At 38.9% G+C, this 144,179-nt stretch overlaps 2 protein-coding genes across 2 annotated transcripts; both read left to right on the top strand.

The window, feature by feature from the left end:
• The first annotated feature begins 70,018 nt into the window (after positions 1-70,018).
• On the top strand, positions 70,019-71,677 carry foxl2a (forkhead box L2a). Its single transcript, XM_041995877.1, has one exon. The coding sequence runs from the start codon at positions 70,223-70,225 to the stop codon at positions 71,141-71,143; it is 921 nt and encodes a 306-aa protein (XP_041851811.1). The 5' UTR covers positions 70,019-70,222; the 3' UTR covers positions 71,144-71,677.
• An 8,745-nt stretch (positions 71,678-80,422) lies between these two features.
• Positions 80,423-141,378, top strand: pik3cb (phosphatidylinositol-4,5-bisphosphate 3-kinase, catalytic subunit beta). Its single transcript, XM_041994481.1, has 24 exons — positions 80,423-80,662; positions 95,741-95,820; positions 114,371-114,566; positions 116,473-116,701; positions 119,069-119,298; positions 123,312-123,491; positions 123,865-124,023; positions 125,813-125,902; positions 126,072-126,326; positions 126,420-126,516; positions 126,632-126,762; positions 127,102-127,152; positions 127,982-128,170; positions 128,713-128,834; positions 128,945-129,088; positions 129,373-129,472; positions 129,954-130,147; positions 130,258-130,367; positions 130,496-130,574; positions 132,995-133,162; positions 133,266-133,389; positions 133,513-133,658; positions 137,086-137,218; positions 139,706-141,378. The coding sequence occupies exons 3-24, from the start codon at positions 114,408-114,410 to the stop codon at positions 139,841-139,843; spliced, it is 3,228 nt and encodes a 1,075-aa protein (XP_041850415.1). The 5' UTR covers positions 80,423-80,662; positions 95,741-95,820; positions 114,371-114,407; the 3' UTR covers positions 139,844-141,378.
• The last annotated feature ends 2,801 nt before the right edge of the window (positions 141,379-144,179 follow it).

Genomic DNA, 144,179 nt, shown 5'->3' with positions numbered 1-144,179 from the left:
TTCCTGCTATCTGAGGTGGTCTAGCTACACTGTTGTTTCAACACATCTTTCTCTCTTTTACCTTTTATTCACTATGAATAGAGCATGGTGAATGTATGTATGAATGAATGAATGAATGAATGAATGAATGAATGAATGAATGAATGAATGAATGAATTGTGAAACTCATTTTTTAACTGAGCCTTTAGAAAGTTTATAATTTTACCTGAGTTTTTACAAAAAATAAAGTAAAATTTAAAATTCATATTAAGCTCCTAAGCACCTGTTACAGAGTTTGTGTAGAACACTTATTAAATATAATCTGCTTCAACCTGGTGTGGGATTCTTGAAAAGTATGGAGGAATATTTGAGCAAGTTAGTGAATGTTACATGTTTTCAGCATGGGAAGAGGAGCATGAGTAACAAGTCAGTAGAGCAGCATCAGCAGCAGCTACAACAGGACAGACGGAAACTTGTGTTTTTTTGCCAACCACATTGGTCAAATCCTTGGGTTGTGTTTACAGACATAACGGAAGCTAGATTTATATTCGTGCGCCACCTGCATGAGGTCTGTTACGCAATAACATCCATCATGGTGCAGTGTCTTCATGAGCTCATGGAAGCAAACAAAGAAATAATTTAATCAGCCTCTCATTAACTTAATCCACTGGTTATTGTTTTTAAAAATGGCAGTTACCACAAAAATTCAGCAAAAAGAGCCAGAAATCTGGAAATGCGTAATCCCAAACTGATCAATTACAAGGGATTACTTCCGTATAACGTCTGCGTAGCAGGGGTGCACATCAGGTCTGGAAGAGGTGCAGGTCAATTGTATTTTCATTTTTTGCAAAGATGCAGATTTGACAGGTACCTAGAGGTCAGGCATTCTTGTAATTTTAATACTTTGGATTCTTGTGCTGATTTGTTTACTCTACTTTTTTATGCATTAGACGGAGACAGCCAGCAGAGGCTCCTGTATGTTTACCTTGTGCTAATCCACGGTGTTACCTCAGGACTACCGTAGGGGGAGTTGCACTCATTTATTACAGATGAGTAAACTGCATGCTAGTGTTCATTCTTTCACTCTTCCCATTATTACCCTTTTTAAGATAATTACCTCAATATACATCATGACAAACAGTTAACATGTTATGTGTAGCTTTGTCCCCTTTGCGTAATTCATTTCATGTTCCAGGAAAATGCATGTGTTATACTTTTGTGTTATTAATCTGTGTTTGGCAAACCTAATCGGTGCACAAGCTAGCTGTTGGAGACCTCGTGGTCCGCTGTGAGTCTGACAGTTTGGTTCATGAGTAATTACTTTACACCATGAAGTTCATGTTATGTTATTGTGGTGCAAGAACCCGTTGTCTGCTAAAAAGAGTGTAGGAATATATAATGGTGCATCTACTCAGTGTTAAAAAGGTTTTGATGTGGATAAAGACTTTAATCACTTAGAGATCTGAAAAGATTAATTATTAGAAGTACTAAGTATGACAAACCTAAATTGTACTGATGTAGTATGCATTGTTGCATTGTATGCACTGATGATTTATTGTTGTGCGATGTTTAAAGGAAAAGTGACTTATTATAAACAAGTGAACGGGAGAACTGCATGCTGGTGTTCATTCTTTTACTCTTCCCATTATCACCCTTTTAAAGTGCACAGCACAGGCAAAATTTTAATTTTAAAGATGGGATCTGTGAGAGCCGCTAATGATGGACCTTTGAAAAATTGAACATTTTCTAAACTATCACTGTTTAAGAACTCATTCTTTATAAAAGATTTGCAACAGTCCTTGTATGTTTCTACTTATGATTCCTTACTTTTCTTCTATGCTCTCCCCCTGCAAATGGTTAAGGTTAGGGGTTAAAATACATTTTCAAGATTAACATCAATGTCTGTGGCTATGTCTATGATGCAGTAAAAAGGCTAAAATAAGACTGTCAATCACCTAGTGGTGGTTACATACCGTGGTAGTTTTCGCCATGCGAAGCGGCCAAGCACCCAGAGCGGAATCTGCTCCAACCTGTTTTCCAAACTACTGCTCTTTCCCATGTCATTTTAGTGGGTTGAGCACCACCGCGTCACCGTACTGCTGAGAAAGTCTCATATACGGAAGATGTTCTGGAAGAAAGGAGAGGAAGAAGGGCAGGGGAGTTAGATTCACCCCTGGACATCACTGGTGTAACTAAAGTCAATCAATCACATCTCAGACTACTTTAAAATATAGTTTATTTCACTCATTGAATAATTTGGGGCTGCAGGGGTTTCACCCAGGACATGAAACTAGCCATGACTACCCCTGGTTACATACTTGTACTAGTAGGCTCTATCTATCCTATCCATCTGATCAATGATAAACCCCCACAAGTAAACAATCCAACAATTCAAAATAACAGCTCAACACCCTAATCAGGGTCTTAGAGGGGGCATGCGAGTTCGTCCAACCAGTCTGCATGTGCTTTGTGGACTTGGAGAAGGGATTGACCATGTGTCTCAGGGACTCCTGTGGGGTGTGCGCTGGGAGTATGGAGTACTGGACCCCCTCGTACAAGTTGTCCAGCCCCTGTATGACTGGTGCCAGAACTTGGTCTGCATTGCCTGCAATAAGCATGATTAATTTCCAGTGAAGTTTGGACTCTGCTGAGGTTGTCTTTTGTCACCGAATATGTTCATAACATAACAGAATTTCTTGGCGCAGCCGAGGTGTTTAGGGGATCCAGTTTGGTAGCTTCAGGATTGGGCCCCTGCTTTTTGTAGATGATGTGGTTCTGTTGGCTTTATTGGGCCGTGCTCTAGCTCTGGCTGGAGTGAATTGCAGCCAAGTGTAAAGTGGTTTGGATGAGAACCAGCACCTCCAAATCCGAGACTATGTTTCTTAGCCGGAAAAGGGTTGAGTGTCCTCTCTGGGTCGGCAATGAGGTCCTGCCCCAAATGGAGGAGTTCAAGTACCTTGAGGTCTTGTTCACAGCTCAGAGGTGGTGCCATGTTCAACAAACACTGGATGTTTTGAAGACAACAAGAAGTTGCGTCACTGCATATATACCCTGAAAGAAATCTGATAATAGACCAGCAAATGTAGACCAGGATTTTTGATTGTCACATTTCAGAAGTGCATGATCTGATTTTGATGGTCATGTAAACTGGTTCAGTGACTATCGTGCTAGAAACTCAGAAAACAAATAGGCTTTGTGTTTGTTCTGGCTTTTCTGCTTAGGGATTAAAACAACAGACTAAACCACATTAAAATGGAAGAATTAAGTTTTATCTATATTTTGTTTATCTTTACCAAGTTGTCCTAGTGAGGTCAAACATGTCTTTGTCAATAGAGACTGTAACAGTTAATATGTAGTGTATGGTGGGAGCCTCAGACTGCAAAAACAACCATGTCACAGTAAGTGGAAGCAATTATCACACAATCTGATAGTAAACAGGGAAGATGTGATAATGCAGCAGCTAATTAAGTTGGCATATTAGCAACAAAAGCAGTAGACAATTTAGTTGACTGTCAGCTTACAATGTTTGAACATCTCTTAATACAAATTCTTACCTTATCTAAATTTAGTCAGCCAAGGTATCTATAGTCCAGCAGGTCTCCAGCCTTGAGATGTTAGTTGCTAGCCTCTCCAGTACCAATCCATGCATTTCATTACTAAAATACATTAGCAGTGTTTAGCAAGCACTGTAAATCAGTGACTGTGTAACAACAATTTAACAGCTAAATGCAGAAAAGAACAGAAATCCTAATTGTTGTCCATGTTACACTAAATAACACCTTGGTGAAACAGGCTTGTCTGTCCAGCCCAGGCTCAGTAACCTTGATATTATCATTGACGCAGCTATGTCTTTGAAGCACCATTAAAAATAATTAATTAGGAGTGATTCTCTCAATTGAGAAATAACTCTAAACTCTAAACTTCTTTTTAAAATGGACCTGAAAAATGATTATCCATGTGTTGATATGGATGCGTATTACTTGAGGCAGGTGAAGTGGAAAGGATGGTTGGTAGGTAAAAAGAGCTCCAGACACCAACTGATGAATAAATAAAAGGTTTATTATAAAAAGTGGCATCTAAAACAGATCTGCAGGATCTGTGAGGACTCCTAGACCAATTGTGGAAAATACTACAAACTCTAGTCACAGGTCATTTTAGAGAGCTGAGACAATGAACTCTGAACACTAACATCTACATCTAATTAGGAGATTTGAATATGAGGGCTGAATGATGCTCCATACGAACATTTCATGTGGTCCTTACAGGAAACAGACCAGTACATCTGAATTTGATTAGCACTCCTAAATTTAATCAGTACATCTGAATTACCTTATACTGCTTATGTAGTGCTAATAGACACTACAGTATAATCTCATTTAGACCATTGTAACCATTGTCTTGATTGTAACATTGTTCCTTTTTACCTGATTTAAATAAGACGAAGCTTAGCTGTCTTTAGGAAGATCAAAATCTGCTGCTAGGCTTCTTACTAACACAAACAGACATATGGGCTCAGTATAAAATCATAAAGACTTTGCAGCTGTAAATGGATGTTTGTGAATAATTTCAGAGTTTGTAATTGTAAATCAAGTTTGTCATCCTGCAAAAAAAAAGAATAAAAAAAAAGAAAATGTGCCCGAACAATTCAAGATTGCAAATGTGCAGAAAAGGATTTGCATGGTTTTAAGAAAAGATTTGTATTTGTGGAAAACAATAGAAGTTTGCAAACATCCTGTCTACAGATGTGAAGCACAAAACTGCATGCAAGACTTGTGATTGTGAATTTTGTCCCTGGCTTTTTACCTCTATCTGATTGGGTGGTGTCTAGTCAAACTGTCCAATCAGAGATCAGACAGCTTCCTGTGCTTCCGCACTGCTGCAGGTTCTTAAAGGGAGTAGATACACTTTAAGGATGGATAGTTATGCGATTGTGTCTCAAACTGAATATGGTAAACCAATACTTCTCAGCCTGACTTGAGCAGCGGATGCTGCAGATTCACTTTCTCTGCAAATTTTCACCTTCACCTCCACAGGCCGTTATGGTGGTTGCTTAGCTTGTTTTGCTCCACCTGGCCTCCATGCGCTGCAGTTACAATTTAAACAGTGCTTCGATTCCTGGGTGGCTGCTGCATCAGCCAGCAGCATCTAGCTTTCCTCCTGACAGCAGCTTCTTGGGCAGGAGGTTGAATATTTTGCAGTGGGGGAGAGCGAGAGGTGACAGTCCAAAAACAGTATCATCAGCTTTGGTACATCCCACCACTACCAGGTGGCCAACAGCCATGTAAAAGTTGTGCTTGCTTTTGGAGGAGCTAGGGAGAACCATGGTGATCATCCTAATGCAACAGTGACTACCCCGGAATCCAAGCACCATTAAAATAGTTACTGCAGTGCATGGAGGCCAGCTGAAGGAGAGCAACCGGGTGGAAAAGAGAGTGATGGTTTGCAGATAAAGAGAGAGAGTCCGAAGCATCTGCTGCTGGAGTCTTGGACTGAATAATATCAGTTTATGTAAGAGTGCGATGTCAGTTACTAATAGACAATCTTTGCACGTATGTGCGTCATTGTGTTTTTTGAGTGTCCCGGTCAGAGTTAAATAAAAAGAACAGGGTTTCCTCTCCGCAGCAGCAGCACAGTGCAGCACTCGAGTTCTGAGCAACATGTCTCCTGTGTGTGTTCTCCATGTTTTTAGGTTCCCTCCATATGTGTTTACATCAGCAGAGACGTTGGGGGGGGGGGGGGGGGGGGGGGGGGGATAGGGTTCCTGAACTGCTAGAGAGCCAACAGTTTATCACATTCACTTTGCAGTTCCACACTTGGACTGAATCATGTAGTTTTGTCTGATAATGTTACAAACTTCATCACATTAATTTTGTCACAGACATTGTCGCACCCAGTGTCATTTAATTCTATTCTGCTATTCTACAGTCATTTAGCAGTCGCTTTTATCCAAACCAACTTGCATTTGAGAGTAAGAACAACACAAGCAAGAATTCAAACAAGATGGGACATCACAATTAAGTGATAGTCAGACTGCTTTGAGTCCAGTTGGACCCAGGTGCTGTCATGTAGTGCTAGAGGCACAAATCTTTCTAACTTATTCTGTTGAGAAGAAGAGTTAAGCTAAGTGCAGAAATGCTCCTTAAACAACTGAGTCTTAAGCTTGCTTTTAAAAGTGGATAAGGACTCTGCGGATCCGATGGAGTTTGGTAGATCGTTCCACCACCAGGGGACAACAGAGGAGGAGAGTCTAGCTACCGATTTTGCACCACATTGTGGTGGGAGCACTAGGCATTTTTCGCTGGCAGAGCCGTTTGGGTTATTGTTTTGTAAGCCAGAAGCAGAGCTTTGAATGTGATGCGTGCTGCAACTGGAAGCCAGAAAAGAGCGATTAGCAGCGGAGTGACATGAGCTCTTTTGGGCTGGTTGAAGACCAGACATGCTGCTGCGTTCTGGATCATCTGCAGAGGTTTAACTGAGCATGCAGGCAGGCCAGCCAGTAAGGAGTTGCAGTAGTCAATGCATGAAATGACCAGAGCCTGGACCAGGAGCTGTGCCATGTGTTCAGTCAGGTAGGGTCTGATCCTCCTGATGTTGTAGAGAGCAAATCGGCAAGACCGGGCAACCAAGGCAACATTGTCCTTAAAGGTTAGCTGGTTGTCTACCATGACACCAAGATTCCTGGTAGAAGACTTAGGCACAAGCGTCACAGAGTCAAGCTGCACGCTTATATGTGGCGGTAAGGAAGGATTGGCTGGAAAGACAATAAACTCAGTCTTGGACAGATTTAGCTGAAGGTGGCGATCCTTCATCCATGCAGAGATATCAGCAAGGCATGCTGATATTTGCATTGAGACGGTTGTGTCGTCAGGTGGGAAAGAAAGGAAAAGCTGAGTGTCATCTGCATAGCAGTGGTAGAAGAAACCACGAGAGTTAATGACTGCACCGAGTGAGGAGGTGTATAGTGAAAAGAGAAGAGGGCCAAGCACTGAGCCCCGAGGCACCCCTGTTGTCAGCCCATGTGATAAACCACTCTGGTCTGTCTCCTCTCTGACTGGACAGTTTGATTAGTCACTGTTCAGTTAGACAGACATAAAAAGACAGGGACAAATTTTGAAACTGCAACTTCAGACTCTTGCATGCAGTTTTGTGTTTTGCATCTATTGACAGGATATTTGCAAAAGAGAGTCTATTTTTTTTTTTGTTTACAAATATTTTTTTACAATCATGCAAATCCTTCTCTGCACATTTGTAAACTTAAATTTTTTTGGGCAGATTTTTTTTGCAGGATGACAAACTTGATTAACAAATACAAACTAAAATGATTTTTAAACATACATTTACAACTGTAAAATCTTTATGAATTTATATTGAGCCCATGCAGACAACACACAACTCCTATCTTGGCCTTTATCTGGCTTCTAAGCTTTTAAATCACACCCCTTCTTGCAATATGAGGCTGCCTGGTCAAAGACTGCAAGTGGTCCCATGGACCTATTTTAAGTGTTGAGGGGATGGGGCTTTTAAAGCAGTGGTCCCCAGAATGTGGAACTTTTTGCCAGTATCTTTATTCTGTCTTGATTCTGTTTAAATAGCAACTAAAGACCCTTTTATCTAGGCAGGCTTTTAATTAGATAAGGGCTTGGCTTTTTATTTTATGCTATATTTTACATTTGTTCTTATTCCCCTTTTGTCTCATCTCTTATTTCCTGTGCTTTTAGGTATTTATGTGTACTGCTGTTATTCTTTGCTTTCATTTCATGAACTGCGGAGGGATTATCTAATCCAGTAGGTCAGCAACCTAGAGAAATGAGTTCTTATCCTCTCCAGTGCTAACACACAACCAGAACTATATCCAGTGGGTAGCTGTGTTAGATGCAGGAATCATTGCCCTGTAGTTGCTTTCTCATTTACCACCACTGACCACTCAGTTTCTGGTGTGGGCTTATCACTGACCACATCAGTAGTGGGCTGCGTCATAGATATAGCCTCATGGTAAAAGTATGTAGCTGTAGGGCGCTCAGTAATCTAATACAAGGTCCTTTAATTGCACCATATAAAGTCTACATGTTAAATACATGTTTAAACATTGTATAAAGTCACACTTACATGTTTGGATTCCCATCATGTCACTTGAACGCTCTCCAAAAAAAAAAAAACAACAGCCAAGGGTTGTTTTTCATGTCAGAATCTACACCATGGGTTGTTTTGGTTCTCAGTGGTCACTGCAGCTTTGTTCAAATGTTAAAAACATTTTGATTCTTTGTGCAGCACAAGCATGTGCCAGATAGCTGCACCACACATACAACAAAGCAGAAGGCGGCTTAAAAAAGAAAGAAAGTACTATGAAGCATTAAACGTCAGACTGCTTGTCCACCTCTGTACATCTCCTTTGCATCCAGTATCCATTTACTGCATCAGTGTTTATGTTTCCACTTCCTCGTGGATAAAACTTTACAAAACATTGTTTCATTTAATGTTATCTGGCTAATTTGCCTGACCAACATCATTCCTCAGAAGTAACTGAAATGCAAACAGAAATGTGCAAACTGGAACTTGTATTTCCTAGTTTCCTTGGCTCCATATGTCCTGGAAAATTTGGTTGAGAAGAGAGGGGATAGTGCATGCATTGTCTGTTGAGTGGCTACTCTGACGCAGATCACAGCATCACTCATTGATAAAAATACACACATACACTCACAGACACACACACTCACAGACACACATCTGCTAACTCGCAGAGTGTAACAACTCTCATCTAATCAGTGTTTCAATCTCCAGAAGTCTGTTTAATTAAGGCTTGGGAAAAATAATATGCAAGACTGGCTATTATTTTTCATCTAAAGCCAGGTCGTGTTCCCAGTTACTCTAAAATGTTGTGATGACATGCTTTCTGTTTATACTGATAATATTTATATTATTTCAGGTAATGGGTCTTGGCATGGGAAGTGAAGATGATGTGTAAGAGCTCTTTACAGCATAAGTACCGACATGACCGAAGCAAAATCAACACAGACACATTTTATGTTTATTTTGTTCTTCTATATTTTGTCAACCCTTTTTGCTATTTTTTATTACATACACTGTTTGTAATTTATGTCTACCTCCTCAGGTTGTTTATATATAGCTATTACTATCAGTCGGCAGGTCTTTCAACAGTTGTTGCAGTAATTTACTTCATCTCCCAACAATCCTGTGATGTTGCGGCAACCCTGGAAGCTGGTGTGTGCGTCCACAGGATGGTAGCCAATTATTTGGAGTCCACTCCAGTTTTTTTAAATTAAAAATGGCCTCCTTCCTCTGTTGACCTTGGATCAGCTTTCCATTTCTTATTATTATTAGGTTATTAACACAAACCCCTGAAAGTATCTTTTGAAAGTCTAAAACAAATTTGATTAGGCCTCTTTACTCGCACCGGTGCAGACATACCTATCACTGTCTAACTTCTGTCTGCTCCCTATTACCATCGACACTGAAGTCAGTGAGGGAGCCTGGACCTGAAAGTCTATATCCCCCTCCGCACTGGACAAAGCAGGGGGGTGCTGGGTTTGCAGCACATTACCTCTTTATTGAATTAATTAGGATAAGGATCATAACTTTAAACGCAGGGTGAGGTGCGGGGCGTTCTTTGGCGTGGATTGCTCGAAGCAATTTCTCCCCTGAATGACAGTGGAGGGGTTATTGGATCTGTCAGGTCTGAACTCTGTGGCATTGTAACGAGGTCCATAAGGTAAGACGAGGTTGGGCACAGTTCGCCGCACTGATCCTCATACGCCTGCAACATGAGGAAATTTGTACTACATACTGAACAAATAACAGGAGAAGAGAGGCAGTTTGAAGAGACTGGTGAGGCCCTGTTTTCATTGCGCCTTAGTCCGATGGCCCAAAGGGTCATGTGGGGTTATGGGCAGGTCTGGCACCACATACAGCTTTGGTAGATGCAGTGGAGCGTGTTATTGTATTATAATGCTCTTTGGATGTTGCAAATATTCTCATTTTTTTCTGTTTACTGAGCTTTTATAGCTTCGAAAAGGCTGTGTTTTTGTGCTCTTTCCCACATTGAAAGAAGGCTTTTCATCCTTCTGGGGGGCCTGAAGACCCTCAGAACCTAATGAGTGGTTAATTGTAACATGAGCATATATTTCACTTCAGTGATGTGAGGGAACAAAAAGAAAATGATGTTTAGACAGTTTCATTCATTCATTTTCATCATCAATTAATTCTTGACCACTTGTTTCTTAGACACCTTTATGACTTTTAGTTTATTTATTTATTTATTTATTTATTTATTTATTTATTTATTTATTGCTATGTTTTCTATGTTTTACTGTGTAGCATTGTCATAAGCGTTGTTGCTGCTTTTTATTTTTTTCATTTTTTGTTTTTGTTTGTTTTTGATTTTAGAAATAACGTGGCATAGTATAAGCTGAATATCATAAGATATATTGTATACCAGTATAGCACACAAATTGGGCAAAGTATTGACTGTAATCAAATTAAACCCTAAAGGTCATTTGAGCAAATAAAGCAACGCGTCCCTTATTTGAAAATAGACAGCTCCATAGTACATATTAATGTAAATGAATATGTAGACTTAAATAAAACATATCTATATAATAAATAGGGTATATTAAATAGAAATAGAAAAAACCCCTCTTTATATGAAGCTATGCAAAAAAAATAAAAATAAAAAAAATAAAAAATGAACAACAAAAAGGTTGCCTTCCCTGAGGAAAATGTAAAGCCACACAGTTAAATGGAACTCGTTCAGTCTATGTTGTGGCTTCCAGTGAATTTATAAATAGCAAGTTGTCAGACAAAATCATTTTTTGAGTCTTTGTTGTTGATATTACTGCTGCTTCTATGTAAATACACTTCTATGTAAATAGCTGAGAGCTGCAGCTATATTTAACGTATACTGTGATACAACCAAAAATAGCATGTATACAAAAGATTTATTTAAACATGAATACCCCAAATAACTACTTTAGCAGTCAAGTCCTTATTGCATGTTGTATCTCAGTTCTTTGAGAACAAAAATATGTTGATGCTGCTGAATATTAAAAAAAACAAAAACAAAAAAAAACGTATGCAACTGCCGTTTAACTTGCTGCAGATAAAGTGGAAGGGAAAGGTCAGGGGGCATGGCTACACCTGAGGAGCAGCAGAAATCCACAGTGGCTCATCTTTAACCATTTAATGCCTGATGTGTCTTTTTTTATACATAAAGCTTTTGAGACCTATCGTATCACTTTATGGTAAAAACTAGCTCAAAATCCTTTGGATTGGTCAAATGGTGAATACCTTTTGCATATCATACGGTAATAGATACATATGCACTTTTATTTATTTTTTCTTTCTTTTTATTAACATTTTGTTACAGGACCAAATAATGACTTTAGATAAAAAGAAAATATACACTTTGACCATTATTTGTTTGTTCAGGCACTGAGAGGTTAAGCAAATGAAATAATGGACTGAGCATGTCTGACAGATTTAGGATCCAGGCCTTCCAATATCTTTGTAACACAGAGCAGTCAGGGACCCAAGTCAGGTCGTTGAGATCTACTGTCCTGCATATTCAACACACCTGAATCAAATGAATGGTTAGTTACCAGGCCTTTGTAGAGCTGAATGATATGGGGAGGAGGGAATTCAGCCATTTGATTCAGATGTGTTGGAGAAGGGATGCATTTAAATGTTACAGGATAGTAGATCTCAAGGATTAGGCTTGGGCACCCCTGGTCTAAAGCAACCAATATCTTTTTTTTTTCTTTTTGTAAGCTGACAATCATTAGGACCTCCTAAAAAAATAACCAAGCCAACAACAGCAAGATGTATCACAACAACTAAAGTACCAAAGACATTTATGAGTTATGACAATTTTAGGCTGTGCATATTGACACTTCTCTACTGAAACTGAAATGTGCAGCAAACTAACTGCATTGTGATTTAAAAGAGGTAAAAGCACAGTCTGGTTGCAACTGTAAACATTTTTTACTCCAAGTAATGATGTAGACTCAGAAAAAAAATGCATCCTTTGTTTTATATTAGCATTAACGAAGAAGTTACTTACAGCTGGATAACATTTGGTTTGCATGGCAAGAAGAGCCATCGTGTTTACGAGAGTAAGCGGAGAACTGGACTGGAAGTGAACTAAACGCCAGTGAGGAATCAGAAACCAGCTTTCTGTTTTGACCCCAATGGTGAAGCAGCTATTTTTACCCGCTGCAGCTGAATTAAGGTTAAAATGAGGTAAAAGACAGGGTGAGGGTCAGTGGTGGCATGCTGTCATGTCAAGTCAAGAGGTTAAAGTGACAATATAAGTCAATGGAATCACTAACAATTCAAGGATGTGTGTTTGTGTGTGTGTTTGTGTGTTAGTATTGAAACCCTGACCTCTTATCCAGAACACTTCAAAGAATTCCAGAGCCATTGAGAGCACTGTCTTCATTCCACCACCAACACTGGAGGTGTTACTTATCAGTTGTAAGAATTATTTATGTTTGGAGGGAACAAAAGGCTTGAATGCGAGTTGTGAGGAGAAAAAAAGGCTGTGAGTTCATTTTAGTAGAGAAGAAGATTGCAAAAGACCATTTTCCATTTTGATTGATAGGCATCCCCTAACACTTGATGAGTATGTTTTAATTAATCTTTTCTTTGTGTGTTGTGATTGGGAAGTTTGTTCTGACTAGCTTGTGTGAGAGTTAAATATGTGCAGATGTATGATAATATTTTTCCTGCGAGGAAGTGTCTTTGAGGCACAATAACCTGCAGCTGAATCAGCGTGCTGCCCCACCACGTGAGGACCTTTTATATGAGCTATCTGGAGAATGTGCAGGACCACTGCAGACCTCTTTTTCTCTTTATTTCAAACCTGTTTCACCATATTTTAGTCAATGCAGCGCCAGCTTGAATATCTCTGACTTTTCATTCTTATTTAACTAACCCACACTGTGACAGATGCACCAATTTTTAACATCCTCTCTAGAAATAGGCTTTTTGACACACTACTGGTTTTACTCACACCTATGTGTGAGCAGAAAGCAAGTCTACATTCGGCTCTGTGCATATGTACAGATTAAAAGAGCAACAAGTATAGTGATGGAGTATTTGGGGCAAACAGTGGGGAGATGAGATGCATACACAGGCTTGTACAGCTGGCTCTTGTTTAGCCGGTTGACACTGTGGAGGGGGGAGGAAGACTAATTCCAAATCAAAATATATCAGCATCAAAGGCCCTCTAATAAAGTCTGAGTATGAAGAGATCCTCTTAGAATGTGGTAAGCAGATTTGCATTATTGTTTTGCATAATTGCAGATTTGTAGGTGTGACTGACAAAAACAACAGAATGAGCCTCCCTATGTTGAGTGTTGTGCAGTGACAGTTGCACAACACTCAACACTGTGCTACTTTGGGTCTGAAAGACCCCAATATTTAGGAGTATTATAAAAGAAATGTGACTTCAGGTCAAACATCGGCTTCAAATGAGAAAAAATGGGCTGCAGGGCTTCAGTTACCTCATCATATAAGCCATTTTTTCCCCTTGCATAGAAAGTACTTCATGTTAAAATTCACATCGCTAGGAGAGGCAGCGTCTTTTTTTCTATAGAACTGATAAACTGCAACTTCATTCTTCTTAGATTTAGTACAAACAAGTCTTTGGAAGACTTTCCAGATGGTGTTTGCTACATAAAAGTTAGATTTTTGCTGTCAAAGTACAAAGATAATAATAAATACCTTTTCTTTGCCGGACTGAAATATAAGTATTGTCGGTTGTGTGTTGCAGTCCAATCTTTTGAGGATATCCATTAATTGGATCAAAAGTATCTATAAAATAAGCAATAACATGATATGTGAGGATCATTGCATTTCGTATGCTTTTCAACTGTGAAGCCATTTTAACAGCAAATTTTCAAAATGGGCTCCCAGATGCTGGCATCTTGTAGCATTAGTTTCTTTAGACTACATCAGGGCTTATTGTACCATTTTCCTGGGGTTAGATGAAATTAGTTTCCTAATCCCTACTGTACACTAAGATTAAGTCCAATTGGATCTCCTCCCAATTCATCCCACCTTTCCACACCTTTGAATTAGGTCTGATTAAATCAGAACTCCAACAAATATTTTTGTGTGGTTTGTGGTCAATTTGTGGTCGTCAACTGAAGTGTCACTCTCCTAGTTTTTGTTGTTGTGCATTAATTGTTATTTATTGTCCTGTTATATCAGACAAAAATAGTTGTTGATGAAAACTACATGTCGATGAAATGAACGCTGCCATACATTTAGCACGCTATAAGGCTGTAAATTTTCCATACCCATTTTTGTGCCATACAGATTTATGCTATAGCTGATATACAAATGTCTAAATCAGTAAATCATTTAAATTGTGACACAATTTCTCTCTCTGTGATCATGCCTGCCTGTTAATATTGGTGCTTCCATTTGTTGCCACTTTGACTCCATCGAGCTTATTTCATCCCCACTAAGGCCTATTCATTCAAGGCTTTCTTACCAGGGTTGGCTGGCTAATTTGATACTAGATTTTTTCTTTAAAAAATGTATAATTTTTTTTTTTTAACCTTTATTTAACCAGGAAGTCCCATTGAGATTAAAAACCTCTTTTGCCAGGGAGTCCTGGCCAAGAGGCAGCAAAAAGTATCGGTTACAACCAAAGTATTAATTACAACAATTAACAGTTAAAATAAACAATTAAAGCTAATGTGAATCCAAATCTAAAATATGCATTAGTGATAGCAGGTATATCCATTTCTTTTTTGTCACCCACTTGTTTGTATGCAGAGAGCCTATTAAATCTTATTGACCTTAAAATTCTTCTTGTTTTCTTTTTCTTTTTATTTAAACAAGTAGATATTCGATAATGAGCGTGCAGCACATGATTAGCATCATCCATCTGAAGTTGTCTGAACTGAGTCACAATAGTATCTCCTTTATTTAACCGGCTTCCTCCCAGAATCCAGTGTGAGTCCAGGATGATGTGTAGTATTTAAGACCAAAGACATCTTTCATTGCAAACATTTAACCTCATTGTAGTTGGAAAATCACAGGTGTAAGTGATAAAATGGAAAACAACAGCATTCCTTCTAGGTGAGCTACTTCCAATGACCTGCTATTGTTATGCTAGCTCACTCTCTACGTCACCATTTACAAAAAATTGTTTCACATGCGTTTTTCCTGTTATGACAAGTCAAAATGCCCGACGTGAAAAGCTCATTGTGTGAAGTTGTCCAGTAGTTTCTTTTATATGATTTCTGGAAGCTTTTGGAATAGTTAAACATGCTCGGTCACTTTTCACCTCGAAGATAACAGAAGCAAACTGAAGAGTTTCATTTCAGAGAGTTGGACAGTATCTCATAACAACATAATAGGAAACCTTCACTGGCTCCGAATCCCATACCACCAATGCAGGCCCCCTCTTACCTAAAGGACATGCTCCACACCTACACCACTTCCTGTACCCTCCCCTCTGCTAATGCCAACCTCCTGATTATCCATAGGACCAAATACTGAACCTGGGATAGGGCATTTTCTGTTGTCACCCCCACCTTTAGATCTCTCTCCCACCACAACACATCCAAGACACCACAGACCCAGCCAGTTTCAAATCCAAACTAAAAACTCACCTGTTTCGCTCGGCTTTTAGCACATAAACGTTTTATTTCAGGTGTTTATTTATTTATTATTATTTTTTTTTTGCTTCTTTGTGCTGGTTTTTTTTGTATTTTTGCCTTGATTTTAACTTGTTATTTTATCTTTATTTATATCATTAGCCTCATAGCATAACTACCTTAGTCATGTTTTAATGTTTTACAGGCAGTGATGCACAGTCAGCAATATTAGGAGAGTACAGTTAGACAGACATCACAATATGAGGCTAACAATAAATAGGTTGGATTAATTACCTGTCAATGACTTTAAGCTATTTAACATTTTAAAACACTGAAACACAGCCAAAAAGATCCCAATTTGTTTCATCAGCAAACAAAACAAATGATCATTTAGTCCATTATAGAATAGGGCTGAAAAAAATGATTAAGTAACTCACTGTTAAAAATTCCTCATTTTTTTCTATGCTCTGTTTAACCCACAAAGGTCACAAAGTTTCACATAAACAATTATTACAGTCACACAACACCATTGTGTAGGGAATGCTCTCCTTACCTCTATTTCACTGCAGACTGGGTAGATTTAGCTTTGTTTGGTTAAAAAATGTCAAATCTAGTGAAGAAAGGAAGAGAAAAATGGAGAAAGAAAATGGAGCTGGAATGCACTGCTTAAACGATAGATCTGCTATCGGTTGTACTGATATCTGGTCCCCTGCAAAATTGATCCTGGTTCTTGTGCAGATTTAACAAACTAAACTAATTATTTTTCATGGACTCATATGTAGTGGATTTAATTAAACCACAATATTGATTTTTTTCTGTAACATGCAATGAACAGCTGTATTCAGCATTTAGTTATGAGGTTTAGAAATGAACTGAAATGTAATTTTTATAGGCTGATCCTACAGTTTGAGCACAGAAACCTTATCCTGGAGTTGGAATTCAGGGTCATAAGCAAGAATTCAATATGTAATCTAAACAAACCAATATATGACTTCACTGAGACATTTATTTAATTCTCGTATTTCCAAAAGAGATACAAACATCACACAATATAGTTGTTTACTGATTCAGCCCAAATTTGACTTTTCCTATAAATCTGTCACCAACAAGGTGAAGAGTTGAGTGATTACTTTTGTTTTCTGTTGCCATAGTTGAGACTTTTTCCATGTAATATCCTTAAAAAGTAAACTACAGTAAAACTTTCCTACATTTTGGACAAATCATGCCATCTTTGGTTTGTTTGTCCTGCAGAGCAGCAATCAGGCTGTGAACTAATACTGTAAGACTTATTTCATACAGACGTACGACTGAAATCAAAATACAGAATACAGCTGCCAATGGTGAGTGTTTCCAAGTAATTACTGTCCACTCATTCAAATGAATAATCTATAAAGGGCTTTATTACCCACATAATTGATGGCTGTAGCCCTATACCAGATGCAAAGAACATTGGTGCGTTCTAGTTTTTCAGAGTTCAAAGACCTCCTACACTATTAAAAGAGAAATTGCCTAGTCATCTCTCCACTTATCTTTTGCTCCATCTCCCTCTCTTCATTCTATTTGCTGAATAAATATTCTGCTGGAACATGGACTCTGCTGGACTGACAGCCTCTGAACTCCACAGAAAAGCCTCTTTCTTTCACACTCTGGACGTCATTATCTCTCCATCTTTGACCCAGTTCAAACACCTCATTTTCTGGCATGCTCTCTATCTTTACATCTCTTCACTTGTCTTCTGTCTACAGGTTTCTGTCCTCATCTGTTCCCTACCATTTTTTTTTTTGTCTTACTTTAATTTTATCACCTTTTCCCTCTCTTTCTTGGGCAGGTTTGTACAGTGCAAATAAATCATGGTTGTAAGCACCCAAGAGTGACATATTTTCTTAAGCAGATCTCTTTATCACTGTATTCTTCTACCTTTGTGTCACTTTTTCTTTTTCTTTTCCTCCATGTGGGTTCGCAGCAGCCCTATTTATATTTTTGCTCACTTGTCACCTTATTATTTGTTGTGCCACAGTACAGTAAATGTTTCTGATAGAGATAGGAGCCGCAAGAAAAGCACTACTTCCTTTGTTTTGTGTTTATTTTGTTATCCTTCCCTCACTGTCTTTTCTCTTCATCTCCGAGAGGCGAGCAGGGCAGAGTCTTTATCTGGTAGCCAAGTTTACACACTGGATAGAGAGAGAATGAGAGAGAGAGGCTTCAAACAAACAGCTTTGCTATTCTTAAAGTAAACACCAGCACTTAAAGTAGACCAAATATTTAACTTTCGTCCCCGTTCATCCCTTCTGTTCAGCTTGCTCTCACCTTGCAGTGCCACACGCCGGCAGATGGATATCAGCGCTAACTATCAATAATATCTGTGTTTTTGATTGTGCTTTACAGTGTGAATGTGTGTGTGTGCGTGTCAGAGAGAGAGAGAGTTTGTGATAAAATAGCAACAGGCTTTACTGAAAGCATTGAATGGGCTGATACTGAATCATAAACAGTTTTGGTTTCATTTTTATTTAAAAAAATATGATGCATGTTCTCCCTTACAAACACTAACAATCTAAACAACCACTTGTTTTCAGACTTATTTAAAAAATGATTAAATTTGCTTTGTTCACGTGAGCACACACACGTATACACAAACACACACACACACACACAAACTGACGTGGCTGCTTTTAAAAGCTCCAACCCGGAAGGATATCCTTTGGTTTAAATAGCCAATGCACAGATTTACACTTCAACACACATGAAGATAAGCTGACAGCTGACATTTTACTGTGTCTGCCTGTAGTTTTTCTACATGAGTGTTTGTGTGTGTGATCAGCTGTCAATGCTCATTGTGTTTGTGTGTTTGTGTTGGGGCACGGCCTTTGTTTGCGCCTATCAGTTACCTCATCATTTCTCTTCCTGTGCCACGAGCAAACTATGTCTGTCTGTGTCTAAGTGGATGTGACGTTTGTTTCTGGCTGCTGGAGTCAAATTTATCGTACGCCACTGCTGGCGGGACTAATCTTGACCAGTCACACTGAAACTTTTGACCCCTTCAAAAGGAGCGCTGTCCCAATGCTGAAGGCCTGACTGATTGATAGAGTCCCCTGACCAGTAGAGGAGTGTGGCTGAATTATTTATATGGAGATGGCTGTATTCCTCTTACTGGTATTGAGGTATCAACACATCTACATCTGATGAGTAACTATGATAAAATCAGGCTGTACTACCTTGGTTATTATAAATAAGGTCTAAAGATATTAAAGAGATTAAAGATATTCAGTCTGAGACTCTAAACAGGAATAAAGTTTTCATTAGATCCTGATTTGACGTAAAGAAACAGAAATTAAACTTTTCATCTTTCTTATGTTTTATGTGAAATATTCAAACTTAATGTACAGAATGTGACACAGTCATTTAATGTTTAACAGAACAGATCATTTTTAAATAAAAAAATTACTAAATTAAAATACTTTATTTATACCCTGAAGGGAAATTAAAATGCTGTACTACCTTTCTTTGTTTTTATTAGAAATAATAAATAGTTGATTGACAGTCAAGTCTTGTTCCGGAGGCAATAGCTGCTGGCAGGAATGTCCTCCTGTACTTTTCTGACTTGTACATGAAGAAGCCTCTGACTGAACACACACTGTTTTTTCCTCACTGTGTTGTGAAGAAGGTGTTAAGAAATGACGATTATAGTCAGCATCTTGAGCAACATACTTCTCTGGATAATCAGGTGGCTCCAGAGTTGTTCCCAGCACAGAGCCTGCCTTCTTGATTAGTTTGTTCAGTTTCTTTAGAGCAAAACCATTAAAGTTTACAACCCTAAAACTCTGTGGATCTGATAGCACACTGACATTTATTAAACACATCCCTGGAGCCATCGTTGCCTCGCAGCATCCTGGGATGGAGAAACGCAACTTTTTTTGTTTGTTTGTTTGTTTTTGTTTGCTTTGTTTATTGTTTTTTTTTTCACCCTGGAAGATCATGTGACAGCTGTTTTTTTGTTTTTTGTTTGTTTTGTTTTGTTTTGTTTTGTTTTTAATGCCACCACTTCACCCACTAGCAACTGGATATCAACACACTGGCCGCTTTGAACGTGCACCATGGCAAATTAGGCAAATAAATGGAATCCCAGGTGTTTATAATTTCATTTAAATATCTGATTGAGCTCAGGAATAAAATTATGTTTTGATGTCTTAGTTTTTTTTTTTGGTTTGTTTTTTTTTTGTTTGTTTTTTTTTTTTTTTTGTCATTTAAATGGAGGGGATTAAATTAAACCAACATTTGATATTGTCTCAAAAATATTGTGGCAGAATTTGTGATATCTAGAAATATTTAATAATTTTCTACTAAACTGATATAAAATTGTAATGTGATCAAACTTGTTATTTACACCCTTTGTTGATTTATTTACTAAAACTGAAGACAGGCTCATTAACATTTAATGAGTTGCTTTTCTTCATTTGTACAATACTTTTCAGTCAGACTCGCAAGCGTTGGATCCGATCAGTCCGGAAAACTGGAATCTTAAAGTGAAAAATCAAAGTAGTACAAGTGGCAAGGGCTCTTTTCTTGTTTCAACACACTGCAAGTCAGCAAAACACAGATTAGCTTCAAGAAAGTAAATATTTTCCAAAATGGACTCTCTCTCTCTGTGCAGTTTTTACTCAGTGGGGTTGTACTATTTTCATAGCCAACGCAGGTGTTATGCATATACAGACTTTGTGTGACTTGTTGTAGAACAGCTGCAAGTAACAGCAATTAGGTTGAGAGTGTAAGTACTGAATGTCACTTCACACTTAAGGTCTGAGCCAAAATCTGCTCAGACATTCCCCCTGTCACTATAGACAACTGCTTCCCCAAATGCATGCAGACACATACACAGAATAAGTGGCAATAACATTTGCAAGATTAAAGGCTGAGCAAAGAAAATTATGCATTCTTTCAGTTGGGTAAAAGTGGCACCCAGTTTTGACTTTTCATCAGAGTGCAAAGTGGAATGACAGATGTTGTCACGTGACATCAATGACTGGTTTTTGGAGAAATGTTTTGAATCCTGCAGACTTGTAACGGGTCATGGCCATGTTCTCTTTCCGAGCCATAATGAGGAAAGACAAAACAGAACAAGTACTGTCTGTATATGTTGAGTTTGTTACTACTCAGAAAAAATGTTTTATTACCCACCTAGTAAATCATGAATTGCATAATCACACTTAAATGATTTCAAAATCATAGCAGAGTTATTAGTGTGCATGTGTCTGAAACCCTGGGGAGGATCCAGTGACTGACAGATGTGAAACCAGCAAACAGAGCCAGAGTTTGTTTTAGCTGAAACAAACAGGTTTAACTGAAATCACAAATACACGCCGCAGAGGTAAAAACAATTTTCCAGGAGTGGAAAGACATCTCTACAGTGTCAAACTCAACACACAAGGCAGCTTATGAGCAGGCATGTCTAGGAGGCAAAAAACAAGGTGGTGGCCAAAAAATCAGGCTTTAATGAGCAGTGGCAGTAACATCGCAGAGGCTGTGGTTTGTGGTGACCCTCAGCTCTTTATTGGTGTGACTGCACAAAATCAACCCACTCAGCATAGTAAAGGCATCTATTTGCACATCAAGTTTATTGTATTTGTGTATTTTGTGTGAACTTTTTTTTGTTTTACCTCATCTCCTTGCTATTTCTATGTCCTCTTTAACCCAGAGCTTAATAGTAACTTTTCATATTTTTCCATAGTGGCTCATTTTTTATGACTTTACTACATGGTTTTCCAATTAAATTGATCAGGCAGAAGTTGCAGGTATCTTTCCTACTTCCTTTCTTGTCCGGTCTGTATTTGGGACTGGCCTGTCATTTGTTCATGTTTGCCCCACCTTTGGCCATTACAACATGCCCAGCTTTTACTTAAAACCTGTTTTATTGGAGAATTTAGAGTAAATATCTTTACCAACTCCAAGTTCTTTTTGCAAGAATCTGTCTTTGTGTTACGAAGGACTCCGAACAGACAGGTTAAGGTAAGCAGGATTATTTATAAGAACTGAGGTGGTACACAGGTTCTTACTATGAAGACAGGAGTAGTGGAAGTCTCTGGAAGATAATCAGCGATGCAGGTAGTCGGGACCAGGAAGGGGAGGTTAGGAGAGTCCAACAGCGTTGAAACGAGGTCCGACAACGACTGACTGTGTAGCTGGAGTATAAGTAGTCCTTGAGTCAGAGTGGCAGCAGGTGTAAGCCATCAGAATTCCGGTGATTGACTGCGGTAATGCGTTCCAGGTGTGTCCGTGACAGGGTCTGGTGCAACACTTTGTATTCTTTGTACTGTCTGTCATAAAGTTTTTTGTGTGGAGAAATAAATTAATTAGTTTATCAGATGCTACTTTGGATAATTGTATTTGCATGTGTGTATAATGGTTCTGTATGGAAGCCCATTTCCGTCACTCTGACGAAAAAAAAAACCCATTGTATCTCATTATTATGAGATAGTATCTCAAAATAATGAGATACTTAAGTCATAATTATGAGATACTATCTCATTATTATGAGATACTATCTCATAATATTGAGATAGTTAAGTCATAATTATGAGATAGTATCTCATTATTATGAGATACTATCTCATAATAATGAGATAGTTAAGTCATAATTATGAGATACTATCTCATTATTATGAGATAGTATCTCATAATAATGAGATAGTTAAGTCATAATTATGAGATACTATCTCATTATTATCAGATTCAGATTCAGATTCAGATAACCTTTATTTGTCCCACAGCGGGGAAATTGCAGCGCAACAGCAGCAGAAGACACGCAATAGACAACAAATGGTACAATTTAAGAGGATAATAAAAAGAAATGTAAGTACTTAAACATAATAAAACTAAGTGAAATAGTTAAATAAATGACTAAATGTAATAAAAAACCTGTACACAGTACAGGGGGTGTGTCTGGGGATGTATATACAAGGTAATGGGTAGTGCAAAAACAGCAGTGAAAAATGGACAGTAAGATAAATGATATGTTATTGCACAAGTCCGTATAGTTCGTTATATTCTTCAGTCTAGCGGGCATTAAGTTTGTTGTGAAGCCTGACAGCAGCAGGCAGGAAAGATCTGCGGTACCTCTCCTTCACGCAGCGAGGATGAAGCAGCCGCTCACTGAAGGAACTGCTCAGAGCTGTCAGGGTGTGCTGGAGGGGGTGGGATGGGCTGTTCAACATGGATGACAGCTTAGCAGTCATCCTCTCATTTCCCACTACCTCTACTGAGTCCAGGGGGCATCCCAGGACAGAACTGGCCCTCCTCACCAGTCTGTCCATTTTCCTCCTGTCTCTGTCCATTATGCTGCTGGTCCAGCAGACTATCCCATAGAAGATGGCTGAGGCCACCACAGAGTCATAAAAGGTCCTGAGGAGTGGGCGCTGCACTCCAAAGGACCTCAGCCTCTTGAGCAGGAACAGTCTGCTGTTGCCCTTCTTGACCAGGGCGTTGGTGTTGTCCGACCAGTCCAGACGGTCATTCAGGTGAACACCCAGGTACTTGTAGGACCTCACCAGGTCGATGTCCATTCCCTGGATGTTCACTGGTACAGGTGGAGAGTTGTTATGCCTGCGGAAATCCACCACCAGCTCCTTGGTTTTGCTGGTATTGATCTGGAGGTTATTCCGCAGGCTCCAGTCCACAAAGTCCTGAATAAGTCCTCTGTACTCCCTGTCGTCTCCATCTGTAATGAGGCCAACAACAGCAGAGTCATCAGAGTACTTTTGCAGATGGCATGATGGTGTGTTATGTGCGAAGTCCGCGGTGTAGAGGGTGAACAGGAAAGGAGCCAGAACCGTTCCCTGCGGTGCACCCGTGCTGCAGAGAAGCCGGTCCGACTCAGAGCCCTGCACCCTCACAAATTGTGGTCTGTGGGTAAGGTAGTCCAGAATCCAGGAGGTGAGGTGATGGTCCACCCCAGCCAGCTGCAGCTTGTCCACCAACAACCTGGGCTGGATGGTGTTGAATGCACTGGAGAAATCAAAGAACATCATCCTCACAGTGCTTCCAGCCTTCTCCAGGTGAGAGAGAGAGGTGTGGAGGAGGTAGAGGATGGCATCATCCACCCCGATGTCAGGTTGGTAGGCGAACTGCAGCGGGTCCATGAAGGAGCTCACCATCGGACGCAGATGTGCGAGGACCAGTCTCTCCAGCGCCTTCATCAGGTGACGTCAGAGCTACTGGCCTGTAGCCGTTGAGCTCCTTTGAGTGCGATGTTTTTGGCACGGGCACGATGCAGGATGTCTTCCACAACTTTGGCACTTTCCCCAGTTTCAGGCTCAGGTTGAACATGTACCCAAAGATCCCACACAGCTGGTCTGTGCAGGACTTCAGGAGCCTGGAGCTGATGCCGTCCGGACCTGCAGCTTTCCTAGCCCTGGTCTTCTTAAGGGCCTCCCTCACCTGGTATGTAGTGAAGGACAGACCAGAGCAGGGGGGTGTTGATGGGGGAGGGGCACACGGGACAGAGTGTGAAGTGAAGGTGTGTGAGCCAAAGATTGTAAGAGAGGGAGAGGGGGGTAAGGCGGAGCTGCAGGCAGTAGAAGCTGATGGGGTTTGCAGCAGAGGAGACTGGGTCGATGGAAGAGCGGGTGCCTGATCAAACCTATTGAAAAATAAGTTCAGGTCATTTGCCCTGCCCTGGTCTCCCACCCGTTGGGACTTTGGCTCCTTGTAGCCCGAGATGGTCTTCAGTCCCTTCCAGACATCACGGATGTTGTTGTGCTGCAGCTGGTACTCCATCTTCCTCCTGTAACTGTCCTTCCCCCTCCTGATCGTCCTCCTCAACTCCCTCTGCACAAATTTCAGCTCCTCTTTGTTCCTGGACTGAAAGGCTCTCTTCTTCTCCTTCAGGAGAGCCTTGATGTCTGGGGTGATCCAGGGCTTACTGTTGGAGAAGCTCCGTACAGTCCTGGTTGGTACGGTGTTTTCTACACAGAAATTAATATAGTCTGTCAGGCAGTCGGTGAGGCTGTCGATGTCTTCCCCATGGGCATCACTGAAGACACCCCACAGCGTTGTGTGAAAACAGTCCTTCAGGGCCTCCTCGGCTTCTTCAGACCATTTCTTAACGGTGCGGGTGACAGCAGGCTGCCTGTGCACAAAAGGTTTATACACAGGCAGGAGGTGCACAAGGTTGTGATCGGCACGGCCCAGGGGAGGAAGAGGGAGTGAATGATATGCCTCCTTGGTGTTGGCGTAAAACAGGTCCAGTGTTTTATTGTCTCTGGTGCAGCATGTGACATACTGGGTGAATTTGGGCAGTGAGGAGGAGGGTGGAGTAACATGATTGAAATCTCCAGAGATGAGAAGGAGGGCATCAGGGTGCTGTGTCTGCAGCCTGCTCACTGCTGAGAGCAGGACATCACAGGCTGCATCTGCGTTAGCAGAGGGGGGGATGTACACCACCACAGCGAGGGCATGAGTGAACTCCCTCGGCAGGTAGTGGGGCCTCATGCTCACAGCCAACAGTTCAATGTCCTTACAGCAGTGCTGCTCCTTAACAGTGATGTGCCCAGGGTTACACCATCTATCATTTGCAAACACTGCCAGCCCTCCTCCTTTCCTCTTACCGCTCTCCTTGCTTCTGTCTGCCCGTAGTAGCGTGAATCCGTCCAATTCCACAGCCGTGTCCGGAGCCAGCGCAGTTAGCCACGTCTCAGTAAACAGCAGGAGGCTGCTCTCCCGGTACTCACGCCGGTGCCGGGTCAGCGCCGCCAGCTCGTCCATCTTGTTGGTTAGAGATCTTACGTTCCCCATGATGATGGACGGGAGAACGGGCCGGTAACGTCTCCTCCTAGCGCGGCGCTCGGCTCCGGCCCGGCGTCCCCGTCTCCTCCTCTTCAGTTCGGGGGGAACATCGGGCCGCTCCACAGATAGCACCGGCGCGCTGCGCAGGGCTAACACCTGATCCCTGCTGTAAACAATGGAGCCATGACTCCGCGTGCGGTCTCCGGACACAGCCGTGAAAAGGGCAAAAACCAGAAGAGCCACCAGCGCTAACTCCGCAAGTTTTGTGTGCATGACGAAGAGGAGTTAAAAGCACACAAGAGCAAAAATAAGAGCAAAGAGAAAGAAATAATTTAAAAGTAGGAAAAGTAAGAAAAAGCTCAACGGTGAGCAGGAGCTGCTGTTGCAGGCTGCCACTCGCGCGGCGCCATCTTGTTAGGACAATTATGAGATACTATCTCATTATTATGAGATAGTATCTCATAATAATGAGATAGTATCTCATAATTATGACTTAACTATCTCATTATTATGAGATAGTATCTCATAATAATGAGATAGTATCTCATAATTATGACTTAAGTATCTCATAATTATGAGATACTATCTCATAATAATGAGATAGTATCTCATAATTATGAGATACTAAGTCATAATTATGAGATAGTATCTCATAATAATGAAATACTATCTCATAATAATGAGATAGTATCTCATTATTATGAGATACTTAAGTCATAATTATGAGATACTATGTTTTTTTTTTTCATCAGAGTGACGGAAATGGGCTTCCATAGTTCTGAGTGATTTAACAACTCTTCAGAAAAAAAAAAATATATACTGGACTTACATTTTGGAGTCACATAATAGGACGTCAAATCTATTCCTTAATATGCAGCAATATCTGACAAAAATTGGGACTTGGTGAACAGGTGTTTCTATTCTTGTTGAATGTCAGTGAAGCCATTTAACACCTTGATGGCACATGTTAGCATCATTCTTCACATAATTAATCCACCAAATCCCTAATTATATTGATATGTATTCTCCACACGCCTGCGGTACAAAATCATCAACTTGGCCCCTGAATTTGTCCAGGAACTCATTGGTTCTCTCAGTATTTAAAGGTTAATAAAAGCCTTTAACACATATCTGCAGTCAGACTACGGGTGGGCCCCAGTGGGCAAGGCCCTCTCTTATCCAGCCTTTTCATTTTAAGTTATTTAATTTTCAATATTACTTTCATTTAGAATTACTTAACAGCTATTTTATAGTGGTAGTAAATTATCAATAGTAGATTAAGTTTCCATATGTTCTTTTTGCCTTGATATTTGCAAGTTGCGAGTGTGTTTGTATATTTAATCTGTGTGCGCATGTAATCACCAAATCCCATGATAACTTAGAGAACATAACACGTCCTTTAAGTTATTGCTATATTTGGTGCAAAGTCATTAACTAGCTTCAATCAAGTAGCAGACTGATATCTTTGGACAATAGACAAAAGAAAGCGATCCAATGATAACGTAAAGACAGGAATACGTGTCAGGTGTCACATGGCAAGAATCAACCACCTCCAGTAGTTTGGATGATTCCAGTGTTGTGACGAGACCTAACAAGATAGCAACCACAGGTGCAAGTGTCCTCTTCGTCTGGAGGCATCGTCCACAGCTGGATAAAAAGTAGTCCGACTTCTCCTTACTAAGTGTAGTAAGTAGCAATTACATGTTTAGTATGTCGGGTTTTTGTCTGCTGCAGATGTTTCCTGATGTTTTACAGAGTTGAAGTTGCACAAAATGAAACAGGATCAGTTTGGTTGAATTCTAGCTGCCTTTCTACAAGACGAATTTATGTAAAGTTGTACAGGTTGGTAGCTTACTGAGTGTTCCACCTCGGTTCCTCTTTGGCTGGGAGGTGGAAGTTTGTTGAGTGGCTACAGCATGCTGGAAACGTCTGAGTGTTCATGTTGTTTTGTGTAAAATTTGATCCATGGATCCAAACATCTCTTACATAATGTTGCTGTTAAGGTTTATTGATCAAAAGATCTCTACCTCAGTTCTAGTTTGGTTATTGTTTGATATGACTGCATTGGCTTTGTTAATCATAAGTAAATGTTCTATTTCTGTTAAATCTGTACATCTGATATCTGCTGGATCCGATTTTAAGTTGTTGTTTTGTTTTTTGTTTTTTTTTATGTTTTTTGTTTTTGCTTGTTTTTTTCCAATACTAAAGGGAAAAAAACTCCCCTTTTTTATTGTATTCTATTAAAGATGCACCGAAATGAAAATTGTTAGCCGGAACCAAAAACCAAAAATGAAGAAACCAAGGTCGAAAACACTGAAAGAAATTATTATGCCAATTATTAGTACCGTTCAATTCATGGCTATGAATGTGTACTAACCTCATTAAAATCAAGGCTTTGCAATTGTATAAATTAATATCAGTGTTTCAAAGAATAAATTATGAACATATTTATTGAGTACATTCCAACAATTTACAATAATAAAATAAAACATTAAATAAAATTAAGAATAAAATCAAGTTTTTTTAGTAGCTAGCCAGTCGCCTGCTGCAGCAGCCCCTGTGTTGAATATCTGTTTCTCTTGTTTTTCTCTAATTTGCCAGCTTTGGGTTGCTGGTTCGATCCTCGGCCTGTCGAGCTCATGTCGAGGTATCCCTGAGCAAGACACCGAACCCCAAATTGCTCTTGATGGGTCATGGTGAGCACCTTGCATGGCAGCTTCCGCCATCAGTGTTTGAATGTTTGTGTGAATGGGTGAATGTGATGTATGATGTAAAGCGTTCATTCCAGGTACAGAAAAGCGCTATATAAATACAGACCATTTACCAGTTAGATTCTCCTACTTTCAAATAACGATTAGATTCTTACTGTAAATCTAACAGCTTGTCTCTGAATATTTTACCCAGATTTAAGAAGTCAGCTGTGGATATTAAATAGTACCACACACACGCACACCTTCATTCCACTCTGCTACCTCCCTCATCCCACCCTGCCTTGGATCCTCTCACGAATACCAGCATGAACAAGTTGTCCTGCCGCTGAACCCTGTCCCACCTCCCTGGTGACACACATATCTAAGGACGCACACACTACCTTATCGCCACCATCATTATGCAGAAGACTTGGCTTCCTTCTTTGCTCAGATGCATATAGCCTATGTTGTACTTGCAGACACTGGGCATACCACTGCCACAGCATGCACTCTTCCCACAAGCAGCAGCACCATTGTGCCAGTGTTTTCTCGTTTGCTCAGATTCAATCACACATAACTTTATGTGCACCCACACTGACACACACAAACCCCTGACAGAGGCATACACTCACTTGCTCTGTGGTATTTGATGGTGGTGCTGTGTGTGGGTTGTCTCAGAGTTTGAGGAGATGCCTATCTGGACCGTACTGGAAGAGTAATGGAGACAACTGATGAAGAGAGAGGATGAGATAGAAGGACAGTGAGGGTGAGTGGAGAGACACAGATAGGTACAGAGGTGTTTTATCTTCTGCCTTCAAATTTACCTGCTTATCATACTGATGTGGTGGCAAAGGCACAAAGAACTTGAATAACAGAGCATAGGTCCACAAGCTGCTTCATGTTTTATTGGTGGAGTCACTGATGTTAAGGGTTTTCCCATGCACAGAAAAATGGCTTTTTCAATACACATTGGCCTTTTATCAACATACAAAACATAGTTTTCATACCAGATTGTATTGTCTCCAGTTATAAGGTAGAGAAATAATAAAACTTTGGAAACACTGGCCCTCATTCATCAGCTGTTCTAACAAAAGATTGTTCTGAAATCCTACTTATGAACTTTTTATGAAGATTTTGGCATTCATGAAAATCTTCGTTCCTCTGAACACTCAGAAGTATTACAAACATTTGAGTGCAGACATATTTAAAAAAAAGAGCAGCATTTGTGTTGTCTTGGCTGGCTGTTCATTAAAATTCATTTTTATTATTCATTTATTGTAATGATTATTCCTATTAGGAGATAGGTAGTGATCTGACCCCCTGGTTAACACCTCTAACTCACCTGGATGTTTTATTTCATCAGATGCAGGCAGCCTCTCCATTGAAGCACTGCATTTTAAAAGGATGCTGGATGTGTTTGGACACAGAAAGTGGCAATTTGATTTTAAAAGTGTAGAAGGTTCAAGAGAGATGAAAATATATTATATGGTCTACCGAATCCCCCTTTAGCCACAACACTGTATCCATTGGATCAGACTGTGGGCTCCCTGTTTCAAGTTCGGGAGTAATTAATTGCCAATTTGTGAATAAAGCTGCTTTTTTATTATTTGAATCTGACTATGTTATTGTTTGTAACCAAGTGTATCATTTTAAAAATAAGAGCAATAGGTTTCAGTGCACATCTGTCTCCCCTTTCATGGGTTTTTTGGGTGTTTATCTATGCAAAGTAGGACCAGCTGGCACGTCCTTTTCATTTACAGAGAGATTGGTACTCACCAACCTAAGCAGAAAGATTCATAAAATTTTGTGGTGTACAAACTGGTTTGTTTGTGTAAAAAGAATTTAAGAAAAACTTAATAACAAACTTAAGCCTGTTTAGGAAGAAATAGGTAAATGAGGACCAGCTCCTGATTGGAACTCATCGGTCACTTCTTAAAGGTGTTGTGAAGCACATGTAAAACGAATTGAATGGCAATCCTTGCTATTTTCTGCTTTTAATCTTGCTACGACAAACACATGCGAGCTTAATGCATATGCATTGTTATGTTGTCACATTATCTAAGAACATGTCTGAAATTATGCTAAAACATTTACCTGAATGGATGTTAAAAAATAAGAACCTAGTAGCAAAGGTCATCATAGGCTAAAACACACACTGTCTGTCTGCTGTTTCTTTATCCATGAGTGTCAGGATCTGTGGGTTTTCCATTTTTCTTTTTCTGCCTCACCTCCGCTCCACCCTTCTGTGGATGTGACTCGCTGGGTGGCTGATTACTCATCTGACTCACCTGTGTATGGACTGACTGCCCCTTGCTTATTATCCTGCGCCTGCTCTCCACTCGGTGCTAGTTTGTTTGCTTACCTGTGGTGTTGTATGGCCATCGTACCCTATCTTGCCAAGTCCATCTGGGGACACAAAAAAAATAAATAAAAATTAACTTGACTCATTACATCATTGACACAATTTAATAGTGTTTGGCAATGGATTACTAATGCATAGTAGCAAGATAACTAAATAGTTATGTGCATATTCATGTGCAGTTTTTATTTAATTTGATTACATTTCAAAGATGCATAACAGAACTTTTGCAGATTTTCTTAGTGGTGTTTGCCCTAACTACGGCTAATTCGGCATCCGTCTTGCATCCTACCTGTACTGTGAGCTCTCTCAAGCCAGTAGAACACAGTCTAATCTTGTAGTGTTAATTTTATCAGCCATTTTTAAATTTAGTCTCAGTTTTAGTCCAGTTTCAATCGCGCTTATTAGTTTGTATCACATTTAGTCAACCTCACCTCATTTTTATTTAGTCAAGTTTTAGTCAACGATAAGTCTAGTCTTTATTTTAGTCCAAGAAAACATCATTTTATTTGTCTAGTTTTAGTCAACAAAAACTGTCAACATTTTAGTCTAGTTTTAGTCAGGACAATCATGTTACCCTATCACTTTTTTGTCAGTAGATGATGTTGAACATTGTTAGTAGTATATTACATTGTTAGTTAGTAGTTAGAACATTGTTAAATGAAGTTTAACATTGTTAAACTACATTTAACACTCCATTTAAACTCATATTTAAAACATAGCTATCCTATTTTATGCAGAAATAATTGCAGACATTTTTATGTTTACATGCATTTATTTCTATTAATATTGATGTCAATTCAGATCAAATGTCCTTGTGGTGGTAACCTGAAGACAAACAGAACAGCATTTTGAGTCACCAAATAAATACATTGGATGCAAACTCCTACAGCAGTGGTTCCCATCCTTTTTTAGCTTAGAACCCCATTTTGATATCACAAAACTCTGGTGACCCCAGACATTCAAAACACAGACAGTTTTATTTACTTTTATACCACATTTAGGCTATTTCATGTATGAAAATGTAGGTAAAGTTGTTTTAAATTAAGTGTGGCGTATTATTTTATTTTATCTAGATGATTTATTTTTGTACGTTTAGTTTTTAGTTTGCATCCATGTGTAGCTGCCCAGGTGTTTTGTGTTAACTATAGTTCACTTGCAGTTTCTAGATTAGCTCATACTTCTTTTTGATTTATTTAAACTTGCAATCCAACTGAAAACATAGTTGCCCGACCAATATAACGTATCTAAGTGGCCGTCCCCATGACACCGGATTGCAGCAAAAATGCAAAAGTATTTTAGCAAACCACCCTTTCATCCCCATGAAGCCAGGGATTAGCCTCCATGAAACCGACCATGTCTGAAGCCAGGTACCAAAGTGTATAGGTTTGAGTCCTCCACCGTCTGCGGTACTGTGCGTACAGCGAAGCCGCACAACTCGAGTTTTTTATGCTTTATAGTCAAGCATTTTTTGAAGAAGAAGCTCAACTTCTTTATTAGTCCAAAGAAATGTTTCTCTTTTGCTTCGCAGTGAATCCTTATCTATATTCTCTTCTCTGCTTCGGATGTGAACTTCCTGCAACACGCAGTGAGCCTTTATCTGTGCATGCGTTGTTTTGCTCTAGCTTTGGAGTGTTTCTCTTTAGCGCCCCCACAGCCTGTAGTATGTACTACAGCGGTGTCGTGGGGATGTTGAAGCCTTTCTACTAGTTTTTGCCACCGTTTTCACAGCTGAACCGGCTTCGGTGCCATGTGGACATAGCCTAAGTTAACATAAATTCAACTTCACACACAATTCTACCAACAAGTGGCTACTATCGCTACATGCTACGAAGCTAGTACGTTAGCAAGCGGTTTGCGGTCAGTTTAACGTTATTGTTGGAACATTACAGCCGGTGGTTTAATGTTACGTTATAAACAACCACCACCAAACTTTTTGTTAACTTATGTCTTTGTGGTGAACTGCGACGTATCTCTTCAGGTTTGTTGTGTTTTTCCTGCTACCTTGTGCCCACACTCCTTCCCTTCCTTTGATCGAGCATAAGGTGTTTTTTTCTTCATCTTTTTTTTTTCTTTTTTCTTTTTTTTTTTTTTTTTTCTTCAGTGTAGCAAAAATGGGTCCATATATCATGTCTTCTCTTTCTCTTGGGCTCCGTGCAAAACATGGCCATTAATATTTTATTTTTAATCTTTTGCTGTGAATCCACCCCCTATCTGTCTCATGTTTTTGCCCGCTGGAGAATTTAAAGGGGGCGTGTGTGTGAGTGGCCAAAGAACCGAGGAGGAGGAGGAGAAGGGATTTGACAAAGTCATATAATATAATAAAATAATTTTCGTCTCGTCTTTTTTCGTGAACTAAAATGTCCATAGATTTTAGCCCAGTTTTTATTTAGTGAACTACATTTTCATCTTGTCTTTATTAGTCCACAAAATGCATTCTTATTTAGTCCCAGTTATTGTTTATTAATGGGGGTTTTAGTCTTGTCTAGTCTAGTTTTCGCCCGGTGCAAAATGTGCGTTGACGAAAATATTTTCAAAATTAACACTATAATCTTGACTCTTGTCTTATCTCTTGCTCTGTCCCTTTTTCTTTTTCTTTTCTTTTCTTCTCTTTCTCCAATTATGTCGTTTTCCATTTTTTTTTGCAAATCAGCCATAGTGCATGTTCAAAATGGCCAGTGTGTTCTTATCCATTTCCTAGAATGTGACACAGTGCGTGAAGCGATACTCAGCTGCTACTTTACGGATCCCGGAAGAAAACGGAGTGAAGTGCAGTTTCTCAGCCTTGGGACGCCACTGGGGCAGCAACAGCTCCAGAAACGTACGTAATAGATGTCACTGTGCCATCAACCGAGTCCAGATCGCAGAGTTTTAATGTTAGAAAGTTACATAGTGTGATTTTAATGTAGAGATTAATTATGCAATTGTTACCAAGCTTACAGGGTTTGCCTTGCTGACTTTAGCTACAGAACAACAAATTTCATACGGTGTCTAATAAAATTACAAGAGACACCAGGTTAATCATTCAACAACAGCTTCACAATGACATTGTTCCCCAAAAACTACAAATCCCACAAAAAGTCTGGCTACACTGTGATAGCCCTATGGCACAAACATCTTACTTAAAAACCCAAAACATTATATTCCTTGATGGTCAGTTTCAATGATATTCTGCAATCTGTGGTGATTAAACATAACAGGGCACTTAAGAAAGAGGCACTTAATTCAGATGCTAAAGCGGCACATTTTTAAACAAAGATGATAGGCTCTTAACGGCCACGATTTAATTTTTTTTCTATCATTGTCACCAAACAGACTCAGTACTGTATTGTGTCCTGTAAAGAATTTCCTCAATAAATTTGTTGCTTTTCCGTTCTCATGAATAATTCACTTCATTCTGAATCCTTTGGATTTTTTTCAGTCGTGCACCTTCAATTCAGAACCTGGCAGGCAAGAGCTGCAAGAGAGAAGCAAAAACCAGTTTTAGGATAGTATTTTCCTGTCAAAATGTTGCTCTTAGAGCTGCAACCAATTGTTCAAGCCTAGTCAGGGATGACAAAATCTATTATGAGTCTTTCCTCATTTCTGATTAGATCTGGTTGTTGTAGACTCCATTAAGGCGCTTTGTGTTGTCAGTTTGTGCATTTCAGACATTCTCTGATGGTGTCTCGTGGTAGGAAAAATGGTGGCCAATTGACAGTTTTGGTTTGTCTTCCATCGCAGTGTTGGTACAAAATGGTTTACCTCCACTTGCATGATCATCACTGGCTTTTGTTTTTTTGTTTTTTTTTTAAACAAAAATTGGGATTTTTTTTTATGACAAATGCATCAATTTTAAATTTTTTCTGTGCACATCTGCATGTTCATCATTAGAAACAAGGAAGTAAACATCACTATGTAAATCTGGTAAAATGAAGGATCACTGTGTTTTGTCAAACTTCAATAAAGTTACAGTGATTGGACAAAATTGCAAGGATTTGCATAATATATGAGGACTGAATTTGTATTGATTTATACATTAACACATTTTTAACCAGAAAAGTTGCATTGAAATCATAGACCTGTTTTTAAAGGGAGCCCTGTCCAAGAAAACCAGCAGCACGACTCACAAACAGGAGATAATCACACCCAAAACATAGTTACAATAAAATCAGACAAAACAAACAATAATTACATCTCCAGGTCTTTCAATAGAGATGTAAAATGATGAAAAGGGACAAGGTTTTGAAGCTGTACAAAGTTTTGTAGACTGTTGTAGGCTAAAGGAGCACAGTACTGAAAAGCTATTTTCCTCTCTCTGTATGAACATGAGGGACAGTCAATATGTACACGATGATAGCTACAATTTTACCTATCAATAATTGATAGAACAGAATTAATCCTTACATACTATTTTGTGCCTTCATATGGTCCAGGTCAATTTTGGCAAGGGGAAAGGTTTCCTTTGTAGAAAGTATTCATACCAAATTTTAAACTACACATCTCTTGTCACACAGCTTTTGTCAAACAGATATATGTAAATTAAGTCTGTTTTAGAGAGCAGGAAGAGTATATTAAGGTTTTACAACACTCTTTTTGTAGAAAAACATCTACTATTACACAATATGTCCTGTTTTCTATAAAACATAAAAGCTACATAAAAACCTAGATATATTTTACTTAATTTAATAATGGCATGAACTTTATGGAACTGTTGGAGTTCATAATATAACCATGTTAGCCAGTGCAATCCTTAAACACTGTCTTCACCGCTATATCATAAGAAATCATAATTTTCTTGGCTCTAGTGATCGTTTTTTTACAGTTAGTGAACAGAAAAGGAGGTCAGAGAGAGGATTAGATGTGCAGCAAAGGGCCTCAGATGGGGCTAGGCCCCTCTCCAAAGAGCTGCAGCCTCCGTACATGAGGCAGCAGTTCAACCAGTTAAGCTCAACACCACAGCATGATTATCAATATTAATTTAAACATAAAACATTAAATAATTAAATGCATATTATAAGCTATTTTCTGTCATTTTTCCAGTCATTTGAAGGACTGAAGTTACGTTTCCTCTTTGCTCTTATGTTGTCTTTTTGTGTGAAGACCAACATTTTTTTTTCTTCCATGTTGTCTCCTACTCTGACACATCTTCCTCTAAATCACTACCAATCTTTTCCTCCTCTTGGAGGATCAGACCAGTGGGATATTATGTTTTGCTGCCATGATGTCCGTCACTGAAGTAACAGTTCATGTACCTGTATAATGTTATGAGTCCCCTCCCAGCACCCTCCCAACCCAAGTTTATTAATTTGTAGATTATTTTATTAAATTGCAGGTTTTTGCATGGGCAGATCTTGTGTCTGTGTCACAGCCCCGTTTGACCTCTGTGTGACTTCTGTTCCCTTTCTACACCATATATGATCACTCCTCTGCTGTTTCACTACTTTCACTATTATACTGTCTATATCTGTTCATTAAAACCAGGAGCCAGTTAACATAGCACAGCAACACTGAAAAGATGAGGAAATAGCTAGCACGGCTTTGTAATAGCATGGTCCATTTCATCCTCTAAAGCTTATGGAATGTGACCTTGCTAGATTTTTTTTGGGGTTGTTTAAATGTGTCATTAAGTCACACTATGAAGACCAAAAAAGAAAATCTGGAACTGGACACTGGATTTGCTTAGAAATCCTGACGCTTTTCATTACCAAATCTTTAACTATCATTACTTATGATACAAAGTTTTGAAAACATTGTATCAGATAATCATCTCTTTCTTTCCCTTATGTCTATCACTCTCTCTCTTCCACACAAACATACACAGACAGACACACACACACATATACACATACAAGTTACAATTAGCAGTGGCTTTGCCTGGAGGCAGTGAGTCTTGGTAATAAGTGATTGTTGATGTTTTCCAAATCTTGCTAATAGAAAGAATAAACATGGCCTAACCTTTTAATAGAGTGATGACATGACAATGATGGAGAGATTGTTATGCACTCAGTGTGGAGCCAAAGAGGAGTGTCCTGTGTTTCCTTCTTTAATTTCACTCCTCTGTCCCTCTCCATCCATCTGCCCAGTTCCTGTTTGTGTTGATTGCGCTTCGTCACAATGTCAGGAAAACTCAGTCTTCCTTTGTCTGAACATTATGTCCCCATTGCTTCCCTGTCACCTCTCAATCTCTGAAAGGCAGGTGTAGTCAAAATAGATCAAGCACATATTCTGAACCAGGTATAAATTATATAACTTTCCTCACACCTTAAAAATCCTCATGTGGTTTATCGTTTGTTGTATGGTGGATTACCTGCTTTTTTGGGGAGTTATTAAAGTTTCTTGTGTTGCATATCTGCCTGATTCTAACATGTATACATTTAGGCCTTGTGTCTTACAGGGTGTGCAGAATTATTAGGCAAGTTGTATTTTTGAGGATTAATTTTATTGTAGAACAACAACTATGTTCGCAATGAACACAAAAGACTCATAAATATCAAAGCTGAATATTTTTGAAAGTTGGAGTGGGGCTTTTTTAGTTTTAGTATCTTAGGAGGATATTTCTGTGTTTGCAGGTGACTATTATTGTGCATAATTATAAGGCAGCTTAACGAAAACCAAATATATACCTATTTCACTTATTTATTTTCACCAGGGAAACCAATATAACAACTCAAAATTTACAAAAATACATTTCTGGCATTCAAAAACAGAACAAAAACAAATCAGTGACCAATATAACCACCTTTCTTTGCGAGGACACATTCAAAAGCCTGCCACCCATAGATTCTGTCAGTGTCTTGATCTGTTCATGATCAACATTGCGTGCAGCAGCAACCACAGCCTCCCAGACACTGTTCAGAGAAGTGTACTGTTCTCCCTCCCTGTAGATCTCACATTTGATGAGGGACCACAGGTTCTCTATGGGGTTAAGATCAGGTGAACAAGGAGGCCATGTCATTATTTTTTCTTCTTTTAGACCTTTTCTGGCCAGCCACGCAGTGGAGTACTTGGATGCTTGTGATGGAGCATTGTCCTGCATGAAAATCATGTTTTTCTTGAACGATGCTGACTTCTTCCTGTACCACTGCTTGAAGAAGGTGTCTTCCAGAAACTGGCAGTAGGACTGGGAGTTGAGCTTGACTCCATCCTCAACCCGAAAAGGTCCCACAAGCTCATCTTTGATGATACCAGCCCATACCAGCATCCTACCTCCACCTTGCTGCCGTCTGAGTCGGAGTGGAGCTCTCTGCCCTGTACTGATCCAGCCACGGGCCCATCCATCTGGCCCATCAAGACTCACTCTCATTTCATCAGTCCATAAAACCTTAGAAAAATCAGTCTTATGATATTTCTTGGCCCAGTCTTGACGTTTTATCTTGTGTGTCTTGTTCAGTGGTGGTCGTTTTTCAGCCTCCCTTACCTTGGCTATGTCCCTGAGTATTGCACACCTTGTGCTTCTTGGCACTCCAGTGATGTTGCAGCTCTGAAATATGGCAAAACTGGTGGCCAATGGCATCTTGGCAGCTTCACGCTTGATTTTCCTCAGTTCATGGACAGTTATTTTGCGTCTTGTTTTTTCAACACACTTCTTGCGACCCTGTTGACTATTTTGAATGAAACGCTTGATTGTTCGATGATCACGCCTCAAAAGCTAAATGTCCATTAGAGATGGCAACAGGACATTATACTGGTTTCACTATTCTGCTGAGATTGTGTTTCACTTATTGGCTCCTGTTCTTAAACCAGGAGGTGATGGAGTTTAGAGGGGTGATTTGAGTGTTTCCACAGTAGAATATCATTAGTCTACATAGGAGCTGCCATCACCATTGGGCCCTCTTGACAATGACTATGATGTCTTCTCTAAAGGTCATTTTATAAATCAAGAAAATGACACAGTTAGCAATAATCAGTGGAGGCTGATGATTTGGATCCTCACTTCTAAAATTAATGGAAAATGTCATTTTTGTCTGTTGTTTAGAAAATCCATTATTAGTCCCACATGGGAAAAATTAGAGGATTGCAGCAGCAAAGAGAGATAGCAGCATTTTAATGAATAAAAATAAATAAATAAATAAAAAGGCAAAAGAAAACAGTAAGAAAAAAACTGTATGTACAGTAAGAAAGGAGAGCGAGGTTGTGTGATTTCCACCAGGTTGTCAGGAGCTCCACTTAAATGCTTTTTGCTGTCTCTTTCCTTCCATTTTGACTGGGAGAAGCCAAGCAGAAAATATTAATATACACCTAAAAGGTAGTGAGGGGCCCAGATAAGCTGATCTTTATCATGGACTGGATTTTAACCCGTCATATATTGTTATAAACCCTTATGTCAGATGAGAACAGCCATTAATGTAATTAGTCCAAGCTGTGCTGCTTGCAACACACATTTAGACTTGCAGTATGAGTCCATTTAGATTTAAAAACACTACTGCCTCAGTCTAAACCCACTGAAAACACAGCCCAAATTATTCAATCCCTAAATAACAACTTACTGTATGTTCACACAATATTATGTACTGTATATGTGACCTGAGCAGCATTTAAGTACTACTGGATCAACCAGTGATTTTTAGTGTTGTGACGTGTTAGTCTGCTGGTGTAGACAGACCTTTATCCTAGCTAATAAGATCTGCTCACACTTAATCAGTGAAAACGCTTTGGATGATTCTTTGTTTTTTGGGGGGTTTTTTTGTTGGTTTTTTGTTTGTTTGTTTGTTTCTTTCTTTCTTTTTTTATTTCATGACTTCAGCTTAACTTCCACAGAATTGACCTCTTTTTTACACATATCGCTGGCACAGAGCTTAATATTCTTGTGCAGATGATCAAAGAAATTTGCCCCTCATTTCTTGTAGCTGCTAGTTCCCATGAATAGATAATCTTTTTTTATGTTGTATGTTGTTAAAGCCTCATGCAATAGTCTTCAACTGTATTACTAATAACCATATAACAAAAAACTTATGAGCCTGTAGTTTACATACTAAAAACCTGACATATAACAACATTTTTATATACTGTGCATCTTGTATTATGCATCATGGTTGCTTGTATACTGGCTCTATTCTTTGTACCCCCCCGACATATTTGTAGATACACTCTTAAGTGCAGGGGTCTTGTATATGTCTGAATTTTGGGGAGGTCCAGACCCCCTGGGGAACCAATAGCAGATCGGCCTTCTAAAACCGGGGAGGGCCACTGGTCTATTAGAGAGTCACAGAGGAATTCTCTGTGAAACAGAGACAGGCCAACTGACAGAGACACCACACAGCTGTACTGCAGCAGCTCTGCAGACAAGCTGCATTCACTTTTCTGCAGCTGCACATCCACTTCCCTTGTTATCAAAACTGTGTGTTTCTTTCAATTTAATGTACTTTTTCAGATTCTATGCTTTTAATGCATTATGGGCAAATCTGCTGTTTTAAAAGTAGCTCATCAACTATGCATACACAGGATAATAACATGAGATTTTCATTTATGTTAAAAGAGTTTTTGTATTCCTGGTTATGATGCAAATTGCACCTTTCTCAATACACACTTTAAATAACAGAGCATCTGGGGACTTGAAAGAAGGAAGGCAATGGGTGTGAGATATGAGTGTATCACACACACCTAGTGTTTGCCTTGGCCTCAAAGGTGCAGACACAGATTGAGAGAGGAGAGGATGGGAGTGAAGAATCATGCCCTGCAGTGTTTATATAATAAACTGTGTGTGTGTGTGTTGGAAAGTGTGTGCGTATGTGCTCGTCAGGATTAGAGGAGTTTGCGGATTCTCTTCCCAGAGGCTAAATGATTTTCATTCTTTCAGCGTGTGAATTGATACAGGACATTATCGGACATGCCAGTCAGCACTCCAACAAGGAGAAATGCTTCGGAAGAGCAACAAGTTTCTGTAGCCGCATGTGTTTTGTTTTCACTTTATCTGATCTGTTTCACACATTTCACCCCCGATTCCTGTCACAACCTCCATTTGCATGACTTGTAGTGAGGCTAAAACCTTTTGTTACACTTGTTATTTTTGCATTGAGCACATGTACAAACCACACACTCACACATACAATGACACACATGCCACAGGTGTGGTTTTGCAGTGTGGCGGGCTGATTGGCAGGTGGTAGAAAGGAGAGGAAGCGAGCCTGACAGGACTCTCAGGTGGTGTTAACTCCTGACTGACAGGCAAGGAGTCAGTTAACTCCTTCCTGCCTCTGCTATTTGCAACACCTATTGTTCACTCTCAACATTTGATGCAGTATATGTACATATATAAATATCATCATCCATAAATAAATGGAAAAATGTGACACAAAGCAGGTTTTGTTATTTGCCTTGGCCATGATATTTAACATTCATGATATTGTCGTAGTTGGAGATATGATGTATTGATGGTGTTCTTTGTATTTTAAGTTGTTAATGTGTTTATTTTATTAATCATTTCATAGTTAAACAATCACAGTTTTAATGGTTGCCCCATGTCTTTGTATCAGTCACATTTATATCCCCCTACCCTCCATCTCTTTCTTTTGTTGACTACTATCTTGCATCTGGTACCTTCTGTCTTCTCCTGTTTCTCTAGAGTGTTTCTGCTGATCCCTGACTTTCCCTTAAGTTCCCCAGGGTGTGTGTATGTGTATGTGTGCAAAGCCAGGTGTCTGCTCTTTGGGCTGTGTCTGTCAATGGTGTCGGGGTTTGGAGGGGGAGGCAGAGGAGGTTTATAAGTGTGTGTGTGTGTGTGTGAGTGAGAGAGAGTAGGAGCTGCTGGGGCACTGTGACCAGGAGCATCTGGGAGAAATTCCCTGCATTCTCAGGGATCGGCTTGGGATAAAAGCTCTGCAGTGCTGCCATGCACCTGGCTGAGAATGGGAGACAAGAGATATACAGGCATGACCCGAACCCTGACACACATGCACAGAAGCACACGAGCATAGACATCATCTCTGCACCAATTAACCTGAAATGTAAAACTACACCATCAAGTACAGAGGTCAAACAGAGAAATTGAACCAGAGGACCCCCCACCCCCACCCCCCCACCACCCCCGCCACCCCACACACCCCCCCCCCCCCCCCCCCCACACACACACACACACACTTTTCCTGACAGAATAAAAGTAATATTCTTTCCTTTCATTCTGTTTGCCTTCAAGCAAATGCCTCCTAAGACAGCCCATTTAGACGTTGAAATGGAAACATAAATGGATTTTAAGATAATAGATTGTCACTTTAAGGAAAAAAAAACATTAATGCATTTGTTTTGTTTACTTCTGTTACTCATGTAATTTACAGAAGTGCCAGTCAAGCTGGTTTAAAAGAGAAAAGCAGCAGTAAGTGAAAGTGTGCTGTGAAGCTGTTTGTGTAATCAGAGGCTCTTGACAGTCTGTCATCTGTCAGCACCAGTCATCAAGAGCACTGGGAAAACAGCTAAAGGCAGACAAAGTCTTGATGTGGAGGAGGGACTGTTAGATGAGACAAAATTCTGGTTAAACATTGTGTTTATGTTATGAGATAATATATAATCACATGCAGCTACATCTGGGAAGCCACTGGCTATCCTGCTGACTGTGTCTCTGGGTTTGGTGGCTAATATTTCTGGGTTAGTGGTGTTTTCTGTGGATATTATACATTTATACCAAGAGCTCTTTTGGTAAAGAGAAGAAATTAGTTAATTCATCACAGGTTGTGATTTTTATTTATTTGTTTTATTTATTTATTCATTTTTGGCTAAATTCAAAATTTGCTGTGTCGATTGGGAAATACTACCAAGTCACAAACATTTTAATGCTCCTTCTGAATATTAGTGTTATCACAATTTTCTTTTTCTTTTTTAATTTAGCTGAAGTAACTCACTGAGACACAACTGAAAAGCCACAAGACATATTGTTATATTGTTGAAATTATTACTGTAGTCAATTTAAATTTATGCTGAACTCTAATAATGCTAGTTTTGATCATCCGATAGGTAGCTTTTCACAAATATTTGGCTTTTACTTAGTTTTAAGTCTCTCTCTTTGATGCAGAGCAAGTGTTTACTTGTACTTCACTCCCCTCTTGGTCTTTTGTTATTCCTCCCTTCCCCTCTCCCTTTTTCTCCTCATCCTACCCTCTCTTCTATGTGTGTTTGTGTCATTATGTCTGTGTGCGTATGTGCAGGTGTGTTTTTGTATGTGCATGCGTGTGTGTGCGCTGTTGGAATGTTGACCCACACTGAAAGAGGGTGAAAGACTTCCCAGACATCAAAGAGCAGGTAGCTGACAGGGAGAAGAGGGACCGATAAGTCCAGTTGGATGACAATAGACCTCAACGCACACCTGGACCGTATGGAAATGCAGCGACGTGGAGAGAACTACACACATATTCACATATGTGGTAAGCTTGCTGCTCAACACATTCTCATTCATTTCCCCCTCTGGTTATGCTCCAAGCACACACATCCTCCTAAACGCATTTAAGCACTTAACTCGGTTATCATGCATGTCTCCGTGACATTCATACACTGCCCTCAGCCTTCCTGCAATCCACCCATACAGAACCTCCCCCTCCCTCTGCCCTTGTCCCCGACAACCTTATCGTCGACCTCTGCATCCACAGGTGTCGGGGTCTTTTTGTCCTTGGACATGTGTGAGCAGCCCAGTGTTGTGACGAGCCCTCAGACCCTCAACCACCTCTTCTCTCAGGTGCAGCAGGGTCTCAGGTGAGCATGTTGGGGGTTGGGTGAAAGATGAAGATGAAGCATAACTTCACACCTCAGAAGTCAAAGTCTTCATCTTTGGTTTCCTGGAGGTTTTATCTGTATCCTGGTTAACTGAGGGGATTTTAGTGAAATATACAAATTAAAGATGCTAACTGTAAGTGGGTAGCTCAAATATTTTTGTCTGATAACAGGTACATACAACAACTGAACAACAGTGCATATTATGTTTCAAAGCCATTTTAAACTTCACAAAAGTTTTTTTTTTAATCTGTGTATATACAACACTAAAAGAACTGAACTCTGGTGCATCATATTTCTATCAGCAACATTTTAAATGGTCATACGACATCTATATATAATTAAATTCACTAGTGTATTGATTACATACTGTATGTTAATCATGTAATCATTGTATATGTTCATAATTTATATTACATATATAACTAGTCCTGGACTAGTACGATAAAACTAGTAGTCCATTATCTTAATCGATTATCGTATTTGGAACAACTAGCTTATATCTTCTTTTTTTACCATTATTCTCTGGCCGGTCAGCTTCAGCATACATATACAAATAGACACATCCAATTCCAACAGATAGATTATGATTTGAAATCGAGCAACAAGTTGTAAAAATGTTGAGATTGCTGACTTACACTTCTTTAGCCAGATGATAACAAAGCGTACATGTTGCAATACTCCACAACTCAACAATAGCAGTATGTCTTATAGCCTGGTGAAAATTTCATTAAATCACAAAATCCTCATTTGAACCCCTTTAATTCACTCATGAGTGGAATAACCCAGATTTCACAGTCAATAGAAAACCATTCATCCTTCCCATATGAAGAGAAAATGGTAAACTTTCTCTCTCTCTCTCTCTTTTATGTGTGTGTGTGTGTGTGTGTGTGTGTGTGTGTGTGTGTGTGTGTGTGTGTGTGTGTGTGTGTGTGTGTGTGTTGGGGGGGGGGGGGGGGGGGGGGGTGTAATAATCAACATGGCCTTGAGAGTAAACACTTCTTGATACAGCTCAAATCATGAATTCACTCCTGCTGTCTACAGGTATCACACATTAAACTATTCTTATGAAATCAAGAAAAACTGTTCACATAACAAATTGGAATAATTTTCTAATAGATGACAATTAGATCAAAAGTCTGTCCACTGGAGTAAAAGACAACACATGTGTCATACTGTACCTTCTCTGTAGTCATCCTTCACCAACTTCTTACAGTCATTAAACCATGAACCAACCCTGCAGGTATATTCCACATTGCATGTCTCACTTTTATGTTAATGCATTTTTATACAGCTAGATGAGACATATATCCACTTGAGAACAACTTAATAGAAACAAATAGGGAAAACAAACAAAATAAATGAATAAATAAAAAACAGTACTTTTTACTCTTTTAATATTTTTTCAAACAGATCAATATTGATATCAATTAATTAATTATTAATTAATATGAAACATAATGATGACTTATATTAATGATAATAAGAAAACTATTATTTTACTTTTACTCTTTCTCACTGGGATAAAAGCAATATTTTTCATTTCACTTGCATGGTGCTGACTTGTACCATGCTCATACAAAGGATGCAGGGCTGCCTCAGGCAACAATTATAACTGATTAATATTAATTGTATTTGAATCAGTATCTCATTGTGATTTTGTTCCTGATCATAGTTGTACATGTTGTATATCTTTAAAAGTTTGCATTCTTGGAGATTCTCTTTCTTCCAAACTCACACAAGTTATACAGGCATTCACATACTCTTTCACACTCCAATAGATCCAGTATATCCAGTTCAAGACCATGAAGTCAGAATTTCCTTTCATACTTTATAGCGCAAGGAAAAAATGCATCTCTTTGTTCGTGTTTAACTTTTGTAGCTTTGTGTCTTGCGTGCGTTTTGGGTAAATTACTAGCATCAGTTCTCATGTAAATATAATATGATGACAATTAGTTCCAACCACACAGTAAGATGGTAAATCTTCTACCATTATCCAGCCAGTAGATGCTGTACTATAAATACGTATGACCTTTCTGAGTTATTTCAAAAGTTGCGACCAGTCTTAAAATCACTGTTTTTATGTTGTATTTTGTGTGTTTTCACCAGATGACGTTTCGCCAGGAGTGTTCAGATCTGTCGTGGTACCTCTCTTTCTTAATCGATACGCTGCATATTTTGGTTCGATGGTTCTTTCTCCTTCTAAAATCTGAATATACTGGTTGTCAGGCATGCTGTATGTCTCAGACATTTTGTCTTCATGTTGACAATCTACAGCAAACACTGACTAGCCAGTCTGACAAAACAAAGTGTCATAAAATCTTCAGGCAACAATGTTTGAGAGAGTTTACATCATTAGCTAATGTGACAAAAAGACTTTTAAATTAATCCCATTGTGATACAAATGATCTCAAACAGGTTTGGGGGGGTTTCAAGTCTAAATTATTCATATTTGGGTAAAAAAAAAAGGACACTGAGGTATCAATAATAACTAAAATTTTTCACTGTTTGGATTCTACAAGCCTGGTGAAATTTGTCTTCTCCATAGACGAGCAGGTGTTTTGTCTGATATAGTCCAAGGTCTCTGTAGGGAGGAAGGGAAATAGATACCACAGAGAACAGAGGCGGTTTGGTTAACTGCAATCTTCTGTGGCCTTGCATGCTATTATTTAATGATGTGGTTTGGCATAAAGGGTAATAAGATGCCACAGAATATGACGGAGATGAGATGGAAACAAATGCATTGGATGTTTTTGCTAATCTTAATTGTTTATATATTTATATATAATAAGCTGAACATGTTGGTTTCACCATGTCTGTTGCAAATGACAGTTCAATTAACAGTAGAGCCACAGAAGAGGCTGGGTTGCCACCAGCCTTTCTTATCTTACTGCACGCAAACGAGGAGGGGTCCAATCAGACTTACTCCTTACCCGCGCATCCTGTTTTTCCTACCAGGATGTCCCGTCACCTTGGCGACCCAGTGGCACACGCAGCCTCTTAGTATCCCCATTCTTCAAAGGAGTATGTAGGCCTCAGGAAATTGGTTTAAAGTTTCTTAAAGGGAATCAGTTCATTTCCTAATGGGCACTCATTAGAACGATGGCCATCTGCCAAGTCTACACAGACATCAGCGGGACCTGTTTTTCCTTTTAATTGTACATGATTTCTTGCCCTTTGCCTGTTTTAATGTTCTCTTCTTTCAAGTTCTGAAACTGTAAAATGCCTAAAAAGAACTGAAAAAAACATACTTTTATATAGAGTCACATCTTTAATATAATTTTAGCATTTTATTCTGAAAGCAAAACTTCTGCTTGGTTGATTCCATATATTTATATGTACTGGCTAACAAGCTAATATGTGCATAGTCTACCATTACAGCACCACAAACAAATCTGAAGAACTTGAATCACATTGTGCATGTTTGGTATTTTTCAGCAGGTTGTAGACAGACATAAGTGGTAATTTCAAATGCATTGTGTTGGTATAAGAGCTTAACTGAGTCAATCTATGACTTGCAAGTTTTCATGCACAAAAATGTACAACCATGTAATAAGTTAAATAATCTCATTGCCATGAAATTGGAAGGAATTCAGTAAGACTGGATAAAAACATTCCTTCAGTTCAACTAGAAAAAGATTGTGGTTTAAATTAAAATACAATATTTATATGAATCAGTCATCTTTGTGGACAGGTTGTCATGGTTACATGTAAATTCACAACACATTACAGTGAAACTTTGTCATTTCCTGGTTGCATTTAGGTTTTCAAACCACTTGGTTAGAGTTAGAAATCAAAAGTACTTGGTTAAGGTCAATAAGGTATCACATTTAGAGCTAAAGTACACTCTTTTTATGACATCATTTTACCCCTTACATAGGTCTTTTAATGTAGTTGCAGTCATATACCCTCCATGCAAATACACCACATGGACATGTTTTAAAGTCTCCATAAATCTGGCTGGGATCCAAATACAAAATAGGCTTGCCCTGTCACACTGATATTACTGATATACTTTTATTTTCATGATTAACCACACTAGTATGAGTCTTGTCCTAAGTTTCCTTTAATATAAGGTTGGATCTGACACATAAGCACGAACTGTCAGGAAAGTGGCCTCTCATCACATATTGTGACCATATGCTCTTTACCCTGTTGCTGGAAACAGGTACTATTGGCCTCTCAGTACACATCTATCTGTGACTTGGTCTGGCTAAGATTACTGTTGATGTAAAGTAATAGGCTTAGCTGACACATGCTGACCACAAGGTTTTTTCCCAAGACTCCATGCTTGGCCTCATTTATGTAGCTATGCAGTACGCTTTGTTTTCTTTTCTTTTTTTTTGTTTTTTTTGTTTTTGTTTTTTATTTAGGCAAAATCGAATATATTTCTGCACCTTTTGTTAACGCAAACAAGCTTGCATACGGCAAACTAGCTGGTGCATTGTGTGTGTATGTGTTACTATTAAGGTTATGCAAAAGGTCAGGCCAAACCTCAGGGAGACGTCTAGGCACACGTTCGACTCACACCCTTGTACTGATTTCCTCCTTTCATTCATAATAAGGTTAACGAGATCTGTCACCACCTCGCCCGGTGTTTGTTATGAGTGAGCTCTTTCCTGTGTCAGGTAAAAATAATCGAGCAGTTCCACAGAGGCATTTAGTCACTGTGGCCCTCTGGGGTCCAAAATGGCTGATTTGTTTTTATTGCAGCTTCTCCAGAGGGAATGTGTGGGACGGAGGGGAGAAAGGAAAGGAAGTGGCTTTAGGTTTTAGCTTTGTTTTTGGGCTTGTTGCAAGCACCTTTAAGGGATTCTCAATTTACTAGTTGCAGGCAGTGATTTAAGCTTATGAACAGCAGCATGCAATATGCTCATGACTAGCAATCTACAGTATCTCACAGAAGTGAGTACACCCCTCGCATTTTTGCAAATATTTCATTATATCTTTTCATGGGACACTTTAGAAATTAAACTTTGACATACAGGACACCAAACTATAAAAACTAAACACTGATATTCTGTATATCAAAGTTTAATTTCTATTGTGTTGTCCCATGAAAAGATATAATGAAATATTAGCAAAAATGTGAAGGGTGTAGTCACTTCTGTGAGATACTATAGCTACTTCACACTGCAGCCTCTGCCACTGTTTCACACCAGTCCACACACACTTTATGGCCAAAAGGCACATGCACCACAGCCGTATATATCAAAAAATGTCTAAGTTGATTATTTAATGCACCTGTCAGCAAATGCTTACACCCACAAGCATTTGCACTCACCCACATACATAACACAGGAGCTGTTTATCCCAACAGGGATAGAGATGTAGGTCCATGTAGGCCAATGTCAGTGTTAGGAGAAACAAAATATTTTGATTGCAAGGGTATCTGTTCGTGTCAACAATCTGATAGTGTGCCGGTTGGAGATAGGAGGTTCCCATGAGGCCTGTGTCCTCGACAGTGATGGGGGAGGGAGAGGTGGGAGGGGTATTGAGGGGTGAAGAGAGGGTTGTGAGATTGGTTGTTCCCAGATATCAGGAACACAGTGAGAGTCAACACATCCAAGAGGGACAGATAGATAGAGTGAGGTCAAGACGTGACAGACGAGTGATATCTGCTGGTGGTTCTACAGCAAAGACATAGTTTTAGTTTTTTTCCACTGTGGCTGCTATGAAACAGTGTTCATTTTGAATCTTCTAGACAATAAGTATTGTCCTTAAACAAAAAGGAAGAGTCTGTTTGTCTGATTTACTAAGAAGTTTTTCAGTTTTTTAGTAGTAATTTAGGTTTTGAGCCATGTAGCTGAAGTGAGGTGAAACAGAAAGAGTAGCTTGTCTGCTTAGTCAAATGTGGCACAACCCATGGTTCAGTTCCTTGAAGAACCTCATCAATCATTCTCTTTTTTTGTCAGTCCTTTCATTGTTGTGGTGGAGTTTTGGACTACTCTTCTTGAAACCCTTGTTTGAGTTTATTGATCTTTGGTCATTTGTTCAGGCAAAACACGCTGAAATGATCACCCTTCCACAAATGTATTTTATAGTTGTGAATTTCTTCTGCTGGTATTCTCTATTTGGCTTGTAGCTGTTGTGGTTTTGTGTATTATGGCCACACATCTCCACTTTGATCTTGTCTTTAACAGACAAGGTCAGTGTGGAGACATTGTGGAGATTTTTTTTTTTTTTGTTTTGTTTTGTTTTGTTTTGTTTTGTTTTGTTTTGTTTTGTTTTGTTTTGTTTCATGCAGCTTTGCTGTCATCTTGTTATTTGGAGATTTTGTCCTGCAGTCCTTCCTAACCAGCCATGCTTGTTTAGTCTTTATCCAGTTTTACTGTCCTATACTTTAACAAGCTATAGGAGAGGCCTGTAGAGTCTGAGATGTGGCTCGCATACTTTTTTATTTTATTTTTATTTTTATTTTTTTTGTTTTGTTCAGTTTCTCTGAGCATTGCACCGTCTGACTTCGGGGTGATTTTTGCCAAGATGCCCACTTTTGAGTAGATTAGCAACTTTTCTGAATGTTTTCCACTTCTCAGTGTAAAGTGACAGACTTGATGCTGAAACCATTTCCATACTGCTTCTCTGAGCTCATTGCTGATGTCTTTCTTCCTTGGTATTGTGCTGACACAAACCTGAATGTTGTAGCTCTGTCTAAATACAGGTATTTACACAGATTATGAATAGTTAAATAATTTTATTATCACGCATGTAAATTTAATTATCAGCACCTGGCTTCATTCACTCTTTTAGTGACACAGTGTAGTATGTGATATGTTGTTCATCTAAAACCAAATCTTTAGACCTATTAAGGACAAGATTACTTTTTTCCTAATAAATAAATGCAGTTTTAAGGGATGTATTTTTTGTTTAGATTACTGCAGTTTAAATTTAATCATCTGAACACCATCTGAACATCATCTGAACCCCTGTATGTAGCCTACAGTGCTGAAAATTAACAGAAAATTAACAATGTGAAAGGGATTGAAAGAGAATAAAGTTTTCAGCTTTATAAAAAATTATAATAAAACTTCATCAATCAAAAAAAATCATCAAATCCTCAGAGTTTACTGCAGATGTTTACAACCACTCTAGTTTTTTCATTTGCATTTAAACCATTAAGGCCCAACCCATGAAAAAATGGTAAGAAAAGTCTAACTTTTTGTGTGGTTTTCTGCTTCTGGGTCTCTATCAGGGGACAGAAGTTTCAGATTGTGTTCAACATGATTTTGAGCAAAGTTTATATTATAAATTGAAGCAAAATGTCTCAGAAACTTTATGTAACAAATATGTCACGTCGGGCTCTTATGGGTTAAAAAAAACCTAACAATAAACCTAAAATATTTTTACCCTCAGGCCTCTATTCTAGTTAATTTAGCACAAACACTTAAAGCTCTTAAAATAGAAAAATAGATCTAAGTGCAGTAGAATGAGTTGTAATCAGGTAGATTTTACACTGAGTTACTGTGAACACTGAGTAATTGTGAACTGTAGGTGTGGACGATGCTTATTAGCTTCTGTTTGTCTGTCTTTTCATTTTTATCACATTGTTAGGGCTTCCTTCTCTTCAACTCTGATATGCCTCTTGTGTTTTCCTGCTTCTGTATTTGTGTTCTTGCGTTTTGTTATTTGTTTGTTGTTATTCAGTATGACTATTTTGTGCCTTTCTGTTGAATTTTTTTCCCCTTCTGCCTAAATTTTTCTGCACTCTCGCTCCAGATGTGAACTTCATGCTGCTGTTTTTGTAGGTAAGAATTTACATGAGAAGTGAAAACCACCTGAGACTGCACAACTGCAACTTTGAAGAGTTTTTCTTTTTTTGTCATCCAGCTTGAAGCCATGCTTTTGACGTTGTGTCTAACACTGTAAGACTCCCCAAGCATCTGATACATGATGATATAACAAAATCATCTCTGCTCATCTGCCCGTGAATGCAAACACAATGTAAATTCATTGTAACTTCAAATTTATTTTTCCCTATCCCATTACAGCTGAATGTCTTTTAAACACTCAATAGTGCTGTCATAATATTGGTGTTACATCTGTCATAACATGCAGCGGCGCACCATGCCTACGGTGGTGGTGTGTTGGGGGGGGGTGGGTTGCTGTTTTTACTTTAAGGCACAGATTAACCTGACAGTCATTCCTCCAACATTTCTACATCTGAGAAAACAATGAGCCCTGTTGCTTTGCTAAGTCAAGGATTTGTGTTAAAGAAACAATTACAGATTATATAACAAAGAGTAATATAAATTAATTACATTTACATTTACTTTTTACTAAAATGCAGTCTATAATGATCATCATCTCAAAATAAATTAATCCTTAGAGTTATTGCAAGAAAGTTGAACTACTAATAAATTAGAATTAAACTATTTTAACTGTTTGACAGCATCTTACTGTTTTAAAGACATGTGTCAAAGTAGTGAACTCTCAGTTTCTAAAAGCATTGATGTTCATTTGAAGACATTATTTTCTACTTGTTTAAACTCAGAGCAGACGGTAGCAGTAGACTAAAGCTTTGCCCTTGAGGAGCATTTTGAGAACTTTGAGTTCCTCTTTGACCTGATGTCTGTGACAGTCCCAGTCACACCACTGCTACACCGCCAGTCACATGACCCACCCACTGCGATGAAAATGGCCTTCGCACAGGAATGTGGACCATTATCTCAGGAGCAACATCTTGGGAAAATATTTTTGTGTTCTCTTCTTCTGTACAAAATAAAATGAAAGAAGGGTCCAAATGGAGAGTTTGAAGTTGTGAGATTTAAGAATAAGGAGCATAAAAGGACTGTGGAGGGATTTATTGCAAATTTTCAGAGAAATGTTGAGCTCATGTGAGTTTTTTGTGAACAGCAACAATTAGAATTTCTCAAATCAATCATTTTTATATTGTCAGTGGTTCAAATGGGGTTGGTTTCTTTTTTTCTTTTTTATTTAATTTCATTCATATACAAAAAAATAAAATTATATCTTGAATAATAAGGAAGCAGAACCAAGAATAATTTTAATAATCTTATTAAATCTGTCCTTTGGATGATGACGATGATGGTGCACTTCTACACCTCCATCATTGAGTCCTTCCTCACCTCCTCCATCACCCCCCCGGTACGCTGCTGTCACTGCCAAGGATAAGAGCAAACTGCAGCATGTCATTCGCTCTGCAGAGAAGGTGACTGGCTGCAATCTGCCTTCCCTCGAGGACTTGTTCACCACCAGGTCCCTGAAGCGTGCAGGAAATATAATGGCTGACCCCTCCCACCCCGGTCACAAACTCTTCGAGATGCTCGGTAAGAGGCTGCAGTCCATCAGGACCAAAACCTCATGCCATAAAGAGAGTTTCTTCCACTCTGCAACCGGCCTCATCAACATGGCCCGGGACTGTGAACGTTGCACATCCTCAGTTTAGATTGTACTTACTTTTACATTGCACTCATTTGCACAGCTTTTCTTTTTATTATAGTTGTAAATGTCCTATTTAGTGGTTTTGTTTATTTTTTTCTTTTCTTTTTTGTATATATCTACTCTTGTTGGCACCCACGCACCAAAACAAAATATTTGTGGACATGAATCAATAGATTTGTGATTATTTTGTGTTTTGTAGTTTGGCAGGTTTGTATATGAAGATGTTGGTGGAAATTATTTAAATCTTTAGTAAAGACTGTTGACTTAAAACAATCCGTTCAACCATCTGACTTCTGGTGACTTCAAACTGTTTTCTTAAGAAGAAAAAAAAGAAAACCAATATCTAGTAAACCGTGTCCACTCAGCTCGACCTCTAGTTAAAATTATTCTGTCCAATACCAAAGTGCTCATTTTAGAATCAGTTTGAGTCATCTGTTCAGAGGAGTAGCCAAAGTGAAAACTGTCTCTAAGTTTATGGCGTTCATGAAAACTTATAACATTTTTTGTAAGAAAAAACAGTTAACTAGCAGAACTTGTCACTTTGCTGTTTCACAGAGTAACATGGCAACATTTGAATGTACTTTTTTTAATCTATGTTATCAAATCAATCAATTAAAACTTTATTTATAAAAAGCTTTTCATGCCAAAAATAACACAAAGTGATTTACATGATAAAAAAAAGGCTTTCATGCATATTAGAAGTAAATACCAAAATACCACATACCAAAATAGATTACGTAGCAATTACAAGAAATAAAAAAAACACTTATTATAGTCTCTTTCACACACAGTCGCACGCGCACATACACCAAGCAGTTGCCCCCCTTCCCCATCCTGCACAAACATGACTCCCCAATTTTTGTCTCTAAACTGAATGTAAGTATAAAATTCTAAAAGTAATGAACATCTGATTTGATGCTGCAGTGAGGAAACAATATTATGGACATCCATCCACACCAGGAGCTAGTCCACCCATGTCCACAGAGGCTGCCGCCATAGCAACCAGATCAGGGCAGACTGGGGTCTACACCACAGCCATAAGGCAGCAGTGCAGGACCCCAGCCACCCAGACAAGGCCGATCACCGTGGCAACAACCCCCAGACCTAGCAGGCAAAACCCCCAGTGTGGAAGATCCCCATGAGGAAATAGATTTGAGACTATTTCATGTTTTGTAGTTAGACAGGTTTGGTGGAAAAGATTGGTTGAACTGATAGAGGGATAGTACACTGACTCCTATTAATAGTAACTGATACTATTTTAGTATTTTATTACCTCAGTTGTGATTCTAAATAACCTTGAAAACAGTGTAGATCAGAAGTTAATGCTTACTAGATTAGTACTGGATCTTTAATCTGTGTATGGCTACTGCTCTTTTGCTAGTGTGTAGTGTGTATGAAACTGTACTTATATAGTGCTTTTCATGTCATGTTGACTACTCAAAGGACTTTACACTACATGTCACACTTACCCAATCACACACACATTCATACCCCGATAGGTACATTGGGAGGCAATGTGGGGTTCAGTGTCTTGCCCAAGGACTTTGGCATAGAGTCAGGGAAAGCTTTGGATCGACCCACCAACTTTCTGGCTGGTGGATGACTATGGAATATGGAAGGTCTAGATTCCCTGGAAATACTGGTGGAGCAGTTTATGGCATGCACGATAGATTTTGTTGTAGTTAGGCACATTTTACTTGGCTTGTTTATAATGTAACTTCTGTTTATGTTATGTTACACATACATAATGTGGTCACTATATTCAACTGTGGGTTGATCATAAGGGAACATATATCTCTTATTACACTCTCTTATTTCCATTTGAGGATTAACTTCACTTTAACCCTCCATTGCAGAATTAAATGGGATTCACCCTCAATGTGAATTTGGAAAGTGGAGGGAAAGAAGAAGCCATTTACAGATCTGTGTCTATAGTTTACTAATGAATGAGACTGGGAAAGGAAGGGTGAAAAAATAAAAACATTGCTGTATGATTTTTTTCCTACTTCTGTTCTCTGAAATCTTAGAGCAGTGTGTTATGGCTTACCTGCTCTAGCTGAATGGTGTAGGTGTTACCAACACTGGCTGCTTACAAATCCTTGTGACATTCTGTGTCTTTAATGAACCTGAAAGGCCCGAGGCACCTGCAAAGGTAGACTGATGTATAGACCGCACAAAAAGGTGAGCTGCATTTTCCCTCTGAAGGTTTTCCGAAGTTAGATGAATCGGATTTAACCCATAAGAGCCCAACGTGACATATTTGTCACATACAGTTTCTGAGACATTTTGCTTCAATTTATGGTATCAACTTTGCTTAAAATGTCGTTGAACACAATCTGATACTTGTCTTCTGTCCCCTAATAGATACCCAGAAGCAGAAAGCCACATTATAAACATTTTAAACAATCACATGGTAAAAAATGGTAGATATGTAAGAAATGTTCATTTTTTTGTTACATTTTGTTAAAGGACCAAATAAAGACCTCATATTAAAGAAATTGGACTTTTCTTACATGGGTCAGGCCTTTATGGGTTAAGGTAGGCGTTCCGTGTCACTGAAGTTGTTGTACACCCAAACAGCAAAACCAACTACTGGAAAAGTTGATCTCCTTCCACTGATATTCTGGAGTAACATTTCAGTGCTGTTCCGAATCCTTGTTCATAATTGCTAGTGGACATGTTTACATTAGCATGAACGTATTTTTTTCTGACAGGATTTAGAAAAGGAGAGGTGAAAAAATGCCAAATTCTATCATTACTAATATATTTACATGGCTGTAAGCCTTTTCTTGTCTTTTTCCTTCTTTTTATTTCTATGATACCCTAAGCCAGAATACAGAAAGAGGGTGTATCAAAAAGAAGAAAAAAAGAAGAGACTGACAAAGAGGGGATGGGTAGAAGAAAGGTTAGCTAGGAGGCAGACCTAGGAAGGAGGAAGTTCATCCACCTGCGTCTGATTTACAGCAGTCGGATATAATCTGCCTAACCAGAGAGAGATACAACTCTTTTTTCAGATCAATATTCTTAAACATGACTGCATGGGATGAGATCTGTTTTTGATATCTGACTACAGATAGGAAACAAAGGAGGTAACAACACTGCAGGATTGGAAACGTATGGCTGTGACCTTCACTGATCAAAGAAGGCAAAATTAAAATGTTTTATTTTGATTATGTAAAAATAAAGATGGTGTTGAATAAGAATTTGCACCTTTATGTGGAGCAGAAATACACATCAGGCCCATAACTTGTGAGATAATGTCATGATTTATAAAGCCCATCATTTATGACATCGTGAAAGTTGGAGTTTCAGATAACTTCAGAGCTCTTTTAATGATTTGCGTGACAGAAAGATCAAAGGCATATTCTAAGATTTCCAATAAGTTTAAGCAATTCTTATTCTCACTATTCTTATTTTTACGCTGCATTTTAACAGTGCACATGGCTGTTTTAATTTTTAAAAAGCAGCTCCTTTCAGAATTATTCCTTCATAAGTACATTTTTTTGTAACTTATCTCTACTTCATCATCTACACATTCACAAATCCTTCTTCTATCGTGACTCAGTTCTTTCAATTCCACAAGTGAAACTTGTCATTTCATCATTGCAAAGCACGTCCAGTCTTTCATTATATAATTTCTAAAATCCAATATAAAACAAAATCATACAAATTGTTGCAGCAAATAGTCTTTTGGATTGATCGTCAAACATAAAAGATTAATTCAAGTTACAAGTAAAAACATACATTTGTCCATCTATTCATAAATAGAGCTTTTATTAATACAGGTACATTTATTTAAAATGTGTACACAAATTATAAACAGAAGACATTTACCATGAACTTGAATCCAGTGTTGAAAAGAAGATGGGAGGCAGATGAACAGTAAGACATTTTATTTCCATCTTTCATCATATCCTGAACGTTTGGAAACAGTTGAATAACCTTTTCAGCTCGCATTTATAAAGATCTTTGACTCAAGCAGCCACACGGCATCACCAGAAACTATCCCTACACACGGAAAAGCCAATCAGCAATTAGTGATTAGCTGTGTCGTGCCACCGTATTACTCCTCCACAGGGACGTTTCCTGGCGGCTGGGGCTCCGCTGACTGACCCCCTCCGGTTCTTTCACTGTATAAGACCCTCTCTAAGCCTCTGATGAAGCAGACAACCCCCCCGTTACATCGTCCACACACTTGCAACCCTCTCTTTCCTCGCTCTTTTCTCTAATCATGGGCAAAACGGAGCTTGGCCTCCCAGAACAAAGGGCGGTGTTTGTTTTTTTTGCAGGCCTTTTTATTTCAGGCGTGTTCCTCAGTGTGCGTGTGCTGGCCTTTGATGTATAACACACCAGCGTTCGCCCGCTGAACAAGCGAAGCCCTCGATAAAAGCATGCGGAGAGGAGGAAGACAGGAGGAATACAAAGGAGAGAAGTGTTCTTCTTCCTTCTCAATCATTGAGTATTTTTATGGCTGAATGTTGCAGCCAGGGGCCTTTCATGTAGCTGGACTCTGGTCTGAACTGCATGTAATCAGCTAACAACACAATGACCTTTTCACCTTCAGTGCAGTGCTTCTAATATGGGCCAAGTCTAAGTTTAGGTTGAAGTAGATAAACATTTTTTTTTCTCCTTGTTCTTTTTGGTATTTGCAGGGAATTTCTTTTTTATGATGTTTTGTGAGATAGAGACCTACAGACAGCTGATGATGAAGGGACTGAGGCTGATAAGGTGGTGTTGCACGATGAATCCCCTCTGAAGAACACACATGCATACACACACTTCTTCATCGTCTGCTGAATATTACGCTTCAGCTCACTGGGAGAATGCTGCTTTTCTTTTTTTTTCTTCTTCTTTCTTTTTTTGTGTGTGTAAAGTAGAGAAGGTGTGAAAAGTCTGACTTCTTATTCACCTCTTTCTCCATAGGGGTTAATTCTTCCTCTCCATCCGGCTCACGAGAGATTTCAGAAACGGGGATGTCTGAAGTGGCAACAGATATATAAATGAGCTTGTGTGTGTTTTTAAAAGAGGGGAGTTTCTCAGATCTCTGTGTCTAACTAAACACCTGGCTCACATCCAGCCACAAGCTAATGATTTTAACTCACACCCTGCTTCCTCATCTAAATTTAAAAACACACATTCCTAATAATCCTTTCTCCTTGTTTGTTAAGCTCTTTGTGTTTTTACGGTCGCTCTGAAAAGGCAGAAGCTGTTTGGAATAACACATCCACAAAACAAACAAAACACAGTGTTATCAGGCTTGGATCAGGCTGGTCCGTCAGACAGGCAGCCTGTAAGGGTGTCTGCGAAGCTGCTTGCTCCATTCAGAGGTCCACAAGGGGGCAACGTCCATAGGCCACACAAGGCAACTGATCTGAGCCTCATATTCAGAAAACATACAGTAAGTTTGGAGCTCATCATTTTGAAGAAGACAAAGCCACACACTCAGCAGTAAAACGGCTGTGTGTATATGTGGATGTGTGTCATCACAGAAGGACTAAATATAAAAAAAGCGGTGAGAGTTTCAAAATGACTAAAACAGATATTTCATTTTTAGAAAGAACAATTTAACAGGAGTACTATAAAACTGTAATAAATGGGAATATTTCTATTTAAATATAGTATATAGATATAGTTTATCACCTTTTCATGAGGTTTGTTTGCAGTGATACATCAGATAACCATGGGTTTTTAACCTGTCATTTGGTAGAGCTAATTTTTCAGTGACTGTAAGAAATCCTGTTAAAAATTGTGCAAATAAACCTCCCTGAGCCATTTCTACCTTTTAGTTTAGATATGTAATATTAAAAGTTAGTGTTTGTTATCCCATTATGGTTTCAAGTTTAGACTATTTCACTATTGCCACTAAATTATTGACTATTGTCTCAACTATTTATTTATTTATTTATTTATTTTGTCCAAAGAAAATGCAAAGAAAAACTGTTCTTTTTTTCTTAGTGTGACATTTAAAGGTTTATGTAACCCAAGCAAAATTTTCCATGGACTTAAAAGCTTAAAATCTGTAGGTGTAGGGTTGTTTGCTCACTGGTGTTTGACTACAGAGTTAGAGGACAGTTATAACTCAAGCAAAGTCAATCCACTTATTTACTTACTTAACTATTTTTCACATGAGAAAGTGCTGCTCCTCAAGACGTATTTGGAATAAGCATGTGGTTTAGTGCAGGGTACATTTTCTTCCATCAGTAAACATGCAAAGTGCTATTTGGCTCTTAATATGTATTTCACTTTATTTCACGTTTCTCACCTTCACTAGAATGTTGTTAAGCTGAATAAGCAAAAATAAATAAAATAAAAATACATTAATAAAGCCAGATAATTGTAGATTTTTACAAGAAAAAATTGGCTGAACAAATCTGTTGCATAGCTTTGGGGATAATTACTTTACATTGTCTGTAAATGCATGAATGAGCCTGATGATGAAAAAACACTGGATGACTACGAGAGAGAGAAAGATGTGTCTGCTTATATTCCATATCTCTAGATTTCCAGACTAACATCCCATCACTCTCTATCTTCCGTCACTGGTAGCAAGTCTGGTAATACCATACATGCCCGGCAAAGTCTCATAATTGCCAAGTCCTATTAAATGGCCAAACGGGATTATTTCTTCAAAAGAAACATTAGCTGCCTTTAGGAAGGAGTGTGAGGGATTGGTACTTGCCCCCCCCCCTTCTCTAATCTGGCAGGAGACCTCCACAGTCACACTCTTCCACCTGGCTTCCATTACCCCTCCACAAATCCTTAATCCCTCCGTTTGTTTTCCCGGATAGAGACCAAGAAGAATGGAGGAGAGAGAGGGCGTAGGAGGAACAGGAAAGCAGGATTTGGTGATGTGTGTGATGGTGATAGTAACAATGTGACGCCTATTTGCCAGGGTTTATTTGGAGCTAACATTGTGTTACTACAGCACTTAATAATTTTCATTTCTGTGTTTAAGGGGAAGAAATATATGTCATGTGACACTGTTTCTCTTTGTGTGCATGTGCGGCTGGCCTCAGTGGTCTCCTTTCTTTAATAAAAGTATTGTTTGTGTTTCTCCTGATTGGGAACACATTGGGCCTGGGTCGGGCCCTGACGGGGCTGGGGTCCGGGGTCTGGGGGCAGACCGGGGGTCCTGTTCTCTGGGGGTCTCTCCTCTGGTCCTTCCTTTTCTCTCCTCAGAAGTCCCGTCTGCTCGGGGGGCCACAAGGGGCGGCAGGGTCGCCCCTGAAAAGTGTCCCGCCGCGGGATGACCCCTCACTGCCTCTATCAGGGGGTAACCTTAGTCCTTTTCTAATGCACCCCCTCCCCTCCCCGCAGGGATGTAATATACACACACAGACACAAGCAGTCACCAAACAGCCACACAGGGTGATGAAATACACGTGCACACACAAAAATCACATACCCAGCCATTGTTCTCTTTGTACCAGACTGTGACACACACACACACACACACACACACATACACTTTCACAAACTTCTGCTCACCCAGTTCCTCACCTGAAATCCAACACACATTACCAAAGAGACCATCATGCAGGTCGAGCCCTGCTCTGCCTGTGTGGCTTCTGCTTTGTTGCCTTGGTGACGCCCTGTGTTTGAGATCTCCTCATCTGATAGAGTCAACATGATCAAACTCAAGCTGTTACAGAAAAAGCTGATGGAGACGCATACAAACGCAGTAAAACAGGAAAAAAGAAGAAGATAATTGTGCAGTTATCAGAATTAAGTGATGGGACTGCAAAAAAGGAAATGAATGGATGAGAAAATCATGAGAAATGAGGAAAACAGCTCACCACACCTCCACACAGCAAGAACGACGAACACATGGACTCTATATTAGATCATGGAGTTAACAGGCAGCAGCGGCACTCTGACATGAGCTCATGTGTTTGGACAGATCTGTTGAAGGTTTAAGACCAGTACCGGAGCCTTATCTGATGGAGAGATAAAGTCTCACTAAGAATGAGAGGAAAACACATGCACAGAGGCAGGCAGTGTGAACGAATGGTCAGAGAAGGAGAAATGAGGCTTAGAGACAGAGAAAGAGGAAGAAAAAGAGTTGCCCTGGCTCCGGAGAAAGCCTCAAAAGAGCAGGAGTGGGTCCTGGGAGACCCGCGGCCACAGAGACTACACTGGGTGTGCATTAGTGATGATGTCAGTGTGAATTACTAAAGTGTGGATAGATATGAGAACACAAGTCACAATGTGCCTCAGTGTGTGTGTGTGTGTGTGTGTGTGTGTATTTGAGAACTTATTTTCAGATCACTGTACATGATCAGATCTTTATAAATGATTGTGACATGTGTAGGAAAGTTTGTTGTATATCATACTGCATCCTCTGAACATCTCACATTCAGATATATTAAACTCTGTTGGGGGATATTCCTCTGTTGGAGAGAAATGGTGCTTTCATGGCTAATTAGTTGGTTAAATATTGATTCCAAATTTAAATTAAAAGGAACAAAGACAGATATAATCATTCACAACAAGCAAGCAAGGCTGTAAACTTATGAATGTCCACTTCCACTCTCATTTTTACCTTGGAAGATCATAACAGTATTTTTCTGTGGATAGTTACAGATATTATATGGCATTTCAATATTTTGGAGCAAATTGTACACAGTAATTAAAATATATTTGTAAAGAGAGTCATTAGATTTTTCTTGCTTGTTTGGCTGAAATGATTCACTATTGTGATGTCACTTGCTCATGTTAAACATGACACTGTATGTCTATACTTCAATATGCTCTGTATGTGGCAGCAAATTCTTCAGGCTTTTTTTCCTTACATCTGTACATCTATCCATTATTGTTCCATGACAAATGTAGAGTGCGCACATAAGTACTAGCGCTCACCAAGGCTTTGGTGCCCAGCATGATGTTGCTTCCTGCAGGAAGAGGGAGAGCTGAGGAAAAGCAAAACAGGACATCTTCAGATCTGTCAGGGGAGCAGCCCCTCTCCTCCTCTCTGCCCTTGGGGGAAAACGCACCAAAGGAAGCTCTTTCTCCCTCCTTTTATCCCCCCTACTCTGCCCTGGCCCTGCTCTGCTCTCTCTGGGGCATGTTCTCTTTTTATAATCCTCCTCTTTTCTTCCGTCACTCTGAATCAAACGGTGATGGATGTCACCTTGTATGATTAGAAATTCTGACAACTGCCAGTTTCCCTCTAACCGAAAGTAACTTTGCACTGCAATGATGGTTTCAGTTGCAGCTATTTGTATGTGGAAACAGATGCTAGTAATTAACAGTCATGTTTTATAGTTAATATTCAATAATATACCCACTTTAAAGACTCAAAGTAATTAGCAGACATTCTCTCTTAAGTAGATCTGCATAACATCTAGAGGGGTCATCTCCACCTGTAGTATTAAAACTTTCTATGGACTGTGAGTCCTCAGAAAACTTTCAAGGTTTGCTGATACAGCAAATGATGTGTCGGGTGGGTGTTGATTTTATACACATAAAATTTGTGAATCACCTCATCATCATTCAATCTTTATTCTACAGCAGTTATTAGGTGAATTCAATAGGTCCAGAGAGGATTCTGCTATTCCCTGTTGGAAACATTAACCTTAAACGCTCATATCATCCTCTGCTACCAGCGAGCCCACTTTTAAACCATCACTATAGTTACCACAGCCACTGTATCTGCTGTCTATGACTGTTGTGTGTTCATGTTTTAAATGTGAGTGATTTTGTCTCCGTGTGCGTGTGTGTCCCATTGCCCGGTTTTCCTGTTTGTTATTGTGGTCGGAGCAGTGGCAGGAGAGCTGGAACTGGAGAGGTTTATGTGGTACGCTGCATGCAAGCAGATCCTGCAGAGTGACGCTCTGTTGGCTCAGCACAGTGTGCTTTTAGTTGTGTGTGGTTTCAAGATTTCATCTTCAAACTCAATTTATTGGATTTGTATGAAGTCAGCAGTGGTGAATTTCGAAGATGGCCAAACACAAAATCAAGTTTATCTTTTCTTCTTACATGATTTTTGCCTTTGTATTATTAATCCGTTAAGTTAAAAAACCATGTGCTTTGCAAAATACATTCAAGTTTTTGGTCAGGAAATGTCTTTTATATTGCACTGTGACTGTAATCCCATTGTTGTCTCATATCAGTCCAGACTATGTTCCCTCTTCTTATTTTGACCAACGCGTGTGCATATGGACATTGCATAGTTGCCATCACACGCAACAGCATCTGTTTCCCCAGTCAGCAAAACTGCCATTAGCAAAGTAACATCACACATATTCAAAGCTACATGTATATTTCATGAATAACCAAGAGATGAAGAGATAAAGAAGACACACAAGAGCAATACAAAATGGTGATGAGAGCGAGAGGAAAACAGGTAGTTCGGCCATAATGGACAGCTGGTGTTCAGCCTGGCTTCCCTTTGCTCTCTATCCATGTGGAGATTAGATAACATCTCTTACCTTATTCGTCGCAACCCACATAGACTCTGCTCTATAGTGCACGGGTAGGTTGGCATGTTGAGGAAAGCAAGAATAACCTTGTTTGGTTGCCCTGGCAACACTGTGGTTCAAAGGAAGGCTGAAAGGTAAAAAGGAAAGGCAAACAGAAGGAGAACACCTCTATTTAGTCAACAGTTGTGCTGAAGAATTAACTTTAACTGGATTAAAACGAGTGTATTATTCAAGGCAAAAATATTACATTTAGGTCAGTTAAAAAGAGTTGTGAGGACTAAAAGGATCCTAAAGGCAAACAAGCCACTATGGCGTGAAACAATCAGTGAAAGAAAAAGACATAAAAGTGTCAATTTTAATAGATTTGTCACATTGACAGCTAATCCATCTACCATGACCAGTATAATTTCTCACCAAGCTAACATAGAGACCACCAAAGCAGCCCCCAGTACAGCATATGCAGCATATCTCTGCTGTTCTGCACCATTAACGCACACTGTTCTCACACGCAGCTCAACTGTAAAGGTCATTCTGCTTACCTCTGATTCCTCACCATCTTTCAACTGCACAATCCCCTCTCTGTGGAAAGGACCAGGGTGAGGAAGATTCACATAAACATGTTCTTACAGCTACTTGTTCACATGAAGGAGAAAATGAGAGTATGAGAGTGGTTAACAAGCTGATGTCTGAATGTTCTCCCGTTTCTTGTCAGGCCCAGACTTTGATCTGTCTTCAGGGTGTCAGCTGGCAGCCATGTTTGTTTGCCCAGCGAGGTAGCCTACCTGTGTAATTACCTCTAACGAAGTGACTTGTTTTGATTTGGGCTGAAATCTAATCCCCAGTCGAGATGAAGATGAGGAAATGACTTTGAGGTCACTTTGGGATGGCGATGTGGGAGTTTAGCTTTGTTTAGCTTTTGCAGGGTTAAACAAGGTTTGGCCGGTGAGCTTTTAGGAAGTTTACACTCTGAAGAGGGAAATTTTGGCTCGGTGTGAATTTGAATTGTTACTGTTCTGTTATTCAAATCAACCCACTTCTTTTATTTTCACTTTAACTGTCCAGCTTTTTCTTTTTTTTTTTTTGTTTTGTTTTTTTTGCACTATTTTACTATTTCATCCTCCACTTAGTTTGGCTTTATTTACTACTTTACTTACATACTGTTCAGAGTAAATGCACAAACTCTAGGATCAGACATTCTCCATGAGCATGAAAACACCTACTATTTAGTACGTGCACTTCTGCTCCTGTGAATCATTTCTGCCCTGGCAGCAGTTCAAGAAAACCTCAAAGAGAACCTTGTTGGCAGGAGGCTGCAGCTCTTCAGCTCTCAGTGAAGGTTAGCAAGAGCACAACGAGGCTCTCCTCCATCCTCTACTTTCACCTCTCTCTTCACCTCTGTCTCTGCTTGAATGTGCTTAAGTCATCCCGTGTCTTCTCCTGTTGTTCGTGCAGCTAAGTTGGGGGCTCTTGCAGAACAAGTGATGAAGGTTTATTTCTTGTTCCATTTTGCAACTGTGCAGGGTTTGTATAGATTCATCTTTTAAAAAGGCAAAACAACAACCTTCTTTTAAAAAATATATATACATATATATATATATACATATTAATATGGAGGTCATGTTAAAAATGTATGCAAATTAAAGTGATTCAGGAATTTTCTTGATTCTCAGATGTATAAATAAATAAATTATATGAAAATCAAATAGATAAAACTGAAATTACTCTAAATCTAAGAGGAAAATTGCAACAACAGAAGAGATGTCAGAAACGGTTATAAAGGAAGTACTGCTGTAACTGAAAAAAATACTTTGTTTTGATGGATTATGTGCATGTCAGAGATCCTACTGTGTAAGGCATGGAGCTTCTTATAGGCTTCCGGTGCCGATAAGAAATGTAAATACACAAGGCCAAAATAAAATAAAATAAAATAAATTACTGTAGAGGAGCTAATAAACTCTGTAAAAGGAGATAGGTGGGGATGGGATGACATCTTTGCTCACAATATAGAGCTAAATGTTCAAAGAAAAGAGGATGTATCGACGAAAGTAAGAAAGTATATGCAGAAATGCATACATGCATTACATCCTTTAACAAACCTTAAGCTATGCGGGTGAGAATGTAAACGATATCTGGTGGTCAGTGTTTATTTGCTCTGTCTCACTTATGTCTTTGTTCTAGAGGAACCAGAGCCATGTTTGGGACGCTTCATGAGGGCTGAGGGTACATCCTTCTCCTTCCACTTCACCTCCTTTCTCTCTGCCATCCCTGTCCAGCACCTCATAAGGATTCTATTGAGGAGCTGCAATGTGTTGTTGATGTTTCATCATGAAGGCATGCAAATGAACCAGGAACTGACCCAGTGAGATCAAACTGGGACAAACACAGATTTCTCTGCCTGCAGCCAGGAATGGACTGTAGGGACCTCGGACTTAAGATAAAACAGGCAAGTGAATTTGTAAATACCAAATTCACTTTTTTAGCATACCTGTCAGAGTATGTTGTTTGATGTTGTTTTGGTTCTGCAGAAGCTCACTGCCTTAAGTGGTGTATTGATTTAACATGAATCTGCATCTTTATGTGACTCCCTTAATGAGCACACTTAGTAATAATCCATCTTAGGATATGCTGTTAATGCCCGCATGGGACCTGAACTAAATCCATGGGTGTGTAAGCTTCTTATCAAAGCACAACTCATGACTTCCCCTTGTTTTTACTGATAAATGAGTCTAACATCTTAATGATTTGATCAATCAGTATTTCCTCAAATCAAAATTTACAATGATCCCCAATGAGGGATGAATAGTCTATCCAGTCTAATCTAATATTTTTTATTTTCTTTCTTTTTGGTTTGCAATGCTTTTATTTCAACTTATTATCTTCAATTAAAGAAATTGCTCTTTTGCTTTAAGATTTATGTTTGTTTGTTTTAAACATTTTATAATTTATTAAAGGAAAGATGTTCAGCTATTTCAAAAGATTGATTGTATAATTACATAATATACTGTTTGGACTGTAAACAATAGAGGTGAGAATAAAGTTGAACTTTTCACTTGTAAAGTCTTAAAAAGAAGAAGTTTCACTGTTGGAAAACATGTATTGTTCTAATAAAAATGGAAAACAATATATTATTATTATCTTAAAATTGTATTTCATATGCTTATTTTTATGCTCATTTTTAAAATATCACTACTGCTTCTAGTATTACGGATAATAAAAATGAAATGTTTTTTTGTGTTAGCTGCAAATGTTTAGGGTTATTATCAGGGAGGTAGCATAAAATAACAACATTACTATTATTATTATTATTATTATTATTATTATTATTATTATTATTATTATTATTATTATTATTATTAGAAGAAGAAGAAGAAGAAGAAGAAGAAGAAACAGGTTTTTTTGTTGTTTTTTTTTGTTTGTTTGTTTTGTTTTGTTTTTTTCTTGGTCCTACCTGCGCCTGACTGATGCCTTTCTAAACCTGGTGGGGGTTGTTCTCCGGTCCCGACCTGACCCAGCGGTTCCGTTGGCCGCATTCCACCCGCACGCGCAATCATAAACATCCTAGTGGTGGACCTGTGGGGGCAGGATGCACGCGAGAGCCGGAATTCCACTCTTTCAAATTACATTATTGCAGTTGCATAGATGGTTCCTGACCACACTGCCAGCTTCGGCCTACCACACCGCGAGCACACGTCTCATATGAAACGTTTAAAATGACGGCAAAGCTTTAGATTGTCACTCTTGGCCTTCCAGGAATTACTCGCACAAGCTCAGAAAAGAAAAGGATTCAATACAATCAAGATTAAGCCCACTTTTCTTTCAAAGAGACATTTTTTAGATAAAATATGCCGTTATCACAGATGTCACATGACACATGCTCCGTTTCCTGTGAGTTAATGTTATTAGTTAACTTTTGTTCAAACCTTTTACTTATGTCAAAAGCATCTCTATAAAAACCGTTTCTGGGCATAATTGAATTTAAATTCAGTCTAATTTTCCCCCAATTTAAAATCAAGCTGTTCGCTTATTGTGCAAAAGCAAATTTACTATTTCTAAAAAGGCGTATAAAGCAAAGACCCAGTTAGAACACATTTTAAACAAATGTGGATTAAAATTTTAGATGCTGACCTATAGATATGTTGAGGTTGTTGAGTCTGTCTATCTTTTCTGTGTTATTCTGTGTGGGGCAAGACGGATCTTTTTATTGGTTTATTCAAGATGATCAAGCGAGAACTTGAGAAGACTTCCAGAGGATGTATATTTATCTAAGAAAACAGATTCTTCTGTCTGTGATCGCCTTTTTAGCTCTTTGGGCTGCTTGTCACTGTATTGTTCACATCATGCACATTCGGAGGCCAGACAATTTACTTTACAAGTTATATAATTAAACTCCCAAGGTGTGTGTTGACTTTAAAAAAAAATGGTTGTCCTAAAGTTATTGATATCTGCTACGACTCAACGCATCTTTTCTTCTCATTGTTGGGTTTTTTTTTTTTTTTTTTTTTTACATAAATGGAGATTATATAGAAGTTGCCCAATTTTTTTGTTGGCTGAACAAACAAACTACATTTTAGCTAGTATAAAATAAGCTATTAGCCTAAATATAGATATAGCTAGGCTAGCTATATAATATACAGCTAATTTATATCCTAGTATTTAACCTAGCTATAGCTAATTTATATCACACTCGAAAAACCAACATTGCATTCAAGTTCTTTTTATACTTTTGGTAGGCCTTTGTTAATTTAAAATAATAACTAAGTTTCTTTTTTTTAAATTGAGTATTAGACTTGAATTACGCAAGACTCTAATTAACATTCCTCAGCACCTCTTTGGCTTTATAATCGGTTCAAGTTTCAGAGTCTTTGTTTTGTTTACGGATTGTCGGCAATGCTGGTTTACAGCTTTGTTGTGACATGACGCGCGTGCATGCGGCAGCAATCCCAGGAAAGTTACAGGCTGATGGTGGAAGGATGAAGAGTCTATCAAAACACAGTGAGACCAACAGTTCAGACTTGGAGACACAGCTTCAAGTAACAGAGAGGTTAGCCCGGCGGTGGGTGCCATCGTGTAGGATTGTTAAGTTGGTGGCAAATAAGAAAATGTAGTTTAGGTAGCATCGCAATATGTAACTCATATATTTCTATAATGCTTCTTTAAGTGTTCTGAAATAAATTCCTGGTTATATTATTGTTATTTAACAAGGTAATAAAATAAGCCTTTCCCTTTCAGAGGCAATATGAGCACCTTCGGGGGAATAAAATGTACCACATTTACAAAAAAAGAAAAATAAATAATAATAATAATAATAATAATAATAATAATAATAATAATAATAATAATAATTAATACTGTGTTGTTTTCTTTTCAAAACCTTTATCAGCTCCACAGGGTTTATCATAGTTAAATTCATGCTTTTTTTTTTTTTTATTAATATGCGTTTACGCCATCCTTAATGTCCACTGCAGCCGCTAAAGTATCCAAATTATAACCATATTTCCTTTGAGAGGTTTTCCCTCAAGTCTATTTTGGGTGATTCCTACTTTTCTGGTGCAGAACCGCGGAAAAGGAGAATACCACAGACTTTCACTTAAAGAAGACTAAACAAACCAAGAAATCACGAGGTAAACATAAACAGCTGGCTGCAACAAATGAGTTATTTTAGTCTCTCTCTCTCTCTCTCTTTTTTTTTTTAACAAACTTAAGAACCTCTCGACACATTTCTGCTGACCTTTTTCTATGTAAGGACAATTTCATAAGTCAATACTTTAAATTAATAACCACAATAAATAAAAGACACAAATGTAAAAAGTATTAGACTATATGGTCTACTTTGAGCTAATTTATTTAAACTTTATTTTAAACAAGCAAAAGTCTGCCACAGTCAAGCAGGATCCGTGCAAATATGTGTTTTTTTAAATAAACTAATAGTTTTAATGATCTGAAAATTGATATTTTTCTTTATACTTTGTTATTTGATAGATGTATTCATTAGCCCCGCATATTGAATAATATCATGTTTTATCCAAGCCAACTGTTTACAAAACAAACGCGTAATGATGGTGTTCAGATGATCTGGAAACACTCTCCGTCTTAAACATGTGAAAAAGACATTTGGGACAAGAAACAACATCTCGCTGCAACGCTTCAAACTATGAGTCTGTGCGTAATTGCACGTTGAGAGACGACTGGCTCTCACCGCGGTTCAGCTGCTGCAGCCCCGGCTGCAGGCTGGGTGCAGGGTGATGACACACATGCCAATGCTGCTCCACCTGCACGCTCTCCCAGAGCTCGGAAATTCGCTCCCAGAGAAAGCCGAGGGGACCCTCATGGGTGGCCGGAGAAATGTACACCTCTCCAAGCAGTTCCCTTTTCAATGTGAGCTAATTAAGCAAAATTGGCTTTTCCATATTTTAATAGAAGCTGCACACATGAAAGCTTTCGAATGTGCTTGAGTTTGGGGAGGATGTCTCCATTAAAATCAGATATGTATCAGTGTTTGAATTAAGATGTTTGAGAACATGTGGTTGATATTGTGTGGCATAAATATATTTTGTCGAAGGGTGTTTTACATATTAATAAAAAAATTAAGTGAAGGTTTTCTCTTTTATTAAGGAAGTTTGCTCCAAATTAGCCATTTTGTTTTGCATTAAAACATCACAAGGTAGGCTATTTATACTTTCCTCTACTTTTTCAAATAGAAAAACTGCCCTTTAATATAACTGGTCTAATGATTGTAATAAAGTATTTGTGTAAATTATTTTTATTACTCCCATATTCATAGCTTTCGAGCACTGGATGTTTTCTTCTCTCTCGCTCTCTCTCTCTCTCTCTCTCTCTTCCACAGACACACACATACACACACACACTTTTTATTCAAATGTAATTAAAATGTTAATGGACATATTGGACTATTTAACTAATGAATTTAAATTTCAACATGTATAACAGGACCACCGGAGGCGGGAACTAAAACAAGCGCAAATCACAAAGCGCTACGTCTCTCCGCAGAGAGCATTGGAGCAAACCCAGCCTGTCAGTGGCCTTTAAAAAAAAGAAAAGGGTTGGACTTTCAGATTCACAAACCACAACTTGGGTTGCGCCTTCTGAAAGCAGTTTAGAAAATTCCCAGCTGAAAGGAGAAGATCTGCTCTCTGACAAAAACTGGGCTGCAAAATATTCATATTTGTGGAAGTGCATCCTTTGGTTCTGCGGCGCGCTTTTCCGATATACAAGTGCGCAAAAAGTTTTGTTTTTGGACTGGACTTTTTTCTTGTTGTTTGTTTGTTTTGGTGCGCGATGATGGCCTCTTACCAAAGCCCGGAGGATGACCCAATGGCCTTAATGATCCACGACACCAACACGACCAAGGAAAAAGAGCGACCAAAAGAAGAGCCGGTCCAGGACAAAGTCTCAGAGAAACCGGATCCATCCCAGAAACCACCGTACTCCTACGTCGCTCTCATTGCCATGGCTATTCGGGAGAGCTCGGAGAAGCGCCTCACTCTGTCTGGTATATACCAGTATATCATCAGCAAATTTCCTTTCTATGAGAAAAACAAAAAAGGTTGGCAGAACAGCATCAGGCACAACCTAAGTCTCAATGAGTGTTTCATTAAGGTTCCGCGGGAAGGCGGCGGGGAGAGAAAAGGGAATTACTGGACACTCGACCCAGCCTGTGAGGACATGTTTGAGAAGGGGAACTACAGGAGACGCCGCAGGATGAAGCGGCCTTTCAGACCACCACCGACACATTTCCAGCCAGGGAAGGCATTGTTCGGAGGAGACGGCTATGGCTACCTGTCTCCGCCCAAGTACCTGCAGTCTAGCTTCATGAACAACTCCTGGTCGTTAGGCCAGCCGCCTACTCCGATGTCCTACACGTCCTGTCAGATGGCCAGCGGTAACGTGAGCCCAGTGAACGTGAAGGGTCTGACAGCCCCCTCATCCTATAACCCCTACTCCCGAGTACAGAGCATGGCGTTGCCCAGCATGGTAAACTCTTATAACGGGATGACTCACCATCACCACCCTGCGCATCCCCACCATGCTCAGCAGCTGAGCCCGGCCACCGCCGCGCCGCCTCCGGTCTCCTCCAGCAACGGGGCAGGCCTTCAGTTTGCGTGCTCCCGCCAGCCCGCGGAGCTCTCTATGATGCACTGCTCTTACTGGGAACACGAGACCAAACACTCTGCGTTGCACACGAGGATTGATATTTAAAGTTTACCAAAACGGTTTCTGTAAAAAAAGAAAAGAAAAAGAAAAAAAGAAGAAGAAAAAAAAACTCTGAGAGTGAGAGTTAGTTCCTGTGATTTTTAAAAAGAACCTACAGTATTTTTAAGAGACCATTCTGACGAGGTGTTTGGGTCCAGCTGACATCCGTAATAAGTCGATGGGGAGATACGCGCCAGTTGGGGATGAACATGTTTTACAAAATGGAAACGAGAGGTAAAGAAGTAATCAGCGCACACCAGGTAGCACAACCTCTGGGAGGCATTTTATGCGCCTGTATTACTTATGGACTGATGGCCATCACTCTGTTGTTGAGATTGAAAAAAGTTTTTTATTATCAAACGGATTGCGGACATTGTTGACCTTGCTTCAGCTGTTTTTCGGGTATGCGTAAGGAGTTCTCCCATCTTTACGCACGGCCCTATCCAAATTGTTTCTTTATAAATAAAAAAAAAAAGAAAGAAAGAAATAAGTGGACATAAGATGCCCTAATTAAGTCAGTGCTTTAAAACTTTATTGAATTATACGTAAGTTTTGGTTTTCAGAAACATGCGCAGAGAAAGGCCTGCATGATCAAGTCAGGAAAGTTGTTTGCTTCGAAGGTTGTAGGTAAACATCCACCAGACTGCGACAAGACTACAAATCAGGGCTTTTTAAATTTATGGATTACGTTTATATGTAAGATGTAAATTGACAACAGTCAATGCCAGGTTATTTTTAATGTGTCTAATTACTTTTTTTTATATAAATGTGATTAGCTATGTCTCATTCATGTTGGGGCCATGTTTAATTTTAATTAGCACTTTGCCCTCCTTTCTAGGTTTGTGAATTTCTTAATAAACTTGTATTTCTTAAAATAATCCAATGGTCATGAAGTAATCTGTTTTGCACTTTAGGTTATAGCCACTGTAGAGAATACGGGAATATAAACTGCAATCATTTCAGGAAAGTTTTTTTCTTCTGTCGTTTTAGGCGCGTCTCTATAAATAAGAACATTAACATCAGGTAAACCGTGGTGTAGTGTCGGGTGAAGACAGGCAAAAAATTTAATCTATATATTTTAGAGGGCTAGCCTATATTAAATCGATTTCTTGTAATTTTTCTATAGATGTTTCTAAACATGCATGCAGCACAAAAAAAACTAAGAGAACACAATTCATATAAAAATACTATGAGTAATAACTGTAATAGCAGAAAGCATTTGATCATTTCTCTCAAAGCAACTGATGTTTTAAAGCTACAAAATGTTTGGATTTTTTTTCAGGAATTTATTGAACAGCTGCCCCACACTTTGAATACTTCTAACTATACTTTATTTTTGTTATTATTTATTTATTTGTTGTTTGTTAATTTATCCCGTGTAAAACTGCTTTGAAGTTGTCAGTCCTCACGCATATGTAATTACTAACACCATTAACTAAAAATAACAGCACATAACATCCAAAATGTTCCTCATTTGGTAAATGTATGGTCATTAACGGGAATTTTTCTCAGAAGATTTATTTTCTTGAGCATGTTCATTAGTCTACGAAAACAACAACAATGCCAAGCTGCTGCAGCTGCTGCTGCTATTACTACTACAACTTCGTCTACTACTACATACTACTACTACTACTACTACTACTAATAATAATAATAATATTAATAATAATAATAATAATAATAATAGTAATAATTTAACAAGTTATGGTATCTCCATTTTCCTTTTTCTTTTTTTTTTTTTTTTCTTTTTTTTAGTTAGTAGGTTTTGGTGTTTTTCTTTCCTATACATATATATATATATATATATGTGTGTGTATGTATAACCATTTAAAGTTAACAAAGAGACGAGCTATAATACAGAAAGTAATAATGTTTAGTCTGCAGCGATTACAAGCGAAGAGCCTCCAAAAACACAGACATGCATACAGAGGATGAAATATTCAGACAAACATTTTTCTTTTAATTTTGTTTCGGTGCGCAACTGCTGCTTTAAAACACTTATACCAACCATCCTATTCGCTTAAAGATTGTGTGCAATAACAACCCTCCATACATTTTAGAATGGATTGCCTTACTATTGTATATTAATGCCGCAACATGGGAAATCAGTACCATCTGTTACAGGCTTCAACTTTTAAGGCGTGAGGATTACTTAAAAAGAAATCACACATCCCAGTGAACTTGTATTGGTTAAGCCCGCCCCAAACACACACAACACGCTGTAAATGAAGTTATAGGATCACACCTCACAGATCACAAAGTTTGAGCGTCTCCCAGCAGTCGAAAGAGCGCCAGGAGGTGAAAAAATAATAATAAAAAGACTTGCGGTATGCTTTTTGTTTTTCCAGATACGGCCACTCATCGTTAGTGCAGAATAAATGTATTATGTAAATAATATGTTTAATTATTATTACAAGATGCTATTATTCCATCTGGTTCACTCTTGCATGGGAAACTGGCAGGTAATTTGTATTTTTGATAGCCAATGCTTGATTTTTAGGCTATAAATTATGTAAATATGCAACATTTAGAAAACAAATATCTCAAGAAATTTTAAAATATATTTTAGATTGTATGCCTCATTTAAGCCATCAAAAACATTTATTAAGGGGGAAATAGAATACTTGTAACTTATTACGCAATGGTCAACCTAAAGTCGTTTATCTGAAACTGAAATTACCTTTTTTAATTCTTTTCTCACAAGCCCACGAGCTTCCGTGGAGGTTTTTCATGGTACGTTCGTTATTCATCATTGGTTAAAGTTTCAAGACGCGCTTAATGATTTAGTATGATACCGCATCTCAATAAAACACCAGCACCATCGGGGTTAATGGACAGCAGCAGTCCCAGGCGGAGTAACGCAGACACTTCTCCATCCTCGTGTGAGCAGATGCAACGTCGAGGCAAGCCTGAAATGTAGCTGTGTACATTCTGGGCTTCTTCACATTAATGTTTTGTAAACAGTAAGGAGATAAGGGCACGTTTGAAAGGCAAGTGTATTCCAAACAAGCTCCCAAAAATAATAAATACAAGTGTTTTACAAGAAATAATGTTTCAACGAGTGTAACTAACCTTTACATAAACCAACAGGTGGACAGATTTACCCATTTAATTCAAATAGGACTTAGAGAGATCTCGTGATTTATTGTTATTTATTTGTTGGTAAAAGACAAGAAAGATGCGCATTGCTTGTGATGTTGAGGATGCTCTTTATTTTAATTTTCATTTAATTATTTGACGTGTAATTAAAGCAACAGATAGGCCCATCCACTATAACATAAATGTGCCATTTTTTATGTTTAATGGTGTTTGGTGTTCGTCTGTGCGATGGAGTGTTAACAATACCACACACATAAACATGAGCGCTGAGTGCAACTTTGATGCCCTAACATTTCCTCTGTTGTGGCCCATAAGTTTGGAGAGAAATCTTGTGCGTGGACGCGGACGCGGCAGGTGTGCATTTACGCACAGAAGTTCTCAGTTCAGCCAGGCAGCCGGGAACAATGGACCCGCATACAGGATGTGTCATGGGGCTGAAACAGACAAGGCCAGCAGAGGTTCATAGCGACGCAGGCTGGCTTTTATATACGCTCTTCTTTCGGACTGATGAGTTCGCTGATTCTGTCTGAAGATGCATATTTTCATGTTTTCATGTTTCCTTTTCAATAAAGGAAACTAGACGCATATCAATCTGAATATCTAGTTTCTTTTATTTAAAAAAAAACAGGATTAAGTCTGTAGCGTCTTCGTTGTTTAAAATATTTGCAATTGACAAATATGGTGCACGCACTGTGTTCTTTTTGGCACGCAGACAAACACTTTACTGTAAAGACAAATAATAAAGTAGAATGAGCCCCTTTTATATATGTCGGCCAAACAAGCCTAACAAAAATGAGACTCTGCTCAGATCATTTTGCTAAAACACGCAAGTAAAAGCGATGAATTTATATTTATTTCAATCCTCGATTATTTCTTCTCGAGGTGAAAAGGTTTAGTGCAATGTGCGCTTTGTTTTCATGCGCCTTTTCCGCAGAGCTCAGTCTGAATAACCATGATTGTATCCTTTGTTGTGCTCTCAGAGATGACAGATTATGATCAACAAGACGAATGAGGTCAACTCATTGTAGAGGTAACACATTTGACCCTCGTTTCTTCTCCGTCTCACACACGCACCCACAGACACACACTCGGACAGAAGCGTGTACCTGGACTCGTTCCGGGTATGACAGTTTGCACGCTCCACAGGACACCGGCGATGCGACCCGGCCGGTCAAGTCACACGCAGGTTGCAGGTTTCCCAATGCCTGCACACAATTGAATTCCTGGCATTCTGGTTAATGTTTGAGATCGAGGAGCTACAGTTTCCACTTAGAAGCGGCACACATCACCCCAAACCCATTCAAAAGAAGAGTGGGGGTCACCAATGTTTGGTATACATCTGCTCCAAACAGGAAAATATGCAGAGATTTGATTTGCAGAAAATCCGGCAATTGTTCAAAACAGCGTGAGGTTTTTTTTTTTCCTTCTCATTTTCTCTGCTTGGACTAAAAACACTAGAAGTTTCAAACTGCTGCAAATCTGCATTCTGTGCTTAATTTAGAGCTGTTTATTTTTCGAGGGCGTCCTCTGGTGCATCTCCAACCTGCCACGGTGATCTACGTGATGTTTTCAGTGACTGTTGATTCCTATCTTTATGACAACCCCGCGAAACAATAGATCACATGTAATAATTCTTTAATAACCCCAAATAATTGTAATATTGTATGTTGATACACCGCCACAATTTATAAATAGGAACAGTGCGTTTGTTAACTGGATCCTCGGTCAACAAAAGGTTCATCAAATATCTGAATGCCAAGTCTATAAATACACTCGTGTGTCATCTATTCAAGGATAAGAGTGACGTACAATCATAGAAAATCATCACACACTGACCTTATTTTACCACCAGGACGTTGTATTTTCATTGGCTTTTAGAGGTCAATTATTTAATTGCAGTGCCATATAATTATAGTGAATTCTGTATATAAATGAAAAGTAATGAACAGGAGGTAAATCTAATTCAGTATCACCTTTTTTTTGCGGCCTTTGCAGCAGTCAACGTGCACCATCATTCGGCTGCCATTAGTTTGTGCCATGGATGTGGAAGAACCCACCAGCTTATACTGCAAAGGGAAATGCGATAAAATGCTTCCGTTCTTTTGATTATGAGCTGCAAATTGCTTTGTCGGGATTTAAATGGCAGGTCTTTTCCCAGTCCGCACTGATGGAGTCTATTTTTAAAGCCCTTTCCTCTCCTCGCCCCTCTAAAAACTTCCGCAGGGTTGGCAACAAGAGGCTATTAGGATAACTCTTCTCCTGTTAACATTCCAATTAATCAAAGATGAAACCAAGTTCCCAATGGGATCATTAAGGGCCAGCACCTGTTCTTCTGATACTGTTGGTTATATAATAAACTGGTCCAACCTCATGGTGAGACTTCAGCAGACCTCTGGGGATGATGTGAGACATTTAATCACTGATAAAATGATTATGCATCAGGCTATCACCAGTAATAGAAATACACCCATCCTTTGGATATGACTGCCAAACATTGAGCTTATTTAAACCAACACAATTCCCAAATTCCCTCAGATTTCTTGACTTTCCCTTTAAGATTTCCTTAAATTTCACAACATTGCAAGGAAGCTCTAATTGCATCAGATAGAACTCTCCTTACAATGACACCTTCTTCAGTTAGCCTCAGTCAGATATTTGGCTGTTAAAATGCAGTTTTCTAACTCCAAATGTCCTTTAAATAATAAGATTTGTGAAATAAGTCTCCCCATTGGCAACATTATAGAGATGCAAAACAGGAAGTTGGCCTTAGGCCTGACCCGGTCCTGCCTTTATGTGCAGGCCAAACCCAGTCCCAGGTCAGCTCTCAGGCATTGCAGTTTCAGCCATATTTCTTTCAAGCAATTACATACCTCTTGGCAAGGCCTCACAATTAAACAAATAATTATATTTTGATATCCATAATTATACGCATTCACATAAGGTATTCTTTCAAGTGGAATATGCTTTTTATTACATGCTTATCATGTGTGATGAGATTATGCACAGAGTGGGCTTGGATCGAGTTAGGGTACGTTTAATCGAATAAGAGGAGCAGTAATGGAAGCATTCTGGACTTTAAACTACACTGCACAGGCTGCTCCCTTTGAGCCCAGCTTATGTTTAGCAAATTTCAGACAATGAGAACATTATGAGGGAAACTCTGAAGGGAGAGCCTTTAACCCTGCCCACCACAGGTCAAACACATAGCACATGACTAACTTCATCTCTGGTGAGGCCCACCAAATGTGACTCCAGTGCTTAGAAGCATTTCCTAGCTGAACTTTTTCTCACATGGTATATGGTTCCAGTCATGGCGTGATCAGGTCATCATGTAGATGTAGCCAACTGCAGGGTCCACGTGGTAATGTAAACAGGAAGAAATGGCTTCAAATACCATAATTTAAGCCTCAAGCAGAGCAGTGAGAGAGGGAGCTTTTCCTATAAGACCCCAAAGGTGCCTGCTTTGGCAGAAATATGTGCTGTGTAGCTCTTTGCTCCCCTCGTGTGGTGAGAGTGTTGCTATTGCACCTCAGTTTTTTTGTTTTTTGTTTTTTTTAATGTCCTGTCCAGCATCATAGCAGCAAAATGATAATCTGGTTGCTGTATCGTGCTGAACAAATTTGCACTGCCAAGGGGAGGCCTATGGGTAAGGCTCCTCTTGATAATCTGATTCACTTATTAATTTATTTACTTTGAATCACGGAATCTATGTAATCTTGCTGGACCTGACCGGAAGGGACAAAAAAAGATGGAAAATAGTAAAAAGGAAAAGAAGAAAGGAGACAAAAACATCACAGACAGAAGGCAACGACCCTTCAATCCACACCATCACCAGACACCTGTACATAAACACACCAGAAAATTTCCTACAACTTCTACTAAAAAAACAGAGCTGCTACTAATTAAGAGTTTAAATAAAAACCAAATCAAAAAGACATATCATGAAAGTAGCACAACAGCGACCAGATACTAACTCAGGAAATTAAAAAAAAAAAAAAAAAAGAAGAAGAAGAATCTTTTAGCATATAAACCCACTGGACAACTCAGTGACTGTGTCAGCATGTAGATCATGAGGAATAAGGAGTGATCAGTGATGAGGAGTGGTGAGTGGGATCGTGCAAATGCGACCACGCCTCTATGGAGGTCAGCGGCAGACCAGGGCCGCCCAGAGACCAGGGCCCTCAGCAGCAGCCCCGGAGCACTAACCCAAGCTACCCCACCCCGAAGACAACTCCAGCCCCAATCGAAGGGCAGCAGAGGAGGGCCCCAGCAAGAGCCCCCCACGGTCTTGGGGCACAGGTCCCAGTGGGCCAAGATCGGCAGCCGCCGGCCCCGCCAGGGACTGGCCTCCCAGGCCAGCCCGAGCAAGGGGCCCAGGGCCCCAGGAGCCCACCCCCCAAAGGCAGAGGGCCCGCACCATATAGGAGGACCAGGCCCCCCCATGCAACCACCGGGCATCGGCCAGCACACACCCCGGGCACCCTTATCCCTCCACTCGCCCCTGGCCACACCCAGGGAGAACAGAGGTGTGAGAGGTCCCCATTATCCTCCCTCCTCCCTGACTGTTTATGAAGTGTGGGTTGTTTGCAATTAAAATTGAGGGCAGTGACCACGATGTGCCGGGAGCCAGGCCACCTATGTGGCCCCGCCCGACATGCACCGCATGACGCCCCCCAGGTGTTGTTTGTGTGTTGTGTTTCTTGTGTTTTGGTGTCTAAGTGCAATTAAAATTGATTTAAAAAAAGATTTATAAGTCAACAATAAGTCTATCTATCTATCTATCTATCTATCTATCTATCTATCTATCTATCTATCTATCTATCTATCTATCTATCTATCTATTTCATGTAGAGGTGGAACAGCTCTCAGACATGGAAAAAGCTCTGCTGTCCTTCCAGTATGTAGTGCAGTGGGTGTGAATGACTGTCCATGATGGAAACCAATTTGTTCAGAGAACTTGCGTCTCTGACTGTCTTCAGGTTGTGTCCAGTGATTTTACCAGCCATGTGAAGCTTGTAAAACTCCTCCAGGACCTGAAGATAAGTAGTTCTTCAACTTGCATACAGTTCTGTGTAAAAGAAGTTGACCTAATACATAGCACCTAACATGTATTCAGAACATTCAAAGACCATTTGGCCTTAAAATTGGGGTTTTCCTCACAAATAAATAAATAAATAAAATTCAGTAGGTTAAACCATATGTGTATATAGTTTATACAAGCATAGCTTTAAAGACTAGCTGTTAAGTCACAAAACATACATTACAGTGAAACAGCTTTACTAGTCATTTTGTTAGCTATAGTCTGACTGAATCTCAATCAACTCATGGATCTATTATTTATTTATTTTTACTAATAAACGTTCATTGTGTAATATATGGTTTTTTCAAAATAAAGTTTAGGATTGAGGTATTTCCTCAATAGGTCCAGAGTTTGTCAAACACCACTATAAATTGAATTGCTTGTGAAATATACGCTAATTATCCCAATAATAATTTTGATCATTAGATGGCAGCAAAGCGCAATTTACAAGCTACTTATGCTCAATGGTAAAGTTATAGATTATTCTTTTCGTAAAGATGAAAAGCTCATTCATGGCGAGCGAAGAGGACGCGAGTTTGAAAGAGGTTGTTTCATACTTTAACGTGAGGCCACACAGACATGGCGGCTAAAGAAACGCAGCCTGTTTACATGATTATTTGTAAGCCGACTGTCTTGTGTATGCAGACGCATACATCTGTTATCTAATTATAATTATTACTAAGATGAGTTAAAATGTTAGCATAATGACTGAATTTATTTCTGAATAATTCAGTAATAGAAGTTTTCCGTCGAAGAAAAGCCGGCTTCTGTGATGCTCGAACACCGTCAGCTGCGTCATGTTAGCATCACACCGAACACATCCACAGGCAATGAACATATGGACATCAAAATAAAAATCTCACAGAGCCACACGAAGGCATTGTAAATTTGTTTGGAATTTCACCTGCGTGTATTATTTTAATCAATTTTAAAATGAGCCTGAAATAAAATTCCGCCTGAATAATACGTTAAAAATAGAAAAAACTAGCAAAATAAAATTGAAGATCAATAAATCAAAAAAAGTCTTATTCTTGAAACCCAACCGGATATTGTGTTGTGCCTTATTCACCCGGACTGAGTGGTGATGACGAGGATATGGGAAGGGGGAGCTCGCGGAGGGAAATGCAGCGGTGGTGGTTCACCTTCTGAAACAAACAGGAAGCTCCCCGCGCTGCTGTCCACCTGCGAGGTCCGCTCCTTTGAGAGACTGTCGAGCTGCGGGTCCACACAAGCGCCTTCAACGACAAACTGTTTCGTGGTGACTCCATAGCGGCGACATTAACTTTAAGACGTGTTGTTACTTCGGCACAATTTTTCCACAACCTGGCACCGCGGAGTGAATGAAGGTAGGTCCTCTGTTTTTAAGTGACAGATTAAAGCTTCGGAGTAAAGACATCACTTCCAACTCTGTTCATCTGTTTGCTTAATCATTGCTGCATTTCTCTTAGGTTTTAATGATAGTAACTTAAAACATTTACTCTTACCACAACTAAAAACAAAAGGCAATTTAAAGTTAATACATTCCAATTCAGCATTTTACGAGCAGAGTAGTTTATCTTTAATTGTCTTCGACAAAAAAAATTCTTTAGCTTTCCCGTTCATAAGTTACTTTCAGGCTGCTGAATGACAACAATTTTAAGTCACAGTTTTATTATCATGTTTTCTCGTGTTTCGGAGCTTTAAAATGAGTTTTCTGGATTTAGTGACTCCTGACACAAGGCGAGTCAACAATAAACTCATTATAGGTAAGTTGCGTTTGTTCAGTTACACCAGAAGGGAATGTAGTCCTGAGCGATTAAACCCCAACACATGGTGCTTATGAGTCAACGTGTTTTTTGTTTTTTTCTTCTGCTTGAAGTGAATGTCTTCGATGTTCATTTATTTGTTTATTGGTCTGTCAGATTTATTTATTTAGGCTATTTGTTTAGTCATGGGGGATAAAACATGAGAGAAGCGGTTCCAGTTGGAGATCTTAGCTGGAGAGCCTGTTATTTTTTCGGTAAGCTGACTCCAGCTCAGCTGTCCCTGACGATAGTGCTTTGTTGTTGAGAAATGGCCAGACAGCAGAGCAGAATAAAGAGGATGTGAAACTAGTATAAAGAGCAATTTATTTGCACTGCACTTCATAAAAATCAGAGAGGAAAATCTACAGTTGTGGACTTTATAAATGTCTGGACACAGTGTCCTTTTCAAGATGTCATAAGTGAGTATGGTAATGTCTTACCTTAAGATATAACAGGTCCGTGTGTATTTGAACACAGACACAACCAAAATGGATTTAAAATAACGCAATCAAAATATGAAGTGTTAACCTTTCAAGGAGTACAAAAATGATGTTGTTGAACTATTTATGAATTGCTGCTGAACAGTACTTGGAGAAACCAAATCTTTAGCTTGTTCATATATTTCTAAAGTTTTGTGTTCAGCAAGTTCAGAGTTCACAAGATTCAATTCCTTTCCTCTTATGAAGCTCCTGGGTTGCCTTCAGCTTTGGTTATTCATCCGTGTAATGCACCGTCCTCTGGCTTCATTTCAGATGGCTGTGGCAGGATGAATTCTGTGTAAACTGCTTTACTTTCTGATTAAATTTAGTCATATTATTTAACACCAGCTTCATCAGCAGATATTATTATTATTCAGCTTTTACTTTCTGTCCTATAAGTGCTTTCTGGCACTTGCCAGGCCAACATTGTAAATAAGAATTTATTCTTAATGTTTTTCCTGATAAAATGAAGGTTAAATAAATATGCATACCTATGCCATCACTCTGCCTCCATCATGTTATCACCATTATGCAACTTCATCTTTGGTTTTATCTGCCCATTGAATATTGTTCAGCAAGACTTTTTGTTTGTTTGTTTGTTTCTAAAAATAGTTTCTTGCTTTAGTTTTAATTTAGTTTTTTTTTTTTTTTTTTTTTTTTTTTTGAGCATCCTTAGCCAAACCTTTGATATTTGCATTTATCCAGGCTTTTTTTTCCCCCGTCAGATTTAAATGACATCCATTTGTTGACAATAACAGCTTGGACAGTTTCTTTAGAAACTGCTATTTGGATTCAGGTTTCAGCTTGACAAGTAAACAAGTAATCTTTCCCAGTAAACCACATGGATCTTTATGAGGAAATTGTGCCTGATGTTTGTGCTCTGTATGCAGTAGTCACCATCCTTTGGCCTCTTTCGCACATCGTTCATGATATTAGAAGAGACAAAAATATTTTGTGTATCAGTTTAGATATCATTCTGTGTCTTCAGAGGTAATCAGAGATGTTTAGTTGAATCTTTCCAGGAAGGAAAATCTTGGAGTCACACAGAAGGAACGAGGAATTTATTTGCTAAATGTTTCACTTTGCAAAAAAAAAAATCATTCAGGCAGTGGTCCCGACAGCTCTCTGTGTGGCTGGGTCTGCTGTTAGGTCCCTTCTGAGGTAAAGTTGGAGTACTCTGATAAGGCTAACTGACGTCACTCTGCAGACATCAGCCAACAATGCAGCCATTTACTCCAAGCCAGATTTAGTCCCAAAGCCGGCCTCCCGGAGAAACTGGGCCCAAATGAAAGCAGAATTCTAACCAAGTCTTTTTGTAAAACAACATGTGAGGTGACGCCTGTCGTACGCATCATTTGCTTTAAAGAACTGAACAAAACTGAACTTGGGATGTTTTCTGAATGGAACATATGTGATTGATAGATAAAGAGTGGAGTAATGGATAATGTTTTAGGTGATGTTGGGACACAGAGAGGTGGACTGCAGCTTTAGTGAAAGAATGTGTTACTGGTCTCAATGGCAAACAGCATGGCAGTTACTAAACTAACAGAAAAAGAATACTTGTAGCTGAAACAATCATATTTACTTTACGAACCAGTAGTGTGTTTAAATCAGTCATCAGAGTACAGTATTTTTAGTGTGCTCAGGAACATTTAGGTACATCAGGGTATTCATTTTTATTTTTAAACTGGAAACAAAACAAAAAAAAAACAAGTGTTGTGCAATAGGAAAAATGATGACATTCAACTTAAATAAGTGTTCACATCCCTTCAGCGTGGTGTAGGAAAGTTTGCCTCTTAAAGCACCTCAGGCTGTGCAACATAGACCTAATAAACTGGAACAACATCATGCGTCATGTATGTAGACTGTACATTAATAGTACACATGGACTCATTGGCTAAAAGATGTTACTGCGGTTGTTTTTTACCACGCTATTTTCTCCTTTGTGGTCATGACAGCAGCCTGTAGGCACGTCACACAAACAAGGCTTAAACTAGATTTACTTCATTGTTAACATCCCAAACACTACACTTAACATGTTTAAGCTTAGGTGATTCTATCTAGATTTATTCAGTCTGTTTTGTTTTTTCTGTTTTTTTGTAATGGCTCCAGTGTTGTGTAGATCAGATCTGGCTGGGTTCCTTATGACTGGTCAGTAGATTGGTTGTTTCAGCAGTCGCACTGCAACGTGGCCAACGTTGGTTTGTCACCATATCAGGATGATTTGTCCCAGGTTGTGTTTGTTCACCTCTGGTCTTAACTCACTGTTTGATAACAATTTTCAAGACATGACCAGAGATATATGTTTGGTTTTTTTTTTTTTTTTAGGTCAGTCTAGATACTGGTCTGCAGAAAATGAATGGTAGGAAGACCGAGTGCTCCAGTTTTTAGTCCCTGTGCAGAGTAAAGAGATGGAAAAGTACATTAGAGAAGCGGATTTTGAAGGCTTCATTTTGGAAAAATTGTTACTAGCAGTACGTTTACTCTGACAGGCTCTCTGTGGTAAGCTAATGGTCCTTGACCTATTCATTCTGACCTGGCAGGTATGATTATGATACCTATGTTTTCAGTTTTTTTTCCTCTTCTCAATGCTGCCTTTGAATACTTTTAATTCCTCTGAAAGTCAGCAGTGTGGTAACATCAGATAAAATGCAGGGGTTTTTGTTTTCCCATGCAGGTGAGAACCAACAGCTCATACGAAGCACGTGGACATTTTTAAGAGCTTCATCTTGCAGCCTGAACTGAATGTTCTTTTGTCTGTCTGTGTGAAGTGAAACACCTGTGTGTTGCAGTTGCCATCTCTTTTGTCTCCTTTTTCTTTTTATGTCCCTGCATGTCCCCTCCACCTTCTCACCCTCTTACTTACTCACACTTCCTGCTGTTACACACCTAAAGTAGTCGCCTTCATTACAGCACAAGGCTTGCATAACATCCTCTCAAGAACAGTGTGTAAAGGAGAGACTGTAAATGTGTTCTTCATGGATGTAGTATTTCTACTAGCTTTCTTGATTCCAGACCCCTTCTTTAAGTCTCACAATTTGATCCACAATCACTGCTGATAAGGGAGAGAGAAGGGTGAATAGGAATGGAAATTGCCACAGCGAGGAATGTGACTGACTGAGAGGTGAGAGCGCCCTGTTGGATTCCTCATCTTCACAGCACAGCAGGCCGAGACCTGCCGAGGAATGCAAGGAAAACAGCAGGAGAGAGAGATGTAATAAACAGAGGAAAGTACAAGGTGCAGTGAAATGTACTACAGTAGGAGAGGGAAATCTGCATCACATACATATGTGCTTGGATACAAATATCTTAATTTAATCTTATGGGCAAACAACCAGTTCAAAGCCTGACCGCTTCCCTTTACTCTCTCTAACAGATACGTTTTCTTATCATGCAAACAAACAGACTTTTAAGCCAAGTGTTTCGACTTTAGCTCTTAATCTTATGCAGCATCATACTTGTAGGAAGTGCAGGCTCACCCAATGTTATACTTGCTTCAGGTTGCTCTGTAGGATGCAGGCTGTTGTGTATGCAGCATGCTGTGGAGGTGGTGGGAAGGGGAGATGTTGCTGACATAACTAGCAGAGAGGCTGCATGACGTTTCTACAGATCATCTGTCAGAAAACTGGATCCAGAATATAAACCTAACTTTAAATTTGGTATTTTTTATTAGTTATACTTCATGCAGATTAATTAATAAAGCTGATAAATTGTGATTTTGAAACAACGGACATTACCCTCATCTGGAGTGGTCACCCAGCAGCTGCTAATGGTAAGCTGTTTGTTTCATGAACAACATTGTAAAGAATCATATGAAAACAACATTTTAACCAGCAAGAAAATGCACACTGAGTTTACAAAAAGTCAAGCACTTATTTGGTTTAAAAACAAAACCAACAAAAGAAGCATGTTAAGTATGAGAATATTTATAAGTTGGTGTAAGTTAAAATCTAGTTTAATAAAATCCTGTGCAGCTCGAAGCTGCTTGTATAAAAATTCTGCACATCATGGCTGTCTTTTAAATCAAATGTGATTTTAAGAGGAAAGCTTTCTACATAGTTCTGGTGGCAAAATCCCTCCATCTTTTTTCCATGTACCTGCTGTATCCTGTTGAGGTTCATCGGGTGGCTACTGGAGCCTATCCCAGTTGACACTGGGAGATAGCCAGGGCACACTCTGGACAGACTGGACGATGCATCCGAGGGCTAATACAGAAAAGACAGACAGCCATTCATCCTCACACCTATGGCAAACTTTGAATCACTACCTAACCCATCATGCCTGTGTTTGGACTGTGGGAGGAATCTAAAGCATGCTAACCAAGGTTTATGACACAGAAAACATGCCAACTCACAAACTAGAAGGTTTGAACAAAGAACCTTCTTGTGGTGAATCGGCATAACTAATTACTGCATATGGCAGAATTTATATTCAGTAAATCTTACCCATTACAAATGAATTATTCCTTTAGTGTCAAACTCAGGACACCAAAGATAGACATGCTCTTCAGTACAGTGATCTCAAGTAACTGTTATCACATTTCATGTTGCTATCTATAGAGTAGGCACCAGTGTAATATTGATTTTTCTTATGCAGTCATATACCGTCTGGAATTTTCATTAAGAAAGTGAGAATTAAATGACACCCTTTCCTCATTGAAGTCATATACAGAGGAAATTTGAATGCAAGTTTGAAAGTCATGCTGCTTGAATTAATCAACCTTTTCTCAGCAGAACAGTAAGGGGTTTTGCTGCTTTAGATAGCCTCGCTCTATGGTTGTCAGATTCCTTTTTGGTTTGCAGTTATGTGACAGCGATCAATGGATTGCGCTGTCTCACACTGAAAGATTCGGCTGTGTGTCGAGAAACTTGGAGTACAGATAAAGACTTGGAGTTCCTTGCTAGCTTAGATTAGATGCACGCAAATCAAAGAGATCTCAATGATAATGTAAGTGTTGTGAGTAGGAGTTCAGCTGTGTGGTAGCTGAACATGTTAAACATGCAGGCAAAGATTTATCCACCCAGCATATCCAAATGTCGCTAGTGAGATTTCTACAACTTCATATCTGCTGTTTTTTCTTTTGTTTTTTTTCTAAATATTATGGGTATCACTGTCCTATTTCTCTCTGATTTGGTGTAAATGTAATTTAGAAATGATCACTTAAGTGTTGAACTTTTTATGTCTCATCATGTCATTGCATCCATCGCCCCAGAAGCCTCTATCTCTTTTTCAATTCTGCTTTTTCCCTTTGTCCTGTTAAACTATCTGACCTCTTGCTGATCTCACTCGGCTACATGACCGTCTGACACCTTTGTCTTGCGTTATGCTGCGCGTTTGTCATCCAAGCAATCCACATACTGAATAGGTACTGTATCCCAGGTTGAGATGGACCTTTGCTCAGCCAGGCATCAAAAAGGTAACTGATTTACAGCATCTGAGAGAAGCTTTTGAGAACAGACACAATTCCCCTCCACCCACCTAAAGGCAGCTTTTCACAAGCTACTAAAAATAGAAATTTGAGCAAGCTGCTAAATAAGGGAGAATGGGGAAGAAGGTAAAGGCTGTGGGTAGATGGAGACACACCAGAAGCATTCATTGATTTAAAGCCTTCACATGAAATGCTTCAAACTTTAGATTTAAAACCCATCTGTTTACGAGTTTCTCATCGTCTTCTGTCATGGAGGGTCATAAAACATCCCACTGTGCTAATGAGTGGGTGTGTATTGTTTTTAGAAAGGATAGACAGTGGTCCTTTGTTTACGGTGAAGCAGTGATGACGCACAGTCAAGTGTGTTAGCCATTCAGACCACACTTGGTTTGGGAGATGCATGAAATGTGTGGACAAGCACATTCTTCATACATGTTTTAGGGCATTAAGCAAATTGTTGTTGCTTTATGTCATTTCTTCTTTTTTAAAATGCCACCCAAAAAAGTGTGTATTTTTTATCTTTTCAAACTGAATTTACTTTTTTCCCATTATTTCACCTTGAACAGTCCTTTCCTCCCAGCATGTTATAACACACATTTAGGAATTTGACCTCTGTGTTTAACTCGGCTGCAACTATGAACACTGTAAGCAGTCTAGACGTAGACTGTATGTTTTCCTCGCAGCAGAATTGCTAATTTGTTTTTAGCAATTCGGTGACATGTCCCATTGCATTTGTCTGTAGACTATTGGTTTGTCAGTGCAAGGTTTCAAAAGGAGAGAGGGGTGTTGTATCAAACAGGAGGTGCCTTCCAGGCAGTTTGGATTATTACGTAACCCTCAGGGATTTAAAAAATAAATAAATAAATAAAAGGGGGATCACCTGTACATTTCAGGGCCTTTACATGTTGAAGTTTGAGTATTCATTCAGTAAGAGAGTAAAGCAGGATCTTTAAGACAGACTCATATGGTACATGCCGTATCAGCAGATTAGAAGTGTGTGTGTGGAAGTGCCCCAAAGTAAAGAACAGTAAGAAACTTGGCTGGTGATGACGCCCCCAGTCATTTAAGGACTGAGCATTCCTTACATTCCTGTACCAGAGGATGGGTGGAGGAGGGAATGGGTGTGCTTGTGGTTATATGGGGAGAGACAGTCATATCAAAGCAAGACTCTCGCTGTGGTGTTTGTGAAATGATAAGGGTGACAACAATTTGCAGGGAGCCCCTGATGATTGAAAATTCTTGTGCATGTTATTTTGTCCAACCAGCGCAGAATAGAGTGTATGTGCAGGGGTCTTGCTTCTTTGGCCCAAGATCTGTATTACATGTGATGCTCACGTCACTGACCGCTACTATGTGCATTGTACTGGGAATTGTTTTGATGGTGTTGTTACGCCACAGAAAGAACTTGAGTGTGATGAATGCCTTTGACTGATTCAGTTCCTTGACTGCAAATAATCATCATTTTGGACATGTAAAATACTGCAAATTAAATGCAAAGTCATTCAATTAGGTTAAAAAAAATAGTGGAGTTGGTCACATTAAAGACTTGGTTGGATTTCTTTAGATCCAAATGCAGCTCTGAATATTTTACTGCTGAATAACTTCCTCCAGATAAAGATCAGCCCTGAAAGAAAAATGTTGTTGCTTCAACAATTATCTTAGCTTATTACTACTGTGGATTATGTTCCTCTGTATGCCTTTGTACCAGTACAGCTGAGGCCTGAGTTATGCTTTCTTTTTTTTTGTGCTCTTAATCTGTACTTACATACCACATGTGTCTTGAATTCCTTAAGATAACTGGGCTTTGGTCCACAGTGCTGACACTGACTGCAGAAATGCTTCCCGTAAGTCAGCCAGGCATTTTCATGCAAGTTACACTAAGCCTTTTTTTTATTTTTTGGGCCATCCCTTATTTCTTTATTCTGCCTATTCCCTTCTTTATTTCCCTTTTATTATTTCTGCTATTTCATTCATGTTTCAGAGATAAAAATTTACCATGTTCCAGAGGATGAATCAGTGTTGTGTTTGCACATAGGCAACTTAGCAAAGAACCTAATTTAAATAGTTTTAGGAACTTCAACAGCAGCTTATAACAAAGGCACTTACAAATGGCAAAAAATAATATTAGTGCAGGCCTAAAATATTTTTTTTTCACCAACAAAGTGATTCCCAAAGAACCTTTAGCAGAAAAATTTGGCATATCTGAACATGGCGTGTAATGTGTCCTTGAAAATCAGAAGAAACTGTACAAGTGGGGCACAAAACAAGTGTTCAGCCTAAAAGGTTTTTCTTCCCCATTATTTTTTTACAGAGAATGAAACAAAAGGCAAACATCATCCAAATAGGAGAGCTATGGAAAAACTTTTCTAAGAGGGTTCAGACTGTTAAAAAATAAGTCAAGTTATTGATAAGCACATTGAAAAAAAAAAAACTAAAACGAATATTGAAGTAAAAATAATAAAAAGACAAGTATAAACAGTAAGAATCAGCTCGACATGGCAAAATTCAGTTAGATTTGAAAGCTACTGAGTTAAAATGAGCCTTTAAACAATGAGCTCCATCCCAGCTGTGAATAGTTACTCATCTCAAATATCAACTCTCCAGCTTGTTAAAGTTGCACTGTTTTTGTTTTATTTACTATATTTCTCTTTACGTTTTCATCCTTCATTAAATTATTGTACTTATTTCCCATTTTTCTGACCGTTTATAAAGAAATGAGACGGCTCAAGAGTTTTGTACAGTTCTAGTGGCTACAGTTCAAAGTGTGTACCAGAGATGTTTGCAAGTACAAGTCAAGTCACAAGTCATTTTAGTTGTAATGAGTAACCCGCCATGTGATGCCTGTTGTCCTGGTCTGCTTAGAACAGGGGTCTACAACCTTTACAGTCCAAAGAGCCATTTCTCCCTCAGCCCAACTAAATAAAACTCGATTAAATGTTGCAAGACCTTTTGAAAAAAGACAACTTATAATTTTTATAAAGATCTGCTATAGGAAATTTGTTGCCATTTTTGAAGAACTATATTTTAATTTCTATTTTTAGGTTTTAAAATAAAGAAAAACATAAAACCTTTGCAAAAAGAGGATAGACAGACTTCCATTGAAGATATTTGTGGAAAACTGTGTATAAAAAAACCCCCAAAACGTAGTTCTCTACCTAATGACAAGAAAAATAGATAGATATTACTGGTACTTTTAGTGTTGTGTTGTGAAAATTCAATGAAATTATTCCATGAAAAAAAATTTAAATATAAAATATATATAAAAACTTGCATTTGTTTTTATATCTATATTTAAATATGTTATTTAGTTCTTCAGTAGTTTTAGCTATGTTTTAAGAGCCATTGTGAAAGGTCCAGAGAGCCTTGCAGAGTCCTGGCTTAGAAAATGCATTATAATATCCAAGGAATTTAAAATCCATTCTCAGCCTTTACCTACTAGCATTAGGAACAGCTCTGATTTGAACTGACAAATGCTTTGTCCCTCCTCTCTGGACAATTTATTGAACTCAGGATTATATTCAGGTAAGTAAATATAGTTTTTAAGGTGAACTAAACTCCATTTGGACCCACAGAGAAATTTAAAATATTATTACTGCAGTTCATAGCATTTTTTTTCCTGAATGTAGAGGAGGGCCAATATGCTGCACTTTAGTTCAGGATCACCACCTGTCCTGCAGGTTTTAGATGCGTCCCTGCCGCTACACACCTGGTTCAGAAAAATTTAAGTTCTGCACAAGCCTCTTAATGACCCATTAAACATTTCACTCGGGTGTATTCAGGTCAACACGTAAAACCTGCAGGACAGTATCTCAATAATATATATTAATATATAATATATTTTATATCTATTCAGTTTCTGGTGTAAACAGCAGCAAATTACATTATGTCCATCTTGTAATGAAAATTTGCGTTAATATGTGGTTTATTAATCATTATCACCAAAATTATTTCGGGTTGGTGCAGCTTAAACACCAAACCTAGCAATGATGTCACCTACTCTTGATTGCTCAGACTTATGAGCTAGCTGGAACGCACCATAACGTTTACACCGGTGTAGCACTTAGCTCGTTGCTAACATAGATGCTAACGTTAGCGTTTATATTACAGTGACTAACCTCTCCAGGTGTGTTTTAATGTGGATTAGGAGGGGTGTGGTGGATCCAGTGTCCTGGAGTTTTATACCACAGATGTTCCAATTTGCTGCTCTTATATTGCTCCCTTTTTTATTAAGTTTCTAATACTCAGAAGTTACGGCAATTACTTTTAGAAATAGATACCTAATACAATTACTAAAAAGTATTTTTTCAAAAGTATCTGCTTTTTTCAGTTTCTGTCGGGGCCTTCCCAAGTGCTTGTGTGAAACAAACCATTAAGGGTGCCAGCTTAGAAAACTGAGCGTTAGAGTAGAACGCTTTTCCAGTGTCTTCTGATCTCTTTACCCAATTCCTTTTTTGTGTTATTAAGAAATTAATTTAATCTTTTATATGCAAAACTTCCAGAATAAGGAAAGAGTTTTTACAAAGGCATAGGTCCATAGGTGGTTTGACACTCCCTAACTTAAGACTTTACTGTTGGGCAGCTAACACACAAAATGACTCTTTGGATCCAAGAACCTGAACTAAATTGGTGCAAACTAGAAGCTAAATCATGTTCTATTTCACTTTTAGATTTGCTTACTTTGAAGTTGCCCTTTCAAACATCTCAGCTTACATGTAACCCAATTGTCGTCTCCACCCTCAAAATTTTGCTCTCAATTTAGATATACTTTTGGACCCCAGGGGCTGTCTAATCATAGCCCCATCCATGATAGTCATCTCTTTCTCCCTTCTAGTACAGCCAGCCTATTTAATATGGCAGAGTTCAGGCCTTGTCAAGCTAAGGGACCTCTATACTAATAATGGCTTCTCTAGCTTCAGTGAATTATATAAAAAATTCAACCTTCCAATATCCCACCTACTCCAATACTTTCATGTCTGTAACTTTGTTAAGTAAAATAGCACCACTTTCCTCAATATATTCCACATTATTCAATAACTGATTCAATTTTGGACATCCCCATAAATCAGAAAAGCTTTATCTCCAAAATGTACACCTTAATCTCACGTCTTAGTAAGACATCTGTTGATAAAATCAGAAAAGACTGGGAAGGAGAACTTGGCAGGTTATTAATGACACTGACTAGGAATCTGCACTAACTCGAGTAAACAACAGTTTATCTTGCTCCAGGCTCAGTTTGATACAATGTAAGGTTGTCCACCATCTTTATTTTACCAATTCAAAACCCTCCAAAATTTATTCCAATATCGAACATACATGTAAAAGATGTCACATGACACCAGCAAACATGACACATGTTTTGGCCCTGTTCCCATCTGCGAGATTACTGGAAACTTTCTTCACATATCCTAAAGAGGCACTAAATATAAAGCTGACGCCACGTGCAGAATTGGCCATTTTTGGAGTATTATCAGATCCTCAAATAGTTAGGAGTAAGATTAAAGATAGTATCACATTTGCATACGTATTAGAATATGGAAGAATTTTGCTGGAGTGGAACTCTCCATTTATCCCCAAAGCTTCCTTGTGGCATAAGGACCTCATGCTGTACCTAGTCCTGAAGAAAATTAAGTATAATCTGAGGGGTATGCCTGGAAAATTAGATTCTGTTTGGGGCTGTATGATTAGTTATGTATCTAAACTATAGTTACAAGACAAATGAGATGCTTACCTCTGCCAACTGACTTGTCACCATATTTCATTTCCCTCTCTGCCCCATTTCATGTCATTGACAAGACTACCCACCTTCATGTTAGTATCTGCTGTGTAAAGGGAAAAGTCCTTATTTCTTATTGCATTTCCCTGTCAAATGAACAAAAAGAAATAAATGGAAAAAAAGAAAGAACACTAAGACATTTGGATTTTCTTGTTTCTGGAAAACAAAAATATGGTTTGTGTCCAGCTTAAGGCTTTGAATAAATCTATTTAGAGGTCTGTGGTTTGATATCCCAGATTCATTTTTTTGTCTTCAGTTGAATATATTTTGGCACACACATAAAAACTAAAAAAAAAATCAACTTTAGCATCACTGTGAAGTTGTTTTCCGAAAACACTAGCAGAGCTAAGTTTGGGTTTGTCCTCCAGCAAAAACGTCATCTCTCAACCGCTCCATAATGAACCCTCTGTCTCTCTTACACTTAAATGTTCTCCCTAAAAATCACTGTAACTTTCTCACCCACCCACCCACATACTTGCAGTAGATCATGTGACCCTTTAAGTTGAATAAAGTCAGGGAGTTAAACATTGACTGTCTCTGCGCTGAGATGTTATCATTGTTAAACAGTGCACTTCCTGGAACTGGTTACCCTAAGTGTTGCTGTACTTCAGCTGTGTGTGGGAATACACAACTTTTTTTTTAAATAACTATTTTATTGGTAGATTATTTCTATGAATTTCCCCTGCACCCTGTTTAAGCATATCCTCGTGCTTGTACAGAAAACATTTTTGACTCGCACCCTTTCCCCACAGTTATTCTTGCAAACCTCTGTGTTACACCCTGATGAGCAAGATAGGACATCATAACCACAGGGGAAAACAGGAAGTTTACTGGCCTCAGTCAGTGTGTATGTTGCGTGTCATCAGCTTGTGTGTTTTGTTTTTTTTTTTGTTGTTTTTTTTTTGCCCATAGCATATTTGTTTTCCATATCACTTAGTTCACATCTTGGCTTCGGTAGTGGCAGCTCTTTGAACTTTAGGGGGACTCTACAGTGGGAGAGGCCTCAGGCTGCCTTGGTTATTTTTTCAGTAAGATGCATACATACAAAAAATAAAAAATAATACAATTGGTCCACATCATGTGAATATAAATAAATAACTATCATATACTGTGCTCTTTTTTAAACCAAAGTTAAGTGGTAATTATTAATAACATTGTTTGCCAAAAAGCCAACTCAAGTTAAGCATTTTGTTGTTTCCATATGTGGTTGCTCTCCCTGGTCATGCGGGATTGAGTCTAGCTTTCCTCCACTGTTGTTAGATTAGACACGGGCTTCATCAGATACATTTTTTTTTTATTTGTACTTGTGTGGAGTTTGTATTTAAGTCTGTGCAGTTGTGATGGGACTAACTTGTTTGCTGAAGTTAGCCACACAAGAGAACAAAAAAGACATTCCCCTGATCCTAAGTCATTCCTTCATCTCCCCTTCTTGAGTTTTAGTCCTGCCTACTTTCATTTGCATGGTGGGATAATGAGTCTTTTTAACACCATGACTGTTATAGTCTTCAGCACAGGAGACACTAATATATCCTAGCTTATAGCAATGTTTCTCGATCCTGGTCCATGGGGATTCCTGCCCTGCATGTTTTAGATGTTTCCGTACTTTCTCATAAGCAGGCTTGCAAAGCACTTGATTAGCAATTCAGTTAATCTGAATCAGGTGCCCTTGAATCAAAAACCTCTAAAACAGGCGAGACAGGGGCCCCCAGGACCAGGACTGAGAAACAATGGCTTATAGTACCTTCTAGATGGCAATTTATAATAGATTTAAGGGTCACTGGAAGGTATATGGAGGAGAGAGTAGACACTTGACAGCACAAAATGGACCGATGAGATGCACCCATCGAGTGAGGGCACATAGGAGAAAGCATAAATGCTGCACCTCTTGGATCTTCTTGGTAAAATGCTCCACTGTTTTACATGGAGATCAATCTACAGTTTTTTGTTGACAACTAATAAAATCAGAAAATCTTTTTTTTTTTTTTTAAGTTAAACTTCCCCAGGATCATAACATGTAAATTGCTTGTTGCAGCTACATCTTGTAGCTTAACAGTAAATGATTTTATTTACTTGTACCCCTCCCACTCTCTCTAAATGACCAGACCAGCAACAGATGTACAAATAGACAAAGACCCTTAAAATCGATTACTGACAGACTTTTTCATCAGTTATCTAGTAAATGTTACATGGATGCTATACATAATAGCCCAGTCTTTCTGTGTGGAGTTTGCATGTTCTCTCTGGGTACTCCGGCTTTCTCCCACAGTCCAAAGACATGTATGTTAGATTAATTGGTCACTCTACATTCTCCATAGTAGTGAGTGTAAGTGATTTTTGCCACACTGTGTTAGGCCCTTAGAAAGTTAGGAAGTTGTTGCATGCAGTTATTTTACTCGTTTGGAATAAACATGACCTTAAACTGATAAAAGTTAATCATACACTTATTTTCAGTCGTAGTGTTTCAGTTATTTTACTTGCACAATCCTCCCCCCCCACCCCCATATTGGGACTCAGCTGTTTTAGTTTTCAGTCTTTCATGCATAAAAAACTGCCAGATGAATGTTGTTGCACAAGTACTGAAGCGATCTCTTGTGTCAGCAATTTCTCTCAAGGTGTCTCATCCAGGATCTTGAGAAAAAAAAGGTGTAGCTGAAGAAGGAGGTGGTGGGAATAGATAAGTGAGCTAAGGGAGGTCTGTTGCCTTATCTGGCATTATGGGGCAGCCGGGGCCATTGAGCTAATCAGATGTGCATACTTGTGTTTGCTGCATAGTTTCTCACACACTGAACACATCTTGCTTTGCTTCCTTTGTCTGATACACATATTGCTTTTCATACACTTAATGTGGTTACAGTAGTTAAGAATGAGTATATTCTTAAACTTATATTCTGCCTTTTCTGAAATACTTTTAACATATTTTTACCCGCTCTTCTAAAGGTTTTGTTTATCTCGTTCATCAGATGCAGCATCCCAGAAGCTATCTAAACCACCCCCACGAGGAACAGAAGCACAGGAAATAAGACATTTCAGGAAACAGCAGGTAAGACCTCTGTTTGAGTTTGAGCATGCTGCCGCTTGTAATAATCTTGACCCATTTTATCTGTGATGCTTCTGTAGGTGCGTGTGTGTGTGTTTGCGTGCTACTGTGTGAAAGACGGAGCAGAGGAACTGAGTGCAGACTTAGCTGGAATCTGGGAGAATAGTCTCGTCCTGACAGGCGAGGAATGTGGGAAAGTCATCCAACAAGCTTTCATATCAGAGATTGGTGTTACACTCATTCAGTCAACAAGTATTACATCAATCTGGATGCATCATGTCCTCCTCAGTGCTTTTATTACTATGACATTTGCCTGGAAAGCACAAAAATGTCATATGGTGTGTTTACTTATTTCCAGGTCGCTACGACTTGTCCATTTCTGAAAATTTTAGCATTTTTTTTTCTTGCATCTCCCTTGACCCATGAGGGCTGAATCTTGGATTGTGTTACGCCAGACTGTTTACAGAAACGAGGATCTACTGCTGGGTTACCAGTTGTTGTTGTGTCAAATGAACAGTTACAGCAATTTCAGGTCTACTGATCAATCTATTAATTAAACCTTTGGTTTTGCCAAATCTATTATGTAAATCAAAAAGTTAAGACCATAGATAATTTGATAATTGGGTTATTTTCTTACAAGTCAATTGTTTTGAAACAAATCCTCCCAGTTTTGTTTAAATAAGACATTTTATGCCCTCAAGTTGGCACAAATTCTTGAGCTCATAATGATGATGTTACTGACATTTTTTGTTTAAAATCTAAAATATGAGAATAATTTAAAATGTAAGAAGAAATCTTTTTCCACCATGACCATTAATACCTCTAATCACATTGACCTGTTTTGGGACATGCTAGGGGAAGAAGAAAGGATCAAATTTTGATGCATTGATACACAAAGATTTTAAATCAATTCACAAAACATCAAATTTAGACACACGATATTTTAAGGAGAAATTTGACTGGCACCCTCCACATTTAAAGTCATAATATGTGAAAGTACCTTGGGGTTCATAAATGAACAAAAATTCCACTTTTCCAGCCAGGGTAGAGTAAAAACAGCCTGCTCTTCCAAACAGAGGATGCTCCTCAAGGCACACTGTCCTGCAGGTTTAAGATGTACCCCTGCCTTAACAAATCTGACTCAAACTAATGGGTCATTGTGTTGGATACACTTCATGCAAGACAGTGGCCCTCAAGGACCAGAGATGAAGAGCCCTGTCTAAGCATGTGTGTGTTAAAGCTTCATTGTAACTTGGAAAGGGGGAAGCACATTGCAAACTTTTTTACAGCTTATTGCCAAGGATTTCTGTCCATGTTGAGTCTGCGAACCAGGGCTTCTGTGCTGTGTTTTGCACTTTGTATTTAAGATGCAATGCATCCTGTCTTTAACATATTTCATTGACACAGTGATACCGACACTGTTAACCAAATCCATGTGTTTGGGAAACCAGGTAGGATAGTTCCAATGTGATGTGTGTCAGTGCCACATAATGTTCATCCATTCAACCGTTACCCACTTTTTCCAATGCTAGATCTCCAGGGGTTGGAGCCTACCAAGTGAAAGGCAGGTTACACCCAGGACAGGTCTCTGGTCCTTCCCAGTGCCACAGGATCTTCTGTCTCCATAAACACTCATTTTAAATCAAATGACTGGCTGATCGCTTCATGTGTGCTCCAAGCAGAAGCACATAATGAGAGATTATTTTGCTCATTGCAAGTAACAGGAGGACGCTGGCTGGAATTCTGTCATTGTTTTTTTTTAATAAGTCAAAAAATGCTGACGTCTGTTTTAACTTATTACGAGTTCAGGTACTTGTTTGTTTTTACTTTTGGTTCTTTTGCAGAGCTGGGAAATGCTGTGGCAAATGTAACCTTCCAGTAAACTGGCCACATTTCCATTTACTTTTTATTAATAAAATTAATTGGATCAAAATTAATTATAATTATTACAAATTTGATTAAGTCCTGTGTAGAAAAATAAATGTATTGATAATTCAGCAAGATGCAGTTAATTCTTTATTTAGGCACAAGCTCGTCATGAAGTAAGCTGGCTCAGGTTGCTTAAACGCTGCAGAAAAACTCTCCAATACTATTTCTCTGTCACTTATAGACTCAGTAAACCCCAGCCTTCATCGTCTCTCCATTACTCTCTGTTTTGTTAAATATTTTAGAGGCTAATTTTTCACCAAATGAAACATTTTAGTTATGGCACTGGTGGTGCAGATGCTAATAGAAAAGAAAAAGTTTTAACCATGATTTCAACTTGAAAGTGGGTCTCTAGTTTTTAGGAAGTCAAGATAAATCAGACTTATTTTTGTTTGTGGGAAAATAAGGATGTGGGAATGATGTGACATAGGAAAACAATTGCCCAATCTTCTCATAATAACTGTTACAATCCTGAGGTGTATTTATCTTGGCTTATGAACAAGGAAGAGTTGTGTTTCCTGCTCTTTTTTTATTAGTTATATTTCCCCGTAAGTTCTTGCTGGGTAAACACGTGGTTAACTTTGAGAATGTTGTAATGCAAAAAGAGGCATCTATCAGCAATGATAACTACATTTCATGCTATCAGTCTGTGCAGGTGGCCAATAAGCACCAATAATCAGTACAGATGCCTCCCACCTGCTCTCTGTTTTCTCCCCCCTCCCTTTCTTCACTCCTACTCAGATGTAGAAAAATAGCTCAGGACAATAACTCATTCTAGGTTCTGTTATTGCTCATCTTCCCTCTGACACTACCACTTTACCACCACAGACCAAACGAAGCTTAAGCAACCACACAAGACTATCACCTAACTTATGCATTTTTCCCCCTTGTTCTTTCTTTCTAACATTAAAATCATGCATACTGCCATAACCCTTTTGCTAACAATCCAAGGAAGCCCTGCCCTTCAGCTAATTCTTTGGAGCATGTTGATTTGGCATTATACTCATGGCACTGACCTCACTACCAGCAGTGTTATAACTTATATTTAGACTAGTCAATGGTGTTAGCTGGACAATAGAGCAAGTGCTGATGTTTTTAACTAATTACATGGACAGAGTAAAGAAGGTTGTTTACAGCACATGCTGTTATATTATAGTAGCCTGGTCATGTTTGCAAAAGTGGCAGAGCAGTTTGCATAGTCTGGACAGATGGATGGATGTAAAAACTGAAGAGGCGGACATCAGCGTGTCATTTACTGCAGCTAAATGTTCTCAGCAACCCAGTCACCTCCTCAGCAAAATGAGGGCTGGAGCCAAGACATTTCTCCCATTTCCAGTCTTGTGTGTGCATGTGTATGTTTGTCTGTCAATGCCAATGTGTGGCCCTTTGTTTATGCAGGAGATAAATGGCAGCTTGGCAAGATGCTGGGATATCAGTGCTAAAAAATTAGTGGTGTGTGTGGGAGCAATCTCTGCTACATTCAGAGCTGCTCAGTGTTATTTTTGTCAGTTTCTCTTCAGTCTTTCCACCGTTTCATGATTTAACTAAAGGCTGTGGTCCTGCGTAGGCTGCGTGTTACAGGCTGGGATTTTCTATAAATCTATTTTCAAACTTCCCGTTTTTGAAGAACCATTTTGCATCTAGTTGTTTTCATCACAGTGACCTGGAGCTACTCCACTCTGTATTATTCTTTATTTGGCCACTCTGCAGTGTTGTTCAAAAGCCCAACACTATATCAACTAACAACCATTTTAAAAAATGGCTGGATTATTAAATTCAGAATCTGTGCTCCATGTCAGCTGATGGTGAAAATGTAATATTTGCTTCTCATGTGAAAACAATCTAAAGAAAATGCTTTTTACTTTTTGAATAAGTTTAGTAAGATATCACCATTTTAATTAAATTTAGTTTGGTTTGATTTATTTAGCAACAGTTCACGACAAAGGTCATCTTAAAGGCACTTTTTGAAATGCAGTTCAATTTGCTGTAATCCAGTTATTAAAGTAAATTCGTTGTAATCCACATAGTTGTGTTCACAAAATGTCAGTTTGTAAAAAACGGCCAAGCTAAGGAAAAAGCTTAATTGTATTGATCAAATTAAATCTGCAATTTATATCATCTCATCGATCGTTGGCTCCTGAATTCAATTAAATCTAATCCAGTTTATATCATTGAAGAATTTGTGTTATATGCAAGCATCCAGTCGTTATCATTAGCCATGTTTACGTGCACAAAGTTTCTTACATCAGATTACAATTCTGATCAAGAGGTTCCCTTAACCTTAAAGAAAAAGATTTTCCAATCGATGTTTGAATGGAATAAACCATTTTTACATGCACAGAATTGTACTGCTGTCTGCAGTAGAAGAAGAAACTGTGATTTCTGATGGAAACAAGCACAGCTGCATGTGCATTTTTATTCCCATCTTACTCATTTTAGTTTTTCACCCTTAATAATTTTTAATTAATTCAAAAACTCTGGTTTGGTCTCACCATGTCTTCCACTACTTGCATCTTTTTCTGAAGTGCAATAAAAGGGGACAAGTCAAGGGACAAGTGCAATAAAAGTTGGAAGGTGAGGTAGGAATGGGAATTGATAACATTTTATTGATATCAACATTATCAATTCTAGCTATCGATCTGGTTCTTCATAAATTCCCTCATCAATTCCTGACCCAATTTTTTAAGAAGAAGAAACAAATACCTACAAAACAGATTTACGATGTCAAAAAATTGTTTATTTAATATCTAAAATGAGTAAATGTGAGTTTAGAATCTTTGTCAACTCCACACACTGTAAAGAAAATTACTCAGCTCAAACTGACCTGGAAGCCAAAACTACAGATCTGGTCTGAAAAGGATAAATATATGAATATAAAAACTCTGTAGATATTTACACAAAATCAACCAAGAAGGCAATAACACAAACACTGACTGTATTGTGACTAGAATTTCTAGGATTTTCAGCCTCTCCCCCCTCCCTCCCTCTACCACATTTAATTATTTAATCACCTCACTAACACTCAACCAGTGTGACTGCACCTCACAGAAATGGCCACTAAACTTTACCTGCAGTTCAGATCTGTAGTGATGAATATATATTTGTAGTAAATCTTTATTTTGTACACATTAGATGCATTTAACACGAGAACGACCACCATGGTAATTTTGACAGTTGTAAAATTTGCATATTCGGTAACTTTCTCCAATAAAATCACAAGGTGCTGGTCTCAGACTTTTTCTGAAACTATTTAAATAAATAAGTTAATAATTTTTAATATTTAGTATAAACAGAGGAAATATGATCATTTGAATCTATTTCAGCCACAGGTGGTCATTTTGACCACACTGGATTTTGCTCTGTTGTATTTTTAGGTTCTCATCATTCTTGATCAGATCATCTGTAAAAGGTGGTATGCAGAGATGGAATTTTGCTGGATTGTACATCATACGGGACCTTGTAAGAATAAACGTCCACATCTTCTAGAAGTTCACTGAAACACACACAACTTAAAGGGGTTTCTACAGAGGAACGTCTAGCGGAGTTTATGAAGGTGATCCTGCCTTCTCTTCGCACCTGTCAACCACATGCACACTGCCGATGTGCACAAAGCGGCATGTGGAAAGAAAGTAATAATATTTATACTGTTATGCCAATTTACACTATTTACTATGAGGCTAAAACAACTATTTAGAGGTCCCAGCCAGAGCAGATCAGACCTGCTGCACGGCTTTGCCTGACGTGCTGCCGGTGTCTGAGGTTTTTTTTGCCTCCAGCTTTGTGCTACAGCCCATTTCTAGATTTCATGGAATAAAACAAAATTTCTCCTCTGTTCTCTGTATTGCACATGGCCCGATGTGCACACAGAAAGCAGGTCACAATTCACCCTTCTGCCCCTGATAACTGTTTCACCACTTCACTCAGAACGAATCTAATTAACAGTGTACAGCTTACTAAAGTCTCCATGAAGCACAGAAACACAGGTGAGCTCATGGCTAATTTAACGAGCTGCTAACAGCCTCCAGACAGAAACAGAAGGAATATTTTCACCTGAAGGAGGAAAACTCACAGCTCGTCAGTGATGAACTCTCTGAAATCCACAGAAAGCAGGAAGTTATCCCATTATTGTGACGACTGAATTCAAAGAATCTGCACATGAAGCAGACCTCCAGAGAGTACTTTAATCCACTTACGGAAGAAACACGGAGCAGTGATTAGGGTGCATACTCCTCCGCACAAGGATATAGGTCTGTCCTATCATCGGTTACTATTATTGGTCTTCCATAACAGACATTAGAGCTTGTGCCACTGTCATGTTTGTCAGTTAAATTTAGCCATGCTCTGGATCGCCTCTCCTGACAATAAGCACATCTGCTTATTTATAGTCAGCGTGCTGGCCAGCACCTGTTGACTCTGATAGAGAGCATCGATAAACCCAGTGGCACATGATTCCGGTTCTTTGGAAAAATTAGAACCGGTTCCTGAGTGGAACCAACGTTTTATGTTACGGATTATGTTACATTGAGGACTGGCTGACATAACTATCATGTGCAGTACAGATAATTTCTACCGAACATTCGGAATATTGTTTTCATGCACACCGATAGGATCAAGATTCTGAATACCCAAACCATCTCAGTCTAGATGAAATTTTGATCTAAATGAGAATTAACAGTTTAAAATCTTCTGATATGTTTATATGAATCATTTTCATTTCAATCAGGCTTTTAATATGAATACTTTTGTCCATTTAAACATGGTTGTTGATATCTGCTGAATTGATATATGATAAAGCTTGTGATTTACCAAACTGATCAGACTTTGGCCGTTTAGATGCTAATAACACTTTGTTGAATACTTGAGTTTTAAATTGTTTAACAAATCGGTCCATTTGAACACATCATCTTAAGCTCTATGATATTTTTTATGGAGTTTACAGTTGACTGAGTCATTTGGAAAAAATAGTAGTTTAGTTTATGTTTAATAGTGACTTGTAACATCAGGTCTTATTTCCACTTTATAAGCTACTAGAAGGAAAAGGTCAATTAACAGGTTAACTCTGTCTTAATTGGAAAATTACTGACCCCAAGTGTAAAAATGGCTGTCCACTACATGGGCACTCCAGTGACAGCTTTTCATTGTTGCTTCTTTGTCAGAGTTTCCAAGGATAGTGTTCTTGGTCGTAGTCAGAAAAGAAGCTGTTGTGTCCAATCAAACAAAGGCTAATCCTTATGTCACCCTAATAGAGCAGCTGTTTGTATGCAATCCAACTTAACATCAAAACAAGAAGAACTGTTCTATGCATCTCCAGTCAGTAGCATGTGCATCATCTGTAGAGACAATTAAAGGTGGAGCTTTGACCACTTAACTCCAGATATTCAAATGATCCTTCTAAAAGAGAGTAAACAAGGAAGTCTGATGTTTTTGTACTCGTAATAGCTCTTTTGTTTATTTTTCATGGCATCCAGTGTATTCATGGAAAAGTTGAATGAAAGATTTTTAGAAAAATACAATGTGTCATCATGTCGGTGTGATCCCACATCAAGAACCAATAAAAATTAATCATTATGTCTTTGTATACACATGCCTGTATTTAATTTCCTCTTTTCCTGTTTCACAGAATCAGATATCGGAGCAAGCTTTGAATAAGTGTGACTAAAGTTTGCATAGTTTGCTATGTTTGCCTGCTTTGCTTTCTAGTGGGTTTTTATTGTAGTAGAGTTTAATATTTTTTTCTTTTTTAGACTAACAAAACATTTCATTTGCACATTATGTGTTGAAGCATTGATCCATTGTGTGAGGATGTTTGTGTATGTTTATGTGTTTGTGGAAGTCTCTGAAGGTGTGAGCAAGCCGCCTGAAGCTACGGGTCCAACAAAGCAAAAACATGACCAGCACCATGTGACTGCACGGCTCCCTCCCAGCCTCTGTATTTTGTGTTTGTGATCCTGTGTGTGTTGGTCTGTGAGGCCAAGCTGGCCAGGCAAGGGCAACACAAGGGCAGTGTTTGTGCAGGGCACGGGACTGTCCTTGGTGGCACGCATATACACATACAAACACACATTTGCCAAAAACAGAGGCTTATTGTGGACACCCAGCCCAGTCAGGTCCACCCACTACTGTCACACATTGTGTCATATTTTGGATTTCCATCTCTTTCTTGTATTTTTCTCTCTCACTCTTCTTGTATGATCACTTCTACTCTGCACGGTTTAATCTTTTTTAGTTGTTTTTTCACAGTCTTACATATTTTTCAGCTCTACCGCTTCCCATGACAGCCTCCTTCTGTCATCATGAATCAGCCTCCCATCCCTTCTTTTCACTCTCATTCCCAAAGGAGGTGTGAGAAGTCTTGACAGTTAAGTCATGGAGAGATCCACGTTGTTGACTGTGTGCTTCTTCTCACTTGCCCTGTGTGTGAAGTGAATCAGCTTCTCTGGAACATCACAGTTGTACATCTGTTTTGCTTCCCCGGCACACACCAACTGAGATAGAGGCTAAAGAGATGAACTCAAATACTGTTTTGTTATTACAGCTACATACAACAGCATCAAATTGCTCTTGAATCATCAGTGATTTGCTAATGACCCCTTGGTGGTGAATTTTTGTGACGGTTAGATTCTTGTGTGATTTTTAAGACTATAAACAGGGGATCCATCTGCAACTCTTCAGGGTGTAAAAGTCCACTGTTATTTGGATTTCTTACTGGCAGGTATTAAATCTTGTTGGAACTGGTCCAGGCCAGGAAAACCTCTCGCAACGGTTAGATAATAGATTAGTCAAAGCATGACCTTTTTACCTACACCACACATTGGCTCAATAAACCTTGAACAAAACTCTGTCCATTTCAGCTTATTTTAGATTTTAGAGGCTAATATTTATAGTAAGTTCTTATATGGAAACTGTTTGATGTTTTTGTCATGGGCACTTTTATTAGGTTTTTCTATTGATGCTGCATTTCAGGAATGAGGAATTACCAACTTCCAGCTGGGAAGGAAGTAAAATAAAAACAAACCCTAACAAGAAATGAGATGTTCTAGATATCATAGAAAACATTAGGCACAGAACTGGTAGGACATTATTGGCGAATTTCTGTCCTAGTTGAGTGAACCTTAAATTGTTGATGATTTGCTGGTAATGGTAAAGGAAACATCCCAATTCCGAGATGCAATGCAGGTGCATGATTCTGTTACTCTGAGCTGTCACTGTGAGGCGAGGTATTTTCCATGTAAGCTGTCCCAAATAAAGTGAAATGGTTATCTTTTGTCACACCTTTTCAGTTGGTTAACGCGTCGGACATCCATATTAATGATCTCAAAGAAAGAAAATGTGCTTTTTCCCCCCCCAACAAATTCTCCTTACGGATTTACTCAGTGAAAAAGTGATTTCACCCCTTTTAACAACTTGCATTCAGCCGTTCTTTAACAACTGACTCCATGTTGGTTTTTCTAATCTAGCCGTTCATTTCTCCTTATGCTTCTTTCATTGTTTTCTCTTCTCGTCACTTTGTATTTATCTAGTGTGAAAAAATGCCTACAATGTGAAAGATTCACCACTATGTTTAAATATTATTAAAAGCATAATAATATTTGACTTGATTACTAGGATTGTTTATTGTTAAAAAGGCAGATGAACATTCATCCATTGCAGCTGCAGACTTTTTTTCTTTTTTTATTTATTTCAAAGGGACAATGCATATTCATGAACATATAAGTGTAAATATGCCAGAATTAACCTGAAGGCTACTTTACATCTGTAGTCCCTGGCAGGTCAAAGAGATAAAAACATGATATGACATTACAACTTCGCACAATACACATACTAAGATCACATTATCAATGACCATTCATAAGACATGGGAAAAACAACACAATAAAAGACAATCATGACATACAACAGTAACATTTACATAAGAACACAACATCAATGATCACAAATCTGGTTCCACTTGAGCCATCGTTTCAAATTCATTTTAAAAGTATTGAAAGTGGTAGAGACTCTTATTGCAGCTGGGATATTATTCCAGATTTCTGAACCCTTGACTGATAACACCTGCTGACTGAAAGTAGCGCGTCTATAGGGTATTACACAATCACCTCTGGTTGAGGCTCTTGGTACCCCACCACTAGTACTGGTTTTGACCATAATGAACTCACCCAAGGGTGGTGGAGCGAGTCCATTTAAGACCTTAGAAACTGAGCAGGCTAGTTTAAAAATTCAAAAATTTGCAAAACTTAAAATACTATATTTCTGTAGTATGAGACAATAATGGACAGATAACGATTTCTATCAAGTACTTTTAAAGCTTTTTTAAAAAGGGATTCAATTGCTTTTAAGGCTGTCGTACTTGTCAATGAACAGTTAGTAATGCAGTATTCAATGTGAGAAAAAATCATGCTGTGCAGAAACATTTTAGCTGCATTGTCTGGCAAAGATGATCGAATTTTGCCTAAAATTGTGAATATTAAAATTAACATTTTTTGATATATGTTTTACATGTTTTTTTAAGAGATAAAGTACTATCCAAGATAACTCCAAGATAGTTAAATTCACGTACAAACTGGAGCTCCTCTCCTTTCAGCAACACATTTAAAGAACCCTTTGATGAAAGACATTTGGAAAATAGCATGAAGACAGTTCTTTTGGAATTCAGTAGGAGACTTGATTTGGTCAGCCACTTATCTACACAGGTAACTGCAGATGTTAACTTCCCTGAGGCTTCTAAAACAGATTTTGCTTTAGTAAAAAATAACAGCATCATTAGCATATAACACAATATTAAGATTGCTACAAACATTTGGCAAATCATTAATATATAATGAAAATAAAATAGGTCCGGGTATGGAGCCTTGTGGTACTCCAACCTGACAATCAAGATATGGGCATTTGATACTGCTGACAGACACACAATGGGTTCGGTTTAACAAGTAAGATTTTATCCAGAGGATAGCCTGTTTAGAGAAATTGAATTTTATTAATCTAGATAATAATGTTTTGTGGTCAGCCGTATCAAAAGCCCTTTTTCAAATCAAGAAAAACTGCACCAACAATAGGATAAGAATCTAAAGAAAATTTTATTTTTTTCAAGAAAAACATTTATTTCCGTTTCAGTTGAATAGTTTGCACGAAAACCAAACTGCATAGCATGCAGGGTGAAACCCATATTTAAATGACTTATTACTTGTTTAGTGACCCATTTTTCCATTAATTTAGAATTTGTAGGCAGTATGCTAATTGGTCTATAATTCTTAACGTCTGCTTTATCACCAGATTTAAAAATTGGAGTAATTATAGCCACTTTCCATGCTGCCAGAACAATTGAGTGTCTAATTGACAGATTTATCAAATGAGTTATTGGACGTATCAAGGAGTCTTTGTGTAGCTTTATAAAATTTGTGTCCAGACCATATGTATCCTTACTTGCCTGTATAGCCGATATTTCTTCATTTCTGTGTTGGGCAGAAGAGGCATAGTTTTCAGTGTGATTGTCTCTTGAGCTGACTTTTGAAAATTTTTTGTCAGTTGTTGAAAAAAAATCTGAATTATTTTTAATGTTTTACCTCAAAATCATCATTTTCCATATTGCACGCTTCTTTTTAGAGTGACGTCTGTCTGTTGGTAAATTTGTAAAGCCTTGCTTTGGTGTGGAAAGTTTAGTTTGTTGTGTTTAAGTAATTTCACTGAAGAGAGTACAGTTTCTAAGAAATTCATTCAAAAAATGAGGGCTGTCTTGTTCCTTTTTTCAGAAGTGTTGTATGAATGTACTTTTCCTGCATTTCATTGGACTACCGCATGTTTATATGACATCAGTTCATTAAATCACTCCAGGTGTTTTCCAGGTATTGTAAGAAGCATACCTCCTGCTGAGACATAAGTTGTCTTGGGCAGAGGATTTAATTCAGATACGGATGGTTATATTGTCACATAGCTGCATTGTCTTCACAGCTGGGGTGTTCAAAGTAATTATACTAGTGAGTTTGGTTTAAAGAATTATTAATTTGGTTTTCTACAAGAAAAAGGGTTTGTTGTCTCTGTTTTGCTCCATCCCTCATCCACTTAGCTGATCCATCATCCTGATGCAGAAATAGAAGGTAAGTGATACAGTCACTATGCAGACTTCCTCTGTCATAATCTTTCTGGCAGGCTCCTTGTAATGTCACGGATAGAAGGACTTTGATATAGTAGTCCACAGTTGTCACATGAGATTTTAAGACAAGGCTATTAAAGAAGATAGCTTTCTTTTGTGGTGTGTCATTTTGTGGCCTGCACTGGAGCAGTGCCACTAGGGTTTAGATGTGATTTGTGTCACTGTGGATTAACAGTGGTGTTCTTTGCAAGTAAATTGTAACTCCCATCACTGTAATGCATTTGGAAGTTTTGGTAATTTCCTCACGTCATTATATCACAATGATCCATTATAGAAATAAAGTTTGACCAATGTGTGTTTTGTCCAAATAGTAGACCTTTACAAATCAGTGCAGTGAGATCAAAGTGGTAGTTTGCCTTTATTATGTAGCCTTCTGCTGATGTGCTGTGTCACAGAGCCCATGGCTTTGACATGAACTGATAGATTGAAGATGCATTTAATGAATACTCGACTCAGGAGGCCAAAAGAATATTGGAATTATTTTCTCACTAAGTACTAGAGCATGTTGTACATCTCTGCCCCCTTCCTCTGCACTGTGATGTTGCAGGTCCTTTCCATGAAGTCTCAACAGATGGATGTCAGTCATTCCTTTTCAGAAGGAAAATCCTTAAGCCCAGCAGTTTGCAGCAGTAATTTTAAGAGAACGCACACATCATGCATATTTTAATACCCCCTAGCAACAACTTGCAGCCATAACATTGTACATAACGCTTATGATCAATAATAAAACTAGCATTAGCTTACCCTCACACGTGGTCATTTTCTCATTCTCTCATCGGTCCTTAATTGTAATGGAAAACAACCTAAACCGAGTAGAACCGAGCCAAGTCAGGTAGAGTGGAGCCAAGTAGGTACTATTGGAAAAGGGCTTTTAGTTCGCAAAGCAAGCTTTGAAATTTAATAAAGTAGGTAAATGTTCAATTTATGGAGAAACATAATTCCTCCTGTCCTGCTCTTAGCTGCTCCTATTGACCTGCATCAACATAAACGTGACTGAATTAAAATGTCAAATATGCACGTTCTGACATTTTAATGAGATGAAGAAAACATTTATTAGCCAGTTAACACAATTGCACAACTGTAAAAATTTCATGGGAATTTGATTGACACATAAGGCTGTGTCATACTTCTTTTACTGTCTCTTACCACAGCAACAACTCTGTGCTGCCCTTAGCTGTTTCTGCCTGTTAATCTTTTTATTGTGCTCAGGTGTCTGTTTATTGAAAAATATCAAAAGTTGTTTAAATGAATTGGCGAACCTCCATATAAAAGACTGTGATATCTCTGTAACATTATGTTTTTAAGCAGCAGTCACTCTTGTTGATGTTTTCCAGCTGAGTTTGAACACCTGTACTTTTCACCTCAGGATCAGTTTGTACATACACCTTTAGGGTTGTAATGTTACTAGCCTTCCCTAAAAAAATCATACTCAAATCATTTTAACCTAAAAGATCCATTTGCTATGCTTGTGCTGTGATTTCAGTGTGAAAAACACTGTTGCGCATCAAGATATTTCTATCTTCCCCTGGTCCAGCTGACCATGGTTGAAGAAATACTACTAGAACAAAGAAAAATTAAAATATTCAGTGATTAGAAAATTACAGCTAAAACTCTGATTCAGCCCTCATCAGCTTTTTATGAATGACCAGTTGGGACTTTTTTCTCTGGTGACTATTTGTCACTCACTTCCTGAGTAGTGTCATTGGTTCCTGTCTGAGAAGTGGGCGTATGCCACTGTGTCAGCAGAGGAGGTTAGGTTGCTGCCCGGATGTGGTTTATTTGTGAACACGGGCCTTACTAACAGAAATATACACACATACATACACCCACTCTTTACTTGATTTGCATTTCTTCTTACATACAGGATGTAAGTTATTTAAAAGAACAGAACGTTTTAATGGTTGCGTGTTTTCAAGTACTTCCACATTTTTGTGTTTCTGAAAACAATGCATCATTTCTCAGCACTGCCAATGATGGCTTTGGTTTTATATCATCAGGTGAAAATGCTTGTGGAAAATCAGGCACTGTAGCAATGAATAGTTGGACACAACAAAGATACAAATCACAAATTAAATTGTACTTTTTAGAGTTAAGACTGTGGGATAACAAAAAAAGACACAAAAAAAGTTATAAATACAGTACTGGGAAACTAATCACTGACTCAGCTTTATAACTACATTTTTACTGTCTACAGCCCCTCATAAAACAGTTTTCAGTAGGGCTGTGTACAGGTAGCTGACATTCACACACACTGGAGCTACAGTACACAGCAACATAAAATTTAGCTGACTGCTTTTCAACAAACCAGCCACAAATGTTTGGTATTGTAGTTTAAAAAAAAAAAATCTAAAACGATCTTTTGAAAAGCAGAGAAAAATTAATTGTTGTTTGGGCACGTTTTCAATGGCTGCTTTGAAGCAAGTTGTTGTAGTGTCGTGTAGTGTAGAGGTGTTTTAGGCCATGCTGGTAGTGGCTGTAATTTGTGAGAAGAGGTTATTGTCCTAACCAGAGACAAACATTCACATTTTAAAACCAGAGGTTTGAGAACAAATAGTGCCAAACTGTACAAAACAGTCCAAATGGCCATGTTGGAGACCTTGCCTAAACTGTACTAAAACTTGCAGAGATGATGTTCACATATTGTACTATGATCTGATAGTTTTAGAGCTACAGCTGCATTATCCCAGATAAATATTCATATTCTTCCTGAAAGTATTTGTTTCTTTTTTTAAGCTAAACCTAAAATATGTTTTATTTGTGCTAAGTGCCGTCTTCATTTATGCTAAACCAGTAACACTTAGTTGAGATTTACACATCTTAACAAATCTGTTAAGTGTTGCTTTTACAATGGGTCTAAAAGCAGAGCAGGGCTATTCAGTTCAGCCCCACGAGGGCCACAGTCCTGCAGCTTTTTGATGCGTCCTTGCTCCAACACGCCTGACTCAAAGTGCAAAACTTCATAGGCTGTTGGATCCATTTAATTTAAGTCGGGTGTGTTGGATCCGGGAAACTGAAAACCTGCTGGATTCGGCCCTTGTAGGAGGTTGCAGGAATATACACATTGCATTATGGGTATGTAATTTTTGAACAGAGGTCTAAAACACAAGGGTTAAGGATGTATGAAATGATGATGAAAATGGATGACAGTCGCAACTTGTTTCAGAGATGTGCATCATGTTTTATCTAAAACTAGCTAAAACCAATTCAAGTTAGCCTTGTGTTCAAATTTCTTTTTTTTCAGTTTTTTTTTAATCATATGTCTTTCTTTTAAACTTCTAAACACACTAATTCCACTACTCACCTCTTTTTTTTAATTACAGAATATCATGAATTCAGATACAATCACTGTTGATTCACATCTTTCACTGTACCTGATGCACTCCTGTACTGGGTTTTATAATTAACATAAAATCATGTCTTCTTTTTGCCACACAGCACCATGTAGTGCTGGGTGACTTCCTTTCTGTGCCATTGTGGTTAGTGGCTGAAACTGAAATAAGAATAATGGTGGGGGGTTGATATTTCACAGTGAATCATTTGTGAATATAAATATCATGTGAGAAATATCTCTAATACTTTTCATTATTATTCTGTTTATTTTTATTCACACATGCATATGACAGAATGTTTGCTATGGAAACTGAGTTCAAAAGGATGTTCTTGCATTTTGGGTCTGTTGGCTGAAAAGAAAACACAAACATTTTCCATTATGTAACACTGATTTTTAGAGTAAACCATGGAAACTTGTACATAGCCAATCCTAACAGTCACACACATGAACACACTCTTCTGCCCCAGAAGTGGAAATGCTGACTCAGAGTTATCTCGATGTTCATTTATGGGAGTATAGTGGTTGTTGTGGAGAGGTGAAGAGGTCTTAGATCCTCTTTGCAAACTTTATTTTTAGTGCAGTGTTGGAGAAAATGTGTCACAGGACCCTTAATCACCAGGCATGACTTTTTACACACACACACCATTTGTTTAAGGCCTTTCTTTTTTCAATCACTCGCACCCGGGGACGCGTGGACACACTCAGTCTATTGTAGGGAGCCTCACAGGCAGCTTACTGTCAGACAGAGAGCTTTAGAAAGAGAGTGCTGAGTAACACCAGTGTTACTGTTAAATGCATCTGGGCATTAAAGCTATCACAACATGTCACTGGTTCAGAGGAAGCAAAGATGCACTCTGTGGTATTAGTCCAGAGTGCACTGTATGTCAGTGGTTGTTTGAGTTTACCTTTGGCATCCAGAAACACTTTTTTGTTTTTCTTAGAAAACCAGCCTCTTAACTCTGATGTCCTATCTTTCCTTTGATTTCCTTTCACATCCCTTTAATGTGACATACAAGGATGTGATAATACAAAGATTTGAAGACTGGTGTCTTTTGATGACCAGAAAAATAAATTGTGCATTGAGCCATAGTTACTTTTGTGTATGGGAGATTATCTCCAAATCTTAGCTATTTGTTTTTGCTTTTTAAACAGAAAAAGTGGGATCATATTTCTGCACCTTGAAACAGAGACAGTCTTCAGAGTATGCCCAGGGAGGCTGCAAAAGTACACATTGTTTACTTCAGCCAGCGTTTGCTAACTGGACTCGTCTCTTCAGGCTCGTCTGTTTGTTGCCACATAAAACACTCTTTTCTTCCTGATCTCTGCGCTCCTCTGATCCTCCGGCTGAAATCTGACCTGGCGGCAGACCTCTGGCTGTCTGCCACCACATCCTCAATAACTCTGCTCACCTGTGTATGTACAGTATGTGTCTGTGTGCAGTGAAGAGAGAGAGAAGCTGGGCGTGTTGACGTCACAGCACTGTGAGACAGTACTCAAGCTGTCTACTGTGAAAACGTCACTCCTGAAGAATCCATAATTACGGAGGAGTTCACATGCATAGACGTGCTAGCACATGCTCAGTGTTTCTCACAGACATGGTTTCAGGTTACCTCTCATTTTTGTAACTGTGCACCTTTGTGACAAGTTCGTCGTTGTCTGTCATGACTTGAATGGCTGCTTTTTTTACATTGTCAACTTAAAACATGTGTATATGTTGTTCAGAAACATTTCTGTGTACCACATCTGTCACTGTGTTTAAATGTTTAAGAGATTATATATAAAAACTGCAAAATCCCTTTAAGTGGGATGTTCCTACAACAGTCTACTGTTTGAATAACACACTCACAGGGTTTGTTTCCATTTGGCTCATTGATAATGTTAAGTGGCTGAGATCGTGGTTCCAAATGCACCATCCTGCAGCTCATCTCCCGGTTGCTTGAGCACTTTATTTGGAGAGGGGAAAAGACCATTAGAGGCAATCAGGGCTGTCATTTTTAATGGGCAGATTGAGCCTTAATGGAGATGGACCTGTGGCCTAGTGGAAGAGTTAATGTGCAAGGCTACTCAGGGGCTAGGTCATGAGAAAAAGTGGAAGTGGTGTGACAGAATGGCAGTGGTCAAGGTGCAAGGCTAAGTGGAAACTAGGCTGTGGGCTGTTTTACACCAGCAGCTAGGAAGTCACTTAATGCATTTCAATGCAGCTCTGCACAGTTAGCATGCAGTGTGCATGTGTTTGTGTCCACAGGTGAGTATTTACTGTCCTTGAATTGAATGTTTTCATTGCTGCAAAGTAGACACCGTTTCATTCTGGAGGTTTTGCATTCATCTTTAGCTTTTCAGCTTGTGTTTCTGAAGACCTGTAGAGGAACCATGGCAGATTACCCTCCTCCTGCTTTGCTTTTGATAAGTTCCTTGGCAGCACCCTGTGTGTGAACACATGTGTATAGAGATGGTGCCGAATGTGTTTATTTGCTCACACTTTTGTGCAGGCAGTGCTCATCTAATAAGTGTGTGTTTTTACTGTTGGCATGTTCTGTTCCAGTGGGATCAGATTTTCAGATGAGGGGAAGGCAGGCTGGACTTTTTGTTCTGTTTGCTTAGTGGGCATTCCTCTGAGCACTGGCCCTCATCCAAATGAAATCCAGCAGCCTCCCTCTGGACTCAGTACAGTGCTGCCCTCACTGGGGCACAGGGACACCAAATCGTTTGTGCCCATCAACATCTTGTTAATGAGTATATGAGGGTTAAAATCATCATCACAATGTTGGCACATGTGACTTAAATGTTGGTTAATAAGTCTGTATTCAATTTTATATTGCAGGGTTGATTAGACGGGACATAAAAGCAGACCTTTTTTATCTGTTTTAGGGGCTGGATTATGTATGCATATACAAACTGGTACATTACAGACATGCTACTGTATATCAAGATGATATGAGTCGTGATACTTTTTTGTCTTTTTGTAATGAAGTGGTTTTCTCAGTTTTCTAAACTTTTCTTCTGTTATAAGGTATTTAAGGAGTGATCTAAACATGGCATCATTCAATCATCACAATGATTCAAAACAAAAATACTAGTTTTTTTTTTTTTTAAACCAAAACACATTATAAAACCATTAACATTTCCTTGTCTGTCCCTCATCCCTGCAGGTCCTTATGGTTGAGGTGGTGTTAGGTGCCCCTTGCCATGCCTCCTGCCATGACAGACCTCCTGGACATATGGGCGGCGCACTCGCCCCTGGCCGGACATGCTCCGGACCAGATCACTGTGGACTTCCTGCTGCCCACTGGTATCTACATCCAGATGGATGTTCCCCGCGAGGCCACAATTCAACACATCAAACTGGTAAGCAGTACTGAATCGGTGGCAGCAGGGGTTAAGCTCAAACTAGTTTTCTAAGAATCTGTTTAACTTCCAGCTGAATGTTTAAGCTGTGATGCTATGACCCACTGGATAACGAAGGACTTCCAAACAAACTTTTAAACTTCTTTGAAAAGTTGAAAGTAACCAATTCCTTTACATTTCATATATCTTTACACACCTCTAGGTCCTTCTGTCATAATAAGGGAAAGCAAAGGCTGCAGCCCATACACACATACGAACACAGAGATGATTACACAGCTGGTCAGTTAGTCAGACATGACCCAATGCCTGTTTTCTCACAGGTAATTGCTGTGGTTAACTTTTTGTGTTTTTTGTTTGCTTTTCCTGAGACTGAGACTTTTCCTGTTAGCATGCTCATGACATCATACTTGCTTTTTAAAGAGCAGTCCACTCAAAACTGTGTTTTTGTTTCTTTAGTTTGTTTCCTGAAGTGTCCCACCTTGACTATCCTGACTCGTAACACTATAAAGGTTGTCAATAGAGAGGGGTTTTCTTCTTTAAAGGGAAATGCTGTGTGAATCAGCCTAAATTCTGACATTTAAGGATATACCAAGGATGTTAAAAATTAGAATTGGCATTTCATGATTTTGAGAGCCAATCTCTCTAAAAGAAACCTCCAGCACAAAGTGATTACAGTGATTTTATTTATTAGTAAACTTAATGTGTTTTGCACAGACAAACTCTGGTGTTTTTCCCAGCCTGGCCATGTTAAAAAAAGAAAGGCCTGAGCATGTTCTAAATAGCATGTGAATAAGTTTTTGTTTGTATTTTTTTAAACACTTATGATTATGTCATTCCTCTAACAAAACTACGTATGCAGGCACAATTTACTGATATTTGCTCATAGCAATAATGTTTTCCCGTAGTTTTCCCCTTGCCCGATGGTCTACAAGGTTGTGTGTGCATAAAAAATGTCAGATGACAAAGACACGTGATAGATCGTCTTTCTCTGAATTTGATATGCGCTGAGGCAGCAAAAAACAGGGAGACTGAGAGGCCTCTGATACTTTTCTTCTAAATTTAAAAAGGGCATTTAGAAGGAAGCCGAGTGGGGTTTTGGTTTAGCTTAAGGCTGGAATACTTCTTGGATCACTGATAAAGTGATCAAAGTCTGCAAAGGTCAGACAGCCAAGATGAGCAGGCATGACTGAGTTTCTTTCATTCATAAGCTTGCATTCATGATCAAGAACAGATCCTTTTTCCTAGAAATCAGACCCCTTTTCGAAAGAACTGACACTTAAAAATCTTTATTCATCCACTGTTACTTGAGACTACTTCCTTATTAACATGTAGAAGAACAAAGAAACTTTGTCAGGAATGATGGCATGAAAATCATTTTCCTAAAAAATTAAGCACAAGAATGTATGAGTAAATTATCCAAACTTTCTATGCATTTTTCATGCTATTATGTAAACAATCATAAAACTGTAGTGAGTATATTAGACTAATTTGTCTTGTTTCAGTATGTATCAGTGTGGAAGGGCGTACTACTTGACACCTAACCCTGTGATCAAGCTGTCGGGCCACAGGGACATGAATCATGCCAACGCTGGCTGGTAATTTGTAGTTGTCTCACCCAGAAGCTGGGTAATGACTCAATAACTGATGTAGGTTCCTAATCCAGAGAAATGCTTATCATTACACATGCATAACACATGCACATGCAGCTCTGAGTAAGCCCTACTGAAGTTATAACTTTCTCTCACAAGTGTAGTAACAGTTGTGTATGAGTTCTCTTAAACCAGTAAATCTTATATACACATGTCAACTCAAAAACAAAGATGCTGTTTGTTCCTGTTGTTTATTCTAATTAGAAGTTAATGGAGGTAATAAAATCCTGTGATTTTATTTTTCTGCCCTTTTGCAGCTCTTATGGAAGCAGGCTCAGACCTTCCCACTGTTTCCCTCCCTCGGCGAAATGGAAACCCACATGTTCGAATGTGTCAACCAGGAAGCAGTACATGAAGAACTGGAGGATGAAACCCGCCGCTTGTGCGACGTTCGACCTTTTCTGCCGGTCCTTAAGCTCGTGACACGAAACTGTGGACGGGCAGAGCGCCTGCTTGACTCTAAAATTGGCGTGCTCATTGGCAAAGGTGAGGCTTCACCAAATTTATGAATCCCATCCAATTTGACAGATTATTATTCAAGCTATCACCCCTCCTGAGTGATTCAGTTATTGGCCCTGTTTGACATTCCCAATTATGAAAAGCACAGTTGGTAAGTAGGACAGCAAGTCTTTCCCTGCACCTAGTAAGCCACCTCCAGTACGATGAGTAACTCTGGTACTCTGCGCATTCACCCCAGCCATCAGACCTAAGGCTTATGTGCAACTGGTTCTTATCAGTAGTCCAGGTGGCTGATAAAGATGCATGATGGCTGACAGGCTGTGACGGAGGAAAACAGACTTTCATATGACCAATAAATCTGAATCCCAGCAGTTTAATTAGTAGTTGAATAAAACTGAGTCTGCAGCTGTAATAAGTGTTTTAACTAACTGAAGAAACTATGTCTCACATTTGTTGCTCATATAACCTTTGTCCCACAGTGATTAGACAGACATTTTTGTAATCAGCAGAGTCTCTGCTTTCATATGACACCTTGTATTTTTGCTTGAAGTGAAGAAATTAGCAGAAGCTCTAAAATGGACAAAGCTGTTCTCATGTTTTTGTTACAGTTTCATATAATTGCTTCGGATTTGAACTGTGTTTCATTTGGGTGGTAATGCTTCATAGTCGTTTGGCTGAAGGTCTCCCCATCATTTTACTACGCTTTTACATGTTAGGACGGCTGCTTCCTAGTGTGTAAAAAGAGCTTCCGTACGGCACATATCTCATTTTTCCTCTTGTATAAGGAGCTCTCATCAAGAATAGGTTAATATTTAACCAGGTTTGACATATTGATTTGCATTTAGAAAATGTACATTTAAAAGAAAGTAAATGGAAATGGTTAAAGAAATCTAAAATCTTACTACTTGAAGTTTATTTTAACCTGTTTCGAAGTTGACTTGATGCACTTTAAGAGGACTAGAGCTTGCTCCATCACGTTGAACTCTGCAAAGACTGAAACTACTTGATTCATCAGTTTTTTTTAAACCACGTGGCTCACTGACACCTGTCTAGATATGAAATAATATTCCAGATAGATGAAAGTAATTACTTCAGAAGAGCTTTCTCCATTTTTTCTAATTTAGACACCATTTGTTGATTTTTCTGACTCGAGGTTTGTTTCTGGTTAGGGCAGGGTTAAGCAGGTTTGGTTTTAAAGCGCCGCATTCATTTTAGAGGTTTACCTGTTTCAACACACTTCAAATGAATCAGTCACTGAGCAGAACTTGATAAGCTGCTGGTTCCATTTAATGTGAATCAGGGGTGTTAGAGCATGGAAACGTCTGAATCCTGCAGGACCAAACTTGCCTACCCCTGAATAGGGCAACTACTTCTGTTCAGTTGCAACCACTAGTATTGTTCACTGCAAACATCCATAGAGTATATGTAGAAAATAAAAAAGGCAAAGAGGGACAAAACGAGTTCCATGTTTAATTAAATGAGGCTTTTACATTGTTGATAGTTTCTCCACTTTGGTCTGAGGGGGGCAGGGAACCCTGCTCTTCAAGGGCTGCAGTCCTGCAGGTTTTAGATGTTTCTGATTATCTGATCTAATTAAAATGAAATGGATCACACATGCCATCAATTTCATCTAAAACTCGCAGAACAGCGACCCTCGAGGACCACAGTTCCCCACCCCTGGTCTAACATGATATTTTATAGGCTATTTCTCAAAGTAAAGGGGAAGCTGCTGAAGCACACACACTTAACTGCCTCTTGCATTGCAAAATAACAAAACTATAACACATTAACACAAACAACGTTGTTTTTCACCTCTAGAACCACAGTCATGCAAACTGGCCTCCACATTCACTGCTAATGATGCTTGGACACCTTCTTTCAATACTTCTACCTTCAGTCATAAGAATGTCAAAATGCTACAGACGTTTGCTGCGGATAAGGATGAAAACATGGTTACAACATGTTTCCATTGGCCGACCACGGAAGTAACTTTGCAGCAACTTACCAATGAATGCAAAGACTAGTTTAGCAAAAAACTGATTAGGATGATATGTAGAAAATAAAAGGCAGAGGGACATAACGAGTCCCAAGTTCCAAGTTTGATCAGCCAAACAGCGTATTTGCCATTGGTGTGAGTATTCTAAGGCTTTGTTTTCGTCTTATGTAAGGCATATGTTCGTCATCCTATTTTATACACTTATTATGAGTGTATAGTTTGCTATTTTTAAAAAAAATAGTACCCATGGGTGTTTTTCCTGGGCTGTAGTAACATGAAGATGTCCTCATGAAGTAAATTATTAGAGAATCCTTAAAATCTAGTTGTAATCTAAACTCTTTGACATGTATTTAAATATCGTCCTCTCTTGCATTGCTGTTTTTACTCATCATTTTTAGGTCTTCATGAGCTGGATGCCATAAATGACCAGGAAGTGAAGGACTTTCGCAGCAAGATGTTTCGAATCAGTGAAGAGAAAATGCAGCGAGTTCAGATGATGTCATGCACAGAGTGGCTGCAGGCCTGCTTCTGCTCACAGCTGGAGCCAGTGGCAGGGATGGACATCACAGATGGAGTCAGTGACCAGCCAGTGGACCTGAAAGTCATTATCCACTTTGACCAGTCCCAGGTGAGGGTCTGTATGCCAGTGCTGGAGGTGCTGCTCAGTGTACATTGTTAGCAGAGAGATCAGTGGAGAGAAGATGACCTGCGTTCATATTTTACACAGAGAAGCAGTAAATATATGGTACAAGCTCAAAGTGTTCCCACAGTCTGCAAATTTGTGGTTGACTGTCCTGACTGATGACACATAGTAACTTCTCTAAAATCGCTTTTGCTTTTAGGTTGTCTGTCTGAAGTGTATCAACTCTCAGACTGCTTCAACGCTTTCCTGCTTTGTGTTTTGTTTACTCTTAATTATTGTTTGGTGCAACACTACTTTCACCCCTTGGCATGTTGCCCTTACATATGTCATAAGCTGCATAGGTGAATTTAATTTGACCCTCTCTAAACTTTTAAATGCACATCTACAACTTTTCAGTCTTTTTTTTCATAAGAAGCTGTTCTGACAAGACGACTAACCACAATCAAAACCAAAACCATGTCTGAACCATGAATGTACCAGTAAATGTTCTGGTTCCTGTAGCTTGTAACTAAACAGTCCTCATCTGATTAATCACAGCTTATAACTCATGACATGATTAATCACCATTCGTGACTTTGCCTGAAAAATACCCGTTTTTACTGCATTGTATCAACAGAACAAGCAAAACAATGCTCACTTGGGTTTTTCTTTCTTTTTTTTTATTTTACATTAGATGATCACTTCAGTTGTAAAAATTAATTAAATATTACATAACATCAGGACCTTAAAAAAAATCTTTTTCTTGGTCAGTGCCCCTGTTTGGGCCCCCTATCAAAACTTTTCTTGAACCGCCCCTGCATTTCTGAAGCATAAATCCTTTCTACCACCTGTCAACTACTTTATTAGAGAGGAGAGCTCCCCTGATTTGTGTCTCAGAACCTTTTTGTAATTTCTCTCACTATATTAGTGGCCCCGAAATGATCAGACCTGTGTCTCGAACATCTGCACAGCACCAATGATTTAATGAAGACATCCCCTTGTTTCTGTCACAGTAACATGGGTCTGATTGACATGACACTGATAAAAGTTGCCCACTTAGCTATCGCATCCAAAAACAATACTCATGGGTAAATGTGTCCCAGTGTGAAATGCGAACCGCTTGTTTCCTCCTTCTAAGCTGAACGATAAACCCAACAAGAGAGACGGTACTAGCAACAGAAAAGCCGATCAGCTGATCACTGACAGCCGTCTTGATTGACAACAGAAGAGGGAAGGGGACGAGGAGGAGGCTGCCGCGCTGTGCAGACACAGACGATCAGAACAGTGATGTTTGTGTCTGTGTGTTGAACCTGGTTTTCTGTAAACATAGTTTTAACAATATTTCTCCTCCTTTCCATTTCAGTTTCTACAGTCACACACTCCATCAGATCATCAATAACAATTGTCATATTTTCAACCTCTCTGCATTTCAAATCACTGTCAATTTACAGGGTCACGCCCTCTTCCCTATGCTTGCAGCATGGACTACATGTTCAGCTCGTTGGCAGGAATCTCCATGTTGACACCATATTCACGTAGTCCATCTGCAGCAGCTTGGGGGTTGTCAAACACCTTGGTTTTTCCATCATTCTCAAATATTTTCAGTCAGTAAACATTACACGTGACTTGATCCTTCTCTCCTGGAGATGTTGTCTGTATTTACGCACTCCTTGATCACTGGTGGTGAAGTCTTCGTCAAAACATATCCTTCTATCATTTACCCAAACATCCTTTGCAGCTTAGTATTAAAAACATACAATTATTGATCTGGGACGCTCTTTATGCCTATTATTTGGTCCTGCTGACCTGTGCACTCTTTCAATCTGGATTTCTCCCTCAACCTCCAGCTTCTCCCGTATCAGGTTCTTCATGAACTCAACCATGTTATTTCTTCCACATTTTTCAGGCACCATAAAAATGTTTTAATTCTTCCTTCTGTCGCGGCCTTCAAAATCCTCTCATTTTGCCTCCAGTTGTTTCTGAAGGTGCAGACTGTGGAGTAGCACTATTGTTAAACTAATTTTGCAGTTCTCATTTTCCACAGTTCTTAACTCTGCAGCGTCCACTCATGTATTCAACCCTCCGTTGTCTTCTTTTAATTCGTTTATCTTGTTCTGCAATGCTCCGAAGTTTCCGGCAGTTTCCATGTAGAATTCTCTGATTTCTCTCAATATTTCAGAAAGTCCGAGGGCAGCTTCCTCACCAACACCTTGTTCATTGTACTCAGGTGAAATGTTTGTGCCGAGTTTCGATTGCTTCTGTTTTTTTTCTGTTGCTTTGACATTGTCTTTTTTTTTGTACCATAAATAGTACAAAAAATGGTTGGCAGATGTTTTGTTTCAACCTCAGTGTTAATATTTGTTCTATATTTAATATTTCTTTGTAGCAGACTGACTCTGTCACCGCTGGCAGCCATCTTCAAAAGTTGAAAACTGCATTTTACCGTGTTATCTGGTGAAATTATCAGACTTTAGAATCTGAGTCCTTTTGTGGATTGTGTTGATTTAGTTGTTATAAACCAGAACTGATTTTGGATCATATCGTTTCAAATGCAAGTTTTATAAAAGATATAGAGAGAATTTAACCAAAAATAATAATGTAATGAAATGTTAAATCGTGCACTGTTAGATGTCTATATTTTATAAATTTGACTTTAAATGTAATTTCAGCTTTACAATTAACCAGTCAAAAATAACAGTTCCACATCTGCTTTTATATTTGGAATGTAATGTGCAGTGGCACTTTGATAGTCAACTTGCAGGATGACAGATTTAAACCCATTACCTATCCATAACTTGCTAGCTGTTCAACATTGCTGCTTGCATAATGAACCAATAATAACAGTGACTTAGTCCACTGCGTCAAGACAAAACCACCTTGTCTGAGTAGCAAGTGTAGCCATGTGATTCTACCGGCGCATGCTCATGTTACTGTAACTCGGCCTGTTTTTCTGCTCGCAGTTGGCAGCTTCACAAAAGTCATGTGATCGGGTCCAACTAGCAAGACATGTGACAACACAAAGTGGGTCAAAACCATCAGTGAAATTATGCCATTCTCTCAGACACTCTCACACATTAGCATTACAGCTCATGGGACCAAAACACTGATTAAAATGAACCTCTTTCCCCCTCGTCTAAACTCATTTGTCCCTGTCCCTCCATCTGTCTCATTGCCACTTGAGCAGAAATGATATTATCTAATAATAAAACAGATGGTCATGTCCCTCCAGACTCTTGTATATCAGCTTTGATCAACATCAGACACACACATGTACACACACAAAGATGGACCATCTGTGCCACTGCACTGAGGTGGACACCGGCAGGAAGTCTTCTTCGGGAGGTCAGACACAATAAGAAACGTAACAGACAGGAAGTGTGGTGGAGTGCTTTATTGTTCTAAAGCTATTGGGGCTAAGAAAGTGTGTGCCATCAGGGTGTTTTCAGTAGTTAACCCCTGTGTTGTTAAAGCAGCATCCAAATATTTCTCATTTTAAAAATTAGTAAAAGTTTCTGTGGTTTAGAATAACAACCAGTAAGATCCTGGATGTGCTGTAAATGTCACAATCCCTCCATAATGTTGCTTTGGGTTGGTAAATTATTAACAGATGACATTTTTTATTGAACCTCCAGGAAATTATAATTCCATCTCTGGTATCAGGTCAGTGCTGCGCTATTAATAGTAAGAACTGATGAGCATATTAGACTGTGAGTGATAAATGATGGGCGACTTGTATGTATTTAAACATATTTTAGAACCGCGCTCAAGTCTTCACTGTTCATGTTCATCAACCTCTTATACAGAAGGAGAAATAGTATGGTTGTCATTACAAATTAAAAATATATCTCCAACAGCAGCGTTCAGGTACAGCCAGCCAACATGTTCCTTTTGTTCTGGATTTCTATATGAAAAAAAATGGATGTTTGTATGTTTAAAAAATGGTAAAGAATGCATTCTTTCTCTCTGGTTTTAATTTGACCAATATATGACTTGTCTGTTTTTTTGTTCTTGTCTCACAGGATTCAAGCAGTCTGAAGGTGCCGTCGTCTTACACCCCGTCTAAGCTGATGGAGATAGCAGTGAAGAAATGGCTGACGACCCATGCGCCTGAGGAAGAGGCATGGAGGGGCCAGTATGTGCTGAGAGTCAGCCATTGCCTGGAGTTCCTCTGTGGAGACCACCCTTTAATTCAATACAAGGTCTGTGGCAACACATCAGACTTGATGTCAGGAGACAGAGTGGTTTTTATTCGTGGTTTGTCTGCAGGACGTCTAAGATGATTATTGTAGGTAGATTGTAGATTAATGTATAATTTTTTAATGGAGTCATTAGCAGCACTTAACCAGTTTTGAGGGATGCCAAAGTAGATATGCATCTAAACTATATCTGACTTAGTTTATTTAGTTAAATGATGTGCTGACAGTGTGGACATTTAATTTATTATGATTTGAATACTTATTTTTTGCTTCTAAAGCCAGTTCTTTAGCCTAGCAGATTTAACCTTTATTTGTTTCTAGACATGGCTTGATTACAAAATAGCTAATATATACTCTTGTTCTTTCTTGTGCACAGTACATCCGCACATGCCTTCAAGCCAAGGAGCCTCTTCACCTCACCTTGGTCCACATCAGCACCGTGGAGGCCCTTTTTAAGAAGGAAATGTCTGCCATTGGAGCAGTGGTCAGCCGCAAGACCTCCAACCCTCCTTTACCGCTACCTCCCAAGAGAAGGGTCAGTCCAGTAGCTTGTATGCCTGAAAAAAATGTGATTGTATGTACTTCTCTGTGTGGTGGTGGATTTGTCCATATAGCATCTGCTGATCAGTCACATATACAGGCCATTAAAACAAATGTCATTCTTTTCACATACAGTTATTGCTAATTTATGCAATTTTGGTTCATCAGGACTAAACTGAAGATGTCCTTGCATACGATAGCACTCACTTAATATCCACCAGTATTTACTAGTCATGTTGCACCACTCCTACAAAAGCCTCACAGTTTGATTCTGTCACCTGCAAAGAACCGTGCAGGTGTGTTTTACCTTGTAAACATATACCTGGCAGCTGCCACCTGTCTTTTATGAGGCTGTTTTCAAAGTGTGTCAGAGCAAGCCCACAGCGTCCTGCCAGCATTAGCCACGTTGTCGGCAGCACCTCGCTGCTGCTTCCAGGTGCACGGTGACATCACTGCTCAGCGTACGCATTTCAAATGTCATGCCCAATTAAATCAGCCTTCGATAGCAAGCTTCCTGGAGTTTTAATAGCCTGAAGCTGCATTGCTGTCCCTTTGATGTCTGATTTAGAAAAATGATGAATAATAAAGGTGTGAGTCACCACAGGACTGCTGGAGCAGTAACTTCACAACTTGTTTATACAGTTTGTTTTTGTTGCTTCAGTAACACTAAACAGCATTATTTTCACTTTTTCTCTGATGACTACATTTACTGTTCACTGAGCATCAGTCACTGATATCATGATTTATGATCAGTTCAGTCCTGCTGCACAGTGACAGAAAAAATAGCCCATGTGTGAAGGTAAAGCATTCCTTTATATTTGACAGGCTTTAAACTCAACAGCCTCATGATGCTTTGGATAAATAATTCTTTTTACTTGCTGGTTATTATCTGGAGTTTTTATCACTTCTTTACTGAATTGCCTGTTAAATCTAATTCATTAACTAACAGTGGTTTCAACAGTGTTTTTATCTTTCTGCATCTTGTCTCCAGTTCAGCTTGTCTTGTTTTGATCATCAGATAAATATTTTTTTGGCTCCTTATACAAGGTCTGCATTACATATCTTTGTTTCTTTTTTTTTTTTTACCCCCTTTTTTAAAGTCTAAATTTAGACACAAAGATGAATGACTCATGGCCGTTTAGATAGTTTTTAGATCTGAGTATTTTGTTGGTCTTGCTTTTAAAGTGTGTTTTTTAATAAATGAAAACATTATAAATGAGCAGTGCAATGAAAGCAGTAGATAGAAACATGTGCTTGCCAGAAAGCAGTAAGCTTTCAGCTGATGTGTGGCTATCTGATGTATTCTATCAGGAAGTGAGATTTATTTACATGAAAGAAACTTGGATGAATTGTGCATTTGGAAACATGACTGATAATCAGTGAAAACAAAGAGCTGTTGTTTTTTGTAATTAAATAGTTCAGCAGTATAGTGTCAGTTGTGATGAGGGGCTATAAATGGCCCCTCGTTACCCTCACATGAGAATTTTAACACATGAAGTTAATGTCTGCAAAGAAAGAGAGGCAACATACAGCAGGAAGTGTGCTGGTTAGTCATATTCATAGTTTCTAGGAGTCATGTGATGCTGTTTGTTCTGCTGACCCTCGCAAATCCACTTGGCTTGACATCACAATGACCTGCCTGACCTCCCACATTGTTTGTGTGTCTGTGCAGAGAACTGGTGGATGTGAAGAAGCAGAGTTCTGTACATATTTTCATGCTGCATAATGCTAATCCTGCTCAGTCATAGCAACTCTCTCTTTCTGCTCTCACTCTTCATTTTCAGCAAGTACAGACTTGTGTGTGGGACGTAACTAGCCCATTTAAGATAGTCCTGGTGAAAGGCAGCAAGGTGAATGCAGAGGAGACTGCCAAGGTAAATTTGTATGATTTGTCCACATGTATGAAACTGCAGTTTTGTTTGTTGTATCATGTCACCGCACTCACATCCACAAAACCTCTGAACACAGTCATTTGCAGGCTGTTTGTAAAAAGTCGAATTCATCACAACATAATAAAAAATGATGGCATCCTTGCACACACAGGTCCAGGTGAGGGCGGGGCTCTTTCATGGCGCAGAGCTGCTCTGCAAGCCGGCGGTGAGCAGTGAGAGTAGCGGCCGCTCAGACCACACGTGGAAAAACAGCACGCTGGAGTTTGACATCTCCGTCTGCGATCTGCCACGCATGACCCGCCTCTGCTTTGCCATATATGCCGTCATGGATAAAGTCAAGAAGCAGAAGTCCACCAAAAATGCTCATATAAACAAGTATCAGACCATCCGCAAGGCAGGGAAAGTAGTAAGTAGAGTTTGGAGGTGCTCACATTAGATGATTTGCAAACATATCCTCAGTCTGTTTTTCCACTTACCAATAACTGACTGTATGGTCTAGCACTACCCCATAGCTTGGGTCAACACCATGGTGTTTGACTACAAAGGGCAGCTGAAGACTGGAGAGATCATCCTGCACTGCTGGTCTTCCTTTCCTGGTACACACAATCACACTAACTCATACTGGTTGTTTAATAATTAAACTAGAACAAAATTAGCATAAATCTAAATACATTGATTTCCGCTAAGTGGGTTTCTGTTTGTCCCATCCAGATGAACTTGAAGAGATGCTGAACCCAATAGGAACTGTTCAAACCAACCCATACACTGAGAACGCTACAGCGCTTCACATCCAATTCCCAGAATACCTTTCACACTCTATCATCTTTCCTCCTTTTGACAAGGTTTGTGTATGTCACTTAGGTAGTGTCGTGATTACCTCTGCATGTATACGCACAAACATGTCAAGGCTCCTGTGGTTTTGCCAAACTCAAGACTATTCTATGGTATGGCAACTCAGTGGGACTGGTGAGACCTTTTTTAGTAGACATGACTGCAGTAGTCCCCACAGTAGCTGAGTGCTTCTTATAACAGTACCTTGTGATTATGATGAAGTGGTGGCTATTAGCATGAGAGGATCAGGACGTGCGCTGCTTGCTTAATGCACTGTTGCTGGAAGTGATGTGTCAGTGTGTGGTCTCACTTACTTTTGTTTTTGTTTTTTTTTTGTTTTTTTTATGCAGATACTGGAAAAAGCTGCAGAGATTGCCAGAGCAAATGACTGTGCTCCTATGGTGAGTTGTTGTGGAATAAGCAATAATTGTGTGATCATGTTAAAATGATTGCATACATTCAGAGTTCATACTACAGCAGAGGAGTTTAAAAAAAGCTGTCAGGATTGTTAAAATGAAGTCTGTAACAAACATCCCCCCTCACACACAGCACAAATGACACCTCTCAAAATTCACTAGTTTCCTTGGAAACATGTTAATCTTTAGGAGGGTGTAGTTCGAAAAATATCAAACCCCCGCTTTAAAACAAGGGACTCTAATCAGATTACTTGTCTGTGTTCCTGTCTCTACGCCCCTCATCTAAAATCCTACGGCTGGGTGTGTTTCAGTTGGTTATGTAATCTAGTGCTGCACAAAGGGCAGGTCTGCACACAGCCTTTTCATGAGAGTTAGATGTGTGTGAAAGTATGGATTGCCAGTGACTAGAAGTGATTGCTCTTCTTGCATGGCCGATCTCTGTGCATCTCGGCTGTTATAATTCAATTGTAAAACATGTTTGCATGAGACTGAGTTTACATTCACACTCCTGGTTCGTCAAATTAACTGTCCTTGTTAAGTTAAACAGCATGAAAGTTGTTTTAAAGTAAGACAAATTAATAAAAATACTGAAGGCAGTTGGTGGGAACTTGGAGATGCTTTGATGCACTCCTGCCCTCTTGTGGTCATTTACAGTCACTGTCATTACTCAGGTTCATGCTCTCGTTTCCTTCCACATCCTAACTTAAGTCTTTTATTCACTCACCTTCCCTGTCCCCTGCATGTTCATCATCCTCTTTTTCTCAAACTCCGCCAACCAAAGCAATCATTTTTCTTTCTTTACCGTTGCTCTCAGGGCCGTGGAGGTAAGAAGTTCCACATTGAACTGAAGGAGATCATGGAGCGTGACCCGCTCTCTCAGCTGTGCGAAAATGAGAAGGATTTGATCTGGACACTACGAAACGACTGTCGGGATAATTTCGCTCAATCGTTACCCAAGCTGCTGCTGTCTGTCAAGTGGAGCAAACACGAGGACATGGCCCAGGTTAGCCACTGCTATGAGCATACTGAAAGAAATTAAGCTAAGATTTGATGTTAAAGTGTGGTTTTATGGTTTCATTTAGATCTAAAAAGGGAACAGTTATGTAGTGCATTTACTGTCCCACACTGACAGAAAACCACCTTCATTAATACATTTGACATACAGAGCCTGTAATCACATTTGCTAGAACATATATTCTGCTTTTCTTAAATCCACATCCACTGACTTTTTAACCTGTTACAGCAATGCTGCCCACACTTTGAACATTAAACAAAGACATCTGCCTTACAGGCTGCACAGAGCAAACAGTCCACCATAGTAACATAATTAAACTTGATATTAGTTTCTAAATCAGCTTGAATTTGTTTACAAAGAGGAACATTGCGCTCATCATTATAACTGTAGGGTTTTAATGAGAGTGAGCACTTGGGCTGTCAAGATTTTTCGGTAAACATTTAATTAGTTGGTCTACACAAGACCTGTTTTTTGTCTGTAACTGATTAAATATCAGTTTGTGAGTATATGTGTGTGTGTATGTGTCTCAGCTTCAGGCACTGCTTCAGATTTGGCCCAAACTGAGTCCCAGAGATGCTCTGGAGCTTCTGGACTTTAACTACCCTGACCAGTACGTCAGAGAATATGCTGTAAGGTGTCTGCGTGACATGAGGTAATTGTATACGCTTGCATAATGTATTTGTTTATCCTAGAATTTGACATGATTGCTGAAAGGTCCTCAGATACTAATTTTTCTGTTTCTGTTTCCTCTCCCTGCATCAGTGATGAAGAACTATCCCAGTACCTGCTACAGTTGGTGCAGGTTTTGCGTTATGAGCCCTATTATGACTGCGCCCTCACTCACTTCCTGTTGGAACGTGCTCAAGGAAACCGCTACATTGGACACTTCCTCTTCTGGCATTTACGGTATGTGACTTTTTGCATGCACGTGAACATGAAATTGAACAGTTAAAACATTGTATTTGTACAATGTGGAGAGTCAGTGGAGGGTGCATGTTGGTATCTATGAAACACCTGTAGATACCAGGAAACAACACTGATGGTGTGTCCAAGTTAGAGCATCAGAAGATGTATAAAAAAAACCTTTCATAAAAATAAAAGAAACCTGGAGGGAAAGGGATTGAATGTTTATAAAATGCATGGTTTGAGGAGTTTGTCATCTGTGCGTCTGACTCTGCTTCCCTCTACAGGTCAGAGATTCACATGCCTGCGGTTTCAGTCCAGTTTGCGCTCATCCTGGAGGCCTACTGCAGAGGCAGCATCCCTCATATTGAGGTTCTAAAGAAACAGGCAAGCCACACACAAACTCTCTTTTATTTATAGGCTCTCACGTATGTTTACCTAAAGCTTGTAAATGAATTTTTTTCTTTACATTTTAACATATCTTCTCATTATGGGCAGGAATGTGAGCTATGTTTTTTCTCTCATTTATTTTGGGTGCAGCTTATAAAAACATATTTTAAGGATGGTATTGTCTATTCTTATTTTTATTGCCTATGATTGTGACAGCAGAGTCACCCTTCCTGCCCTCTAACCTTCACCCTCTGCAGTGTTGGTTTTGACCATCGCTCCTTCAGACACTTCCTGCCATTTCCTTTTTATTTATCTCAGCTTTTTCCTGTTGTGAGGAGCATAGACTCAGTCTGTACACAGCTGTCAACAACAGGAGTGATTTATTCTTAGGGTTAATTGGTTGATACCAGATCAATCATAAAACATTGGCACATCGTTTGAACATTTTTGTCTGTTACATGGTCCTTCTCGTTACCAGGTGGAAGCCCTGAGTAAGCTAAAGTCAGTCAATGAGCTAATTAAACTGGGAACCATTAAGAACGCCCGGAGTAAAACCAAACCAATGTTGACCAAGGAGGCCATGATGACATGTTTAAGACAGAGTGGCTACTCAGAGACTCTGTCAGACCTTCACTCCCCTCTTAACCCCAATGTCCTGCTGTCAGACATCAAGTAAGATAACTACTACTCATTTGAGAATCTGTCCTCTGACAGGAAACAGATAGGTCCACATGTCAGATCTTGGATAACCTTTTCCTTTCTGTCATTGTCATCCACATCAGTGTGGAGAAGTGTCGCTACATGGATTCGAAGATGAAGCCGCTTTGGATTGTTTATAACAACAAGCTGTTGGGCGGAGACACTCTGGGAATCATCTTCAAAAATGGAGACGGTAGGGGACACAGACAGGAGACAGAAGAGGGCTACAAACATTCACAATCAAAGCTCTGAGCAAATAGTTAGTTCCTTTTCAAATAAAGGCACCTTCTCACTTTTTTACTTTTTCACTTTCATGTTCAGACTTAAGGCAAGACATGTTGACCCTGCAGATTTTGAGGTTAATGGATCTTCTCTGGAAGGAGGAGAATCTGGACCTGAGGTGAGTATTTCTTTGGATCCATCTGTGTGTTCATGTGCATATATGTTGCATGAGGACAGGCTTCAACAGACTTGTTTCTTCCTGCACACAGTGGGGAAGGGGAAGCTCTGGTTGGGCACAGCAGAGGAGGAGACACACTTAATTACCCCATGCTAGTTTGACCTCCAACCTTTACACAACCCAGATATCCATACACCCTCCCACACTCGGGATACAATATATATGTTACAGCTTAATCAAATCCACACTTTTCACACTTTCTCTTGTCATCATACACTCTCACATCTGGAGCTGAGCATTGAGGGGGCTGTTTTGACAGTTGAGCTTGTGGACAGTGCTTCAGATTACAGGGCCATGGGTTCAGAGTTCAACCACAGTGATTGGACACTGGGAACAAAAGCCAAGACAATGTAATAAAACCTCATGTAACCTTCCCTGTCAGCTCTCTCTTTTCTCATCTACTTAAAATCAGCATCCATTAAGCTGAATGAGAAGTGCCTTTAAGACATTTGGTCTCCATTAAACCTTTTTCAGTCTGCAAGAGAAAGTGAGTCTGCACTGAGTTTCATGGCTATCAGATGGATAAGCCTGAGAGGCACTATATCAGTACATAATAACAGTGACAGCTATTCTGAGAATGACACATCAATGCATTAACACCGACATTTATTTTATTGCACATTACCACATTTATTTCAAAATCTGTTTCTCACTGACTCCAAATACACATTCAAACAATCCATAAGTTTGTGAGGAATGGTACTGGTTTGGGATGATCATCATGACCCAAACCCTCAGCTGTAGGTGGCGCGCTCACAAGCACCACTCAATGAAAGCTCCTTCCCAGCATACTGTGCTGGCTTCACTGAGTATAAGAGAACATATTGAATTGTAGATTCTATCAATATTTATTTTCCTCTTGAAATATAACTTCCTTCCTCACAATCTGAAAGTCCTGATATTCCAATCCTGCTTTTTCTTTTCCAGTAGAGAAATGCATGAGGGCAGATATTGTTCCCTATCTGTATACAAGGAAGACAGGTTCATACAGCTTTGAAATTCACATTGCTGACTTGTTACCTTTTAACTAATAAATCCTGAAGTTTCCACCCTTCTCTGCCATACAGATTTGAATTTATTAATTAATGTCTTTGTCATGGTGAGCGGGATGTTTAAGACCCCAATGCAGGACTGAGATGTAGGAGGCGGGTGCAGGATTACAGGTTTTAATTAGGCACTTAAGAACAGAGTAAAACAAGGTGGGGAAATATGATGGAAGATCTGCCAAAGGAAAACTGAAACCAAGGGGTATAAATACACTGAGGAACTAATAAGGAACAGGTGAAGTGAATTTGCTAATTAAACCAGGTGAGATGATGAACAGGAAACAAAATAAAACAGGAAACCAGACAAAACAATGAACCCATAGGACAGTAAAACTAAACCAAAAACACACAAACAATACAGTTTTAGTCCATATTTACTGGGAATATTGTAACACATACTGTATATAGAAAATACTGCTGTTAAAAAGCAGCTTATTTATTTGAAGTGTTGTAAACCACAAGTTATTGCACTTTTGTTTATATAGGTTCGTATGGAGCTACCCTTATGAAAGATTGCAATACAGTAGGCTACTTTGGAATCATGATTGAATTTTTAACATAACATTGCTGCTCTAATCACGATTAAAAACTTCAAACATGGCCCAGGACAGGATCTAAAACATCAGATTTTCAGAAAAGTCCCAAAAAGTGTAAAAAAAAAAAGAAAAAAAAGAAGAAGCTTAAAAAGCAGGAAAAATGTCAAAATGCTTTTGGGGAATTGCATATCTGAGTTATAGCTAAGCACCGATGGGGGGCATCATGGGGGCTACATCCATTTTGGAGCTTAATGAGGACCTTGGAAAAAGAGTTGGCTTCTTCATGTCCACTGCCAAATAGTGGCCAACTTGGAGGCAATTAAAGACCATTGTTACCCTCCCCAGAAGCAATAGACTTAAAAAAAAATGATCACTTCAAGAACAATATATGTTATTATCTGCCATGTCCGAGTTCATGTGTCCACATCAGGAGAATGTTAACCAACAACAGTGTGCAGAAAAAGCCACTGCTGTCCAAAATAAAGTCTGCTCCCCATTTGCAGTTTAGCTTAAATTCACAAATATTTTAGCCAGAAATCTGATGGAAAAATGGTTTGTGGACAGATAAAAACCAAAAAAAGAGCTTTTCAAATTATATGAGATGGAAATATTTTTAAGGGCTGTGAATGAGATGCTGAATTGAGGAAACCCATCAGTCAGAGTTGAAGCTTATTGTGTGTAACATTTTCCACCTTAAAATATTTATACTTAAAATGCCTCAGGGTGGATATATTCACATATGAACTCACTAACCTTTTCTCTCCTCTTTCTCATTCAGAATTGTGCCATATGGTTGCTTAGCAACAGGAGACCGGGCAGGGCTGATAGAGGTGGTCTCATCAGCAGACACAATCGCTAATATCCAGTTGACCAGCAGCAATGTTGCAGCAACTGCAGCATTCAACAAGGATGCTTTGCTTAACTGGCTGAAAGAGAGAAATTCTGGGTGAGACGGTTAACATTTTAACCTTAATGACCACAGTCACTCTGGTTGTTCACAACAAATATTTAGCATGTGTTTGTGTCCTGTGTATGTTCTTTATTGCTAGTGATGCTCTTGATCGGGCAATCGAAGAGTTCACTCTGTCATGTGCAGGCTACTGTGTAGCCACGTACGTCCTGGGCATCGGAGACCGGCACAGTGACAACATCATGGTCCGCAGCACCGGACAGGTTGGACAATAATTATACATGTCTAAAATTATACGTGTTATACAATTATATCACGTTTCCTCATTTTCCTCACTGATTTCCTTGGTTTTTTTTTTTTTTTTTTTTTTTTTTTTTTTTTTTTAGCTTTTTCACATAGACTTTGGTCACATCCTGGGCAACTTCAAGTCAAAGTTTGGCATCAAGAGGGAGCGTGTACCATTTATCCTCACACACGACTTCATCCATGTCATTCAACAGGGAAAGACAGGATACACTGAAAAATTTGGCAGGTTTGTTCCCTTTCTGTATCTTTGTCAATCACTTGGATGTGTTTGTTTGGGTAAGAAACATAAGAATAAGAGTAATTAGTCCAAAATTTGTTGGTCTACCATATTATTGTAAACATGCAGATATGACAGCAAACCTTAATAACACAAGGATATGAATTAATTTGAGTTTTCAGGACAGAAGTCAAGAGTATTTGTAGACGTGTAATACCACAGTCACAAGACAACTGGATTCTTATGCAGTACTCCTCATACCAGTAGGCTGCAGTAAAGATTGAAGCACTAAGTCCTCTAGTAATAAACGGAAGGTAATTTGGAGAGTTATTAGGAGTTTGTTTTAACGGTATATTTTGGCTGGGAACAGCTATGAATTATGTTAAATGAAGCTTAGTTTAGATTTTAAGACATCAACCAGTGAGCTGCGATTCTTCTGGGGCCGGTATTACTCATCTGCTGTCCTGTGGTTCAGGTCGGACCAGCTCGCGTCTTAGCTGAGGTGGGTGTTTCCCTGCTGGAGTTTAGCTGCAGATGGCCCGAGATCAGCACCGAGTCTTTGACTGCTTGTGTCCTACCAAGCAGCCCTGATGCATCTTCTGAAACGTGGCGTCACTTTCTCTTGAATCACATGTAAAAATAGCGCTATTAAGATAGCAAAATAAAAAGAAAACTTTAGCTTTGACTCCATTGCTTGATTTAAAAAAAAGGGAAAAGTAGATGAAGCCCAGATTGTGTCTTGAAGTTCTTTGTGGTCTGGCTTGAACAGAAGAGTTGGCACAAACTTAACACAAGGGAAAAAATACAAAACAAATAAAGAGGAAACAAAAGACTAGAGTAAAATAGACGTAAATAAAACAAAGCCTGTCTCAAGAACTGGCTGCTCAGAGTACAGTGTTCAGAGACCCGCCTGTAACCCAGCTCAACCAATCAGAGGCTGCGTGTGAAGCCAGGTGGGAGGGGGAGGTCTTTGCACAAGTACAGGCTTCTCCATCCCTCCTCACATATAAAATCAGATCTGAGTAAAATATTGCATTTCATTTATCCAAGTGACATAAAGAAACTACCAGCAGAATAATTCAAGCATCCTGACGTTTCTTCCTGCATAAAGGTACTAAAGTGTTTATCACCAAAGATTAAAATGTGTCAGACAAAGGCACCTTTAATAATATAACTGTCAGAACTTGCAGAATAACGTGTTTCACTGTACACTCACCTAAAAGGAACTAATTTAGGAGCATGACCTTTTTTTAACCTGTTTAAAAGCAACAAACATCCATCTATTCTTTATAAACAAAACTGAGATAGAGAGAATGGGTTTTAACTTCTCCTGTGGGTGGCGCTGTTGCTCCATTGGGCAACAATCCTCCTTAATCAACATGCTGATGGCTAAATGACTTCTGAAAGTCTCAGAAATTAGATTAATATTGTTTTATTCTGCATTGAATATGTATTATTTTTATATCCATTTCATGGTTTTTAAGGTTTGATAGTTTTAGAACTTTTACTATGGATGAATTTGTCTTCCTGTAATAAAACTCATCTACAGCAGATATCATGCCAGACGTGTGACTTTTGACTTCCCAGGTGCAAATTACAAAAGGGGGTTGCAGTCCTTTGTAGTTTGTGGCTCTTTGCATGTAGGAGGAAGGGGACAGATGTCTGGGTTCGTTTTATTGTAGCCAGTTCTCTTGACCTCTGATTGGTCAAGCTTATCTCCTGTTGGGAACCTGTGGAGAGTCGTCACTGATAGATATCTTGAATCTAAACATAATAACCACTGAAGGGCTTTTCTTCACAAGCTATACAGAAACAGCAGAAAAAGGGGGATGATAGAAATAAAAATTCCTTTTGGGGGAGGTGTCTGGTTCTCTTCTCTATGACCAGAGATCTACATGAACTCTACAATTGTTTATTTCTGATATAATTACATAAGCCCTAAAGATGCATCTCTGTTGTTGGCCCTTGTGACAAGTTCATGTTCGTGGAGTGTGACATGCAAATGTGGCGTGCAAAGGTTTCAGAAAGAGACATTGACATGTCTTTCAATGAGTACCAAGTAAACATCTTTTATAGGCCAAGTGTAATCATTTCTTGTAAGTGGAAATACCCCTGATGTCTGGTATAGGAACTTGTTGCTATGACCTAGTTGCATATCTACATCACAGCTGTGCTACAGGAGAGTAAACATCTTTAACAAAGTCCTTTGAAACATCAAAGACAATATTATTCAAATACAAATAAAATAATTAGATTATTGTGTTGTTCATCTGTAAGATGGGTGCTTGGTTGGTGCCATACATTGTTTTAGGAATGTTTATTTGCAGGCTAATTATTTACAATGCTCTGTTTGCTCACGTGACCTTTAAACTACCTACATACCAAACTGCTAAGCATCATGATGGAAGGATGCTGGGAAAGTGTACATCCTGCTTGATGTGAGTTTAAGCTGGAGAACCTACTTAATCCACCCCATAAACTGTTTATCTATAAAAAGGAGAAGTACAGTGGTTGAGGGTTGCTGCGTCAGCAATGTGGTGCATTTGGGTTCAAGAAACTGTACATTGTGTACTGAGACTGGCACCACACGTACGCCAAATGATTTAGTGAAAGTGGAACTGAACAGGATCAGGTGCAGGGCATTCAAAGCCCTCTAAACACTGAGAATCAAAGTTAGTGTTTCACTGCTTTTCTTTAGATGTTGTACCTATGCACTAAACTATGATGTTAAACAGATAAAGCTATTTAGCATTTAATGATAATCACCCCCCACCCCACACACACACACAGACACACACACATAAGAACACTCAAGGGAAACAATGGCTGTTTGTTTTAAACACTTCGAAACCGCCTCTTTCTTTTGAAGATACTTCACGTAAACAAAAAGGAAAACAAAAAAAAAAGAAAACAAAAAATGCTGTCAGTCACTGGGTGGTTGGGCTTACACAAAAAGAAAGTGTTTGTCACCTATTATGTACATTTTGTGGGTAGTTGCATTTAGCTCAGTCGTAGATCCACAGATGGCAAACAGTAAAAACAAAACTTCCAACAACAAGCTCATAACCACCTAATCACATTGATCTACTTCACCTCATGTATGCACACACAACCCAGCTCTTACAGAGCTGCTGCATGCTTCCATCTCATCTTTGGAAAGCAACATAAGTTGTGTATATGAAGAGTCAGCATGAACATACACTGAAACTATTTGATTTATTGAATTCTACTTTTCTATTATTTAATATTTAGCATGATTTCAGACAATGCAAATCACTTTAAAATAAATAAATACACACCTGAATCAAATGGAGAAGATCTTTTTATCTGCTATCTGTGTGTGATTAAATAACTCAGAAATCTGGTTGTCTAATAATTGTTTACTCTGGCATATGATAAGATAAACAACTGTGTGTGTCTCTTATGTTCCTTATAGTTTCCGTCAACACTGTGAGGATGCTTATCTAATCTTGAGGAAGAACGGCAACCTCTTCATCACGCTGTTTGCCCTCATGCTGACTGCTGGACTACCTGAGCTCACCTCGATCAAAGACATTCAATACTTAAAGGTATGATGTACAGAGATGTAGGGAAAACAAAACTCAGGTACAGGCCTCATGCGAATACCTCCCTGTGATATATTTGCAAACAAAGCTGTCTGACGTAGTGGTAATAAAAAGTTTGCAGTTTTTCTGTTTATATTGTTTTGCTTTAAATTAGCTTCCTTAATGTTTTTAAATATAATCTTAAATACATTTAGAGAAAGAATTGGCTTCTTATAACCTTGAAGCCTCCATAATAATCCTAACACTTTATTTTCTGGAGTACTAGTAATTCAGCAATAGTTGTGTGCATGTCTAAGCCGCACATGAGTCTCTGTTTCCAAGTTAGAAACTGGAGACAAAAAAATTGGATTTGTTGTTTAATTTACCTTTTAAGATGCCAAAAATACCTTAAAAGAACAAACCCTTCATTTTCTTTCTGAACAAAACAATAATACTATTACGGGGGAAAAAAGTACTGCAGTTCGTAATCAACTGACGCACAGACATGAAAGCAGTAAGTTTATCACTCCTTTTAGTGAGATGTTTGTTTACCTCACAATAATGCATACATTTCCTCTGACCTACTAAGTTGTAATATGAACCTGTATGGTGTATTATATAACAGACTGGCACTCATTGAGACCACAGTGAGTCAGTTCATCCTCAGCTGTGACTGCATAGGCAAAAGCCATCTGCTGCATTTGCAGCCCTAAATTTAAAAAAAAAAGATGGTATTGAAACTTAGGGGGTAAAACAGATTTACTTTCATTTTCATTTAATTGCAAACTGAACCTAAAAACTTCTGTGGTTGTGAAATGTATAAAGGTTCATTTCTGAAATCTTGATGTTTTTATTATGCTGTGTAGAGGACCACAAAAACCACACGTACATTTGCAGGTGTGATTGGCTGTGATACGTGATACAAATAAGGTCCCTAACCCACCCCACAACAAGGTCATCATCTGTCACTGCTCTTAGAAAATGAAGGAGCTGTGTCATGATGAATCTCTGACTATGACACTAAACGTGCCTGTAGCCATTTTGTTACATAAACGTTTGCAAAAGTAGATGTTTTTACTGGTGTACCACTCCCTACATGTAGCAGTCGGTTCATATGGTAACGGCTACCTGTAGCACCATATGTTAAAGGTCAAAGTCTGAGCAGACAGAGCAGCTGCAGCTGCGCTCGCCTTTAGCTCACCATCTTTCTTTTCTTTTCTTTATCACATTTAAAATGTAAAAAATATAACATATGATACAGTGCAGAAAGACACAAAAACAAGCCCAAACAGGCTTATGTCAACCCTCCAACAACTATGAGAAAAAAAGATAAATTAGGGCTTTAATAAAAAATACTAGGAAATTTAAAGCTAAAAATCCAAACTGCAAAAACAAAGCAATATTTTAACAAGTACATGCATACATAAAAAAATTATAAATATGCAATCAATTTACCTTTTAAACATTTCTTACAACTTTCTACATTAGGACACTTGTTTGCTGAATGAGAAATATATTCCATAATTTAGCCCCTCTGGAACTTATTGAAAACCAACGGCCTGGTGAGTAGCTGATGATGATCTGCTGATTGAGTTACATAAAAATGGAATTTCAAAAGGGTCAGAAAGTGATCAGGGACCTTCCTTTTGTTTGAATACATTTGATAGGTTTAAAAACACAAACCTGAAAAGTATTAATATAAAAAAGGAGAATTTTTAGGCTCTTAAATAAAGGATTAGAGAGAGCAGATGAGTCAGACCGCCTTGTGACCCTAACAAATGGTTTCCTGTAGTAGGTCTTATATTGTGAGGAGTGGTCAGAAAAGTATTTGCTCAAAATACCATATATGAAAGTAAGAAAGGTAGGAATAAATCTAACAATAATAAAGAGTGAGGAGATGATCTGTGGAGGCAAGGTGGCTTCCCCTCATTATTATCATAACTATAATAACTGATTTATTAACTCTAGAACTAACCGAGTCTACATGTTCTCTCCAGATTAGGTTCTCCTTAATGATGACTCCTAAAAATTTACTTGATGATAACTGAGAGAGTTCATTTGACTCAAGTTTAATTTAAAATACATCAAATACTAGATTTTTTTCCACCAAAGTTCATATAATTGAAATTTTTTAACATTAAAAACAATTGATTTAACTAAGAATATATTTTTAATTAAATAAATAAAGATTCTTATCTGAGAATATGCTGGCTGTCTGTAATGAGCACTGATTGCATCACAAAATGAGGAATATTATCTTTCTTTTCTGCAGTTTGGGTGGTTTTTCTCTCAGCTGATAATGTGTTAAAAAGTCATGTGTAGTGTTTTTTTTATAATGTGTCAAAATTTTGCCATTTAAACAAACTTTTACTGCATAATAATCTAAATTAATACAGAAAATAAATATAGAGTCAGCTTTTTTTTTCATAATGCATCACTGAGTAGCTATTAAAGAAGTTCATGTCAGCCCAAGCCTGACCCTTCTCCTCTCTAACTCCCTTACCTCTCCAGGACTCTCTAGCCCTGGGAAAAACAGATGAAGATGCCCTGAAGCAGTTCCGCCAGAAGTTTGACGAAGCCCTGAGAGAGAGCTGGACAACCAAGGTTAACTGGATGGCCCACAACGTGGCCAAAGACAACCGCTCCTAGAACTGCTGCAAGGCTTCAAAGACTAGGGGGCCAGGGGCCAAGAGACACCATGAGGGACCTAGTGGGAAAGTCTGACATGTGCCAAGGATACAGGGTGATGGATATCCTGATTTTAAGAAGGGAATCTAGCTGAAATATGGAACATGAGCACATTCAGCCCCCGTTCCCCCCTGGGCTGTATGTACAGAGTAAAGCTACTCACTGAAACAGTTCAGTTACCCTGCACCCTTATATCCCTCTTCACCTTGCATCACCCCGGCATGGTGCCCCAAGAACCTCTGAATTCACGGTCTCATGACATTTCTGTGGAATCACAGTGGGTGACGTCATTGCACGTTTTGCACAGGCACAACAGCTGTTGGAGCATACAGCCAAAGGAAGGGAACTGAAGCACCCACTTAGCTCACATTAAATCTTCAGAGATGACCTGTTCAAATGGAGCGGGCTGAACCAACAGTTATCAAAAGTAAAGTTTGGGAGTGGCTGAATTCTGTCAGGGACTTAAAACTCAGCTTAAAAAACTGAGGGCACACAGTTTCATTTCACCCCAAGAGTGTTTCCAGCCGGGCAGAGATAACAGAGGGGTGTGGAAAGGGCGGAGCAGAAAAGACGAAAACATGTGACAATGCACACCACGGCCACAGGAAGGGCACGTTTGGCACTCGCTCCCGCTGTCTTAAAGTGTGCCTCCAAACTGCAGCAAGATTGTATTGTACTTTTTTTTTTTTTTTTTGGCAGTTTAATAATTTAGTCACGTGACGTTGATGTGCCAGACTACTCTACTAGTCCACACAGAAAACTTGTGAGGGAAACGAGACTAAAAGAGAAGGACTGATTAGAGACTAAGATGCTCTGAGCCTTTTGGTCCACTGTTTGGATCTTTGAACACTGGAATGTTTTTTTCAAAGACATATAAGAATTATTCAGAAAGTCTTTTAATAAACTAAACTTTTTTTTCCCCCAGCTGTTTGTTTTAACATTATGAAATCAAACGCATTACTATCACTACCCTATTTGTCATCCTTTAAAGAGCTGTCTGTTTTAAACTCACTGCAGCTGATGCTTTTAATGTCTTCAGACCAAAATGAGAAAAACAAATGTTTAGTAATTTTATTGTTTCATACTGTTTTTAATGATTGGTTTTGAAATTGAATGTGCAAATATGTGCCGCTCTGTTAAGTGTATTTGTTTTTTATATAAGCAGATGTGGGCGGATTCTGGGGGCCTGTATGGGTGGGATTTATCACTGAGGACATTACACTGCGATGCGATCGTTTTCCGACACATGGTGCTTTACCAGCATCTGCATCTATGTTAGATTTTTCGTGCAATATTCAACGATTCGACCCATATCGTATCATATAAACCTTGGGCCCAGGTCCAAGCCTATAATCGTTCTGTCTGCTGGTTTATGTGATGCAGCTGTATTAGCCTTCAGATGTCTCAAACACTGGATTGTCAAATGTACAGGCTTATATTGTTTTGCTGATTTTTGTTTTCATAGGAGTTTTATTAAAGTTATTTTCCACTGCGCCACATTTCCGCCTGTGGTTGGTTTTCTTGTTCCGCTCTGTGTGTGGGATGGGGTGAATGTGTGCCCACCCGGGGCAGCAACGTGGATGCTGATATTGATTTCTGACCAGAAATATAGTCTATTTTTTGCCTGATGTATTTTAGGACCAAGCTGAAGGTGGTAGATGTGCTCCTCTCAACAGATAGGAGCTGACTGTGTTCTAAAGTTAGTTTCTTAAAAGCGGAGTTATTTTGGAGTTTGTAGGAGGGAAAAGTCCATAAAATACAGAACATGCAACAAGAAGACCTGTGAAATTAAGACAATTTTTTTGAAAAGCCAGTGTAATGTTTGATTTCTACATTGCAGTATTTTATCTTTTGGTATATCTATTTCTGATCACAGTTTCAGTTGCCTCAGGAAGGTGGATACAGGACAATACAGAGGAGACAGTGAGATGATGATGATAGAGCAAGAGAAGAACAACGGAAAACCTTTAAAGGAAGTTATTCCTTTAACCTCAACCAAAAATAAACATTACTGGAGTCAGACAGTTGATTTAGGCAAATGTACCGCAGTAAAAAAAATAAAAGTAAATCCTTTCTAAAATGATCGTTCCTACTTTTCTGTAAACCCCAGGAGGTCCGAGGCTTGAGTGCCAGAGTAGCATCGATGGAGTTGTGGGCACCTCAAGCTTACTGAAGCTAGTCAGCACATACTCACTGGCCACTTTATTAGGTCAGCCTTGCCAGTACCGAGCTGGACCCCTTTTTTCCTTCACAATTGCCTTAATTTTTGCTAGCATAAATTCAGCAACGTGATGGAAACATTCCTCAGAGATTTTGCTCCATATTGACGCGACAGCATCACACAGCTGCTGCTGATTTGTCACCTGCACATCAGTGATAAGAATCTCCCATTCCACCACATCCCGGATGTTCAATTGGACTGATATCTGGTGACTGTGAAGGCCATTAAAGTGCATTGAACTAGTTTTCATCCATCGGGAGATGCTACACTGTGGTCATAAAGAGATGGACATGGTCAGCAACAATACTCAGGCTGTGGTGTTTAAACCATGCTGCGTTGATACTAAGAGGCTCAAAGATGGCCAAAGACATACTGTCCACACAATTACACCAGCAGCAGCTTGACCTGCTGAGTCAGGCAGTATGTATTCATGTTTTTTTTGTTGTTGTTGTTGTTGTTGTTTATGACTAATTCTGACCCTTCCCTCTGAATGTTACAACTGAAATAAAAACTTATGTGAGCAGCAGGCAACTTTTCTCCGTCTTCTATTGTCCAGTGTTGGTGAGTGTGTGTGAATTATAGCCTCAGTTTCCTGTTCTTACCTGACAGGAGGCACCCTGTGTGGTTTTCTGCTGCTGTTGCCCATCTGCTTCAAGGTTGGACGTGTTGCGTTTTCAGAGATAGTTTTCTGCATGCCATGGTTTGAATCAGTGGTTATTTGTTCCTGTGGGCTTTCTATCATCTCCAACCAGTCTGCTCATTCTTCGGACACCAGCAAGACATTTTGGTCCAGACAACTGCTGCTCACTGGATATTTTCTCTTCTTCAGACCATCTCTGTAAAGCCTATAGACTTGTAAACCCTATATGTGTGTGTGTGTGTGTGAATCCTAGTGATCAGCAGTTTCTGACAAACTCAGGCCAACGACCATGTCACGTTCAAAGTAACTTAAACCCTCTTTCTTCCTCATTCTGATGCTCAGTTTGATTTTCAGCAAGTTGTCTTGATCATGTCTACATGACTAAATATACGGAGTTGCTGCCATGTGACTGAATGATTAGATATTGGGGTTAACAAGCAATTGAACATGTATATCTAATAAACTGGCTGCTTGGTGTAGGTTGGAATCCTCAAGTTCTTACTGCTATGATAGTTTTCACAACATCCATATATCATAGCTTGCTTGTGGTCATCATGTCTAAGTTCACGCCTCAGTGTAATTTCTACACTGAGCACATACTTTCACTCTGTAGAGAATGACAGTATTTTCCTTCAGCAATCATTTATTAATTCCTGTCACTCAAAGCTACAGTCCTTGCTCAGTGTGAACTATCCCCTTCACACAAGGCGTGTTCTTCTTCACTGCAGTTACATAATAAACGACACAAAGCTGTTCTGCATTGAAAATGTGACACAGTGGTAGATTGACCTTTTGCAAGGTGAAAACACGACGAGAAAATATCAGTCTATAAGAAGGACAATCACAGTCAATAAATATGAGTTGTTTGAGGTCAACCAGCAGACCCCATCTCTGTTAAATTCCCATGTGGGAATTATTGAACAAGTTCCAGACATTTCTAAATCTGCTCAATAATTGAAGAAAGATTCAACTCTAACTTATCCTCAGTAAAGGTAGTTCTTTTGATAAACATTGCCCCCTCACCTCTAATGTATATATATATAAATTCCTCATCTTTCAAGTTGAGCAAAATGAAAGCTTTTAAAAATATGTGAAATATTGCATCCACATGCACACAGGTTTTACGAAATATTAAAAGCACTTTGTTTTCTTTTGTTTTTTTTGTTTTTTTTTTAAATATTCATCTTAATTTATACTTTGTTAAAAATGTTTTACAGTAATGAGTTTGATTTCTAGTGTTCGATTTACAAACTTAGAGCTGCACAGTTTAGCTCTTTCTGATCCTTTCATGATCGTTCTGACTAGACACTGACTGACACTAAAAATTAAACCATAAACACACTAAGTGTTCAAAGAGTGAAGAGATCATCAAGCTTTCTGAAAAAAACCTGACACACCTGGATCACTGGTATCATAAGGTGAGTCCCTCACCAGTT

The sequence above is a fragment of the Melanotaenia boesemani genome, chromosome 9 (assembly GCF_017639745.1).
Source record: "Melanotaenia boesemani isolate fMelBoe1 chromosome 9, fMelBoe1.pri, whole genome shotgun sequence".
Taxonomy (NCBI): Eukaryota; Metazoa; Chordata; class Actinopteri; order Atheriniformes; family Melanotaeniidae; genus Melanotaenia; species Melanotaenia boesemani.
Note: the sequence above shows the minus strand (reverse complement) of the source record. Positions and strands in the feature narration are given on the sequence as shown.

Bases quoted from the DNA above. Each gene is read 5' to 3' on its own strand.
- pik3cb (XM_041994481.1), top strand. From the start codon at position 114,408: ATGCCTCCTGCCATGACAGACCTCCTGGACATATGGGCGGCGCACTCG. The intron at 124,024-125,812 runs GTCAGTCCAGTA...CTTCATTTTCAG, and splicing joins CGCTACCTCCCAAGAGAAGG to CAAGTACAGACTTGTGTGTG. The intron at 127,153-127,981 runs GTGAGTTGTTGT...CGTTGCTCTCAG, and splicing joins CAAATGACTGTGCTCCTATG to GGCCGTGGAGGTAAGAAGTT.
- foxl2a (XM_041995877.1), top strand. From the start codon at position 70,223: ATGATGGCCTCTTACCAAAGCCCGGAGGATGACCCAATGGCCTTAATG.